The sequence below is a fragment of the Takifugu flavidus genome, chromosome 8, assembly GCF_003711565.1.
Source record: "Takifugu flavidus isolate HTHZ2018 chromosome 8, ASM371156v2, whole genome shotgun sequence".
Taxonomy (NCBI): Eukaryota; Metazoa; Chordata; class Actinopteri; order Tetraodontiformes; family Tetraodontidae; genus Takifugu; species Takifugu flavidus.
The window spans coordinates 14,701,026-14,822,921 of NC_079527.1; the positions used below are offsets into that span (position 1 = coordinate 14,701,026).

Genomic DNA, 121,896 nt, shown 5'->3' on the forward strand with positions numbered 1-121,896 from the left:
TCTCTGTTGGAACACAGTCAGTTTACTTAAAAATATAGTTATTCATTTATTAACGCAAAAAAAACAACAACCATGGAAATAAAAAAAATAAGGACGTTTCATTATCATACAAGCTTATGAAGCAGTAAACATGTAAATTCTAAGAGCAAATTCATTACATTTAACCGTCTCGCTGCGTTTTTGAAAGTATTTACATGGACACTGAATGCAACACAGAAATAAACTGTTCCCGATCACGATCCAGGAGTTCCGTTCCCAGGAATGTTTAAGCCACCTCCACAACTTCATTAAAGGAGTGAGACGTTTGGAGCAATACTGTCAGCTGTCATACTGTAGGAGTGTGTTTGTGTGTGTGAGGGTGTGTGTGAGGGAAAAACAATGCCCCACTTCTTCATGGACCTCACGGACCACCTGGGTCCATCAGAGGACCAAGCTCTCGTGCATTTCAACACCGCCGAGGGGAGGGGCCTGCTGAGACGAGCGTCGGCACGGCAACTCTGACCTATGCAGAGGGGAAACGCACAGATTATATCCTTGCTTTTGTTACTGCCGCCCACCACCAGGGGGTGCTGCTGTGGATCATTCATGTTGGGGTCGATCAGAAATAAAACGTTTAATTGGAATTTACCAAGAGAAACACGTCAAGTCCACAGGAAGTCCACGCAGCATCACATGATGGAACAAACGCCGGTCTGCAGAGGTTTGCCATTCCGCGTTTTACCGTACCTGAAGGGAAAAAAAGGGGTCGTTTAGCCTCCACCTCATAAACGGAAGTAAAGAAGCTCAGGCGAAGCTTGGACAAACCCGTTGAGGTTGGCGGGCTCTGAGTGGTAGACGTGCTTGCCCTGCTCGGCGATGGTGGGCGCGTGGTGGGCGACCAGGTGGCTCTGCGCGGCCTTCAGAGGGTGGTAGTTGCTCTTCAGGTCCACCTGGTTCGCGACCAAGGGCAGCAGATTCGTGCCGGCTATTTTCTCGCCATTTTCCACCACTTTTGGAGCGAGATTCCTGCCGTTTTTTTCCAAGGAGGAGGTGTCGGTCACCTTGATGTCGGGGATGCTGACCTTCTTCAGGACCAGGTCGGAATGAGCCAACTGCATCTTCTTCATGTGGTTGATGGCTACAGTAGCATTAAAGGCTTGCTGGCAACAGACACAGAAGACGGAAAATCAGGTTATGATGGTTTCTTAAGGTTCTCGTGACTTCTGGGATTCTAAATCAGAGGAAATGCTGATTCTCCCTCTCTATTCAGATGATGCTGTTCCTCCGCTGCGCTCACTAAAATCATTATTTAGGTCCGTTTGTCCACTCAGGGCTACTGTAGAACTGAGGAAGACGTCCGTTTGAGGTGACAGAAAATGGAAAGTGTTCTGAATCTGTTGTTCAGATTCATGTTTAAGAGTCATTTTTACTGCTGGACAATCAAGGGCGCCGAGTTCTGCCCTGCGTCAGCCGTGATTGTCTGTGATTACAGAACACTATCTTATTAAAACTGCTCTTAATCAGGACGGATTAAGGTGGAGTCTTGATTAATCTGCCAGAAACTTTAGATCCTTAACAAGATTACGGGACCGAGGCCAAGAACTCGGCGGTCACTGACCTTCCACTTAGTCTTGGCAAAGTTCTTCTGGATCTGAACGCTGACGGAGTAATAGATGTCCTGGCTGCGGGCCGTCTTTCCGATGATCCTGGAAATTGCACAACACAACAGAAAGCTTACATTTATTTCAGGGCGGCGGTAAATCCCAAAGCCTTTACGTGATTGGACTGCGGGCGCCTAAATGACCGAGTGTTGTGTCACGATCTGCTACTGTTCCCACTATCTGCTGCCCCCACTGCATGGAAACATCGACGGCCCTCACCAGGGGTGTCGGAGCGCCTGTTCGGGGCTGTAGCGCATGCTGGGGTTCTTCTGCATCATGTTGCGGATGAAATCTTTAGCTGCAGATGGAAAGCACACGCGTGAGCGCCCGAAGCGTCGTTCTCAGAGGAAATGCTGCCGCCCGGCTCGTTACCAGATTCAGAAATGTCGTCCCAAAAGGGCGAGTCGAACTCGTACTGCGCCTTCATGATCTTGGAGAAGAGTCTGGACTCGCTCTCTTCGTAAAAAGGCGGGTATCCGCAGAGGCTGCGACATTTGATGACATCCCGCGTTAGCAAACAGGTTCCAGAGGATCCCAAACAAGCCGAGCGGGCGCTCTGATACTCACAGGATGTAAGTGATGACCCCGATGGACCAGCAGTCCACCGCTTTGCTGTAGGGTTTCTGCGCCAGAACCTCGGGAGCTGAAGGTGAAGATGATGATCAGCAAAGGCAGAGACAGGGACACAGACGTGTGCGTCCAGGATAAAGACGTCACAACGGAACGCGGCGGCGTCTCTCCTTACCCACATATCCAGGGGTTCCACACGCCGTGGACATGATGTCATTGTCCACCATCTTGGACAAGCCAAAATCGCTGATCATGATTTTGGAGTTCTTGTCCTGGCTGTAGTACAGGATGTTCTCGGGCTGCACACACACACACACACACACAGGGATTCCATCACCACCACTTCGCCACTTCATGCTCAATCAACTAAAGTCACTGGATTATTCGGAGAAGAGGATCGGTGCATTTACCTTGAGGTCCCGGTGCACAATGCCGTTTTGGTGCAGGTAGCTAACGGCCTCCAGGACCTGCTGGATCACACAGCTGGCGTCCTTCTCAGAGTACACGCCTCGGTCCAGGATACGGTCAAAGAGCTCGCCGCCAGAAACACTGAAACCAGAAACTGGGGTTTGATTTTTATCCCCTGGATGATGTTAGAATGAGATGATGAAGATGAAACACTCACAGCTGCATGATCAGATAGTAATGGGTCCGACTCTCGTAGAACTCCTCCATCCCCACAACGTTCTCGTGCTTGATTCTGTAAAGAAAGGGCTGATTTTACTGCCCGTCTCACAGAAACATGTCCGTCAAAACAGAAAAAAAAACAAACCTTCTCAGCACAGCGATCTCGTTCTCCAGGTTGAGATCTCTCTTCTGTTTCTTCTTCACACACTTCATGGCAAACATCTTTCCCGTCTTCTTCTCCTTCACCATGTACACCTCTGAGAAGGCACCTCTGTTAAACAACAGACAACCAACACAAAGAGCTGTGATTTGAACCATTTCAAGGATAAAAATAAGATGGAGCAGTTCAATGCACCCAAACGCCCCGGGGGAAGGGGGGGGGGGTGTTTTGGCTAAACAGTCAGGCCTCGCATGTATGTCCCTGCATCTTCATCCCGGTCTGGGAATAGATGTTCTACCCAGAAGATTAGCCACATTATCCCTGACGTCATGGAATAGGTGGTGGCCTGAGGACTGGAGGCGCGCAGGTCAAACTGAGCATGTGCGGCTGGGAACAGTTACAGGTCAGGCGGGAGCCAGACATGGTCACCACGACCCTGACCCCCGTCTGGACACTGGAGCTGCAGGAGAATTGATTCATTCACAGCTCTTTAGAAACACTAACTCCTCACAGCTTAAACTCCTCACAGCTTAAACACTCATCAGTGAACATCAAAATTTTGTTGGTGTTTTTAGGCTTTGCAGCCAGGTGAGATCCAGGTTAGTAGATGCTGTTCTGTTTCAACATGTGTTGAAAACATCTGTAATCTTCATATACAGTACTTGATCAGGAAAAACCTTAACATCCCATTGCTCTTCAGACGTCTCCTTGGTGACCACAGCTCATTTAAATCCTTAAGATCTCCTTGAAGCTTATTGCAGTGCTCCAGAGAAGTCATCAATCACACAAGTGGAACCTTCTGCTGATGCACAAGCTCTCTGGAAACGCACGTAATTGTTGCTCTGAGTAATAAATGATGATGAGGATAATTCTGAGCTTTGAGTCCCACCTAACCCCTGAAGAGGCAGCTTCCGCTCACATGTTTACAGGACTGTGATGAGGCCCAGTGGGGGGGCTGCACTGCTGTGATCTCCTGTCCCTCATGGATTCTAGCCTTTGTAGTTGCAGAAACCAGGATGGAAAAAGTAAACCTGGGAGTCAACAAACAGCTCACCAGCAAGAAAGAAGGTCACACAGGGGCTCATTTTCTATTTCTCGGGGTGGGGGAGGGGGTAAAAGGTGCAGATGTTTCCATGTCCTTTACTCAGCCTGCTGACGTCTCACTGTTGGACTCTGCTCTGCATCCTGACACTTAGAGCGCTCAAATACCTGCTAATTACCATCGCTAGCGTCACAGAAATTAGGCCAGGACAAGAGGGCAATCAAGTGCTTGGGTGCGTGTGTGTGTGTGTGTGTGTGTGTGTGTTGTGTGTGTGTGTGTGTGTGTGCGCGCGCGTGAGAGAGAGATATCATGCACTATTTATTGTTCCTCTAGTAAGCATCAATAGTGTCGTTTACTTTAGTCATATAAGAAATAAACACAAACATAACGTTGATCTTCTCATGCTTGAGCTGCACTAAAAACCTGGGAGGAACTCATGAATGCATGAAATGAAAGAATCCACTTCTAAATGAGAAAGGAAACATTCTGAAAACTCATGAAAGTGTCACTGAATGACCCAGAATCCTGGAGTCAACGGACAGAACCAGGCCAGACGGAAGAAACTTCCCTCTCCAGAACCTCTCAATCAAACACATGAGAACATTGTGAATGATTCCAGCAAAAATAAATAAACCGTGTTCAGCCCTCCAAAAGCAACATTTCATTTTCCACTCATTGCAACATGACCTGTGATTTTTGTTTTGGAGATGACATCACTTCCTGTCTTTTCTCTCCTCATATGTCCTGTTAGCCACCATGAACCCATGTTGCCATGACATTACTGCACACAAGTATAAATGAATATTGCTGAAATATATGTGTGGTGCTGTGGTACTCTATATGTGGGGGAATTTCCTGCCGAGGCTCCGGCCACAACCCAGTAAACAATATGGGTGCAGTCATTTTCTATGAGGCTCATTTCTAAGCAATATCACTGTGAAATTTTGTCTGTGCAGTTTTGTTTATTGGTTTTAAGTTAAGAAGAACTTTAGAAGAAATCATGTTGCTTTTTGCTATGAATGAGCCGTTAAGCCGACTGCAACCATCCAGGACATCCTGCAACCACCAGAGCGTCGCGTTACCTAAGAGTCAGATTCCCCGTGTGAATCCAATCAAAGCTGTAATCTGTCCTGCAGGCTGAGCTGGTTGTGAGGTAAGACGCCAAGACCGAGGCACAAGCAAGCAAACGTCCAGCCAAGAACGACAGGAATTCTGTTCAATATTCATTTAACAACTGCGGTCGCGTCTCTCGGGGACGTTTGTCACTGGGACTCTTGGATGGTTTGATCTCAAATTCAGCTGAGCTGAAGAAGCAGAGAAAAGTGTACTCACGATCCCAGCTCCTCCAATATGTCAAAGACCTCCTGGATGTCCTCTGTGGTCTTCTTCCACACGTGATCGGCCTCCTGGCGACCCATGTCTGCAGACGTCTGAGCAGCAACTTCTCCTCACAGCTGCCGGGACAAAGACAAAGGGGAGCGATGTCAACAGCACCAGAGCTGACAATGGTCCTAATGCACTAATCCAGGCTCATCATCCAGACTCCTTCATCATCATAATCATCAAGACCTTCAGGATTACTGAGCAGCCATGAGAAAGCACGCGCTGGCTGTGCCGCTCAGACTGTCTGCAGCCGGACAAGCAGACGACTCAGACAATAATCCCAGAGATGTGAAGGTGCTGCAGCACCAGGACGGGTCAGGAGGAGCCGTCAGACTGAAAAATAATCTGAAGGGTAATCAATGGAAATCCAGAGCACTGTTGGATAAAGAGTCCCTTAAAGCCTTCACTGACACCCGCTAAACTCTTGCACCTTTAACTAGATTCTTCCTTGACTGACTTATCCAATAAAAGTGAAGAAGCAGAGAAGGATTAACCTTAAAGCAGCGGGTCACCCAGTTGGGATTCCTGGCCTCGTTTCCATTATATAAGATGAGCGGTAACACTTGAGCTGCACAGCTTAAATAACAACAGATCTTCCTTCATTTCTTATGAAACCTCCTCCATCCTGTTAAAAGCCCCCCAGGAAAGAACAGCGGTTTGTTTCATCCATACACATGAGAGAAATGATGCTTCACTTCCAGATGCAGATGCTTTAACATGCTCACTGTAACACAAAGCAGCTGAGTTCTGGAGGCACCACAGGCGCAAAAGAAACGGAAACACAGACAGAGTGCAGCTCCAGAGTCTGGACGAGCTCCCCCAGCTTCAAAAACACTCCGCAGCTCCACACATCAAAGAAAGGACGTTCTAGAAGCATTCATTCATTCACTGACAGTCGGAGACTCACCGAGAGATCGTTCCAGCTCAGCTTTGGCTCCGCAGCCTGCAGTTGTCACCGAGGTCTGCAGAGATTAACTTGACCGGGACTTTGTGGAGATCAGGCTCCTGGTGGGAGGAGCCAACAGTCCCCCGGGCGCTAATTCACACTTTCATCTTTCCATGTTTCACAAAGGTAAAACACCAAAACGAAAGCAGGCCGACATAAAGATATGTTCTAACATAACCCGAAAATAACAGAAATATGAAACCCAAACTATCGCATTAAGCTTTAAATCTTAGAATCCCTGGAATTCTACAGCATCGTCAGGTATCTCATGACTCCTGAACCTTTAACAGCCACACAAATGACTGCAAAAGACTAAAGTCTGGTGAAATGAGACCAGAATTCTTGCAAGAGGGAGCAAAACTGCCACTTTAATTTTGAAAAACAAGTGCAGGCGGGAGGGAGGAGGGATGTGAGAGATGCCTGCTTGTATAACCCAGCATTGAACTTTTAGGCCCCACAGTTGAATAAACACTCAGTGGGATTAAACACATTAGACACACGCACTGTTTAATGTCTTATATAAGCTCACGACAGCATTCCAGCCACTATTTTACCATCAAATTGCAGTAAAAAGCCACTTACCTTTTGATTTGCTTCTTTAAAAACCAATTACAGCAACACATAAATATTTTTGGAACGGACACAACTTTAAATCAAGATTTGATGTTTAAAACAAGCCTTGCATAAACCGCTTAGGTTTTATTTCAGTAAAATGTATTGATCTGGAGCTGAATCAACAGATTTAACACAATCAAGGTTATATAAAGTAATTAATCCCACTCCAAAAAAAGACACAATTAGAGTATTAAAGTATTAGACAACACACACACACACACAGCTAATGCTCAATGAATTCCTGAGCAATTAGCAGATCAAAATATCACAGTGACAAATTCCAGTACTGTATTTGTGTAATTTCAATGTTGGTATGTCAAACTAGGATCATCCAGGTTTTTCCACATCGTACCAACAGACAAGGAACCAGGAAGTGACACGTTACCACACACGAAGCAGGACGAGAAAAGGGTCAGCATCGAAGTGTGTGAACTTTATTTAATAGACTGATGTCAGCTGGCAGAAAGAATGCAACTGAATCATGAATACATAAGGCCCCCCCGCCCACACAAACGTGGAGACCTGTGTGAGCACATGAAGAACACCTGCACAGAGTGATGGCGTTTAAGTTACTTTTTGGATCCATCCACTCCCCAGAGTCCATATGACACACCAGCAGTTAGAAGAGCAGCGGGTAGTTTAAAGGCCGCCATCGAAGACTCACAGGTCAACCCCTGAGATGACCCATTCATCATGGCGTCAAGGGAAGAACACGGCAGGAAGTGCTACAAAATATATGAAATCCATCAAAGAAAATGGGAGTGAATGAAATCATGTGTAACATTTTTATTGGATCCATCATGTCTCTAATATTTATAGAATTCTTCATGATAGAAAGAGTAAATAGAATTATGAAATGTGAAGGTCACCGTGTGCAGCAGCACTAATATAATACCTTTAGAACATCACAATACTACGGGTCTGATCTGCAGAGCAGACAAAGTCCAAGAGCCGGTCCTGATCACCAGCTGCGTGGTGGTTCGGGTCACATGTTGACCCAGGACTCATCCGCTCAAGGCCACAGACGCAGCTCCTCCTTCTGAAGGACCGACTGGAACGTTGGCCTGAACTCTCTGACCCAGCTGGATGAGTGTGTGTGACGTCTCCGTCTATGAAATAGTGTCAGACACAGCGGGAACCCACCAAGCCCACGCCGGTTCCTTACTCCCAGAGAACCTGTGCTCCTGCCTTGGAGTGGCGCTTAGCCTCCCTCATGCAGAAGGCCTCCTGCTCCTCACTGATCTCCTTCAGCCTCTTCTCCTCCAGGAACAGCACCAGAGAGTGCCTCATGTCCACCACCTCGATCAGCCTTTGGAGGATCTGCTCTTCTTCTGCACGCTGCTCTGGGGTCTTCTCTGGCAGACAAACACAGTCATGACCCTGTTAGCGAGGCTCAGCGCTGAAACCTTTACCACATTCAGCAGCTCTTAAAAAGGCTCGAAATGCAATCAGGACATCAACACTACACACCACTTATCTCCATGAACTTCCTGAGTTCCAGCTCCATCGTGCTCTGCTTGTCTTCCAGTTCCAGCTGGCGAGACCTGAGGCAGAAGACAAACCTGAGCGGATTCTACGTCACAAACTGCAGCTAAAACAAGAAAAACCCGACTGGAGGAGACAGACCGGTCGCCACCGTGTCTTCACCCCTGAACAAACACACGAGTTACTGCAGAGGAGCCTCACTTACGCCACCATGAGGTCAGACTCCTCAGAAACCAGCGAGTTCTTCTTCAGGACCAGTTCGATCCAGTGCTCGATCATCTCGGGGGAGCCGCTGCTGGCTGAGAGGCAAAGAGTTTCCCTTTTAAACGCCATCGACCTCAACGTCAACACTTGATGTTTACTTTTCTGTCGTGGCTGGATAATGCCCTCACAGAGAGGCCTTTATTTTAGTTAAAGTTTGTGTTCCAGATTACAGCACAATACAACCTACAAGCACACCAGCGTCTCAGCGTCAAATGAAGGATTCTGAAGCAGAACTGTTGTTCTTTAATCAGAAACAGATCATTTGAGGTCTGGGTTTGCTTTCAAAAGCTGCATTTTAAAACCCTGCTGATGCTCACAGAGGGAAAAATGGATTTGACTTTATTTAAAGTTTACTGAACACTTATAAACAACACTGGGGAGTCTCACCATCCTCTCCTCTCAGGGTTCGCTCCAACACGACACCTTTCTCCTCCAAATCCTTAAAATCCACCTCGATCTCCTCCAACCTTCTCTGGATGGACTGAAAAGAGAGAACCATGAACCTATTAAAGTTCTAATCCTCATTTATCATAAATAAACTACAGAACACATGCTGCTACACTGGTGCAGTTGCTATGACAATGCAGCAGCTTCCGAAATACAAAGCTCGTCATTTACAGATTGAATCAGATTAATTGGTGTTGGATATAACAAGAAAACACTTTAGATTAAGTCTTAAACTGCCCCAAATCTTCTCTTTTGCAACAATTGTGAAATAAAAGCAAAGCAACTTCGAATTAACTCTTATGTAGGATGTAATTGTCACCATCAGCCACAAGGGGTCTCTACATCCACCCACATGAAATATTTAAGACAACGTGAGCATTTTACAATGAATTTATCTGCTAGTGTGTTGCCATTTTTATGAGCTTTAATAATGTAGATTCATGTCCAAGTGTGTGTTCAGCTGGAGAAGTTTGGCCTCAATACAACATGGACGCGCTCCCACTCTCTGACCTGTGCTTTGCGCAGACGCTGTAATTCATTCGTCTTTGCTCGTCGCTCCAGCGTCCTCATCTTCATCAGCTCCAGCTTCTCAGCCTCGGCAGGGCTTGAAGGTACCTTCTGAAACTGCAGACAAAGACTCAGCCTCATGTCTGTGCTACGTAAGGATAAAGAGAGGCTGTGCTCCTCTTACCTTCTCATTTAATAAGTCAATATCGTCCTCAAACGTCTCGTCGTCGTCATCGTCGTCGTCTCCGTCTACGCCCTCTTCAGAAGGACTGTGAACGCGTCTGAATGTTGTTTCTGGGGAAGAACGAATTTGAAAAACTTCTGGTCGATCCAGACCACCTCCCACAGAGCTAAAACATCCCACTTACCGACTCTGGCTGGAGGATCTGCGAGGACGCTGAGTCGCGTGTCTCTGCTGATTCTCGGAGACGACAAATTCCAGGGGGAAAACTTGGATCGAACTCTAGTCTGTCCGCTCGGAATCTCTTTCCTCCTGTAGCAGCGCCGGGTCTTCTTTTCCCGAATATGACCAGCGGTGCTCCCGCTCCAGTACCCCTCCTCTTCTTGACCATCCAGACCCTGTGGTTTGGGAGGGCTGGGACCCCCTGCTGTCGCGGAGGAGGAGGAGCAGGAGGAGGAGCCACCGGGCGTCTCAGAGTCAGAATCGGCGCTGAGGCTGTGGAGGTTGACCAGCTGGGTCTTCTCCTCGTTGGTCAGCTGAAGCTTCCGCAGTGACTGTTTGGGGCGGTAATCTGGATCTGCTCTCGAACCCTCAGCTGGTGGCTGTTTGTCTGGGGTGGAGGGGCTGAAGAGGAGAACCGTGCGAGGTTTAGCTGTGGGGGTTGAAGGCTTGGGACTGGGTGTGGTCTGCCACGACTGACGAGGCTTCGGGACTGGACACGGATCGTTGGCAGGAGGCTCCTCAGGCTCTTTGTCATCAGATTTTGGAGGATTTGTAGGAGTGTTTGAGCTCTGAGGGTCTCCAGCGTGTGTCTCAGCGCGAGCGGAGGGACCACTGTCCAGGGTGTGCTCGTACTCCTCATCAGATGGAGACAGCGTATAATCGTCACCGGACCGCTCATTCTCCTCATTTGTCTCACTGAGAGGTACTTTAATAACCTGAAACCAGACAAAACATCAATGAAAACCTAATTCAGAGAGTTCAAACTCTCGGTGACTCGAAGATTCTTCCAAAAACATTCAGGTTCACAACAGAAAAGACCATCTTTGGTCCTATTAAAAACATCATTATTGTGAAATTAAATTAAAAATCAAATTAAATTAAACTTCATACAAGCTTGTGAGCCTGAAGCGTACAGTATATTGAACAGCATCTGTAAAATTTAGTGTGTTTGGATCCACAGGCTTCTCAAACACAAACCATTCCATCAGTGGAGACTCGGTCTGACGCAACAGGATCATGAAGTCTGACAAGTGTGGAGTCTGAGCAGCCGGAGCGGTTCTGACGGTGACCTACCTCAGAAGAGGGTTCTGCTCCGTCTGCCAGCTCCAGCTCTTCAGAGTGCAGCTCGCAGTAAAACCTCCCTGAGGAAACATTACAGATCAGAAGAATAAAGAGAGTTGAAGTGTGCAGACATGCTCGCCACAGAAACCCTGCTGACTCCTTAAATCATTCATCTCCTCTCCATCTAAATGGAACCCCTTTTTAAAAGGGTGGACACAAATTTTTAATTACGCTGATAAATAATAAATACAAGCTGCTTCACATATCTCATACACTCCTAAAACCTGATTTAGGAGTGGCCTTTCATTGAGAAACATTAAAAATAACTGATGTGACATAAAAATCCCACCAGTCTACTTTGAATATTTTGGGGATTGGGCAAAGAAGTAAAAAAGAAACTTGCAAAAGTGAAAAGAGAAGCATGTAGGGATGAAAAAAATGTATAAATTAGGGAAAAAAAGTATGATGCTTAGACTCTTACGCCCCTATAAACTCAAAAACCTTTAAAATAAGAACTTGGATCCCCATAAGGCTTTTATCCTGACTCAACATTGGGACCAAAGTCCAGGGTTCCTGGTCCTCACCTGTGGTCGGATCGAAGGTGTAGCCGCCCAGTCTGAGCGTGGCGCCGCACTGGTGGCACGTGAAACAGCTCCGGTGGAAGAACTTGCCCTCGGCGCTGATGCGCTCCAGCACGTAGACCCTCTGGCCGCAGAAGTAACACTCCTCACTGTTGGCCATCAGAACTTCTGGCTGGGGTGCCGGTTCCGAAGCGGCCGCTGGCACTGGGGGGAGCTCGGGGGGCGGAAGAGGCTTCGACGCCTGTGAGGGAAAAGGTCAATCTGTAGATCAAAGCAGCACGATGTGACGCGAGCAAAAAATAAAGAAGCTCACGGTATCGTCATCTCCCATCCTCTTCTCTCTCGCTTGCTTCTCAGATGCAAACCTTTCCTACAGAGAAAACAAAGATCCTCACCAACCCATGAGTGGATCAGGTGGCCATCTAACACCCACACCTTCAGATAAAGCAGCATTTTGTTGCTCTATACCTGTACATGTGCAATAACAATAAAGTTGAATCTAATCTAATCTAATCTAATCTAAAAATGCCACTCCTCTTTAAGTCACGGCGACGCACGGACTCGGACTGAACTTAGGCCAGAGTCGGCCACTGAAAACAGCCTCACTAAACCCCTCTCAGGCCGTGTCAACACCCAGCCCGTGGGGATACCTTGCGTCTTTGCAGAGAGTTGTGCTTCAGCTTGGTCAGGAAAAAGAGAGCCGACTGTGTCTGGGAGAGAGTCAGAGGCTTGGATGGTGGCAGGAAGTCTGCAGGCTCTGTGGCAGTGGGAAATGAAAGAAGAATGTCAGGAAAAGAAATGAGCTTGGCTACAATTGCAGACACATCGGAATGTTCCTGCTGGACTGGTTGCAAACATGCTAAACATATTCCTACGGCACCTTTTACATGCCGTTAGGACACACATGTATACAGGTGATTTGTAATTCTGTCACGTCACACCAGCGGCAGCAGATGTGTCCAACTTTTTAATTCCCTGAAAAAACTCCCCAGCGCTCCCACTCCCACCCAGATAAGCTTACAACAGTGTGACAGCTCCCTCCTGCCTGCACATCAGTCAGCAGCTCCAGCGCCACAGCCACCAAGAGCACCTATCATACCCACGTCAGCTCGCTCAGACCCCAAAAACGGTGCCTCGACTCCGGTAAACGTCCTCCTCTACCACAACTGGAAGCAGCTTCCTAAATACGTGAGGTCCTCACCGTTAGCGTTTGCTCTGCCTGCCTCTGTGCCTGCTTAGTGCAGCACAACCAGTGGCGGCTGGCTCTGAGCACAGCACTAGCCACTTAAGCCAAATGGATTCTGGGTAGCAGGATCTTAAAGAGACAGCATCAATTTTGCTCACTGGTGAGCAGCAAACAGGCTTCAGTTGGACACCAAACACATTAAATGTGATGCTAAAACAGTGTGGTCTCCAGGCAACCAGGTTATGTAAGCTGCTGATACAAGAAGCTAGTTTTAGAAATTAATGCAAATCATTTTAAAAAAAAGACTAATTAAGGCAAACAGATGAAACAGGAAGTAGCAAATAAGACCTACCAGAAGCTTTAGCTTTTGCCGACACATTAAAGGCCTCCTGGATCTGCGTCAGGTAGAAGACCATAGACAGGTTGTCTATCTGGCTGTTGCTGGCCATGTCTCTGGCAGACATGACGGGTGGGATGCCCAGCTCCTTCTCCAAAATGCTGAAAGCCGTTTGGTTGTTGTAAACAGCGTTGGACTCGTCCAGAGAGGACATGTCGCTGCAGATAAATCCGACCGCTCATTAATCACAACAACGAAACCTCACACTGCAAGCTGGAAAACGCCAAAGTGTTTGATTAGCCGGCACGCTACAGTGTCTCGTTAGTGTCAAATAAATAAAGCAGATGTTAAGAGAGGAGCTCACATCAGGTGAGGCCTGAAGCGATGGACCAGCGCGCAGAGAGCCAGTCCTGACCTCCAGGATTGGCTGAAATCGTTGACGTTCACCTTGTTGTAACCTGCCGTGTTCTTCTGGCACCAGGCCAGCAACTCCTTAATGCCGCTGGCTGAATCTGAGGAGGCGAGCAAAGACGATCCGCATTTCAGTGGTTTTACGTTGAGAGAAAATTCAAAATGTCAACAATGCCACGTGGCTTCCTGACCCTGGCGCTGGAATGACGGACTGGATTTCTGTTTCTTGCTCAGGGAACTGGATTTATCTACTTCGTAAAGGTGCTCCACCTGGATCAAAAAGTCAGAAATGTTAATGGATCATATAAGCATCCATCATTTAAAGTTTAAAACATCAAGACAAACTTATATAATTATCTCATATAATCAGATGACCGCTAGATACCAATCTGCATCTATGAATAACACCGAGGATTAAGTTAGACCAGTGTTGCATAAATAAAGAGTTCTGACCTGGTTGGTGTGGATGGAGGAGAGGTTCACCGTCACGTAGCGCGTCCGAGGGTTGATGGTGTAACTGCCGTAGTTTTTGCTGGTGTTTTCTGGCGTGGTTTGGGACAGGATCTGATAAATACTCTCCCTGTCAATATGTGAAGAAAACCTTTATTCAAGTGCCACAAACATCCTTTTATTCTCATCACCTCATTTTCACATTTCTGCATTCAAAGAACAAGGACAAGAACCCATCGGCCTATTATCTCAGGGTGGAAGATGTTCTTGATGAGGCTTACGGAGGACTTTTGTCACAACGTGTTCCCATTTTATCTTGCGGTGTAATCCAGCCTCTTTAGTCTCATTTAAAATCCTCATTCGTCTCAGAAACAAGGTCACAGAAAAGGTGAGAAAAACAGCAGGAAGCAGGAAGTGAAGCAACAAGAAGCCTTTGCAACACCGTGGGTGTTGCATCATCTTGCTCAGGCTCGAATCAACTGACTGACGGTTTATCAGGCTCACCGTTCGGCGAGGACCTTCAGATGCGGGACCCCCAGACCCCAGCTCCTCACCATCCACGCTGTGTCGAAAGAAGCCAGAAAGCCCCGAGCAATCCCTGTCCCCAGAGGCCAGAAGGGCTGCAGAGAACAGAGCGCAAAGGATTCACTGTGGTCCAGTATCACAGTTATTTCTATCACATATGTGGGATTTACAGATAAAAAAGGTCATTTGGGCTGGATACATTAAATAAGCCCTCTACCTCCACCAGGCAGTCTCCAACGAGAGCCGTGAGCAGTTTCTTCCCCCTCCTCTCTCTGATGAGAGAAGCATTCTCAGCACGGTACATGCAGGTGAAGTCAAACATGGCTACGTCCGGCTGGCCGAGATGGTTCTGAGCAAACTGGAGGTGGGGCAGATTGCCTCCGGTGGAGAACTGAGCGGCATCATGGGCATAAAGGTGCAGAGCCTTGTAGTCCACGTTAGAAGGAGCCAGCAGCTGCTCCGCGTCGCTGTGGTCCTGCAGATACAGAGATGATATCTGATGAGTCATGGAGCCTCTTTCTGATGGACACATCTTCTAATGAACCAGCCGTGTGGTGCTCACCTCTTTAATGACCCCTTTCTCCAGCAAGCTCTTCTTTTTGGCCGTCATCACAAAGTAGTGGGTGTCATCTTTATAGTAGACAATATTTTCCAAATCGATACCTAAAAATAAAAAAAAAGGAAAGGGCTTAAGCCACACAGAAAAGAAACAACAGCTGTGGATGATCTTCATGTCCAAGAGGTGCTGATGATTCCATGATATACCCGAGTTTACCTGCAATGACTGATTGAGGGTCAATTACTGCAGGTTTTAACATTAAAACAGTCTCTCCATGTTTGACATTGCCCTTTGAGCAACGAGTGCTTCAGAAGCTTCTACAGCTCTACTTAGCACCATCAATCCATGTGTGAGGGCCACTTCTTCATCTGTGCTTCCTCTGTTAAGTTATCATGCTCCAGAATACAGTGTGATATGAAGCCAGCGGTCTCACCACGATGACTAAAGAGTCGTGCTGTTATTGTTTGGCAGCTGTAACTGCTGAGTGTTGGCTCAGATTCAAGGTTGTGCACAGCGGCTCGTATGAGAAGCTGCTGTCACAGGGAGTTAGCAAATGAAGAAGAGGATGAAGATCAGACACACTCACACTCAGCCCAAAGTTAATTCATGGCTCCAGGGTTTAATAAAGCAAAAAATGGACTTTTCAAAAGTTTAGAACGTTTCAGATTAAACTTTTATAAATAGACTCCACAGTGTCAGAAAGGTCCTAATTGAGGAGAACCTGGTACCCACCCGTCTCGCTGAGCAGCTGTTGGAAGAACTTCTGGTTGTAGATCCGTGCAACACCGCTGATCTCCGGCACCTGAGCCTCAGCAGCTGTTTTCCTGTTGATAAAGTTGGCCGTGATGCCGATGGCCAGCTTGCCTCTCAGCTCCTTGTGCTTGAAACCTGACGGCATAGAAGAAGACAGAGCTCAGGCACTGAAGGTGGTGGTCTTTGCTGTGACCTGCAATCAGCCCTGGCTAGAATTAGCATGTTTTCTCACCATCAGGAACAAACCTGCCTCCTCCTGCAGAGACGAGGACGTCGAACTGGAAGGTTGCAGCAGGATGAGTCTCAGGTTTGAGCTTGGCCATCCAGCCTGTCAGACAACAGCAAACACTTCACTTCAGTTTCCTCCCCCATAAATATCAGGAAAAGCTGATGCTAGTAGCGGGTAATCGACATAACGGTACCATTTTCTCCTGAGGGTTCATTCAGGCCCAGGAACTCCACCCCGGTGTGCACCTCCACCCCCAAGAGAAGCGCCACTTTTAACAGGATCAGCTGCAGCTGACGGATACCTGAATACACAGATGAGCTACGGTGAGTCACGACCAAATAATCCAGCCTATTTATCATTTAAGAAAGGACAAGGAAGCTTTGTGGAGGTGGATGAAAAAGAAAAAAGAAGCAGCAGAGTTCGAATGAATATTTTGAGCTAAACTGATTAAAAAGAAGGACAAATCTTGTTTTCCCACAATGCTGAGGCAGCTACTTTAAATCCATTTTAAAACCTTAGAGTGCACAGACGTGGGCAGGAACACTAATGTTGGCCACAAATGTTTAGGAGACATTGGACAGACAGCCACTCACTAATGTGATCCAGAGATCCGGTGCAGAATTTTCCGTAGAACGTCTTGGCTCCGAGCCCACGGAGGTCAGAAATGGAGAAGGGCCACAGGTGGAGAACGTTGTTTCTGGAGAAAGAGTCCCTCTTCTCCACCAGCACCACCTGAGCCCCCAGGAAGGACAGCTCGATGGCCGTCCGTAGCCCACATGGCCCTGCGCCCAACACCAGACACTGGGGGAGCGGAGGGGAGATGGAGACCAGGACAGATGAGACGAGGAAGCAGCAGAAAAACGCTGCAGCGGAGCTCCACGAGTATGATAAATGACAAGCCACAGAAACCAAAGCTGCCTTTGTGCTGCAAGATTTTCAGGTGTGTTTGCAAGAGGCGCAGTTCTTTCACTTCTGATTTTATTGCATTGCACGTCTATTTTTGTAAGCGCCACTTTATTAACTTTGTGTCATCTTTGCAACTTAATCTTTTACGTTCTTCAACAATATTAAACAACAAGCTTGACGATATTATAAGACGGTATTATCCCAGAGCGGGCTCACAGGGGCGTGTGGGAGCAAGTGTGTGGTCAGGAAAGTCAGAGTTCGCAGCCTAATGAACACGTCTCTGAACAGCAAGAGCGCTAAATCAGATCAACAGAGCAGCTGCGTTTAAATGACAAAGCCCACATCAGGAATTAAAAGCTAACGTGTAAATCAGATATCAGGGCAACTCTGTCATTAACTCCTGATAATTGCATTACCTCCTGAAAGCTAAGCCCTGAGACCAGTCAGGTAGAACCACAGAGGCTTCCAGTACCTTGTTTTTGATGCAGGCTTTCCTCTGCTGGTATTCTGAATGGGATGCCCGTTTGTCCAGCTTGGTCCACAGACTTTTGGCCTTCCAGTAGTTCAGTCTCTCCTTTAACTTGCTGTAAAAGTTCCTGAAGTCTTTGGGATTGAGGGTCAGCTGCCTGCAGAGCTCGGCGAAGTGCTGCTTCACGTCCACACATCTCTGGGCTTGCACGAACAGGTCGAACAGAGTGTGAGCGGGATTGACGGGATCCTGGTTCGCCATGGAGCCGATCTGTTACCGCCGTTCACTGTGAAACAGGAGGGGACGTCGTCATTTAAGAGCTTCCTACCTGGAAATCCCTGGGAGATGTTTACTGCTCAAAGCTTCCTGTTTTATAGAGGTAGTTCAGACCATAAAGTCTGTCCTGGGGAGACAGTCCTGTCCACACTTTATGTAATTATAGTCCAAAAGGCTGAACGCTTCTTTGTCACCTGGTTTGTTGACTCATTACCGACTTCCTTATTGGGTCTGTTTGTCTGTCTCCTTAAAGACAGCTGAACGCCGCCCCCGCCGCGGCCGTGTCACCGGTGCCTCGGGACGTGTTCCGAAGCTTCGGCGCGAACCTTACGACTTCATGGAAACATTCGGTCACAACAATGAGAATGTTCAACAGCTCCAGATAAGGAAGGAAGGTCGAGCCGAGAGGCTGAGCGACACTGCAGCAAATGTGGGGGAAACCCCAGCAATCACTCTGCTGTTAACACACATAAGAGTGACACATGCTGAGCAGGCTGGAGTGGCGTCTCCTCTGGGTCTCAACCGCTTCAGCTTCGTTGAGTTAAAGAGGAATAATTACAGCAGGAATAATTACAGCAGGCTCTGGCAACCAGGATGAAAAGTCTGCAGTGTTCGCTGTGGCTACACTCACGCTTTTAGACCATAGCTACTGAAAATCTTGGCATTTGCTTAAGGTGCACGCTTCTAAAAGCACACCGCGATGGCCATTTTAATCTTTTATGTAAATATCAGTCAAGAAGCGTTAAAGCTGCTCCTCCAGCACACAGAGAGGCTCTAACAGTGCAGCTGTTATTTCCCATAACCAACATGTTCACATCACTTCCTGACAGCAACCACAAGCCTACAAGAGCAGTTCTCAGCATCAGTGCCCCCCCCCACAGCAGCCCAGTCACAGCCAAAGCATGCAGCATGTTTGTGCACGACTTTCCGTGTGAAGTTAGTGCGTCCACATTTAAAACCTCTTCAAGTGCTTTCAAAGCATGAGTGCTCTCTCATGTTGGATCGCAATAGCTCTCGTATGTAGCTGCTAATCCGCGTGTTCTTTGAATGAAGACTCAAAGAAGAAAAATACCAATTTCAAAATGTATTTAACAATAGAACCAATTAGAGATACAAATATTACAGAGCTCCGGGCCAGTTCATAACCCTACAATCACAGAGTCCATTGCCAGGGCATGAAGTCTGACCACCTAACTATCCCTTGGCCCAGTCTTTTATAGAAACACACATGCAAATTCTCAATATTCATACAATCCAATCCAGTTCCTCTGCTGGGATGACCTCGTCCTCTTCTTTCAGTCCCATTTGGTGTTAATACAGTCCTTCTTTTCCATTATCTTCCCAGGTGGCCAGATCAAAGTTCCCATTCTTTATGCAAATAAGATCATCAACCCCACCATGATGTCCCGTTTCTAATGGGTGTTTAACACCCCCTGCCTGACTGGTTCCTGAGAGTACAATGGAACAACAAACAACAATCCTGTCTCTAGACAGGAACATATGGTAAAACACATACAAGATAAAGACAATTCTCATCATTCATCAGCCTTTAAATCAATCAGGAGACGCAGAACTTTGGCCTGAAAGGATGTTAAGATCGGATCCGTTTGCTGTCAAATGGAGCCGGATGGCAAGAGGCCGGTTAATCAAGGAGAAAGTGTAAAGACGAGACAACTCGTCTAAACTAAAAATAACTCCAAGAAACTGGAGATATTTTCATCTACGATGCTGCCGCGTTTATGATGTTGTGCTTTTTTCTGTTTCAGCTCACAAACAGCCGCACTGGAACAAAAAGAAAAGGATCATTTGGATGCTTCTAAATATAGTTGGAAAGTGCGGCGCTGCCTGAAGCGTCATCTGGGACAAATGTACAGACAGACACGCACTTACAGCCCAGCAAACATCATCTGACCCATGTTGAGCAATTTTGGCAGAGATGAGTTAAAAGGAGCTTCACGCACAACCAAAACAGGCTACTCTGAGGGGAAGTTGTCCAGATTTCTCCCACCAGAGAGATGCACCACCTTAGACGAAGATGAGCTCTGCTGGGGCGGGATGCTGCTGGATCCTACTGGTCCTCTCCTCTCCTCTCTGGATGGTTTGGAGAGCAACGCAAAAACTTTCCTGAGCTTTTCTGGCTCCAAAAAATGAGAGGGAGCCGATAAATGTAAGGGGGTGGCGGAGCAGGTTGCCTTCTCAAGAAGTGACGAGCACATTTAAACCCAGGCAGGTTCAGGGATGATGTCACAGTTTCAGCAAACCTCTACACGCACCTCGTGTATATAATAATCAGTACAAACACACCCAAACGCTCCTTCTAAATCTTTCCCGGGGTTACCTTACCGTCTTAGAGCCTTTGTCCGTGGAGCTGCATCCCTGGCGACGGGTCTTCCTTTGTTTACAGGTAAGTCGGAGAGCGCGCGCAGGCTCACCTGGATTCTCGTGTCTGTGGCAGCAGCGCTCGCACACCACGCGCGCCGCGCCTCTTCCGGGACTTTCTGGACGTGAACCAGCGCGAGCAGCGAGTGACATCACGGAGGGTTTATAGTGTAGGTGTGGCGGCAGGGCCGCCCCCAGAGCAGGCGCGGCCGCTGGGGGGCCCGGGGGTGGGTGTGGGGGCGGGGGGCGACGTTAGTGGGTTCTTTTACATCTCTTAAAACTCACCTGCGCACTAGAACGTGCACAAAGCAATTAAGGGGAAATGAGAGATCTTTAATTTAGCATGGCAGGAAGTGCAACAGTGGAGTGCGCTATTGTTGTCTCTGACCCAGGGAAGTGTAACTAACAGCCAGAAATGAGGTGTGGCAGAGCTGGAAGCACGAAAACTTTATTCAAACGTCCTTTCAAATTCAAACAGGTTTCAGCAGGTTTTAACAAAGAGCCGGTGTTAACCCACCCCCCACCCCCCTAAGCACAGTAGAACATAGTGTAGGAATATGACAGTGTTAAAATATTTGCATAGCCGGGAAAAGAGCCAAAGAAACCCAAAGCAAACACCCTCAACTTACAGCCAAACTGCATTTAAGTTTTACATCGTGCACTTTTCCCACTTTTTTTTTTTTGCTTCCAGCGACAGATGAGGAAGAAAAGTGGGGTGATCTCAGACCACCGATGCCTTCAGTGTGGCATGATCCATGTCCACGGGACACAGCGCTCTCCTTCCAAATGCGTGGCCTCGTCCCCTTTGTGGAGTTATTAATCACCCCGGTGAAGGGATGGAAACGCTGCCTCCGATACAGGAGGCATGGAAACGTGCAGCCTGAATTGCAGGACACGTCTGGCTGTGAAGCAGATTGAAAACTGATGTTTACAGAAATATGTGCACAAATATCATAAGAACACGTTTTTATAACATAAATCATTAATGTCAGATGTTATTTAGCCTCTAAAAGTTCCATGAATATTAAAATGAACAGTGACGCTTGAAGTAAAAACAAACAACTGGGTTATTTTCAAAGGAATAAATTAGGATGATATACATTTTTTAATATATATATATACAAAAAATATCATCTTTATGTTTATTTACAGAAGAGGCTGATTCATTTGCTGTACATGCTGCTCATAGGAAGGCGTGCTGAGCCAACATCATTATGCAATCTCCAGTTCCCACTGAAACCAGCTAAAAAGGAAACGTGGTTCAACCGATTCTGATTGCTCAAAGAGAGGTTTGCATCCATGCTGGTAATGTGGATTGTAATCTGAGAACAGCAGTCTCAACTTCAGTGTAAAAAAGATGAGTAGTAAAATACTTTACGCAGTAGTAGAAGAGTACAAAAGGGATTTTTTTTTCATTGGCACAAAGGTTGCTGCACCAGAAATTGAAATTCTTCTCATCTCCCTCCTGAGATGTCCAGTCAGTAGCTGGTTATAAAAAAAACCTTTAAAATTAGAAAGCAGAATCGGCCTCTTATAGCTAAATTTGCCCAACTCACAAATGCTGCATAGGGAAGCATAGTTACCAAGTGAAAATATGCCTAAAAATATTCCAGTTTAACCAGTTAATCACAAAAAATATCCTGAAAAACTCGCGTGCTCCTGAAACGGTAAAAACGGAAGACGAAACCTGGTAGAAAATACAGTAAAAATACAGATTTCAGATGGACAAAAGTTCATGGTCCAACAACTCTCCCAACTTTGACTACAGAATATATGCTGAAGACGCCACAGCGCCCCAGAAATGGGACCAATGTCTCTCTGGAGGTCGGGTGTGCTGAAGAAATAAGCTCCGCCCCCATTGTCAAGATTTGGGTCAGAGTTCTGATAATCATGATGTTCGAACCTTAATATTCCTGACTGAGTTGGTTTTGATGAGTTATTGATGCCGAAGGAGGAGGAACTCTGTGATTGACGTCTGCCGACCAGGAAGGAGGGTGGAGCCCCACATCAGTACTGCGGAGAATCTGGGCCCAAATGGCAAAACCGGTGCAAGATTTTGTTGGAAGGTTGCGGAGAATTGGGGCCCGTGTTTGGATTCGGATGAATATGCAGACGTCTTCATGTTGAACGCAGCGGGAGTTGATCTGACAGAAGCATGAACACCAGTTTCATCCTGAATGATGGCTGATTGGGTTCCCCCAGGTCAGCGTTCCTCATCAGAACCTGGATGTGAACATCTACAGGTTCTCTCCCGGCTGGTACTGAGGCTCCGTGGAGGTGAAGTAGTCCTCCAGGAAGCCCTGCAGGTACTCAAATGTGGGCCTCTCCTCGGGCTCTTTCTTCCAGCAGGTTAGCATCAGGTCGTGCATAGATTCTGGGCATTCAGCCGGACACGGCATCCTGTAGCCCCGCTCCACCTGGTCCAACACCTCCCGGTTCACCATCCCTGTGAGAGCGAGACAGGAACTTAGCTGTGAGCTGTGGAATGATTTTTTTTTTATTTGTTTTTTTGCTTAGAGCTGCAGCAGGAAGAGGAAGAGGAACCATTTCCACACATGATGTGCCAAAATAACAATATTGCTCATTTTAACTTTAGAACTTTGAAAAGGCAGCAGTGCTGGGCTGTCACACGCATGTGTGAGTGTAAAAACCACACGCAGGCGTGCTTAACAACGCCTCACAATCCAGAAATATAAAATTACTAAAACCCAAAATGCACAGTATCCCCTCTGGGCTCCTTGCCTGGATAGGGAACGCGGCCTTTGGTGGCCAGTTCGGTCAGCAGGATCCCAAATGACCAGACGTCAGACTTGATGGTGAAGCGTCCGTACAGGGCGGCCTCGGGGGCTGTCCACTTGATGGGGAACTTGGCTCCTGTGAGGAAACAGGTTCCCTTAGTTAAATTTAGATGAGAGCAAAAGCACATCAGCAGGATGAGTCACATGGTTTACTGTCACAACAGAGGTGACGCAGCAGCTTTAATAGGATCCAGGTCAGAAAACAATATTAAGCTGGATGGATGCAGGATAGTCGCGTAACTGTCGTGGGAACTGCAAATCCTGCAGCAACTGTGGTTCATTCAGATGTTCCCACCTTGTCTGGCTGTATATTCGTTATCCTCGATGAGACGAGCCAAACCGAAATCAGCCACTTTGCACACCAGGTTGTCTCCCACCAGGATGTTAGCGGCTCTCAGGTCCCGGTGCACGTAGTTCATCCTCTCCACGTACGCCATCCCCGAGGCAATCTGAGACACAGACCGAGCTCTGTGATTTCTGGCTTTTAAATGAATTATGCCCATCTGTTGATGTAGACATCGGGCTACCGAGGAAGCCGATTTTATTCAAATACAAGATCAAAACCGGACAGCGCGTCATATAGACCCACCTGAGCCGCCATGTCCACCAGCTGTGGGAGGCGGAGCATCTTCCCCATGTCACCTTTCAGGAAATCCAGTAAGCTGCCTGTTAGCAGGGACACGCAGCGCAGGTCAGTGCACGAGCGCCCATTCCCGATGAAATATTTACCAATAAACCGTTAAATTAAGGTGCTTTTCTTGCGAGCCTCCACAGATCTGTGCTGACCTTGACCCATGTACTCTGTGACAATATAGATGGGTTCTTCAGACACCACAGCGTAGAGCTGAACCAGCTTCTCGTGCCTCAGTTTCTTCATGACCTGAGCTTCCTGGAGGAAGGCCTCAGGAGACATGGTGCCAGGCTTCAGAGTCTTTATTGCAACTCTGGTTGTACCGTTCCAGGTTCCTGACAGAAGAATAAAACAGGGAGATCAAAAGTGGGGAAGGACTGGGACCAAATGTCACTGTAGATGCCTTTATTCTGCTTTCCCCGTGTCACATTTGGTTGAGTTTAGCAGAAAAAGATTATTATTGTCACTCTTGTGCAACCAATCAAGCTAACGTCAAATGTAATTTTGCACTAAGATGTAACATTTGAGGCACCGTGTGACCGTTAAATATGATGGGAAAGACAGATATCATCACAGTTAGAGAGAAAATCAAGACTGAACTCAGCACTACTGTGTGTGTATGTGTGTATCCTTATTTTATTAACCAAACTTCAATCCCCATAGCTTTCATTTAAGCATCTGTACAGCAGCAGATGAAATGTTAAAGGCATTAGAGATAAAAACCGGAACGAGTGCTTGGCAAAGCCATAAGAATTAGGAGAACTAGCACTCCTTTATGCACTTTGTTCTTCAGACAGATTGTTAATATTTCACTTGATCTTTTGAACTTCCTTTTCTATTGGGCATGTCTTCAGCAGCTCCTGTGTGTGTGTGTGTGTGTGTGTGTGTGTGTGTGTGTGTGTGTGTGTGTGTGCGCGTGTGTGTGTGCGCTCAGCAGCCTGATCAAAGCAGCACTTACCCATCCAGACCTCTCCAAAGCAGCCCTGTCCAAGCTTGAGATCAAGGCGGAGGGATTCTCTGGGGATCTCCCAGGCATCCTTGGATAATCCCTGAGTCTGAGGCTTCAGGACGGGACAAATGTCCGTCAGGCTGTGACACAGGCCATCGGCGTGCTCTGACCATGGAGAACGCAGTGGAAGAATCACAAGGCTGCATTCCAGCTGTGTTTGTGTGTTTACGTGGCGCCAAACTCACTGCGATAGTGATTGACGAGATGCTGCAAGCTGCTGAACTGCGTGCGCGACGTGATGTAGAAGCCGCCACTGTCCAGCTTCCTGATCTTGTAGTGCTTCACGTTCAGCCCTTTAGTGTTGTCATAGTCCAACACGGACAGGCAGTAGGCACCTGGAGAAAAGCGCAAATAATGTGGGGCTAGATCTCCGCCGCTAGAGGGCAGCACCTCTCCAGGAAACTCTCAGACTCCAGCCGAGACTCAGGCAGCAGCCTCCCCCTTCCCTGAATGGTTGAACTGGGTGATGCGGCCTGGTGGTTGCACTGTTCTTAGCCTCAGCTCCACGCTGACCTAATTCTGTCAGGCTCGCCCACCACACACCTCTCCACGGGTCTCCCTTCCCTCCTGCCCTCCCGATCCTTTCCCATTTCTGTCTATGAACATTTTACATCAGCACCCAACGACAAACCCAGAGATGACGGGACCTCTTGTAAAATAACGGCAGAGATGGAGCTTCGCATGGGAGATGTGTTTGCTGCAGCATTCACTGCCGGAAGCATCTGATCGGCCTCCAGACGGATTCCCGTAGGCAACACAACCAACCTTTCCCCATCTGCCGGCTTTGTCTCTGTTTTGTACCCACACCGACACACAATCAGCAGCTGGCTATCGCGTCTTACAGGACTTCCTATTGGTCCATTTTACAAAGATTGCCCTAGAATTCAAACTTTGCATCACACAGAGACTGGAATAATTTTGCAAAGTCATAAAATATTGAGAGAGGAGGGGCCTACAAAAACTCAACAACAAGGGAAGCTCACCAAAGATTAAGAAGGACCTGGCGAATGACATCTAAACCAAGACGAACTCTCACCTTTGGTGGTCTCACTCTCTCGCACCAGGAATGTTCCTCGCCGGTTCTCCAAGCTGAGCAGCAGCCTCTCGGAGTCCCTGCGGGTAATTTTGCCAAAGTACCACCTGATGGAGTTAGAGAAAGAGACAAATGTGGGACACAGAAGACAAAATTGGTGTTGGGGAAAAGAGCAGAAGTGGGGGGAAGCGACAGGACGCGGCGAGGGCGAGTCGTTGCTGAGGTTTTCCCATAGTCGTTCCAACAAAAGCATGCAGCAGCGGCTTACCTGGAATCTAGAGCCACGCTGGGATGACTGCAAGGTGGGGGGGCCGGGGGGTGCAAGAGCAAGAAAAGGAGGTGTTAGAAAGTTAGCTTGTGAAGCTTAAATGTAGAAGGAAGTGGGTTAGCATGACAGGAGTGTTCACGTCAAGCAGGAAAGAAGGAGCCACACTTAAATAAAGGAACAAGGAATGTTGGATCAATAGGTTTTAAGTCCTCTGACTGATAGATGTCATGATTGTTCAGATGAATCAACGTAAAGACACAATTTCATCCCACAGAGTCAAAAGGACCCTTAAGGAGGAAAAGATAAAACCTACTCTTCTGCCTGGATGGAGTCGGATGGAGCCACATAATTGCTGGGGATGTAGCCGCTGTCGCCGGTGGTCAGGGAGCGAGCCAGCCACCAGTCTCCTTCTCTGCACAGGTAAGAAGACAACAGGCAGCACTGAGCCCACCTCATCCCACATCACAACACAAAATAAACATCTTTGCAGACAGAACACAGGAGGTTTTACAGGAGGAAACGCAGTAATGAGGGTGGGGAAACAGATGACACGTGCTCTATGTCACACTTTACCGGGGAGTGAACAGCTGTAGCGTCGCAGCACCACATTCAGCCGGAGCAAATAGAAAAACAGTCAGTTTGCACCTCAATAGAATCTGGTGGTGCGAAGCTTGGCACCAGCTTGCTCTGGACTAGCAAACTGCTAAGGTTCATGGGGCAGGAGCAGGGTTATTTGCCCTTGCAGTCTAAGTGTTACAGCGCTCCACACAGCACGCCTCAGGTGATACACTAAAACACACACAGGCAGACAAACAGGACATTCAAATATTCCAGTGAAACTTCACAAACCTGCAGTTTAATTTCCTCCTATCAAAAAAAGCCACCATTTGCAGTTGAGAAGAGATGAAACAAAGAGAATTGAAGAAATAAAGGAGAGAATTGTTACGAGCAGTGGAAAAAGAGCAGAAGTCACAAAAGCAGACATGAAACATTCGGCATTGTTCCTTTTCTGATACACCTAAACTGCTTACAGAGGAAGGAGGCTCAATAATTCATGCAAATACAGCTGACAGGATCTGACCAGAACGATAACGTAAGACTGACGTTTCACCGATGCCCCTTCGCTGACCTCCAGGGCGGGCAGGTTCTGGGCACATTTGACCCACTGCAGATTCCAGGGCTGTGCTCTAAGGGGCCAGATGCAGTGAAAATCCACTATTGTCCTCAGCTCTAGCCTTCTAGGTCAGCAGTTTGATAGCAGGCAAGCAGCACTGGGGGTGCAGCGCGACAGTCTATGGTTCACTGCACCTCTATCGGTCTGGCTAAGAGGCCCCCCATTTCACAAACAAGCCCCTCCCCCTTACAGTTTTAAGTTTGCACAGAACAATTGGGTTTCATGGCGCCCGTCAGCAGCCAGCATGGATCACATCTGCGTCCATGGTCGGAGCTGTAACATGGAATCCAGAAACAAGTGTAGCAATGTGTCTGTAGGAGCCAGAAATCAGGCTCTGCTGCCTGTTCCCACGGTTACCAGTATGCAGATTGATCACTGGCACCTCTGACCAAGTGCAGCGTGATTTTCCTTACGTGTTGTTGACAATCTGGAGGCGTTCGCCCTTCCTGAAAGACAGATCGGACGCCGTTCTCGATTCATAATCATACAGCGCCACAAAGGTCGTCACACCTCCTGCAAGAAGAAAACATTTACAATGGCGCACGCAACAAGGTGCTCGTTTTAAACCCACTCTGAGCCGCCACGCCCACCTGCGAGGGTGATTCTGCTGGGAGCGGTGAGACTGTTATTGTCCACACCCCCAAACAGGGCCAGCTCCGCGTTATTAGGCATAGACTGGCCACCGCCAAGGCCTCCCTCCACTGTCGAGCTGCGGTTTGGTGTCAAAGACTGTGGATTGGAGTTGTGGTGGTGGCCACCAGCCCCTCCCCCAGAGCTGAGGGTTCCATCAAGGCTGCGACTTCGTTGGCCTACATCTTTGGGCTTACTCTTATGTCCCCCCATGACTGAGGTCGGTGATGCCTTCAATGACAGAGAAAAAGAGTGCATCTTAAACAAAGCAGTGTTTCAGAGACGGCCGTCCTTACGTTAAAGGACGGCCGTCCTTATGTTAAAGGACGTCCTCTGGAAAAATTCCTCTGACCGCTCAGAGGCCAGATGCAGAAACCAGAGATGTAACAGAAACCAGTGATCTAAACCCACAGAGATGCCGTGTCATGAAGACCACATGAAGCAAAACCTCCCCACTGATGCTGGTGCAGCTGCTCAACACTGATATCTGATTACTCCCCCCCCCCCACACACACACACACACACACCACACACACACACACCACACACACACACACACACACACACACACACACACAGGGGTACGGAGACAGCCATGAAACAACCACTCTCCGTTTGATTTGATTGAACTATATTCATATTTATGCTAATTTACTCGTTAAAGGCCTTCTTTGAGGAGGTGCTATGATTCATTTATGAGCAGCACATAAATCAGAATATTATTGTTCATTGCCAGCATGAATATCAGCGACAGAGGTCGTCAGATTTTACTGTGGAAAGGTTGAAGGTCCAGCAGTGATGTGCTGAGGGCAGGCCAGAGGTCAGCCTTTTCCTTCCTCTCCTGATCCACATCGTTCCTCTGTGATGCAGCTTAGCGGCAGGAGATCCTCACAGCAAGCCAAGGATAATTCACGGAAACGAGCCAGTGCATCACGGATACATAAATCCATGGGGGGTCGTGTAAGAAATGCCACTTTAAGCATGATAGCATTTGATTTGGGGGCAGGCTGGGGTTAGGGTGCATATGGGCGCTGTCTGACTACTCAGCCCTTTTAGCCAGCATCCTGACTGACTGTTGCTATTTAGAACAACACAGCATCAGTTGGATCCACCTCATTCAGCCGGCACACACACACACACACACACACACACAAGCTGCAACATGCAGGCTAGCGGGTACGCTTGGAGTCAGAGCTTTGTGGTGACATATGGTGGAAAATGTGTGACACAGAGGCCAGTTTTCCAACCACGCACAGTTTCATTCATTCATAAGTGGTCCGGGAACTGGGAACTGGTCCGGAGAAGAACAGGATTCCAAAACTGAAACTATGAACATCAAATGATGGCTGAAAGAGACTCGCCCTGCTGCTGCAGGATTTAAAACCTATTGTTTGACTTTTTTTTTTTTTTTTTTTACACACATCATTCATTAGACACACCCAGAATTTTAACACGCATAAAACAGCAGGTGTGTGTATTAGCGCGCGTGTGTGTGTGTGTGTATTCGTGTGTGTGTGTCTGACCCACAGCAGTGGCGGCGCGATGCAGAAGGCAGCCAGATGAATAAAAGAGGAGAAGAATTTAGTGCCATAAATGAACAGGATGGGGGAGGATGGAGAGGAAGTGAAGAGGAATCAATGCGTACGTACAGTCAATATCTGCCCCTGGGGGTACGACTACATGAGGGAGGGGGGGTCATGTCCCATAAAGGCCTGAGCATGGTAGGCAGGTTAACACGCTGACATGAGAGCACAGACACAAAGATGACGGGCGGCTCGTCGAGCTGCCCTTTGTGCGTTTTGGTGCCCCCCCCCCCCCCAAGCAGACTGGTGTCACGGTTAATAAGCTGCAGCGGCCCGAGAGGCGACACCACCACTGTCGGATGTGTGAAGCGTGTCACGCTGCTTAGCGGATGTTAACGTAGAATGTTGCCTAAAGAATTAATCAAATATATTATATATGAATAAATAAATATATTAAAAATGCCATTTTCACTATTTGTATACTGGGCTGGTTTATTGAATCTGGTGGAGCACCTAAAGGCCATATTCTCTATGTATTTTTCAATATGTTTTGAAAATTGCCACTATTTAATTGAATTTTACTCTAACCCAGGCTGGGCAGGAGCAGCTTCCTGAAAGTGTTACTGATTGTAAAGATGTTGTGGAGGAGAAGGCACGTGATGGCCAACCTGCCTGCATTTAAGCTCCATTACGGGACAGTTTTCCTCTTACATCCAACAGAATCTGGCTGTTTTGCTGCTACAGTACCATCTTCTATTCACGCTCCAACAAAGTCACGCTTTGTCCGTTCACAGCAGGAAGTAACAAACAAGACCCAGAAGTGCTCTTTCAGACAGATGGATTACAGTTCTCAGTGAGCCAGAAATATGGAAATGAAGGAAGCGGAGCAGTGGCGTGTTCTGCGTGTCGTCAGCAGCTGATGGCGAGCCCGGTTCTGCTCAGACAGCGTCGAGCTTCTGCAACAAGCAGCTACTGTCTGAGGCAGTGCAGCCTGGAAACCCTTCTAGTAAACCAGGGAAGGGGCGCGGCTGGATCGTTGGGGGATTTTCTTAATTATGCATAAGATCTGACAATGAATTCCAAATCCTTCGTGTCTCCCGGGCTTCCTGCAAACAGGAATAGGCTTTTGATGGCTGCCAGGGTTGTTTTGTGCTGACAGGAGGCAGCTTTCAGGTTTGCAAAAAGAAAGAAAGAAAACGCAATCTCAGAATCCTGCCACCGAAATAATCGGAGGGCGTGTGTCACTGATCCATTAACAGGCTTCCGAGGAGGAATGAGGCCAGGATCATGACACTGGACCATTCACACAGGCAGCCTGTGCTCTGAGAGGATGTTCTGTGCACTGGTTAAAAAAAAATCCTTTTATCTTTTATCAAATAGTCACAAACTCAGATGTGCTGCGTGCTGCCATAATGAGAGATTTTCCACGAGGAAGCCGAGGCAGAGCCAAAAAGCTCAAGTCAGGGCCTGTGCACAGTGATGACAGTTACAGTGGACCCTGTTTCCATCACAGCGCGCCGCCTGCTTTTGCTGGCTGTTCCTACTGGCTGTGCTCTCACACGTGGATCGGGCATGTCCTGACAATCCACATTCTCTGTGTAGATTTAGCCGCCGGCTAAATGCACAAGGCCACAAGCTTTTACTGTAACGTCGTGCGTGGAACAGACTGTCAGATTTGGGAAAACAAGAGGTCCCCCCAGGTTACTGAGCAGGAAGAGCGCTTGAACCCAGGGGGGTGACTTGGTTCTAGCAGCTCTTTCTGCAGGGGCACCGAGCAGAACTGGGGCACAGGTGAACAGGAGCCATCAGGCCGTATTCAGATATGGGACCCACCTCAACGGGTTCATCCATCAATCGACACCCCCCCTCTGATTTTTATTTAATCACCAAATAAAACTGACCCAACGAATACTGACTGTGACTATTGTGCAGGATATTTCCTTCCTGCCTATCAGACAGATGAGCAGAGATATCATCCTGGTCTTTATCATTTGCATGAGCACAGATGAACGTTGAAGGTGGGGGTGTCTGCCGGTGTGCTGCTCACGGCAGGAGCCCTGTGATACGTCTCTGCTGATGTAGCGCAGCAGACAGGAAGTGTGTGTGGCTAAAGGGAGGCAGGTCATCTCAATGCTCTTTATGTAATTACAACGGGGAGGGGGGGGGGGGGGGGGGGGGTGCCGGGAGGCTTTTGGTCCTGCGTCATAAATCGTAGCATAATCCAGCCCCACTCATTCTGTCCAGATTACCAACATCCAGCCCCTAATCTTCCTGGTTGAATGCTGCGATGATGAAATTCCATCTGGGGCTTGCAAACAAAATGGGTGTAGCAATGACAGGACGGGACAGAGCGGTCAAACCGCCGTTCCGAGCCTTATCGTGTCTCAACAAATCTGTCTGCCGAGAACAGAGGACACCTGGAATATTTTCACACAGTCTGACTAGGATGGAATGTACCTGGTGCATCTAGACAAGCGCGCCACCTAAAAATGGAGCGATTCTATTTTATGGAATCAAATTTGATCTTAACTGTAGTAATAATTAGTTATTAGTAGGATGAATTAAGGTCTTAACCAACAATTGCAGCAATTCTGACTAATTCTCTCACCTTTATCTCATTTTTAATCCTGATACTGTAGATTCACTCACAGTTTTGGGAACTTTCAGACCACATATCAAGTTCCCTTAACGCTCCTGATGCTCACTGACAGACGGACGACTTCCTGGTATTGAAGAGAATGTTATCTGGTTTCTAAGCAAACATGAATAGAGGAAATGTCTGCTTGGATGTGTTTGCAGTTCAGCTCCCACACAGCTTTAAGTGGTTGACTAGTGTTCATTTGTACTTCCCATTGATTGAGCCATTAGGTTGATTATTACAAACAGCTACGGTGAAGTGACACGGCCAGCGACACCCCCCCCCCCCCCGTTCCAAGGTCTGAAGGTAAACATACACCCTTGCTGAGTGCTGGATAAAGCATGTGTACTGCCCCCCTCTTCTCCAATCAGACAGACATTGGGATAGGGAGGTGCTGAAGTCAATATTTACTGCTACACACACATACAGAGCCCACACGTTGCCATGACGCCGATTCCAAGCATTCCACAAACCGACAAATGCAGGATAGTTACACACAGTCTTTCTGGGCCAAAGCAGTGAGGGAAGACATGATGTGACGGTGTGATATTAGCACAGCCTTTAATTTATGAGGCATGTCTTTCCCTTCCTGCAAGCATTTCAGAGGGAAACTCCAGGACGGGATACAACAAAATGGATTATGAGTGGCCTCCCCCAAAATTTTGCCATTGTGACGTTTTCAAGATGTTTTCCCATAAAAACATCATGTTTACCCAGTTTTCAGGCTTCTCAGGAGGCTGCAGCGCTTTGGCTTCTGTAATAGGATCAGAGGCTGGGAGCCCTGATCCCTTTCATTCTGTGTGTGTGTGTGTGTGTGTGTGTGTGTTGTGTGTGTGTGTGTTGTGTGTGTGTGTGTGTGTGTGTGTGTGTAGGTCTCACACTGGTATTTTTGATAAAAAAAAGTGACCTACAATGTGTTAGCTCACCTTTTGTTTGCCAAATACAAGAGCCAACGTGACTGTGAAACCCTATGACATCTGTGGGCCCGTGGAGCCGAGCAGCTGGCCGTTCCATCTTAACCCCGGCGCTTTGCAGAGGAATTTTTTTTCGACCACTTCCAAACAACAAACACTGCTGGCAACAACTGCAGGTCTGTGGATTTTCCATGATCCCTTGTTCCTAATCTGACTACGACATACATCAAATTATTTTGGGATTGCGTCTCTGTGGGAGGATATCTGGGCCATTTTGGACGGGCCGTCTTGGTTGAGAAGATCGCAGGACAGCAGCAAACAGAACAGAATGTTTGGATTTATATGCAAATGAAGGATCCAAAGTTCAAGACTGTTCAGTTTCTACAATGGAGTCTGTCACAATATCTCAGGATGCTCCTGTTTATCCCAGAATTCCACAACTACAAAAAATTGTAGTTGTAATTTCAATTGGAGAACATTTGCATAATACAATAACAAACAAAGCTCACTATGTAGTCAACAAATGGCGACTGCGTTATTTAATTACAGGTCTGTCCAGGCTGCTCATCAAAGATCTGCATTGCCTCTTAACAGTGGAGGTAAAGCTCCAGATGCAAATGATGGGCAAAGAAGTTGCAGAAATAAAAACAAACTCTAAGTAGTTTCCAAGGATTAAACCTGAGCCGGACTTTATTTGTAAGGACTGACCTAATTAAAAGAAAAAAACACCCGACTGAATAAAAGATTTAGATGTTGTGTTATTGTACTTTCATTTGCCAAGTCTTCAGAGAATGTAACCAATGACAGCAAAGACCTCTGGGAGTCTCACCAGTCACGATGGAAGTGAAGCAGCCTCTTGGAGAAGAGGTGAAACTAACAGAAGTCCACTTTCTTTTATTTGACCTGGATGACTGACAACATTCACGTCATGTTTCATTTGCAAAAGTTGCTCAGCTGATCCTGAAAAGTCTGTCTCCTGACGTATTGGACACGGCGACGTTCCTGAAGGAGGATAAAGCAGAAGAAAGATGCGCGCTAATGGGGCTTTATCAAAGGCTGGATGGCCCAGGGTCTCCCAGCTGTCCTATCTCACCAAATACAGAGCAGGAGAGAGACGTCTCCCCTGCTGAAGTCGCTGAGATCAGAGGCATGCCAGGCATGCACGGCCCCCCGATGGCCGTGAGACGACCCACACACACACCAGGGATCGTGTGAGAAGTCAGATCGCCCCTCTGCCCCTCATTTAATATTTAATTTACTAAACCCTCTGCATTTACTTTCTCTGACAAATATCAATTAGTGTAAAAAGTGTCTAAAAATAGATCATGTCGGTCTGGTTTATAGTTTAACTGTCAATAACGTACTTAAGCAACAGAGTGCAGGTCTCACGTACAGTATATGTTTAAAACACAGTAAATTATCAAGTGATTTTCATATAAAGTCAATATTTTACTTGTAAATAGAAGGTCAGGACCACTTGGGGAGAGATTACATTTGCAGAATACATGAAAAAATGTGTTTAAATTGAACCATTTTACATTTAAATCTGTTTTGAGTCCGAATAAATAAAAGTCTAATGGGCAATGAGAGGAATTCTGCAAAAGGATCCAAATGCATGTGTGTGTGTGTGTGTGTGTGGGGGGGGGGGGGGGGCGCAGTTTGCTGATATATTCTGGTGGAGTGTAAAGGGAAAGGGTGATCAGGTAATGTAAATAACGTGGAAATACCCCAGAACTATGGAGAAATGTTGTCAGTTACATTCCAGGAACGCTTCCGCATCCTTTTACTTCTGCACCCCATCTAAATATGGTCATTGTGTAAAGTGAGACTGATGAACCCGACTCATGTCTTCAAACAGGAGGAAGAACACGATGGAGGGAAGAAGAAGATTATCTGCCAGGGATTTCTTCTCCCCTCCCCACTTCCACCCCCAAATCTAACATCCTCACACTCTCCCTCTGCCTCCTTCCCCTGCACATCCCCCCATCATTCCTTCAATCCTTTCAGGAGATTTCCAGAAGGAACTGGTGCAAATAAAGGAACTCAGTTAGCCCGATGTATCACGTGAGGAAGAAAAACATCCTTTTTCTGCTCACCAAATATCAGCAAAGTGGTTGTCAGATTTAACAGTCCTAAATGCTCCGTGGCAAAGACCCCGGAGCTGCGGCACGGAGAGGCACCTTTTGCACGATGTTTCAATGCCTCAGCGATGTCGCTGGAATTCGGCGGAACCTTAGATTTCAAACCCCTAATCACTTTTCAAAGATGTGGGATTGTGATGTGCCCAGGTCTTCCCTGGATCTGAAGTGTCTCCGCTTCAGTGGGAGCGGATTTCTTCCGTTTAACCCTTGATTTGCACAACAAGGCAGTCAGAACCCCCCCAGGCTAACCCAGGGGGGCCGCGTTTAACCTATAGAAGAGCCTCGGTGAAGGCTGTAGCTTAAGATTTATCAATGCCAATAAATGTATAATTCCTTTTAAATGTATTCATTGTTATGTCATTGCAGTTATGGCAAATCTTCATTAAATACTAAAATAAAAAGGTCTAAATTTATTGTTTTTTCCTCACATTTTCCTCTAACTTAACCTGAACGATGTTAAACAGCTGCTGCTTCTCTGGTTCTGACTGGATAACCAGCAAGTTGACTGGAAACCACCTCACGACCAGCATGTTGTTACATAAACATCAACTGTTCTCCTGCAGGCGCCACGTTCACCTTTATGCACACTCAGCAAGAACTGGTGACGGTGCTACAGCACTCCCGATGGATGACAGACAACATTTAGGTGATTTAGGCTCCACTCAAATTTCAGGGTTTATGGAGAGCAGTGGGTTGGAATTTTCTGTGTTTTTACACTTTTTTTTTTAGATGTGGCTGTTTTCTCCAAAGGTGATTTGTGGGATTAGATTCTCCACTTTAACCATGGAAATGTGTTTAAATAGGAGAAGAGTGCATGTTTGCTACGACCGAGCCCAGTCATGGCTCAGGAATGCAGAGTGGAGGAACGGGCGAGTTTCAACCGCTCACTCCCACAGCCCAGGGCAGGAATGTGCAGGCGGCAGGTAGAGACACCTTCCCACCCTGGACGTGGTCGGGGTACCACCTGCCCTGTTCCGAAACAGTCCCTCCTCTTCCCGCCTGTCACCGAATGGAAAAACAAAATATGGCAGCGCTCTTTTAGGAGTGTGACAACACACACTTGCAGACCGGCTTATGTTTACAGTCAACACAACATCAAATGTCATTAAATGCCCCATGCTGGGGCTGCTCATCAGCCACAGGTCAGACCAGAACCAATGGCTGACATCAAGTGTCTTTTATTTTAAAAAATAGGGAGAAAAGATACAGTGGACCTCGATATTCAGGAATATTTGGTAAGTGAACAATGTCGTTAATCTGGAAAATACCCAATAATCGATGTACAGTACTCCTTTATTTAAATCACGTGAATTCAAATACCGGTTGTGCAGCTTTGTTTTCATGCACTGTGTCATTCCAGCCTTCCACTTCAGCTAAAGAGGAATGGAAAATGGAAAAAATGTATTCTGATTACATTAATTAGATTAAAAAAATGGCTTTGTTTTCATTTCATCTGGACTTTAGTCCAAATTACAGAAAACAACCTTAAATTGGGAATGACTGTTCAAACATTTAATTAAATCTAAAAACAAAAAGGCAAAAATGTGCCACTAAAGTTCTGGAGCAGCCTGATCTACCATAACACAATAATGAGAATATTTGTATAAATCCTAAAGCACATTTTCAGAGCCAGGTTGCAGCGGCGTGTCTATAAATAAATCAGAGATTTCTGCTGCAGCTTTGGCTCAATTAAACAATGCAAAGCTGGCAGAGTTGAGGTGCAGCTTCCTCTCAGATAGACAAATAAGAGCAGCAGCCTTCACCATTAAACTTTAAAATGCAGCCGTCACGCACACACATCGGCGCCAGGGCAGATCTGCTCGCAGCCTCCGCACTTCCTCACAGGCTGAGCGGCCAGATCTCCAACGGGGCCGTTTCCTCCAGCGCTTTCAAACCAGCCTTTTGTTCACAGGGACCTGATTTCAATAGTCAAATGAAACTCGGTGGAGCAGAGAAGCTGCGAATGTGGCACAGACGGGGAGGCACTCAATGGGCCCGTAAACTGCTCTGGATCTAATCTATACCACCCTGGGGGAGGGATGGGGGATCATTTAATACAAGGAACGCTATCATGTTTCTTAATAAAACATATGATTATTAACAGGCTTAATTAATAACACGAGTTTCCCAGTTTCACAAAAAAAAACACCAAAGTTCTGAAGAAAGTTCTAAAATAAAGACAGAAGAAAGTTTATTCCATCCACTTTAATCCCACTGCAACCACAGCAGGACTGCCCTTATATACCGCAGCCCACCACCAGGGGAGGAGGTTGACAGTAAATACAACAGATGATGCTCATGCCAGAAACCAGTCGGTCCCGAGAAAAAGAGATTTTCCTTCTGAAATGAACAAATCGGCTCTCTTTCTCTGGCCTGGGTCAGATTGAAAGAGGCTGATCCTCTCTGCGAGAACATGATCAGCATGTCAACTCCCATGTGAACATATAGAGCAGCGATTCTCACAGGATGGAGAGGCTGACGTCTGAAAGGGGCCTGGGGTGCTAATGCTTCTCCTTCCAGCATCTTCATTCTGGGCAGCCTGGCGCAGCTGCACCCACACAAAGACGCACACAGGCAACTTTCTAAATGCCAGAGATGACTTTTCCTGTCAGAAGTGCGCGGAGCGATGGGAAAGCTCCAGTGAGAGCGATCACGTCTCAACACAGGCAACAGTGGACGGATTGAGCGGAGATGTGTGTGGCCTGTGTCACCCTGGCCCGTTTCCAGTGGAGCGGAGGGACAGGAAGTGGTCCGGGATCCTGGGAGGATACAAGCCCTCTTCTGTGTGTCAAACCACAATAAGACACCAAATTCAAATAAGAGGCGACTCAGAACCAATGTGGGGGCCAGAATTTCTGCTTTCAGGTAGCCCAGACATCACTTTAGTGCAGCTCTGTTCCGGCAGATGAAAACCAACGCAACGCTCAACATATGTGGCCTCGACACATGAGATAAATCACTCCGTCGAAAGCCTGAAAACAGATCCAGATCCAGAGCCCGACAGGATACAGAAATGGACAGACGGAGCGAGAGAACAGGTGGCTCGGGACTTCCTGTGCTCGGCCCTGCACCCTTTAAAGTAGCTGGGCGCTAATTAGCACCAAAACTGGGACAGATCGACAGAAGTTTACTATCCGAACACATGAAATATTCAAAGCCTGTTGTCAGTGGGGAACCCACCCCAGATACGTCCCCCTAAAACGCTCCTTGTCTGCTCCCTGGCACATTGGAGAGGTATCGGCGCTGGCGTGTGACAAGTGTTTTGTTCTGGATGCCAGACAGAAGCGAGCAGCGAGCATGAGACCCATTATTTCCACTACTACTATGGTTTCATTCATTCAGTTTTGCTGCTCTGACGGTCCAGGCTTCAGCACAAAAGCTGTAATTATAGAAAGTGGGACAAAAATTCAAGAATTTGGCAAAAGGCAGTGGATGCAAGGTTCCCCCCACTCACTGTTAGAAATGAAGATGAATCACGTCCCCAACTTCCTGTTACTGTTAAAGAATAAACTAGTGACATCACTTGGTATTAAAAGACCCAAAAAGGATTAAAATATCATGGAGAGTCATCTTCCGTCCTCCAATGAGAACTGGCCTCCTTTCTCTTCTGTTCTGGTCTCCACAGCGTCACATTTACAACCCGCTGGGTGTCAGTGAATCCTCAACTGACCTAAAGGAAAATGGGCCACAGCCTGGATCCAACCACAGACTCAGCAGACCTTCAGCTACACTGTCGGATGCTCGACGTCTGACGTTCAATGAATCTGCTCAGTTTGTTCCTGTGCTGCTTCACAGACTAAAATAAACACATCCTCATATAGAGACCAGGCTCTCTAGAAACCCCTCCTAAACGACCTCCTTCCCAATTTTCTAAATAGGTGCAAAAAGAAAAGGAACCATTCCGAAAGTAGCAGAAACGTGCGTGAAACAAGCGTCTCATTGATGCCAGGCCCAGAGTATCACCCTGACAGACAGACCACTCCAGTATGAGGGGAAACAAAGGGGCCTGTCCACAGCCACTCTGCCAATTAGCAGGAATTTATCCCTCAAGAGCCACTTTCCACCAACCTCACTGGAGCTGACATAAACATCTACGGCTTTCACTTGAGGGCATTCATGGGATTCCAGGAAGCATTAAGTTCTCCTCTGTGGAACCTAGAAAAGTACAATGACCTTCGGATGCCACTCTGAGAGACGCTTCCCTCGTTTGGGTGGTAGGCCGCGCCGCCTCGCCACCGGCAGAGAAGGTTTTGCCCGGACTTTAGGCGAAAGCGTTTTGTCGTCCTCCATGGCCACTTTGTTCGCCTTCAGCCCAAAGTAAATATCTAAGGATGCTCGCAGGGTGCAACATTTGTTCGCCTGGTGCCAAACAGCCTAATTCCTTCAGGAAAACACAGGCGAAATCTGTGGGGGATTACCCCCCCGGCCAGTGGTCACCAAACACGATATGTTTTCATGCACATGTTTGTGCCTCTTTCAGATTAGGATTAGGAAGAAGACAGAGAAAGTTGGTTCCGGGATTAAACGCACAGATTATTTAGGTTGTGGGCGCATCTTTGCATCACACCAGCGGCTCAGCAGGTTCAAGCTTCACGCATCTGCGCTGTTTGATGGACCAAATCGGAAGAATCATCACCGCACGGAAGCAGCTTTCATCCCTGTTTTAATCATCCTCATCCATCCTGTCATCACACAGCATAATTAAATATCACCTCTGTTTGATTTGGGGCAGCTTTATTACAGCTCGCGTGCACGTTTCACCTGTCCGCTGAAGGTTATTAAGGTCTGACGGTTCCAGTGGCACCTGTAAATTCTGGTCAGATGTTAAATCTGCACTAGGAAAGGGAAAAACCTGCGATTATGTGATTTAGGGGTGCTTTTATTAGTCATCACAGCATTAGAGTCGAGATGTGGGCCTTCGGTTGAGTGGGAGGGGTTAATCCTGAACATGTGACAGACGTCTCTTTTCAAGTAAGTAGACAGAAGAATTTGTGGCATTTGGTGTGGGGGAAAAAAGAGCATGAAACGGGAGTTGAGCAGGTAGAACGGAATCTAACCAAGACCCAGCCAACTTTCATCTCTGGAGACTCACGCCACCTTTTCTTTTACACAATATGAACTATTATCAGTTTACTTAAAGTTTGAGAATTTGGGGTTGTATGAAAAGAGAAAAATAACTACATTAACGAGGCATTTGCGTCTGTGTCACAGTTCCCGAGAGGTAAAATGGAGATGATCTAGTTTTAATGAATGATCTGTCTGCGCCTCCTTCATTACTCTAAAGTAGTACAGGCGACTCACCCGTGACGCACAGGCTGCTGGAGATGAGGTGTCGTCCTTTCTTATGCCGATCACACAGGTGGATTTTTTTTCAATAAACCATCAAAGAAGTGATAAGAGGAAGCAAAAGCTCGCAGATCCTTAAACTGGGGCTTCGGAGCAGCAGAGACAACCAAAAAAGCCAGCGACAGAGGAAGCGAAGGGAGGCGATCCCATTCAAGTGGAGGGGCGGCCCGCAGAGATCATGACGGGGAGATGACTCAGAAACGGAGAAACCATGCCCCCACTTCAGACTGTTTGGATCAAACCCGGGGTCGATGAGACCAGCCGAGCTGCGTGCGTCCCCGGCAGGTTCACGCGCGGCAGCAGCGCGTCTGACAGCAGGAGCGCAGCGGCACGAAATCCCGATCAAAACACTGGGAGCTGATATTACAGGGGGGGTGGGGGTGGGGGTGCAGGGAGGGGCCTCCAACCTCCACTCCCGGCTCTGATTGGTCCAGACCCAAACCGGACTGAGTTGGAGCTCCTGTCTCACCTGATTGCGCGGACCAGTTTTGGTTGTTCAAAGATTTTACTTTCTATTTTGTCAAACTGTTCTTATTTGCATGTACACCGTCACACCCAGACACTGTAAATGTTAATGTTAAATGTTAACCTCCTTCCGGAAGCAGCCCTCTGGTGAACAAACCAAAATCCAGCCTGGCCCACAGTGGAGCCTGGCCACACTCTGGATTCTTCATGAATGTCACGTCACGTTCTCGGTCTCGGTGTGATTTGAAACCGCGGTGGTCTGCACGCCGTATGGGGCCAAAATATTTTAGGATTTCCCGCATCATTGTGGGATGTTGTGATCTTTAGTCGAGCGCCACTTTGTTTTACTGACGCACGGCTGCCACCTGCCGCTTAAACGCGGTACTGCGTCGTAAGGCTTCACCGCCGCTTTGCCTCCATCCCTTTGGTGAAACTATCATCATCATTTTCATGGAAGTCTTCACCTCATGAGGGCAGAATTTCACCTTTCGTGCAGAGTTTTAAAAGTTGTGTAAATATCTTCACTTAAAAAATAAAATAAAATTAAGAACAGGAAAATGAATGAACAATTAAATCACAAGCATAATAACGAGAGCAGCAAGCCCACCAAAACTGACAAATTATAAATAAAATCCAAATTTTAATATCCTCATTTCCTTTATTTCTTTAGTAAGTTTAATACAGTTAGTTACATAATAGGTCCATAAATGATTGTTATACTGTGTGAGGTGTGCTGTTGTTATCCATCAAGTTCTGTTAATATGTGACACTGTGATGCTTCTCATCCAATCCTGCACTTTCCAGTTGTACAACGGGAGGAAGTAGCATCACCTTTTACACACCCACCTTGTCTAAGAACTTCAGATTCAAAGCCATTCAAAGCATGAATTAATAGAGATCTTAAAGGATTCCAAACTTGCTGTGATGATGGTTTTGATCAAATTCACGATGTCGAGCCTCTTCCGGTCATTTCCCTTCACTCACATTCATGAAGAAAAGAAAAATACTGCTACACAGCGAGGCTGCATATCTGGGCAGGAGAAGAGATCTCCCCGTTTTTAGGAACTTTTATGTCACTGTTTCACCTGATTTTCACTGTCATCACACCCTCGGTCCTCTCAGTCGTCCACGTCTCCTCTGTCCGAGCCCATGTTGAAGAGCATGTCGCTCTCCAAGGACATGTTGCTGCTGAGTCCGGCCATGCGGCTCCTCAACAGGAAGTGTGTCCTCCTCTGCAGCAGCCTCTGCTGCTCCTGCTTCAGCTCCACGTAAGAGCGCGAGAACGTGTGGAAGATGGAGGTGACGGGAAAGGCCATGAGGAGGATCCCGCTCAGGATGCTGCTGAGAGCCACCACCTGGCCCGGGATGGTCCTCGGCACCATGTCTCCGTAGCCCACTGTTGTCATGGTGATGACGGCCCACCAGTAAGTGGCAGGGATGCTGGTGAATTCCTGAGTCGTGGCCATTTCGTTCTCGATCAAGTACAGCAGCGGGGAGTACAGCGCGATGGCCACGCACAGGAAGAGCACCAGCAACCCAAACTCCCGAGTGCAGCGGCGAGCCGTCAGGCCCAGCGTCTGCAGACCCAGAGAGTGGCGCGCCAGCCGCATCACGTAGAGGATGCGCAGGGCTCTGAGGACACGCAGGACCAGACCCACTTTGTCCAGGTAGCTGCTGCCGGAGCCCAGTTTCCTCTCCCCTGTGGAGGTGCTGTCCACCAGCAGGGTGATGTAATAGGGCAGAATGGCCACCACGTCGATCAGGTTGAGGGGCTGCCGGAGGAAGGTGATCTTCCTGCGGTCCTGGATGAAGCGCAGGGTGAACTCCAGCGAGAACCAGGCCACGCACACCGTCTCAACGATGAAGATGTTGTAGCACATCTGGGAACACGTGCCCTGGTGACAGCAGACATGTGTGAGCGTGGTCACCTAGCATACCTCTGAGCAACTGTGGTCACTAGAGGGAAGCATTTCATTCATGTACAGACTCCAACTACATTTATCCCCAAATGAATGTGCTCATATACTCCGGGGCAGATTTAGACATATTGATTATGAATTATTGTGGTGTTTGTCTCAAACGTTAATGCACTGCCACGCGATTCTCTTTCACAACAGCTCAAAAGACACAAGATTAGCATTCAAGTGCACTCTATATTAGCTAAAACTGGGAGGAAAACCCCATCGCAGAGGGTGGAGAGCTTTACAAACATCTAAAACAAACCTTATTTTCAATACAGGAGGATGTTTAATGCAACAGTGTACCAGGCTGACGACAGTGATGGATGGATGACACAGACTCAGAGGAGATGTGTCAGCAGGAACATGAAACTGTGACCTCATCAAGTCTTTTATGTCATTGTCAATACCACAATTCTGCAGATCAGCAATTACCTTCTTTTTTTTACTAATCCCACATTTAATGCTATAAAATGAAGGAGCTGGAGGAAGCAAACGGAGCTGAATCTGCAGGCTGCAGCAGAAATAAATGGTTTGAGTGGGTCCAGATGAAATAAAGGCGTCGGCTTCCCCTTCACACGCCAACACAGACACTATCTTCCCACTCGGAAGCGAAGCAGGACAGTTTTCTAATTGTGATCATTAAACATGGTCTCGCTAATGAAGCTGTTTGACAGAAACAGATTTCAGCGACTGAAAATTCTCATCTTTCATCAGCCGGCAAAACGAGATGGCAGAGTTTGGTTCTGTTAACTCAGCTCAAAATAAACTTGCTGAGTTTAATTGGAATGGATGTCTAATGAATTATTAGAGTCACTGTTGTGCAGAGATCATGTTCCAGACATTTTATCCTCATTTTTCTGCAGCTGCTGCTTATCTACGCTAGTATCTATTCAGGTATCTTGTCTGGTTCTCCCGACCTTCAAAACCACAGAACAGGTTTCTGTCCTGATTAAAAGCAGCATGAGAACGTGCTGCCACCTTGTTCCGATGTCATGTGTGTCCATCATCACAGCCTGAGCAGCAGTAATGAAGTTCTCAGCTGTCAATCAGGACCACCTCACCTTGTGATGAAGTCAGCAGAAATGTGTGCAGGAAGCTCTGAATACTCACCGCCTCTTCTTCTTCCCTCATGGCGGGCATGGTGCTGATCGACAGGTTGACGGCCGTGATGGTGACAAACAACACGGACAAACAGGCAAAGATCTTCCCTGGGAGGCCCGAGTGAGGCCTCTCCACCATATCTCTTAACCGGGCCATGCAGTGGTTGATCCTGGATTCTGTTGCACGCTCCCCCTGGCCGCTGTCCAAGTCCAGCTGGTCATCCAGGAGCTCCTCCTCCTCCGCTCTCTCCATTGCTTCAAACTCCTCCATGCGCTGCAGGAGCCGGCGGCGGCAGCACCACTCCAGTCTCTCCTCAGGGACGCCCCAGTAGACCAGCTCTTCCCTGAAGGAGAGGGCGCACATCTCCCGGAGGGAGCGCAGCTTCCCCGCCCGCAGGTAGGTGAGGATGGTGCGGAAGGCACCGGGGCTGCGGTCGAAGAAAAACTCGTTGTGAGCGACGTCATAGTCGTCGCAGATGCCCATGATCTCGTCGAAGGTGCTGCAGAGGTGCAGCTGGCCCAGACGAGACAGCGGGAAGTCCTCCAAGGTGGTCCAGGGCAGCTGGTACCTCAGACCACCCACGTTGATGATGGCGTGGAGTTTACGGGAACTGGACAGCAGGGCGTCGTCACAGGCGGCGCCCAGCTCTGGGAGACACTGCGCTCTCTTGTAGAACGCTCCCTTTTGAGCCTCCTCCTCTTGTAGCGGAGGAGCATTGAGGGAGGTGTCGGAGGAGCAACTCAGGGCACTGTAGTCGTAGTCGGAGCCATCGCCCGCCAGCAGAGTCATCTTTACTGGTCTGGTCACATCCCTGGGCTCAATCTGCCGCCATCACATCACCTTCACAGGAACAACCAGCTGCTGAGTTTCACCCAGAATGAAAAGGAAGAACAGGATTTAAACCAAACTAACTAAATATATTATTAATTTACTAGTGCTTGTCTGCTTTACATACACTTTGATTATTCATTTAATCCTTTGGGTTCTGGTGGTGAATTATTTAAAGAGTATCCATTAACTCTTAACGAGAGCGCTTAAACTTGGGAGTTGAGTGCGTCGGCGCCAAGACTTTACATTGCCGATAAAGACATAAAGCAGCTCCTCTCCTACCTAAATAACCCCACTGCTGCTGCTGCAGGAGCCGTGCACAGCTCATGCATCTTAACTGCCATGAAAACTTAAGATCTTAGCTCCATACACAAGTTTGAGTCTCTCATTCCTTCTCTGGTTTTACCTGTGGTGCAAAAATAGGTCTATTCATTAACAAAACGATCTTTTCCCTTCAGTAAATACCACCTGGTGGACAGCTGTGATGTTTTGACACGCCGAAGATCATATCAGCGCTTTAGAAATGTGATGGGAAAGGTTTGTGCCTCTTCAGCGGGGGAGGTAAGCAGCCATCTACGCCGTGCGTCTGGCCTGCTGCCTGCAGAGCCGCCTGGTTTTCAGGGCGTGAGTGGCTGCTCTCTGCTGCTGATTGAGATTTGTGTTTTTGTGGGTATTAATTCACTCGAACCCCAGAGAGTCTATATCTGCAGTTGTTTAAGTGGAGCCGTGCTCAAGCGTTCAATAAAAACAGTTTTAACAGTCGGCAGCAAGGATGCACTTGGCCTCATGCTTCCGGTCAGGCTGTGCACCGTTAAAGTGGTGTGTTTACTGTACATCTGGTGTTTGCTGGGTGCGACTGGGTCTGGTCGTCCTGAGGAAAACATCCTGTTTGTCCTGACTGGGACAACAGAGCTCTTATCTGTCTGAAACATCCCTGACATGCAGGCAGCAGCGGAGCGACGCTTCAACCTTTAGCCGTCAGTTGCAAGCCGGGAAGAAAGCAGCCACGTCCCAGTGGTACCAGGAACACGAGCACGCTGGCTGCTGCACATAAAACATCTGTTGAGCACAGCAGGACCGATGTCAGACCATTTGCTGATCTAACCGCCTGCTGCAGCTACTCAAGATGTTAAATAAAGAAAGAAAAATCTGGGTTTTCACCAAACAAACGCAGAAAACAGACTTTTTCACTGGTTTCTGGCTGTAAAGAATCAGAACGTTTGGATTGAAAGCTAAAGACAATGCCAGCGGATCACCGGGAGAGTGGAGATGTTGATGAAATGAACTTGGACTCATGCAGCAATGGCAGGAATCTGGCACTGATTTGTCTGTCAGACATGAAAATGTCACTGCCTGCATTTCCAGTTCTGGGTCATAATCCTCTGCAGCTAAAAAAAGGGTGTGAATGTGTCACTGAATTGTTATCAGGCACCTGTGCTGTCAGTCTTGGGAGACGGTGATTACTGCTGGCACCAAACGCAGCCGTGAAACAGGCACAGAGCCCCTCTGAGTGCCTCTATTCCCAAAGCTTCCTGAGGAATGGTTCCTGCTCACCGCGCCAAATGTTAGCTGCTCTGAGCAGAGTTATCGTCTGTCAAATCCACAATGGCGTCGTCTGGCAAAAAACTAAAACCCAAGAATGAAGCGAGTGTAAAAAAAAATCCCTCCCCTGAGCTGCTTCATGACTGGAAGTTCTCACGTTCTCCCTCCATGTGGAGAGGTTTTCAGTCCGCCTACAGAGTCACCAGCGTGGATGCGCACAAGCCTGCAGCACTCTCCACAAACACTAAAGCAGACTTAACCCCTGCGAGCTGCTCGATTCCAACCGTTCGCTTTGGCTCCCCTCACCCACCCGAGCCCCCTTTTTAAGGCTTTTTCCTCTGGGGTTTATCTTTCAGCGAGAGCTGAAGCGAAGTTCTTCTTCCCCCACCAGATCGGCTGAGGTCTGGCCTCTCTCCGTGCCAGCGTTATCGCAGCTAAGCCACAGGGCATGTTCTCCAGATTGCACGGTGACTCACTGGGTGGTGAGTCTCTGGTGCCTGATGCATTGTGCATGGCTTCACCACGGTTCCCAGAGCGTCTCCACAGATATCGATCCGGAGGACTCTAACGAGTGTGATTATAACACTGAGGAAATTAGCTAAGAATTGAGAAGCATTTTAGAAGCATTTCAGAATAACAATTAACGCTAGCGTACCATTAAGAACCAGTTCAAGGCCCAGTGTGAGAGACTTGGCACCAGCGTCCAGCTGCTTCCTTTTTTTAGAAAGTCATAGTGTCAAATACTTTCCAAAATAAAAGTTTTCACTGAAGTGTGTTTGCTTTTAAAAGCTGACAGTTATTAATGACCTTTGCATCCATCACATCAGCAAACTGCATTAAATATTAATCAGGAATAATAACCTTTAGCCTTAATTGAACCAGTTAAAGTCTTTTGTTAATTATTTAGATGTTACAAGCAGTGTTTTTTTAATATTCACATGCATGAAATTATATTTGTAATGATGTTTATACCCTTTCTATTTGTTAGTTAATTACAGGATAGCAGCTGTCACTGAAGGTGCCTTCAGAGCAACGTGCCAACAGGTTTGTAAAAGTGTTTAAAATGAGCAGATAATAACTATTTGTGGTCGTGCGCTGACGGAAAAGACGGAGAATTGGACAGATTCGTCACAATCTGTCTGAATGAAGGATTTGCAATTCAAAGTCGACCCAGCGTGTGAAAGCAAACACATGGAAATGAGGCGAGGGATCAGCGTTTTTCATCTGATCGTCAGATTGTTGGAATCTGCGATGCTTCCCGTCACATATGCTCAGGTATTTCTCTGCTGTGTTGGTCGGTCTGCTCACGCATCACACGGGAATGTCAAATCCACAAATACCTGCAAGACCAGCCTGCACCATCGTAGCGACGTCCACTCAGCCTCTCCAACAACCAAAGTTCTCCAATTCCCTTAACAGCTTTCTAATGGACCAGCAGAGTGATGGAGGGGGGGGTTGTGTCCAGGAATGGACGTGAACACCCAAAAGAGCTGCCAAGACACAACGTCCAGGCTCGTCCTCGCTCTAAAAGCTGGTTAAAACGGTGAACCAGCCGGGCGTGCCAGCAGCACTCCTACCCCCGCAGGAGCTTCTCTCACAGTGATTCCAGCAGGAATCCTTGTAAACAAAAGGTCTCCTTTTTGTTTTGAGCCGGCACTGTTATTGTACACCCAAAATGCCCTGAAAAAAATCAGATAAGGGCAGCTGGGTGCACCACGGCTGCGCTGTTACCTCCAGAAGATGATGCTTTTGTGTTGTCTTGTGTGATCACAGCTTAAAAATCCAGCAGTTCTCAGCTTTTAAAGAGCAGATAATCCAAATATGCGACAGGCTTCGCGTACAACAGCAAATAGATCTGATGGACGTTGAGCATCTGTCTGTAGATTCTACTTGACGAGAAGGTTCTGAAGGTTCTGACCCAAATGTCAGCAGAGAAGACAGCAACGCAGCACGAGCAGCACCAGGGCGCTCACGAGAATGTGATGATCGGGTCAGGCTGGACCCACAGAGAGTGAGACGGGTCAGGGACAACCTGAGGACGCTGAGAATCTGATCTGATGTTCACTTTATTTTCTGGAGATAAAAGCTCGTTCTTCTTCATTAGTTACAGTTCTGCCACTGAGTCAGTGAACAGGTAGTAATGTCTGTCTGTCTGTCTGTCTGTCTGTCTGTCTGTCTGTCTGTCTGTCTGTCTGTCTCTGTCTGTCTGTCTGTCTGTCTGTCTGTCTGTGTCTGTCTGTCTGTCTGTCTGTCTGTCTGTCTGTCTGCCTGCCTGCCTGCCTGCCTGCCTAACTACCTGTCTGCCTGCCTGCCTGTCTGTCTGTCTGTCTGTCTTCCTGCCTGTCTGCCTAACTACCTGTCTGCCTGCCTAACTACCTGCCTGTCTGCCTGCCTAACTGCCTGTCTGCCTGTCTGTCTGCCTGTCTGTCTGCCTGTCTGTCTGCCTGCCTGCCTGCCTGTCTGCCTGTCTGTCTGTCCTCTCCACATCCCAACATTTCAGAGGACATTATAGCTCTGCGCGACATGAGATGGACTCATCAGACCAAAGTGCTCATCTTCCCCTCAACATTCCACCTCACCGTGGCTCCACACGAGTGTTTTCTTGTTTTCCATCCCCGGCATTTTCCTTCCCTGAGTGTGCTCACGGCTGCACGAATAACTCGATTATGTAAAGGCCACATAACATTATCCCGTCTGTGTTGCATTAACTGCTTCCCCTTTTTTCATCTTTTGATGTCGTCTTCCTGTAACCATCCATCCACGTAAACAGTCTAAACAGACCCAGTGTGTTCAGGACGGATGTGATGTCTGTCTGTCTGTCTGTCTGTATGTATGCGTGTCTGTCTGCCTGCCTGCCTGTATGTATGCGTGTCTGTCTGTCTGTCTGTCTGTATGTATGCGTGTCTGTCTGTCTGCCTGCCTGTATGTATGCGTGTCTGTCTGTCTGCCTGCCTGTCTGTATGCATGCCTGTCTGTCTGTCTGTCTGCCTGCCTGTATGTATGCGTGTCTGTCTGTCTGTCTGCCTGGCTGTATGTATGCGTGTCTGTCTGCCTGCCTGCCTGCGTGTCTGTCTGTCTGTCTGTCTGTCTGTCTGTCCTGCCTGTCTGTCTGTCTGTCTGTCTGTCTGTCTGTCTGTCTGTCTGCCTGCCTGCCTGCCTGCCTGTATGTATGCGTGTCTGTCTGTCTGCCTGTCTGTCTGTCTGCCTGTCTGTCTGTCTGTCTGTCTGCCTGCCTGTCTGTCTGCCTAACTGCCTGCCTGTCTGTCTGCCTGTCTGTCTGCCTGTCTGTCTGCCTAACTGCCTGCCTGTCTGCCTAACTGTCTGTCTGCCTAACTGCCTGTCTGTCTGTCTGTCTGTCTGCCTGCCTGCCTGTATGTATGCGTGTCTGTCTGTCTGCCTGTCTGTCTGTCTGCCTGTCTGTCAGATCTTTCCTGCTGCAGCCTGAGAACGTCCCTGCAGGAAGCAGGTGACAGCAGGTGAGAGTGAGCGGAGATTAAAGAAGCTGGAAGGACAGAAGCAGAGCAGCTCGATACCGGAGACGATTAAACTGGGAGGGAAGAGTGCTTTAGATGATGGGATGGACGAGACGAAGCAGACAAACAGCCACATGAGGTTTCCTTCGCTTGGACGAATATGAAGAAATTAATAAATGAATCATTTCCTGGGTAAAATTTATAACAAAACATTTTGAAGTTAATGTGTAGCTACATGACTACACGGGGACACGAGTCGTGCAACGTCTTGTGTATTAATGTGTGAAAAAAATAATTTAAAAGAAAAATGCAGTCATGTGTGTGTGTGTTGTACAGGTAGCAGGTATTGGACTGTAAAGCCGTGTGGTAATGCACACGATGTGCACAGTAATGAATGCTGGACAAGTGCAACAAACACCGTCACTGTCAGGAAATGAGGCAGAAAAGCTAAAGGAAGCTTCTGGATTTACAACTGTGAGAGGATGAACTTCATTCCCATCACTGAAGCTGCATCTGGAGTTTTCAGGGTGAATATAAGATAGCTGACAGAGCCTGGGAACTGTGGCTTCTAATTACCTTTCAGAGCCTTTTTTGAAAGGGGGAGTCAGCCATTGTTGGCTATTAGAACAAGAGAAAGTCATTAGTATATCTCATTACATTCCCAATTACCTGGAGAGAAGAGAGGATGATTTATAGGATGGCAGAGGTTTCTGAAGTCTATTAGGGGTATTTATTACGGAGCGTTTAATGTTAGCGTTCAGTGGGACTGTGCTGCAAACATGACATCAGCTCTGATTCACTGTCAGAGGACTCTAAGTGGCTCTGAGTCAAACCTTTGGGTTTATTTAGATCTGATGCACGTCCAAAGAGGCGTGTGATGCTTCCCAGCCTGCAGCGAGACGCCGTCCTGAGGCTCCTCAGCAAACGTTGACAGGTCGCAACACGCTGCAGCCTCGCAGTCGCAGTGGACGTGTGAGATGTCCACGGTGAACGCCACAGTTGCCTGTGTGCTCCCGTGGGGACGTCCAACACGAGGGGAGACGGACTCACACAACAAATTCATGTGCTTGAAATCTCCTAAATGATTCCTCCAGATTGGAGGAAACCTACACACATATCGTCACTTTTGGCACCTCAGATGTGAGTTCAGAGCGAAATTATGGACATTTTAATTGTGAAATCTCTGTGAAGGAAGTTCCTATTTTTGTGTAAAGATTTAAATAAAAACACTCACTGTGTTCCTGAGTCAGTTCCTCTGCGGCGGCCCGCTCACTGGAGGCGATGGGAAAGATGCACATGAAGGAAAAATGGGAAAAAACGGTGCGCGCTCAGCTTCTGCCGCCGCCTCGTTCAACTCTGCTCCACCCATCCACAGCACCGGCTCCGAGCTGGAGTACGGGGGGGTATTGTGATCAGGAGCAACAGGCTGGCTTTCCTCACCCCTCCCATCCTCCCCCCCCCCTCTCTCTCTGTCCTCCTCACTCTCTTCTAGCGCTGACATCAGAAGTGGGTGTGCCATTATGCCGAAAGCTTTGGAGCAAAATCCATGGCAACCATGGCGGACACTCTAGAAAACAAAGGTGAAACCACATCAGAGCGTTTCTTAACTTGTTCTTGGGGGGGGCAAATATCGATAAAAACAGGATTTGATCATGTGATCGAGGCACCGCATCAAATTAAAAAGAAACAAATCAAATTTGGGACTCGCAGCGAAAAACGATCATTCCAAAGCAGCTGGGCTGTCGTGAAAGAACCCTCAAATCCTATTCTCCCAAGACATTTCTTATATTTATTGCTACTTTAGACACATTTCTGCATAACATCATCTGGAGTCCTCATTTTTTAGAGTGTGGAGAGCCAGAGGATCATCGCCACAGTTCTAACTGTGAGTAATCACCATCATTCTGAGACACACAAAGGTTTAAATTTGCTCAGTAGATTGCCAGTATGTGGAGGAGGCGGGGAAGAGGGAAGGGGCGGGGGTCATAGAAGACTCAGCAGGGTGTCCAAATTTAAACATGTAATGGAAAGTGCTGCCAGGGTGCCCGATGATAAGACGAAGATATGGATCAGCAGAGCTGCTGTTGTTTTTATTTCTGCTTCCAATTGTAATAACTGTTGAATCAAACACCAGTTTGACCCTCAAAAGGAAAAAAAAAAACAACCCAAAAGCTTCATTTAACCTGAAAAGATAAAGGAAAAAGTCTGGTCGTCGCTGTAGCTGCCAGGAACATGGAAAGCATAAAGCAAACAGTGATGGTGCAGATAGACTGAAAGTAAACACAGAGTCAATCTCAGCGTCTGCTCTTCAGTGCCGTTATTGTCTGCAGGGAGGGAGTGAAAGAACCCGTGTGTGTTGAGGGCTTGGAAAATGATTCTCTTACAGATGAACCGGACATACTGGAGGGAAATGAAGTGTGTCCCTCCTTCTGCTGTCCTGCTGTCCTGCTGAGCTGCAGACAAAGACAGAGCGAGCTGGAAACAGCTCGAAGATGGTGGCTCTGATGGAAAATGTTGCCGTTTGAGAAATTCTGTAAATAATAGGCATAAACATGTTTGTCCTTTCTTAAATCTTATTATATGATTAAATAACATCAAACTACCGGTAAATAACCCCATAATTCCAGGGCCTAGTTGTTACTATAGCCTATTATTAGGGAGTAACAGACATCTTTTGAGGAAGTGAAGCCCATCTTTACAGTCTTTATTTAGTTATTAGCTCAGTTCAGCATGTTAGCATCCAGTAGAATGGAAAAATAATCTTCCTTTTACAGCATCTGTGCAAACTTCTCTGGAAAAACGGGCAGAATTTGAGTGGCAGCACAACTGTTTCCACAACAAATGAAAATATATCGGATTTTCTTTTTCCTCTGCGGAATCTCAAAGGTCCAGAGCGACAGAATTTTCATGGCTCCATCATGCTAATTGATGCCAAGTTTGTGTGTGTCAGCGGCGCCGCAGTCAGTCTGCACGGCCCAAAAAAGGAGTCAAATCTATTCAAAAAGCTCAGCGTTGGCAGATCCACATTTGCTAATTTGGAATTCACAATCGATCATGACTCAGGTTATAAAAAGCCGAGCTGATTTCTGAGAGCAGCAAATGGGAGTTTAGTGAAAGTCAGCAGCAATCACAACATCAGCCGCTGATGCTGATTACTAATGACGGAGTCTGAGGAAAGGTGCGACAGTCCCCGTCGAGCTGCCGATTTGCTCCTCTGAGTATTTTCACGTCAGTTTAAGAGATGATGTGTCATAATTGTGCAGGTTTCAGTGGACGAGGGACTTTTATTTATTTCAGTACTGTTACATTTAGCCAAAAATGAACATTTCATGGCATTTCTGGAATTTATAACTATGTTTATGCTGCTTTTGTGGCTTATCGCTGCTCAATTAAAGGCACAGAAACACGCTTTTGTCTTTCAGGATTGGAGTGTAACATTCTAATGAGCTGTGCTGTTTTTCCTTTTGACACCGAGCAGGAACGAAAGCGTCCAGCCTTTGTTTGATTCTGCCGCTCCATTCTCCGAGAACAAATGGTGACACTGTGCTGTGGAAGGCATTCGTTGAATATAAATTGACATCTTTATTCCCCTGCAATAAGCACTCACTCACTGTGTGGCTGAATGGGCCCAGCAGCTGCTGCTAACAGCCATTGTGTTCAGATTAACACAAACGGCCAACGTTGGTGCTGCGAGCAGAGCTGAAGCTGGTCGTTCACGTCCCTTTAAAAAGTTAGAGGCTTTTGCAAGGAAATATCTCTCGTTATCTCCCAGGGAGGGACATTTCTTGGACTGACGCTCAGCGAGACCCATCAGTTAAGGAAATGTGACTGGAAAAGGGGAATAAAGAGGCTGAGTGTCTCATTATCTCGTTTTCAGCAGAAAAAAAAAATCTGTGCGACAGCAGCTTCTCCACGCAGCAAATCATGTGTTTCCATAGATGAAGACCTGCTGGGATGAGTATTTAAAGAGCCACGGGGCAGGAACGGTCACAGTGTTGTTTGGGAATGATCAATTAAAGCACCAACTCAGGATTCAGCAATTCCTTTAACCTCTAAATACTTTCATATTTCACTCTGATTTGGTGCTGGAAGCAAATCGGCCAACGTGCACAGAAGAGTTCGGCGGTAACGTTCCGAAGCGTGGAGCCGCGTGGGAGGCGTGTGTGTGACCTCAGCTTATTTCAGACAGCTGTCAGGACACACACGCATCATGATATTCACATGTGAAAAACACTGTATGTCTAATCTCTGCGATTTGGGGGTCGTAGCCATGAAATGTGGCCCTGGTGGTTAAGCTCTTCTACCTGCACATGTTCCACTCGTCCCCAACAACATCAGCGTCTTTCTGGGATTTTTTAAAGCTGTTCTATAACCATCACATGCTGATCCGTCCACCTGCATGTTCTGAACAGCACATCTTCCAGAAGCGATCGGTTCCATTTTTGGCAGGTGTAGTGGTCCATCTGCCGCCTCAACCATCTTTATTTGCTATAAATATTAGCCCATTTTGAACATTTCCCTCTTGGAATAATGGCTTCTTTAGTAACAACACAGGTGCTGAAAATGCTTTAACAAGCCACCATTTTCCTGGCTGAGGAGGTGGACTAGCACACATTTAACACTAAAACTATCTCTACTCACACAGGAAGATGATGAAAAGTGAAACATCTGCTTTGCAATTTTAAAGGTCCTTCCTCTAGGACTAAAACTGGTGATGGCCCATCAAAGACGCCATTGAGCTGGACCGTCCTGGTCTCAGTACACAAGCACAGTGACCATTTAATTACATCCAAATCACATGCAGACCATAAACAGTTAACATCTTTAAACGTTACTAAAGCACTGAAAGAGTGGTGCATCTGTTCACACACTATCTGAGGGAGAGTTTATCAGAGCTCTGTAAGGGCACATCCTCAGGAGAACCACCAAGGAGAGGGATGTTTTCCTCTCACCAGCATGGTGAAGCGACTGTTGAGAGAGCAGAGCTCGCTGTTAAAACAGCTATTTCACATTTTATTGTGAAATCCAGCCAAAATCGGTGAAGTGCAACGTGAATCAGAAACGCGGGGAGATAAGGCTGACTAAGGCTGCTTTCTGCTCCTGCGTGAGGAGGAATCACTGTCCTAAAGGTCACTGTACTCTTTAATTAGAGCTACTGCAGACGTGCGTGGATGCATCTTTATTAGCAAAGCTTCTGGAAGGTGACGCTAACAGTGGTTAAAACCTCCAGTTTGTGCTCCTGGTCCAACTGTTGTTATTCCTGTAAAGGCCTGAGCCAGATGTGATACCATGATGTGATACCATGAGAATGTAAATACACCACGCTGCCTCCCATCACACAACGGCAACGCACAGTTGGCATGGTAATATTCTCACAGCTGCCGCTGCATCACAGCTTCACGTGTCGAGAGTTCACACGGTCCAGTCCAGAAATAGCTAAAGTAGCAGGTTTATAGCTCGTAGCGCACAGAGCGCATCCACGGCAGAATAAAGGATCATGTGTTCACGCTGCTGCTGCTGCTGCTGCTGCTCCTGCTCTGCTGCTGCTCTGCTGCTGCTGCTCTGCTGCTGCTGCTGCTGCTGTTGCTGCTGCTCTGCTGCTGCTGCTACTTCTGCTCTGCTGCTGCTGCTGCTGCTGCTGCTGCTGCTGCTCTGCTGCTCTGCTGCTGCTGCTCTGCTGCTGCTGCTGCTGCTGCTGCTCTGCTGCTGCTCTGCTGCTGCTGCTCTGCTGCTGCTGCTCTGCTGCTGCTGCTGCTGCTGCTGCTCTGCTGCTGCTCTGCTGCTGCTGCTGCTTCTGCTGCTGCTGCTCTGCTGCTCTGCTGCTCTGCTGCTGCTGCTGCTGCTGGCTGCTGCTGCTCTGCTGCTGCTGCTGCTGCTGCTTGCTGCTCTGCTGCTGCTGCTCTGCTGCTGCTGCTGCTCTGCTGCTACTGCTGCTGCTGCTCTGCTGCTGCTGCTCTGCTGCTGTTGCTTCTGCTGCTCTGCTGCTGCTGTTGCTGCGGACAAACGCTTCTCTGGTTGTTGTTTTGTAACACAGTCAAGGCTCCGACTGACCTCTCTGACCTCTCTGACCTCACCTGTCATTCACAGCGACACCTTCGGCAGACCGACGCCGGAGGAGACAAACGCGTCTCCTGTCTTACAAACCGAACCAGTTTCTGCACTGAGGTCGGTGAGACATGATCAGAGCTAAAAGCCTTGAATTCCAGGCAGTAAATTTAGATTCTGCTCCTCTCACTGAAAGCACAGTCGGGGCCACTTTTCATTGAAACTCATGAATATTCTGAGTTTTGATTGATCAAAACAGGAAGTACACAAATGCTCTAATATCTCTTCAGTCCACTGTAACTCAAACCTGTGACCCAGGAACCGGCTCCTTCTGATGCTGGTAACTTGCAAATCTGTGAATTTGGGCTCATGAAATAATTTACATTAATCAAAGACTGAAACAAAGACAAATTGTTTCTGACAGGTCGCCAAAGGTCGCTCCCTGGCGGTCGGCCGTAGTGAGAGTCGGCCCAAACCAACATTTTCTCAGGTTTATGATGTATCCAGGTTTTCCAAGGGCCACTTCTTTTCACTGTATCTCTTATGAATCATTTCCTATCGTTTAAAGAGAAAGAGCATCTTCGAAGGCTGACCAGCTCAAGGATTTCCAGGTAGAAAACTGGCTAAACTTGGAAGAAGCAACTCACCACAGACGGTTTGAGTTCTCCAGTCATCTCTACCAATGTGTGTTCCAACCGTGCAGTTTTCCGTGGGCTGATCCTCCTGAAGGGGAGCAGCTGATGACCTTTGATCAGCAGGACTCATCTCCCTGTAGGTGCCACCAGCTGAAGGCTGCTGGAGCTGTGAAAGCAAGGAGCTCGCACTGCCAGTTCTTCTCAGAAGGACGCGTGGGGTCACACCGGTGACCTGAGAACCTGAGCAGGTGTTTCAGAGCGTTCATTAGGATCCACAGGACAACCTGTTCTTGGTTGTGACGGCACCAGCTGAGTCAGGTCAGAAGAAGGCTGATTCTCTGAGGGAGGTTCATGCAACAACAGGCGTTTCCCAGCCCTTAACCCTAACCCTTGACCCCGGACCGGCCCACACGTCCTCACTTAAAACACACAAATAAGCACCGAGGAAACCTGCTGCACGAGGCGCCAAAACTCACTTCTAATTTAGAAATCCGGCTTATTTCATTAACGTGCAAAAGGATCCCGCGCTATTTCAGGAGTTCTGATCAGCAAACATACCATGTAAAGTTTAATTCAGTTTCTATGGATACTGCGTTGTTGCTACGTGACAGAGTTGAACGATGGGTTGGAGAATGTTTGTTGTTTATGACATGGTTCTACTGCCTTTTCCCCTCCAACAACAGGAACAAGGACCTCTACTCTCATGTGTGTTCGTCCTCCTGCTGGCTCCATCACGCTTCATTATTTTAATACGGCTTCAAAAAAAAAAATGTTTTTCAAGAGTCGCGCGGGGGAGAAACAAATGTGCCAAAGCCTTTTCTTTTGTGGCTCCTTCCCCTCCTTTCCTTCTGTTCCATTGGAAAGTTCGAGCGTGTGAAGTCTACGTCTGCTGTCAGCGGCGGAGATGTCGGCAGGGCTGCCCGTCGCTGATTATAGCTGTGCTAAATAACAGCTCCCCTCTCCGAGCATCTGCCCCGGCCTTCATCCGGCGGCTCTGCACCGTTTAACGGGGGCCCTTTGTTTCTCCTCGGTGGTAATAATTATCATTAACAAAATATCACTGCCGTCAGCGCTCTTCCTGCATGTCGCCTGCTTAATAATTACATCCAAACATTAATCCAGGAACACGAAGGGCTTTGCTCCAACTGTGCTGAATCCTGATTTTCCCCGTCAACGACCGCGTGTTCAACCGTCCTGTGTCGTGTCCTCGGCCGAAATCTGTCCGGGAAAGTCAGCATAAACTTTTCCAGGGTGTCCTTAAAAGAGGTTTATTCAGGCACGAGGTTAGTTGAAGCATCTGGACCCTCATTTATGTCTGACAGCTTCGGCTGGATGTTAATTAGCCTTTGGGGCTCAGTGGTTCAGGCCTGAACGGCAGAATCTCCATGTCTTTCCTCACCCTGTTTTCAGTTTAGCTTAAGACAATGTGGACTTTGAGACACGGACCGTAAACTAAATATGATGTCACATCAATGATTTAACACCATTTGACCCTCAAACAGAGGGCAAAAAAATGGCTGCAAATGACTCTTTTTATGCTGTTTTCCTGAGGTTGATGCTGCTGCTTGTACCCGTCGTGCGTCTCTACGCGAGTGCTGCATCTGCAGTCCCTCAGAAGCAGAGAGGAAGATTAGGAGCGGCGTTGGTCTGCGGACACCAGGAAAGTAGTTTCTAAATGGGTTAATCTCTGAGAAGAAACCACTGAGACCACTTTGGTTCTCCAGAGAGGCTCAGAGAGGCAGAGACGAGGCCGAGTACCCAGGAAATGTGACGGCTCCCTGTTGTTGGGCCGACGGTCGCCCGAAAGGACAACGTTTCATCAGCGAGTGTTGGACTCTGCTGGACTCTATTATCCCCACTGCAGCAGCAACCCCGCAAACGTGCACGGATCTGTTCAAGTGTCCAACGTGCTGTTCTCTGCTGTTGAATGTCAGGTGAACAGAAGCGCTCTGACATCGCTCCCACACAGTCTCCAGCTCTCAAACGATGTCAAGAGAAATATGGCAGCTCTCAAATCAAAAACCTCTTCAAACAGTCACACGGCCCAGAATCACGCTGCCAAATAATGATGCAGTAACTGAGTGTTAATTCTGTCTAACACTCATCATCACTCGCCTAACCCTAACCCCCCCCCCACACACACACACACACATTCACGTGTGCATAAAGGCAACCAACAGAAAGTTCCAGTGAGGTTGAATTAAAGGAGGTGGAAATTAAGAGAATCTTTTTATAGTCAAATTAGCTTTAGCCTGCATGCTATTGTTGTTTTAATCAAACACCACCCTTAACAACTAGTGCAGCAACTTCCCCAGCGGAAAGGAGAAATGAGATCCTCTACAGCGGCGGGAGCAGAAATGGGAATTATGTAAAGAGGAAGACCAGAAAACAAATCTGTGGGGCAGAGCGCTGCTGTTAGCGCTGCTGCTGGTGGGTGGCAGCTGTATTTACCACTGTAGCCTGTTGTTGTTTCCTCTGACTTAATGAGCATCGGGGCCGGTTCTGAGCCGGGGTCACCATTCAACGCCCTGAGAGGAGTGGGTTTTCAGCAGCTGCAGATATCACCCATAACAACGAGCAAGCACAACACTTTCTTTTACAGTTTCTTTTTCCGATGGGTGCTCACGACCCATGGAGATGGTTCTGGTTTCCGTTCCTGACCCGGAGATAAATCCTGCTGCTGGGATTCACTTAAAACACTACAATCCATCTGATTAACCAAACAGGTTATCTGATTAACATCAATGAAGTCACCTGCATGAGCTGTTGCCATGACAACGCAGAAGCCTTAACAAGCTGCAAGTTGATGTAAAGTTGAATTAAGATTTATGTGGGAATTTTCTGGTTTCACTTTTTATTTATAAAGAAAAAACATTTGATCACTTAACTTTTTTTTTTTCAGGGAGCAAAATAATGAGTTGAGGGGGAAAAAAAGACTACATTTGCCACGTATTTTCTTTGTCTTTTAGGCACTTTAAGCAGAGACGAGTTCAATTTAAAGACAAAAGCATCAAAGCAGAGACTGGGGGGACTGAAAGACGGCGACACAATGACACGTGTGCAGAGTCAAAAAACATCAAAACAGCGTGTTTAATGTATCAGAGAACTAAAATTATACTCACTCCTGAGCAAACAGGCCATCAAACTTCCACGGGGATCGTGAGAGCAACAAACGGCCTCACAAAGGAAGCGCCACAGGTGAGAGGCGTCAGGCTGATCGGGGGGAGAGAACCGGTCTATTTCCTGTCAGACTCTTTCACCTGCCTCATTTATAGATTTATAAATACGGGCTATTTTGTGGCTCTGTGTTTAAGCTCTGGGCTGCAGGAGAAGCTCCGGTTGTGATGGGGAAGTTCCTGTCTCCCTCTGCAGGCCGTCCTCTGGCCTCTGCAGCCAGCCTGCAGTTCCCTCCTGCGCCGCTAGATGTCACTGTATCCCAGCAGATGAGCCACCACGAGCCAACGCTGACTTCTATCATCTGTGTCGCATTAGTGCAAATAATCAACTGTTTGCAGTTTATTTTCGATCGCGATGACTGTGTTTTAATTAACACCGTTGCCAGGTTATAGGAATATAATAACATGCTGAATCCACCGCACATTTTTGGAAGATTGTCAAACACTCAAAAGCGCGTTTGATGTTTTTCCGACAACATGAATTGGTTCCGTTTTAGATACACTGTCAAAACAATGTCTAGATTCTGTTTTTTAGGGAGGTTACAACTTTATCGGGCTTAAATAAAGCCTTTGCATATCATTGTTCTTATAATTGAAGTGTTCTGGTCAGACTGCACTGATTTCCACCTTTAACTGCGGGTCAATAATCTTGGGGCCATGAAACGGAGCGCTGTGATCAGGAGGCATTTTAGTGCCTTTATGAGTTTGACTTTTGGGTGAATACTTGTACTTTTGAAGCATGAGCTCAGGGGTGAAAGGCGACGGCTGCTGGGTTGACAATGGTAAACGCTGACGTCACCGAGCGTCTCCATCGCGATGAGCTCAGCCCTTTTCGTCATCTTTCATCCTCTAATTGAAATGCCAGCCTCATCCTGCAGCTCTTTCTTGTTCTGATTTCACCGCCTTCTGTCCGGACTCATTACATCATCGGGTGTGAAAGGTCACGTGAGTCACCGCGGCATATCTGCGGCCCACGTGCTGCCGTTCCGTTTTTTCCTCACTCAGCGATGATGTCATAAGCAGGGACTTCCTGAACACAGGGTTCATTCACAGAGGCCCGTTTCCAACACGGGGCTGAGCTCCAAACAAGCCGTCTCCATGGCAACTGCAGCCTCCGGGCATGTGAGTGCCTTTCATGATGTTGTTGTGCTGGAGGAATGTGAGGATGCGCGTGTGTGCACTTCACGGACACGTGTTCCCGTGTAAACAGAACATCATTTTCAAGAGTGCAACGTTCAGGTTTTTGGCTTTTATTTGGGTCTTTCTGACTCTGAGCGCGAGTGCTTGCTGGAACAAACAAGTATTTGTGGTGTTTTAAGACTGTAAAACAGATAAATATTGAGCTCACTTTTGTTTATTTGACGTTTGAAATGCTGCACATCACTTTTCTAATCTTTTGGTTGTATGATCCAGCTATGCGGTGTGACTTTTATTTAACTTTTATTAGCAGTACAGTGTAGCATAAAACCTTTAAGCAATAACAAAACATCTCAAACTTGAAATTGAAGCTCATATTTTGAGTTGTCCACTAACTGAAAAATGCAAAGACAAGAACTTTTGCGATTTATGTGGTTATTATTTATTGGAACATTACAGATACAAAAATAGCAAAAAAAAAAAAAAGAAAAAAGAAAAAAAAGAAGGCCCATTTGACACAAAGCCAACTACAGCTATCAACAGCAAAATCAAAATCTACCAACATGTTGACAAGCTGTTCGTTAAAGATTCAAATCATAACAAAAATAGAACCTATCAAAGGGAGACTTTGGTAAAGCATCATCTGGACAATAAAACAACAAACTATGACCATCGCTGAAGCGTTGACTATAATATTAACAAGACAGGCAAAAGATAAACGACCCTGGATTAGTCTACTCAAAATTGTTTAACAGACATGAACGAACAGTTTTATTTACAGCAAAGGGGAGAAAAACTAACCTAGTGATTACATTCAAGAAATTTCAAATGCACTTGTGCTGTCCTGGCTCAGTGTGTCATAAACCACCATCAGCTATACTAAAATGAACAAAAAACATCTTCATTCTGCTCAAATATGTCCTTATTGAATATTAAACAATGAGATTCAGCCTTTAAAATGATCCAAATTCTTTGGTTTTCCAATTACAAAAATATTTTTACACTTTTTACTGAAAGCTGCATAGAGTGGATATTAAATATACTGAAAGCAAAATCTTTGGCCTTTATGACTGTTTTAATGTAGCTTTGGAGTATTTTTCCAAAGCAGTAAAAACAAACTCATTCAGGTCCAGGCTGCTTTAAGGGCTGACCTCCCTCATGTTTCCTGATGTCAAAATAATAAAATATTAACAATTTAAAGCAGCCTGGAACGGACTTTTTAATAAAATGAATTTATTTTCACAGCAGGGAAGCCTCCAAAATAATATTAAAAAGAAAAACTACAGCTTAAAATGATAAAAGTAGAAAATTTGAGGATAGAAAATATCTCACCAGGCATAAGGTTGATTTTATCAGTTTTTAAAGGTTCTGGCACTGCAGAATATAATACAATATATGCACTTTAGGAGTATAAAATGATACAATATTCACACAACACCAACAATATATAAAAAAAAAAGTTAATAAAACTGACCCCGGTATTAAAACAGTGCATAATAGGAGCTGTCACAATAGTTCTTATAGGATTAAGGCAGATGTGCCTTTCACTGATTAAAGCTGCACTAAAAATGAGATGATCAGCGAACGCGCTAAAGCCTCAGACAATCGTTCCAGGAAATCTGCACATGAAGATGCATATTTAAAAAACAAAACAAAAAAAAACTTCCTGCTGCTCTTCTCCAGAGCTTCCCTATAGGCGATTCTTCTGAACGCTTAGATCATGTATGTGAAAACTAAGATAAAATTTAAAAATGAAGGTCTTTTTTAAAGGGATGTTCAGCTTTGACTGCCATGGGTTCCACCAAGTGGCGCTGTTCCGTTCAGAACGCTGCGCAACTGGGTGCTATTTTTGGCAGAACTCGTCACTGGTCCAAAAACTGACCTGCAGCACGAAAAAAAAAGCCTTTTTTAAATTGAACCAATTAAAAAAATACAACAATTTCGACACATAAAAACTGCAAGAAGTATAACATTCTGTATTCTGTGCTTTACTGGTATGAGGCAGACTGGTGGGAGATGACGGACTGATATTGTGGCAATTATTACCTAAAATAAGGCACATTCTCCTGTTTTATATCACAGCTTTGAGAGAAATGCTGCAGTCTGTCAATGTTAACATGAATTCAGTCGGTCTGATTGTCAAATAACTGTGAAATGTAGGGAAAAAAATCAAACATGGCAGCAGAGTGACCAAGCTTTCACTTCCTGTTGTCACTTCCTATTTCAGGTCCGTCCTTTAAGTCTGTCCCCTGGCCTGAACGCCTGTCAGATCTTTCCTGATGATCTCATTCACTGTAAACAAACAGAGAAAATAAAGCATCACATTAGTTCCTTCCTACAACAGCAACATTAATTATTGCTAGTATTACACTCTATTGTATTTACTTTAGTAATTTGTATTTTTATAACTGATTCACCTTTAAAAATAATTATTATGAAAGCAGCAGCATAAGAAATCAAAGGTGATAAAAATGTCAACTAATAAATTAATAATTTACTATTGCTTTTTTGTAGTTAAATCATAGATGTTAGATGTTTAAATACTTCATAAATATAGTCTATTTACTAATTTTGATACATTTTACACCACTGTTCATTAATGGATGTTCCTGAAGTTCTGCTGAGTGACCACTAGAGGCAGACAAGAGACTTTAAGTGTCAGCTTCCTGTTTCTGGGCCATGACAGGCACACGTGTGTGTGTGTGTGTGTCTGTGTGTGTGTACACGTCAACAGTAGAGGAAGAGGGCTGAAATGGAAAGTTTCGATGTCATGCTTCTAAAAATAGAATGAGCGCCTGTGTTATGCAATGATTAAAAATACAAATAATACGATGAAAGAAAGGAAAGTACAACTTTTCCGTATAAAAACATTTGAGATGAACTAAATCTCCCGAGTGTTTTAAACTTTGTGGTGTTTAATTCAGCTACTAGTAGGTGTGTGCATGTGTGTGTGTTTGATTCTTCAGACAGTTCCATTGTCAAACACATAAACCCCATGGAAGACAGGAATGATGAGAATGTGGAACGCGTCGCCGTGTGTGTGCAGCCCTGCATCGGCTGGTCGGGCTGGTCTGTGTCTGCCTGGTTCCTGGCATGACGGGCTGGTGACAGCGCTTCCAGCAAGCCTCGGGGAACTCATTAGAGTCGATGAGTAATTCCAGTATTTCAAAGTGGGCCAAAACCACGCTGTTACACAGCATATATTGTGTCTGTGATCCCGTAACCATGGTTACAGGATCCACTTTGGGACCTAGTTACTAAAGTTAAAAATATCTTGGCTCATTTAGAAGCAATTAGAAAAAAAAAACTGTGTTTGTTTTATGTAACGTTTTTAGTTAGGTCAGTTAAAACTAAATAATTTCCTTTATTTGTATTCCACAGTTTAAGGTACTAGAGATTAAATGTAAAACAAATGTCTCCCCGTGTGTCTTTTTTAAATTTCCTTTCTATATTTTATTTATAATTATTTCAAGTTTAAAGTGCACCAAAGATCTCAGATCTCAAGGTTCCTGCGGTCTGTCTGAATAACAACAAACATTTCTCTCATTAGTTGCTATGAACAAACACTTGTGTGGTAGCCATGGCAACACCACTGCTGTGGATGGGATTTCCCTTTATGATCTGACAAATCTATAAATACTGTCAGCTGACACTGGGTAGCTTGACTTTAAAGCTTCTGGTTACGGGACAGTCTGAACACACACGTTCACCTCACACCTCCACAACATCAGGGTGGGACTGAACACGGTTCTGACAGGAGGAGTTAGCGAGCGCAACGCGGAGCGTTAACGTCCGAGCGACACGAGGGAGCTGCAGCCGCCGCCTAGGCTGCTTTGAAGTCACGTTAAACAACCGAGGCCGCCATCAGCTCCCTTCCGACAGGCTGATCCTAGTCTCACAGCTCCTCTCGCTCCCTTTTTTTTAAAATTTCTAATCATTTGCAGATGTGGAGAAAAAAGAGAAGAAACGAGTGGTGAGCGCAGCTCAACACAGAGCACAGTTTATAGGCAGAGCAGCATCTGACTGAGATTTGCCAAAGGGCCGGAGCGGCCAAACGCTGCTGTCATCGCAGCATCAGCCTCTGTTTATTTCAGCCCAGTTCCCTCTGACGCCTCCAGTAACGCCTTTAAGAAACTTTCATCTCCCCCAGCAGCGCTGCGGGGGCTTTTACTGAGTATGAAACCCGCTCAGAGGGGCAGCAGGGGGGCAGCAGCGGGGCGACACACAGTGGGGCTTTGCTCCGTCTAATGAAAGGTTGGCACGGAGAGAGCCTGCCTGAGGCTGGCACAGGGAACACTCGGGCTAGTCTGCTTAGCCGGCGAGTGTGAGGCTGCTGGGAGCTGAACCAGCACAGAGGCGGAGCCAGCGGACGCACGCCACCTGCCGCGAGCTGCACCTTCCGTGTGCGCCTGCAGACTTTTGCATTTTAGTGCAGAGCGTGTGCTGGAGCGCGTGTGGTGGGTCAAACAGGAGTGTATCAGCTGCTGATGACAGACCACCGCTGTGAGAGACAAAGCCCGAGTCCGAGGGTGACAGCTCACAGCTGGGCTAACCACAGGTCTGCTGCTCCACTTTTGCTTTCACTGCGTCTCCCAGTAGCGACTCCCACAACCTCCCACAGCCACGGTGACAAGTCGCTGAGGACTGTTTAGTCAACAAGCGTAGCTGCTTTAGCTCCGGCAGTCTGGTTGCAGCGCTGTTTGATCAGGCTGTTTAAATGGGATGGAGGTCAGCTGAGACTAATGCGTGCACCCTCCGCTGTTGCTGTGTGCTTTATCTCTCCCTCCCTCACCTCCACCTGCTGGAACAATTTCACCTGCTCCGCTGCCTCCGGGCGTTATTCCCCACCCACTAAATCTGCCCCCTCAGCCTATCCGATCAGTCCCATTGGCCCCTGTTGAGGAGCTCCGCCAGACCTTCTCCTCTTCCCGGGCGAGGCGGGCTCCAAGAAGGTCAGGTGATTTCAGATAAGGACGTGGCGTCGGATCTGAACACCAACAGCACGCAGGGAGCTTCAAAACAGCAGAACAGTGAGGAAGCGGCGATGAGTGAAAATACCTGAGAGTCATTCTGACACTTGAATCACTCATCACAGTTCACGCACCTTCGGAGAGGTGACAGTTATTGACCACAACACCAGGATGTGGCTTCACTCTTGTTTGATGACAGGCTGAAACAAGCCTCCATTAGTAATATCGACAACCTCACGGTGATGTGCATCATATTTTTATACCTTTGCATCTAAATGCTGGGGGATTTTTTTTATTTGCTTTACACTTTTTTAAATGACGGGAAGTACCAGGGTTTTTTCTGTGAATCTGTCAGGGTTATTGTAATATAGTGGATGGATTCGGATGAAATGACATCGACAGGTGGTTGACGACGTGACCTTTTGTTCAGCTCTCTGAAAGTGTCTGAACAACGGGGGAACGTCAAGAATAGTTTTACAAAATGCTAAAAAAAAAAACCAGCAGTTACTGGTTATAAAATAAGGCAATTAAAAGAAAGTAACTGCTAATTACCTAATTAGCATTTATGAGCTTTTCAGGGGAAAATAAGAATCTATTTGCACTCTGAAAGACACTTTACGAAGCCGAGGATCAAACAGGACGCCCAGTATGAGTTCTCCTCCAGCTGCCTGTTAATTCACCAGCACACAGGCCTGTTGCTGTTTACTGCGGAGGGAAACCCTGCAAGTTCCATCCAAAAAAACACAAATTCCACCACCGCCAGTTTAATTTTTTCCATTTAAACAGGCACACTTCCACACGCAGACAACCCCTTCCTTTTTCCTGCATGCAGCCCTCCGCCCTGCAGCTATCTCACAGATTGTGCTGCACGTTGGAGGGAGCAGCTGCGAAGGAGGATTCCTGGTGCCAGATTGGCACAACCCCATCTTTGGAAAAAAAAAAAAAAAAAGAGAAAAGTTGATCCTTTGGTGGATTCTTCTCACAGAACCAGAGGGGGTGTAAGGGCGACTAGACGGCCCGGCCAAGTAAAACAAACAGAAAGGCTTCCCCCGGGTCTCCTGTGTCTGACAATGGTTGCCATGGAGGCTATTTTTCAATTCATAATAGTGTTAACATGTCCAGGTTGGGTGATAAGTGACACGTTTCTCTGTCAGCTCCATCTTTAATGTTTGATAGGTGTGAGGGAGCCCCGCAAACCCTGGCTGGTGATGCATGTGTAAGTTAAACTCTCATTTGAATAGACTCTGGAGAACAGAAATGTCCAAAGCAATAAAGGGGAAAACCTCCTGCTCGCTGGATGTAGGCTGTGATTAATTCTGTCAGGGGCTAATGGGCCTGACAAGGATAAGTATAAACACATGACTCAGAATCCCTGTTATTTCCACTTTGAGTGGAACATAACTACACCTCCTTGTTTTAACAGGGTGACCGTGTTCTGAGGCTTTGTTCGGAGAGGTTCTATAGCACATAGATCAAACAGCACCATGTACAAAGGAGATGGCGCAGGTTCTGTAAATATCCTTCAATTGTTCTTCGGAAAATCATATTTCCACTGATTATCAATCTCTTTCAAGGAAGGGAATTGCACATATTCATCACTTGTCTGCGGGATTTCTTTCATCTCGACCTCGACAAATAGTCTGGGTAGCGCAGCAGCCTTCAGAAGTGTGCTGTGTGTCCGGGACAGCTTTCCAGCTTGATTACAGACATTCCTTAAGCTATTCTACTAATAATCACACAGACTTCCCAACACAACGACTCACGCATGCGGAGGGTAAAAGCGTGAACTTACACTCACCATCATCTAGGTAGGCCTGGTCCAGGTTCTCCTCTTTGACGGTCACCCTCCTCTGGCCGTCTCCTGGAGCCTCCATCTGCCCCATGCCGGGGGGACTGTGCGCCTTCTCCTGCACCTTCTGCAGGTACGGCTGCTGCTGGATCACGGTGGGGTAGTTCTGGACCTGGGCCGCTGCTGCGTGGGCCTGAGGAGGGGTGGGTGAGGGGGTAAGAGTTGCCTGTGGGGAGTAGCCATCGCTGTAAATGATCTGAGGGCTCTCTTGCTGCGGAGCTTGTGGGTCTCCGGCCCGAACCAGCTGGTGGTTTGTGGGGGAGAACTGGATGATGGACGGGTGCTGGCCTGCACCAACTGGCTGGGCTGGGCAGCCAGTGTGGACCAGCACTGAGCAGTGGGGGTCCGGTATCATCCCCCCAGCGGGCTGGTAAAGACCAGGGCTCCCACCAACACTTTTGCCCGCGCGGGAATAGACGATGGCCGGGCTCTGCTGCTGAAAACGTGCATCGGGGTTCGGGAGGCTGGAGCTGAGGCGCTGGCAAGACGCCATGTTGTTCTCTGGATATAAGACACCACGTTGGTTGTGGTAGTAGGAATGAGAGGACAAGCCCAGGATCTGGGGAATGACGAAGCCCATGTGGTCTGCTTCAAACTCATCGAGAGGCTCCGACTTAATGGATGGCACTGCAAGGAAAATAGAGACACGGCTGCAGGGCCTGACAGAAGGGAATGTGCATGTTTCCTAGCATTCATCACTCATGTGCTCCCCATGTTGTGTTCCCCATGTTCCCAGTGCCTACGTCCATCCATTAGGGATGGCTGAGCCATGCAGCACCTTTGAATTTATGTTGCTAACAACAATCAAAGTCAGGTCAGATGAGGCTTCATCAAAGGTGTTGATGAATAAATCCGGAAGAGGACTCTGAGGATTCCTACCTGCCAGTGGGGTGAAGGTGAAATGTTGAGGCTGGCTGCGCTTCCTCTTGCCGTTGATGACGCAGAAGTTGACTTTGACAGACTGGCAGACGGACGTGTCTCTGTAGGCCGGCACCTCCACAAACAGCATATTCTAGAAAACAGTCAGCTGTCAGGAACCTACGCAAACTGGACACACGTCCCCGGCAGAGACCAAATACGCACCGGCTGGCTCTTATCTTTGTCCACTGATGCTTCCATTTCCCAGATTTGCTGCCCATCTGAAAGTAAAGACAAAAAAACAACTCTATTAATAGCGCTGCTATAAAAAAGAACACCCAGGTAACAAATGCTGATGCACCAGACGGTGTTTTTTTTCCTCGGAAAATCTCAGCTGCACCGCAAAGAGTCATCCAAAGTCAAACCCAAACGGCCACGTGGATCGTAAGAGTCCTGCAGCATTTTGTTGGATTCCCTGTTACATCACATGAGACTATTTCCAGAGCTGCCATTCAAGCTGGAAAAAGTAGAAAAGCAAACAGGCTTGTTGATGTAAACTCCACATGGCCCAAACACATGATCCGACATGTGCTGCTACGAGACGTGTTTGACTGCGAGGTGGGAAATCCTCTGTCAAATCACAAACACACGGCTGAAATGAGTCAGCAGGAGGAAGGGGGATTCCACACAACGTGCCAGCTCCTCAGCTAAACTCCAGTTCTCCATCAACTCTCTCCACGTTATTCTCTCAACGTGACTCTTTGAGCTTTCTTTGGCTTTTCTGTTTGTTTTGTTTCGCTTCAGTTCTGATCCAAGGGACACCCCGACTCGCCTTTCTCCTCCTGGAGGTAATTGGGAGCGGAGTTGGAAATGCGAGGGAGGATGGAGAGAACATACTGGTATTGGCCTGGGAAACGTTCCGCTTTACAAGCCTCCATGTTGGGCACACACACTCCTGCCAGAGGCAGCTGTCTCCCATTCACAACTGCACTGATCCAGAACTCTGTGTCATACAGGATCTCTCCAAAACTACAGCCGGCCCTCTTGTTATGCTCTCTTTTTTCCATCCCTGTCGTACTATCCATTACTGTACTGTGTCGTAACACAGGGAAGCCCGGAGCAGAACGAGCACCTGACCCCTTCAGCAGTCACAGAAGTCTACAGCGAACACAACTGTGCCTGAAAGAAATGCTCATAACTAATATAAAAAATCCAAAAACTCTTAATCCGATTCATTCCTACATAACTGGAAAACCCTCAGCACAACTCACTCAAGCCCATATCCAATCACGTGGGAACGTTTGAGTAACGAGCAGCTTCACGTTCCGTCCTGAGACCACAGACAACCTGCAGGAAGAGCAGAAGCCTCTTCTTCTCGCTCCATTATTCTTAACAAAACTGATAATGCAAATATTTGATTTCCTCTCTGATGCAGGTGCTTCTTGGTGTGACGTTGTGGAGGCAGCGCAGCTCAAAGTTCTGCTCAATCTTGCTCAGTATGAACTGGAAACTCTTACCAAAGATAAAAGAACCACAACTGGTTTGACCCGAATCTTGTTTTTTTTTTTTTCCATACATATTCATAAATGTAAAAAAGTTTCCATTGTCAAATACACGTACAACAACCCGTGCTGTGAGGCTGAGCGATTCAATATGAGGGACATCATGGAGGTCAGAGCAGAAGTGAAGGCCAAAGGGAAGCGAAGCTGCAGCATTTTCATTTGCATCATGCAAAATAACAGAGCAAAAGCCAAACTTTGCAGATATGACATTTATCCCTTCAGCTCCAGGACACTCACCCTGGGTCTTCTCCATAAAAACGACTTTAGAGTCAGAGCTGAAGTTCTGTCCGGTCAGGATCATCTGCTGGCCTCCCAGAACAGAGCAGTGGTCCATGTCCTGCTTCTCCACCATGGGAAGCTCGTGCGCAGACCGCTGAGCTGCCGTGGAGACAAAGACGGAGAGTCAAAGGTCACCAGTGAGGTCGTCGCTCCGACAGTCAAACAAATGAGGAGCATTTATCACACAACCCTCTCCCCTGCTGTTCGATCAGAACATCGGGTATCTAGAAGAGCGAACGCTCTCGCAGTGGAAAACATGTAAGACATGGGTTTGAAATCTCTGCACTGGTTTCATACAAACACTTGGCTGCCTAGTTACCACGAAGTGACGTTAAAGGGGTGATGGTGACTCATTCAAATCCTCTCTCACAGGTTTTTGGACGTCAAATCAACTGTAGGAAGCAAACGCGCGGCCTGGTTCCCCCTGATAAACCTGCCCGGTAGTAAACACTCAACCTGTGGATCAATCGCGTTGGGTCGCCGGTCCTGAATCAGCTTTGTTGAAGTTACCGGACATCAATATTTGTACAAGATAGTTGCTAAATGACACACTGCCGGTTCATGACAACACTAAATCCTCCCACAGCCGTCACCGCTGATGCTTCCTCGTCCGCCGACCCATTAGTTCAGCAGGAACGCTGCAGCCGCTGACGCAAGCGGAGGCGTCGGCAAACAAATGCGTGACTTTAAAACAGGTTTGTCGAGGATTAAAAAAAAGCCGGGACGCCAGCGAGGCCCCGGCCTCCTCAAACATACCGCCAGCACGCTGTCAGCTTATCAGCAGGCCTGACGGGCGAGTCGTCAGCACCACCGCAGGCGCTTTCACGCCCGACCGCTTCGCACTGACGGAGCAGTCGTGCTGCCCTCCCTCTGCTTGTGAGCATAAAGCAGATGTGAAACAGCAGCTGCAGAACGAGAACCAGCTTTACAGCTGTTGTTTCACCTCTGCGTCACAATGGTGCGTTTTCAACGGCGTCTGGGCCAAAGCGATACGACGAAAGCTGCGTCTTGGCGATCTTGGCGCGCCGATCCTGGTTACTGGATCCTGTTTGAATTTGGATGGCAGCTGATGTTTTAATAACACTGTGTACACATTTTACTACTGCACAAATACAAACGGTGCGCCGATGCTGAGCAGGCCACTCAATAAAGACATCTTTGTGAGAGGGAGTCGCTCCAAGTTCAAGTTTAGCATAAATGTAAAGGTTTGAGTCCCAATAAAGGGCCAACTGATGCGTGGCAAAGTTTTGAGTATTATTCTCAGCATTAGTTCAGCAAACGCTTCCAAATATACATTAAAGTTAACAGTTACATTAATAATGTCACTTTTGATTTATTTTGTAGATTTGAAAGATAAAGTCAAACCATTGGAGTCTAGTTCCTCATTTTGCCCTCTGACTGGCGGAAATTTGGCTCTAAAACCTTTTCATTTTAAATCAAATTTGAGACTGGTGAAGTCCTATTTATGCAGCACATAAGTAAGGAACTCCATACTTTCAACAGACATTTCAAAAAGTGAATCTTTTAAAAAATACAGATCTTTAGATCCTCTTTCCCTGGTGCATTCCAGGATAAGGTCAACACGTGTGTGGAAGTGTTTCAGCAGATGCTTACAGCACTCAATAGGATGGGAGGCCACTTGGAGGGAGACGTGTTGTTCTCCGGGCTGAGGAACGTGCACACGGAACACCAGACGGACACGCGTGTTCTTCCGACCGACATCTGTTTCACCCTTCCTCAGCTCGATGTCGGCGTTCCTGAGCTTCAGGATCCCGACACAGTCGATTCTGTAAGAGGGGGAACGCCAGTGTGTGTGAACACGTGAGGTGGCGTCCGCGATCACAAGCAGGTCTGAATGGATTCTCACATTGCTTTCATGTGGTTCTTTGGCTCCAGAGGGATCTCCAGGACCTTGGTGCCGTGGATGATCTTCTCAAAGCTGGTGGTCGTCACTGTTTTGCCAGTGATGCGGTGAACCTGGTAGAAGGCGTGAGGCTTGAGGATGCGCTCATCCGCCGTGCCGATGAAGATCTGAAGGCCGAGCGGCTCCTTGCCTCTGTAGCCGTGCAACTGAAACGTGAAAACACAGAAGAGCAGACGTTTCTTTGGGAAATTCGCAGATGTTGACTCTTAACAGTTGTGTTTTGTAGATGTTGCATCGCACCACTGAGGGGTAAACTGTAAAACACTCATTACGAGTCCGACTGCTACAGTCGTAGCGTCGCTCTCTTCAGTCGTGCAGCAGAAATGGCGTTTATCAGAAGAGCGAGGTGTTAAACTGGAGGCTGGGGTGCTACTTTTAACCTGAAAATGTCTCCTGAGGAAACCTGCAGAAACCACAAAACCCACTTGCATCTAAATGCAACGTTAGATTGCAAAAGCTTTGTCACAGAACGTGCACAGAAGAGCTGCAGAGGGAAGGAAAAAAAACTCTGGATAACTTTAACCTGACTTCCTTTTTTTTTATTTTTAGTAAACGTCACTGCAGTATTTTTTTTAAGTCAAATTCTCTACGGCTGAAACTTTGTACTCCAGGTACCAAACAGCCACATGCACAAAAAGAGAGGAAGCTGACTGCTAAAAGGGCCACGTGAGGTAGCTCGCCAGTTGTCATGGTAGCGGCAGGAGCAGTGAGTCATGACACGGAGCCCAGTAGGAAAAGTGTAGGCTTTGAGAGAGGAAGAAGGAAAAACAGAGTGAAAGGAGGAGGAAGGGAAAGGCGAGGTACGTGTCCAGCCAGGCCTGACCATCTGATTTCGCCTTCACTGAAGGAGGACGCAGCTTGGACATGTAACCACGGCAACACGACGGCGGCGAAGCTGCGAGGAGGCAGCTCATTATACCGTATTGTCATTGACTCCGTATTTTAAGGCCAGAGTGTCAACACTTGAGGTCAGCTTCCTAATACAGGACACAGTCAACAACGTCACATGAAAGAGGAAGTCAGGGAGAGGCCAAACAGAGATGAGCCCGTGTGGTTAAAACCGCGGCGGAAAGGCTGCTCAACAGTTCACTATATTAAATCTGCTGCTCATCCACCAAACTGCACGTCAGCACAGTTCCTATCAAGAACCAACCACCAGCACATGAAAACTCATTTTAACCTGGAGACTTCCTGATCGACACATCGGAGGCTGAAAATCCCAGAATATTGACGGTTTCTCATACCTGCACGACAGGATGCCCCCCTGTGGGGGCTTTCACGGCCCCCCGGCTTCCCTCCGTCTCATAGTGAGCTCTGTGGTGAGGCTTGGGCTGCACCTCGATGCGCAGCTCATACTGGTCGGTGCGCCGGGGGATCGGCCACTCCAGCGGGGGAAGGGAGGCCACGGGGATGCTAAAAGACACAAATTCACAAAGGAGAGATAAAACACCTGCTAGACAGTCATCCTGAGCAGCTTGTGAGTGGGAGGGGGCAGCGTTACCTGCAGATGCTGGAAACCAGCGGTTTGGGCCAGATTTGGGGGATGACAAAGAACGGCTCTGCAGCCTTGGTTTTTATGTCCTGGTCAGAGGACACCAAGTAGTTCCCTTCTGCGTGGTTCTCTGGGTACAGAGTGTAAAGATGGTTTGCGGTCTTGACTATTTTGGTGGGCACCAGACCTGGCTGACCAGAACCAAAACCATTGGTGGCATCGGCGAGGCCACCGTGTGTGTACTGGGCGCCTGGATGTTCGCGCCCTCCGTGAGGGGAGGGGCTGCGGGAGCGGTGCCCCGGGATTAAGGCCGGATTTCTGTACATGTCGTAAGTGCGTTTGCCTTGGGGGGAGGTGGAGCGGGAGCCAGGCCTTGAGGACGGAGAGCGGGGTCCCAGGCAGCCGTCTTCAGCTACGCCGGTGCCAGGGGAGGTCCCCGGGGAGGTGCGGGGTGAGCCTGTGTGGATGTTCTGTAATCGCGGGCAGAGGTCTCCAGGGTTCTGGCCACTACTGGGGGACACGCAGGGAGACGCCCAGGGGGAGTAATTCTCTGACTGCCAGCTGGTGGAGGAGTTGCTACTGGCGGGACTCAGGCATTGCGGTTCGCGATAGGCCAGGTTTTCATACCCGGGCACAGTGAGGGTGGGTCTGGGGCTGATGTTCAGCTGGTGGTTCTGCAGGGACTCTCGGCCATGGCTGTAGTGTTCGCGTGAAGGTGTGATTTCTATACGGGGACTCAGGGCCAGTCCTATGGGCCGCGTGCTCTCCAGGTAGCTCCTGGCCTCCTGGTTCTCGTATTCGGCCAGAACCTCGGGGTGCTGGTCGGCAAAGGAAGGCCTGCAGGCCTTGTGGCTGTAGGAGGAGGCGTCCTCCAGAGGGAACACTGGCTCGGACGCCTTATGTGAGCCGAGGCTGGGATCATCTGCAGGAAGAAAGGATGAGACCTCATCAGAAGCTAGCATCCACGGAGGTGGTTTCAGAAAATAAATGTGTCATATGAATGTTCTAAATCACATCAGAACCTGTGCAGCTTGTACAGTGATCACACACTTATGCCATGTGGAAAATCACTTCCTGTTTTAATCCACTTATTAAATGACGTTTTTGGGACACGTGATAACTCCGGTGATACACGAGTCAGGACGGAAGGAGAGAAAGTCACCGCAAAGTGACAGAAAAGCATCGGACAAACCTTGACCGCCGCCCGCAACGTCGCTGCAAGGTGGTTCATATTCAAACAAGTACTCAAAGTCCAAATCCTCATCAGGGCAGCCGACGCGACTCAGATCTTCCTCCAAATCTTTTTGGTCGTAAAACGTGGTCATCGGTCTTCCTTTGGGCCACAACAGTCTCGGAGTTTGGAAAAGGCGAAGGATACGCGTGTTTTGGAGGGAACCTGCTCCACCAGTCAGACGGTGCAGGGCTGCGAGAGGGCAGACGCACCAAGTTTCCTGTTTCTTCTGCGCGTCGCTGTTATTTTCAGATCGAGGCGGGTCTGAGGTTTTTTTTTCCTCCTCTTTTTTTACGCTACGCGCAGAAATTCGATTTCCCCCGCGCGTCTCGTCGCGCCTCCTCTTTTTGATGATGCGTCGAAGATAAATTTTGGTAAAAGAAAAAGTGTTCGAAGACTAGAGCAGATCACCGGGGCTGTTTGGTGGAACTCTTCTGCCTTGTGCTGCCCTCGGGTGTTTGACACGACGCAGTGACAAGAGCAGATCCAACCGCGCTTCTGCTTCAACGACAGGCGACAATGAAACGACAGTTCCAGAACCTAAAAGTTGTTGGGAGCGAGACGCGCACCAGAGACGGCGCGACATGTGGAGAAAAGCGTGTAAAGGTCCGTGTAGAAACGCCAGAGGGAATCCCCACATTTACGCATGACGCCGCGCAGACGCGCAGCCAGAGATACTTCTGTGGAGTCAGCAGACTAAACGCCTGATTCAACAAATTTGGTGTTTTCTTACGCTGATTTTAAGAATAAAGTTTGTTGCAACGAACCGAGAACGGCGGCAAATTCGTATCATTGTATTATTGTCACTGAACCAAGGATGCAACAATATTTTTTCCATTTATAAAAAGACATATACGCGTTAGTGATGCCTTTAAATGAACATATTAATACAGCTTTTCCCACACGTTTCGACGTCTCCCACTAGTGTAAACATTAACATCTATAACATCAATGACTAAAATTTGAATAATTTCAGTATCAGCCAATCACACGTGTCCAAAACGCGCGATGTTCGTCGGATCAGTTAAAGTGCAGCAGCGCGTGTCCCCTTAAACATCCCAACTATAACTCTTTCTAAGAAATGACAGAACACATCACCAAACCATTAGTATACTATTAGAAAGCAAATGGGTTGATTACCAGATAATCACAACACTTCTGCAGTACCTTGATCCATCGTCCTCATGGTGTGGTACTGAGCCAGTCTCCAAGTCTCCCTAAACATTTGGAGAAAATAAATAAACAAACAAAAAAAGAAAAAATAAATAATTTCCGTCAGTAAGTATAAAAGGATTTCCTCTTGCGAAAAATACTGAAATAAGGCTGAATAAAAAAGTAAATATACGCGGTGAAAACTTGAGGCTGTCGCGGCAGCTGTGCGTAAACTCTCCGCTTCTGTAAGAGCTCGCAGCCTGATCCGCTACTGCGCTGGTTCTGATCTCAAGTCCGCTTTCCTCGAGCTCTAGAAGGATTTCTTGCGTATCAAGAGCGGCTTCCTTCCCCGCTCTGGGTGTTTATAATGGCCCAATGCTGTAAAATAACGGGATTCCCTCAGTGTTTCCTCCTGTTTGTGCGCCTTTGCCATGGAAACCTGGAGCGGGTCCATGTCGGAGACTCAGGGCTTTCCTGCAAAGCCCCACACTCAGGAATCCATGACGTCTCCGGCTCCTGCGCCAAGGCATTTCTGCGGCTTCTCTCAGACAGTAGCACACAAGAACCTCATTGTAGCAATGAAGAAATCACTGTAGCGCGCTGTGGCAGAGAGGGAGACTGCTCCGGAGCTTTGATTACAGGACGCACGACATGAAGTTTATTTAACACACTTTACAAGTCGGTTCTGTAGTCCAGCTTCAGTCTGATCCTCTGAATGTAGACTTCACCCACGCTGGACATATTAAACACATTAATCACGTCTACTGGAAAGCTACAGGATCTGCGGGTCCCTTGCTACCAAAAAGGCTGAATAAGTGCAGCATGTGGATGGGGCCCGTCGGTCCTCAGGACACAGCAACGGGGTTAACTAAGGTGGCAGGAAAGACTAATATTTTTGGTTTAAAGTCTGACACCGCCGTGTTTTCATTTCCACACAAAAATTATTAATAGACAGTTGTGGGAGGAGGCGCGTCCACACGTGAGCTCGCTGACACTTTCTTTAAATAAATGAAAACATGAACCTCTCTGCTTGCAAACTGTCATTTTAGGGACGGACAGACGCCCAGTCAATCAACCAGGGGGCCATGTTTAAATGGCTGAGACCTTCTGACACTGTAGGTCCAGCATGGAGATCCACTCCTGATCTGGGGAACTAACAAACTCAAGTACTGAAGGAGATCTTCCCTACCTCTCTTGTATCTCATATATAAGCTGTAGATTTGTGTATGTGGAAGATTTGTGGAAAAAAAAACTCTCGTTTTCACTTCGGCTTAAAAACTGGCCTGAATATTTTCGCAGATGCAAAATCAAATCAGTCACTTTTCCGCCTCCTTTTGTCTGGATCAAGACACAGGAAGTCTCCCTGGTGCTATCACTGCACCATACCTGACTTCCTGTTGGCCTCCATAAGTTACACGGGACATAAACAAACACCCAGACGAACCAGCGGGACCATTGACTTGGTCTCAGACTGGCGTGCAGCGACTGCGACCCGACGACTCATCCTCTGCTGACATCAGCCATTTGTTGGAAAAAGTGTGTCCTGCAGGGGAAAGAGGGGCGGTAATCAGAGGATCTGCTGGGACCGAGACGTGGATTAGTCTTGGCTGGGGGGGGGGTGCACCGGGCGACTGGGATGACTCTGTTAACCACAGTGTCCCACAGCGTCTTCGTTTCGGGGGGGGTGGCAAACATTCGGCGGCCTTGTCTGGCGGATGTAAATTCCTCCACTGTTACAGAGCTCTTATGCAACCGAAAATATGAATGAGCAAATGATTATGGCACATGGCTGGAAGAGGAAAACCACCAGTGTCCAGACGGCCGAGTTTGAGCTTCTGTCGTTTTCCGAGCTCATACAGGATTTTCCATAACTGCAAACAGCTCATTGAGGTGAAGTTGTCTGGGTTAGCGCACCGCGCCGCTCGACTTTTCCAAGTATAACATACGTGACTGAGCTTTTAAATCCGAGTGGCGGATTTTTGATATGGAAACAGTGCATTATGTTGTGTCTTATGGAAATCTTTTCGGAGGGCATTGGCGGGGCAGGAGGAGAACCGGACCGAGTGATGTTGGAGGACTTTCTCCTCCTGAGCCACCATCATTTCAGCATGAGCCCGTTTCAACCATCTGGGTGATCAGCTAGATCATTTTTGGTTTATCTGGTCTAAATTCCAGCTCCCATCATCAGTCAAACACATGAAACTAATTTCTGATCCAACTAATTCAATGAATTTTATTTTTAGCCACTAATGAAATGACTGAGGACCAATGGATGGAAGAAGTTAAAGCAGCAGAGTGATGATTTTGTTCCACAGGGTTGATTTCTGACAGGTCCTGGCCGTCTGAGCTCGAGTTCTTCCTCCACTGTAGATCAAGGATCAAGTCAGAAATCATCAGCTTCAAAACGTACAAAAATGGAGGCCTGAAGAGCAGCACTCCCAGGAGAAGCAGGCTCATAACGAGAGTGTTCCTGCCTCTGCACGGAGGCCAGAACTCACCTGGATTAGACCCGTCTGCAGAGCTGTTTGGCCTCATCTCACGTTAAGGGAATTCTGGCTGAACCATCCCTTTAAGAATCACCATGGAGCTGAAACAGACAGTTTTCACTTTCTGCGGGAACGTCCTGACGCTTGATTCCAAAAGTGATGCGCATGCAGGCCAGATCAGGATCTTTACTACATGAGTCTCCACCAGCAGAACGCTGAGCAGAAGGTTTTGGTTTTTTACCAGGTCAAAGGTGTGCACATCACCTTTAAATGGTGGAGCAGGATAATGGCAGTAAAGATTATATCAGCAATGAGACGAGGATTACGCTCCCAGTTGTTGGCACGTTGTTGTGCAATGTGGAATTTTATTTCCTTCCTGCCACAACTTGAGATCTTTGGAAAGTATTTTCCCCTCTTTTTTTTTTCCGAAATGCAGGAGTGAACTAATACGTTCCATTGACATGGAAACGACATACATCCAGGCTGGAGCGAAGCACCTGGTTATGTAACGAGATTCTGATCAATACTGGGATGTTTGCAGAAAGAATTCACGTGTCGGAACGTCCAGTGGAAAAGCAGCTAACGGATTTTTCCCTTTTGGAGCGCAACAAAATGAAATCCCATGAAGCAACATGACAGCGGCGCTCGCCCCCTCAAGCCCCCCCCCCCCCTCCCCTTCCCGCCTGGTCCAGGACCCCATCATGACTTTACCACGTCTGTGCATCCATAAGGAACAGAGCAAACGTCGGTGTTTGGTAGTCAAAGCAAATTTTAGGAGAATTCAGCCTGAACGATCACAATCAATCACTCGCTGCACAAGAACAAATTAGATTCTAATCAATCCCAAAGTGATTTATGTGTTTTTGTGTCTCCTCGGGGGGAGAGAGCTCTTCTGTAACAGTCATCGGTAATAAATCTGGCATTCCATGCCCGCACAGCTATAAATAGCATCAAAGTAAGGTGTGTTCAAGATCGGCACTGTTACTATGAGAGCTTGTTGTTGCAGAATTCCAGTGTTTACACATCAAACACTGTGGGAGTCTAATATGACTTCACATCCCAGGAATGAAATGCACTCGCATTCACAGGTGGCTGCATCAGAGCTTTGCAGGTACGTTCAAGGCTCACGCCTGAGCTCAAAGTAAAAGGGACGGTTCTTCAGCCACGAAGCAGATGGAAGAGTCAAACAGCATCATCCAAGATAATCCAACTGGATAATCCTGATCCTTAAAAACACTGTTTTAGCTGTTTGAGGACTCACTAATTCAATTTGTTATATCAATTAACGCCAATATCTGGTGGAATTATGTCCAGAACTGTGGCGTATGTGCATTTATTGTAACTTGTCCAAGTAATTTTAAACAGTGCTTTTGGTCTCAGTCATCGTTGACCTGCTGTAAACAGGCTGTAAACAAGTACCTCAATTTCTAATAATTTTCTTTGGTTCAACATCTGAAGAGTTCCACGCTCCCAAGAACCCCTGGTGCATTGTGGGAAGCTGCTTTGTACCGTCAAGCATGGACGAGTGCAGCAGGGCACGATGGGATGTAGAACACGGGGAAGGTGACCGAGGACGAGAGTCAAACGGTCCTGCAACCAATCAGAGGGCGGCGCAGACGCACGGCTGACCTCGTTTGGGGCTCCCTCCAGGAAACTGGCAGAGGCCAGCCGACATGGCAAATGTGGTCAGCGCGGCCCGCAGCCAGGATCTAATTTACAGGGTTCCATGCTATCATTGGCGTGAGCCGCCTCAGACGGGCCTCGGTGACAGTCTGTGGTACGTTCTGCTGTACATCCGTGCAGACTCTCTCCCAGACTGTTCCACTAGGAGCAGCACAAGACGGTTTCCAAACTGGAAACTAATTCCTGGCCAGTGGTGCCAGAGATAAAATGCACGTGAATAATCGCCGTTACCTGATGGTGGATCTCAGGAGGAAAACCTCCCGCGTTCAGGCCCGAGATGCAGATTCCTCGTCTCATAATTGGCTCCTGGGAGAGAAAATAAACGGCTGGTTTTTGAAAGATACCGGTAATTGCTGATGCAATCTTTGCTTTTTTACAATACAACCTTAAAGGATCGGAAGTTAAAGCAGGGGAGTGTGAGGTGAACTAGCTGGATGGTCGGCATCTTCTGGTCACAGCGACTCCCTCCGCTGGTGAGACGATGCCAAACCAGCCACCTAAACTGGGCTGAGACCCTCATCCAGTAAAAGTAAAATCCTGTTGAACATCACGATTCATTGAATCAACGCAAGTGGAGAATATTTGCAACCAGAAACCCAAAAAGTCATCAGAAGAAAGGAGAGGCACAAATAAAGAAAACATCCTTTATTCATTAGCAACACAACATTAACATCAACACTAGTCTCCCTTTTTGTTCTGCTCATTAAAGTGCAATCAAAACAATTAAATAGAACATGTTAATAAATAAATAAAACAGGTTATTTACAAGCAAACAAAATTTACTGGTTTATCAATTATATATATATATATATATATAAAAAACCTGTGCAAACAGCTTATAAATCAATTACAAATTTAGTTCAAATGAATTGTTAACTTATGGCACATGACTGACACAAATCAAGCAGGTTGGCATGGCAACACGTTTGGCCAACTGGAAACTTTTTTTTTTAGAATTATTTTTAAATCTGAGTTTATTGATGTATTGATGGGTGCCTATTTACAGTATCTCCATGATCACAGCACAGATGAGATGAGACGTGCAGTCGTGATTCTTGTTCATATTCTACGAGACCGAGGTGATCCGGCGTGTTGGGTCCGTCAGGGGTGAGCAGAGGTGGTCCTGGGCTACAGGACGCACCGGCTGTGTGTACATTATGGCTTTAGGTCACGCTGCAGCGCTGCAGCGCTGAAGCACGGCCGGCCGCCTCAGAGGCCGCCACATTTTTACGCAGACGCAGATGGAGATGGAGAGGTCGGGGCCGAGAGTTCAGCTGGAAATAGCCAGAAACTCCTCCGTGGGCGTGTTGACCTGGATATGCACAGAACTCACACACACGACGCGGGGTTAGCACAATGAGCCAAAGTTAGATTTAACACCAGACGCCGCTGGTCATGCTAAAACTAAACACCGCACCACCTCCGCCGTGTCAGTCTGCTGCATCGTAGTGACGCATAAACACATACACAACCTCGCAGACGGGTGTTTTATGCAAAGTCTACCCAGTAAACACTTTGTTTTAACCATGTAATTCACAAACTCCATTTAGAAATCAGTGTTTAACGGAGAGCGTGAATCAAGTCCTGAGCGAAGATGCTACGTCAATTTCAGTGTCTGACGACAAAAACAAATCTGAACGAACCGGAAACCGGTTTCCAACAAACTCTCCGGAATGCTTCACCTTCCTTACGGTGGACTTAAACAGTATAAAACAAACTGGATCTGCTGACTTTGTGCTTTGACTTGTCACGGAGCTGAAAAAGCTGCCTGTTAGTACACATTTACATCAGTTGTGGGGCTGCGAGTTGTTCTCCATGTGGAGAACTCAGTTAGTCTTCAAACACAGGACAGAAAATAACACTGCTTCCAGATCCCGGACATCAAAGTCCATCTCACAGACTCCCGTACGACCGTTCAAAGCAGAATAAGAGGGAAGAGTCCACCTTTGACCCCGGTGTCATCAGGCATGGCGGTGTTGCTGAGGGCTCCTCTCTGACTTTACGAGGTGAGCTTGGAGTAGCTGGGCGGTGAGAAGCGTCTACGCAGGTACTTGAGGATGTAAAGCGGCAGGCAGCTCACCAGCGTGATGACGGTCACCTTCCACAGGAACGACACCGTGGCGATAAAGTACACGTCTGGGAAGAAGAGGAGTCAAAAGTCAGAGAAGAACTCAATTATATGTCAAAGATTCGATACAAAAGCATGGAAAAGTTATGGACGGCAAAGGTTTATTCCCAAAAATCCAAGCTGTGCACACGACTACTTTTATCCTAAAGCAAAACAAAGAGCTCTCAAACTAACCACAAACGCCACCTGGTGGCCAATCTGGATGTGTGAAAAGCCTGACAAGATCCTTGAAGGGAGTTCTGTTGATGAGCTACCCCAGACTCACTCCTCCAGGTCAGAACCGCCAGTCAAACACTGACAAATATACTAAATGACTTCCTTAACCCCTGAGTTTCACAGCATTGTGACTGGTTCATGAGGCCTTTGCTGCCGCTCTCATACTTTATGACTGATTCAGGGGGATTATGACGCAGCGCCTGGTGTCCGTGTCCAGGTGTCCTGGTGTCCGTGTCCAGGTGTCCTGGTGTCCGTGTCCAGGTGTCCGTGTCCTGGTGTCCACGTCTGTCCAGATCGATATCGTGATCATTTTGCTGGGGTTGAGGTTTTGCGTGCTGGAGTGAGAAAACCTCTGAGAGTCTGCAAACACCCTCAACAACTTGGACCGGCGACTTTAAAATCTATTCCAGTCCGGCTCGAAGACGGAGGGAACATCTGACCACACACCAGCCGTGAACTGCTGCCCAGGCTGAAAACAGAAACCCTGCATTCCACATAAAGCTGAGAATAAAAGCTCGAAATCTTTTTAAAGGCTGCACTTTTGTCTGTGTCACAGTTCTTCATAAAGCACAGACTAAAATTAGCTCTTTTTTTTTTGCAAGCTCAATTAGCAGCCAGCCAACATGGAGGTTGTGGACCAGCTCCTGACCAGGAATACACCCTTCTTTTCTGCTGTGAGAGCTCTTTAAGTTTCTGTTTATACCTAACGGAAACTACCAGGTTCATCAGCACTGTCTTTGGGGCTGGTGTGGTGACAAATGCACAAAAACATGGTGGTCCACAGGAAACTGACCTGAATGTTGGCATTTCCTCTTTTATATGATCAACAACTCGTCAGTTCTCTCACCTTGACCTTCCCAATGTCCAGCTCTGTAAACAAGTGCTGCTGAAGGCTAACGCACCGTTTTACGCTCATCAAGAGTCTGAAAGCATCAGCCAGGCGGCTAAACACGGCTTTGCAGCCACGCGTTTCACGTTGCTCACCTATGAACTCGTGCAGGAAGACGAGCGAGGCGACATAACAGGCCAAGCTGAGGAGCTCGCCCACGATCATGAGCCAGTGCCACGTCTGGATGGTCAGAGCCACCATCAGCAGCTCCGTCAGGATCAGCGAGGTGAAGGAGATGGCCACGATGTGGACGAACTCGGACTCGAAGAGCAGCAGCGCTCCGTACATGATGATGCTTCCTGTGGAGCGCAGCAAGAGCCCAGAGAGACGGGTCAGCTCAGGAGACACAGAACCGGTTCCACCTCTCAACCAAACCTCCACCACCTTCACCACATACTTGGATTCCCTCTAATATGACTGAGAGAATAACAAAAGAAGTGAATAAATGACTCCCCAGCCTCCTCAGAGGGGTTCTGTTACGCTTACATAAGAATTGGCTGATTTTTGGGGTATTTACATATGAATGACGGTGTGTTTCACATGAAATCACAATAAAGTCGAAGGCAACGTCGAACATTCTAGCAGGCACCTGCATGAAACAGCATATTTCTCATTCTTTCAGGGCTGAGAACATCTCCTGGAGCTAAATTTATGCCTTTTGAACTCCGAGGTAGAGCTGCTGTCCATGTGTGTGTGATGATGCTGCAGTGAGCAGATTACACCTGGGCTCTCTGGGACTCAGCAATAGTCTCCAACTCACAAGATACACCAATCAAATTTTCACTGTTTTTACAATTCCAGCTGTTTATGACATCCTTAGATTCGTATTTTAAAGATATTAACGATATCCAGGAATCCTGACTGCAGTCTGCTTCCAGTTGGGTTGCTTTTAATTAATTAAGAAGAGATATTTGGTCTTTGACTCTGAAAATTCTCTTCCTCACCTTGATAGATACTTATTAGCACCCATATGAGAAAAGTCTTGAAAGACAGCGGGCGGCCCTGTGGAGAGAACAGAGTAGATCATAAGCTGACAATCATCCTGCTAGTTGTGCGTTTGTGTTTTGGACATTTCTTAAACACCTTCAGGAGATCTTTGTACAGTTCTGGGTACAACATGGCAACTTCTGACTTCACATCTTTGTCCAACACCAGGGAGAAGACGGGAAACATGGTGTAGATGGTGGAGTATCTGAAACACAGACCTCCTGTCACGGAAAACGACTTCTGATACAAGATCTTTCACACCGTTTATTGTTGGACTCAGCAGTGATTACAGGAGTCACAACTTTCCCATTTTCCCCTTCTTGGATTTCAACAGTGCTTTAACACGGAGGAAATGCCAGAGAAGAGAAGCAGCCAAACGCTCTTGGCAAGCCGTCGTTAATCCGAGTTTTGTATCTCACCCAATAGTCAGGAATCCTTGGTAGAGCGGGACAGAGGCAAAATAGAAAACAGAGGAGAAGACGGCCTGTGGACACAGAGAGGGGACACATGTCAGGGAGACATCCCTGGTTCTGTAAAAGCAAAACCACTGGCACCACTCTGCAAACCAAACCTCCAAATCAGACATAAAAGGATGCGAAATCCTTTTTATTTGCTCCAAATCACTCTGACTTAGTAATCGGTGCACATAAAGAGGAAAACTCAGAATAAACCGTTTTCCATCACAGCGAAGCTGCCAAAGAAACACTAAAGTTGGGCAAACGTGGAGTTGTAGCCCTCCACCAGCCCGGGCGCAGCTGCAGCTGTGGTTCCTGTTTATGGGAGTCGTGCGTAGGAGGGCCTCCCTACGACCTGAAATCCACCAGGAATTGACTCACGGGCTGTCCCTCCACACCGGGGGCTGAGGTCGGACTGGGACAGCGTCTGGGATGTGTGGGCTGACCCAGAGAGAGACGGGTCAGACTGCTGAGTCATCGTACACCCCACCCATCCACAACCAGCCGAGGAAGCGCCTCACATTTCGCTCTAAGGTGTTGTGGGTAAACATACCCACAAGTCTAGCCCAGACCCTCAGACACAAGGGAAACTCTTTTGATTTGGCCCAAATTTTGTTGGTGAAACTGCAAAATGCTGACAGATGATTCCCACTTTTGTAATGTCATTACTGAAAATAAATAGCTTTGCTTGCAAAAAGAGCCACAAACATTATCTTGGTGTGTATTCAGCCCAATTTTACATTTCTGAGCAGGAGCAGCAGCACCGAGTCTCTTCTGAGACAAATTATAACATTTGTAAAAGAGAGAAAACTAAATATTTTAGTTAGAGAAACCTCCAATCCCTCTTTTTTTTTTTTTTAAAGTCCTATTTTATTTGGGCTTCCATATTTCCATAACATGGTTTCAAGAGCGCTGCTCTAGTTTTACAGAAAAACCTCGTCGTTTTCATTATTTTGAGTAATTGTAAAGAAGCAGTTGCTTTTAGTTTTACAGTCTCATATTGTGTACACATAATTTCAAGGCATCTTTCAGGGCAAAACAGCATTTTGTGGTGGCATTTTTTCAAATTGTTACCTTTGTTCTGCAAACAGAATTGGAAAAAGGTGTAATTTAAAGGTGGAATTGCAGCGTGACCGATAAACACGGAGCTAATGGCAGCGGTTGGTTTACCTGCATGGCGCTGATGCACAAGCTTCTGTGGATGACAAACTGGCTGAGGGCTGCGGAGCGTTTGTAGCTGTTTCGACCATGGACCATCAGCAAACGTCCCAAATGTTTGAACTGAGTCACCGAGAAGTCGGCTGCCAGCGCGGCCTGCTTTCCTTCCTGCCAAACACAAAAACACAGAAGGCAGTGAGGACACGACACAAGCTGAGCAACAACTCAAAGTTACCATCTCACACTCGTCCACATTTAAATAAAGCAACGGAAGATACAACGGGACTAAATAAAATACCTCGTAACCCATAAACCCGTCTATTAGATTAAAACCAATCATTTCATTTTGACCATTTGAAATATAAAAGCTGAACTGGAAAGAAAGGATTTTTCCAGGTAACATCTCAGCTCACAGCTTTCAAAGGCTAGTGTGCGATCCCATCATCAGAGACTTCACACAGATGTGAGCTGTTGAGAGACTCTCTTTACTCGAGCCCAAACGCATCCTGTCATCTTTGCTTCCTCTACATAAAACAATAGCTGCCCATGAAGAGGAATCATCTGTGTTCATGTCTCTGTACGTGAGAGGGATCTTAACAGGAAACGTTAAGAGAAAAACTGTGAGAGCGGCACGTCAGTGTGGCGATCGGATGGACAGAGTCTTACTCTTCCCTCCACTCCCACGCCACAGTCGGCTTCCTGGATCATGCTGACATCGTTTCCTCCGTCCCCTAAGAGAAAACAAAAGCCACGGAGATGTCAGGATTCGCATCAGGACAAACTGGTATTTCACCAGACGCGCCCTGAATGTGGCCTAATAACGCATCAGTATTTCAGCCAAAAAGGAAAAAGGTTAGTTTGGAATCTGCCAGACAAAGACAGGCAAAAGGAGTGGTGGACCTACCGAACATAGTCAAAACTAGAATAGGACCATAACAGAATCAGACCTCAGCAAAGTGATCTCCTCCCTGGGTAATCTGGTTGTTTGTCAAAGTTGACTTTAAATGATCATGTTTTATATCACCGTTCGAATGCTAATCAACCGAGATGTTCGTTGCAAATAAACAAACATTACAAGTACAAATACCACCCAAAAGATGAGGTGAAAAAAAGCACCCACCGACAGCACAGGTGAGTCTGCCTGTGCGCTCTTGCAACAGTCTGACAATCTGTGCTTTCTGAGTGGGGGTGCAGCGGCAACAGACCACAGCGGGACACTGACAGGCAAGCTCCATGAACTCGTACTCGTAATATTTGAGGCAAACCTGCAAGAAACCCGCCAGAATGGAAAGGTGATCAAGTGGAACGCGGCCCCATTAAACCAATCTTAACTGTAGATCTCAGTCAGAGCTGAAGTCACGGTTGAAGTTGGCCTGTGGGCTCAAGAGTAAACCCAACCACAGACACCACTTCCATTCAACACATATTCGATACGTATAGCACAGAGTGAGATGAGGTCACACACACACACACACACACACTTTTACAGTTTACCTCGAGCGAATCCCCTGATATCACCAGCGCACAGTCGTGTTTCCTCCTGAAAGCGTTGAGCTCCAGGTGAGCCTCCCCTCGGGTCGTCACCTGCAGAGAAGAAAACCACATTTTTGAAACGCACACGTCCCACGTGAAACACACACACATCTCGTGATGGCAGTCAGTCTGTATGGACATCCTGACTCTTATCTTCATCATGCAGCAGAGTTTGATGCTCAGATTCCACATTTAACCTCGTCTGACATCAACCTGTCAGGTCACCAGAGGATAAAATGAAATCCTTTCACTCAAATTATACTATCTTATCAAACGGAAGTTGCGCTCACTGATATTGTTTAGAATTTGATATAGTCTGGAGAACAAATGACCAAAAACATACAAAAACATTCAAAATAACAGGTGCGAAAAGCTCATATTGACAGGAATGCTAATAAAAGAGAAAAATACATCTGATGTTTTAAAAAAATAATCAGGAATTTCTTGTCCAATTCAAACATAAACCAGTTCTTTCGTACATTTTTAAGGTTTCATTTTCTTCACGAGCAGTTAAAATAACTTCTTTCTTTCAGCAAAAAAAGTTGATTCATTGTTACTTACCGGGAGTTTACGCGCGTTTAATCCAAGTTGATTTATCATAACTTAATGACAGTAAAACATAATAAAAAAATTAAGTTTTGCTTGACTGGATTAAAAAGAAAAGATAGCATGCATATTTTCCACTGCCAGCCTTTTTTCAGCATTCAGACCAGAACAAGAAGAACTGCGAGCTTGTGACTACAACAGATCTTTCTGTGTGTTCGGCCTCTCAAGTGACATTTTTAGCTCCATGATGTGAAACAGAAAAGTCATGGATGATGTCATGAGAATAACGTCCCCATATTACAAATGCTGGTAAAAACCAGACATCAAATGAACTAAATGAGCGAAATAGTGGAACTCTGACATGCTGTGTCATCCACCAACAATGTCAAGCCTGAGCTGGAACAAGCAGAAACCTTATGAATTAAAGTCGTGAAATCATTAACGATTCATTTCTCCCCCAAATGCAAAGAAATATTTTTTAACATTTTGCGACAGTTCAGATTATTTAGCATCAAATGCTAAATTCCATCCATTTTGTCACTTCTTCCTCCTCTCGGGGACACCTAATAATGCAGGTTGATTTATAAACTGATAATAAATATCGATATTTTACGGGACGCAGATCGAGCTTATGAATTCTTTAGGGATGCCAGAAAAATGTAGTGACGTTACCGACAATAGCGTCAGGTTCAAATATAGACTGAAAAATTCTTTAACGAGGCACCACTGGCGGGTCACGGCGTTAATCTGTCCACGGGAGCTACGCTCTGGACGGAGCATCTTTCAGCTGCTGACGATTCATACGTCAATCCAGATCAGACCATTGGTGACCACCAGGAAACTAATCCAGATGTATGTGCTGCAGGCCCAGTCAGCGCTCCCCGGCCCGCCGGGGCCCAGGTTTTCAAGCCGTGCCAGCCATTGTTATTCTCTTCCAGTAACCACATTGTACGCAAGTTTTAACCTTCCTATATGGCAGGCGCTCGCTCTGCTCTGGCACCGGTCCAGAGGGGAAGGCAGCAGTGAGCTATCAAAGTGAGGAGAGGGTCTGAAACCTGCAAAACAAATTAGGAAGTGAGCCCTGAGGACGTTCCCTCTGGGAGTGGTCCGGCGAGTTTGAGCAAAGGCCTGTTTGTTCTCTTTGACAGCAGCTTGGATTCTTTCACTGGTGGGAGGTGATTTATTCAGCTGGACCCTGCCTCACGCTGCGCCTCTACTCTGGGGCCTGCAGGACCACTTGCTTTTGGGCACTGCTCACCCAAAGGATGGATAAATGCCCCCACAGGCCGACAGACTCAGGAAACAGTGAACGGAAAGGAACCCTGTAGTCCTAAAATCTACTATTAGCCACTTTGTCATCTTGTAAGAGGAAGAGAGGTCGCTGCCCTGCACTTACCGGTCTGAAGATGTGGATGTCATGGTTACGGGTGATCAGATGAGCGTTCTTAGCTGTGCACGTGGCCGTTTCCAACTTGTCTCCTGTCAACATCCAAACCTACAGAGACAGCAAACCCTCACGTGATGTGAAAACTGGAATTCCCTTAATTCAGTGATGAAATTCTCCTCAAACATCAAGATGCATGAAAACATATGTATAATTTTCTAAGGTGGAGACATAAAATATCAAGTAATAATGCAGTAACACACATCCCCAGACATCAAAATTCTATCAAATGAATGCTGTGAAATAAAATATTTTATTTTATTAAAGTCCTCATGATCCCATAAGGAAAGACTGGTAGAAATTGGAACTAAGGATTTTACTAATGTATTCTATATTGAACTGGGCTTTCTCTGAGTAGCACAATAAACCTAAAAAATAATATAATTACAATACTTCATTTCTATTAAAATGGAAACTACCAACAATTTTAAATGTGCAGATCAACACCTACAAGCAGAGCTTCCTCAGCAGTGTTAGTAACAAGCTGAATTTGCTTTATGACTGTACTTATGGGACCGTCTGCTGCCCACACCTTAATGCCTGCATTACGGAGGATCTCCAGAGTCGGCCTGACATCAGTCTGGAGCTGGTCTTCCACCCCGGTGAGACACAGAAGCTCCATCTCCATCTCCAGACTCTCAATCACTGAGGCCACCTTTAGAGAGCGATCATGGACACTCAACTTGGCCTGGATGTAACGGGCCTGGAAAACATAAGAGATTAAGATGAACAAAGATAAACCCTGATCGTAATGTCTCATCATTTGCTGGAACTGGAACGTTCACCCAGAGAGTAGCCAACATGCAGCAACTACACCTTCACAAAATAAAAAGCATTTAAGCTCTCTTAAGTGAGTTTAAACATCAATTGTCAGATATTTGCTTTGAAGAACCCCTTCAGCAATGACATTTGAGAAAGATGGAACGACTCGCAGCTCTGGGGCAATCTGCAAGCGAGATAAAGCAAAAACAATCTGGCGTGACTCACACAGGAACACAAACTCTTGTTCTGACTCACTTAGTGACTCAAAGCTGCCCACCAGCTCTGCTCACACAATTCTACACTTCAGCAATGACCCCCGGGATTAACACTGCAGGGGAGACGCCCCGCCCAGCTCAAACAAAGAGTCAGGACACTGTGTGTGTGTGGATGTGTGTGTGTACAGTATGTGCACGTGGGTGTAGAAGAGCAGTGCAGCTCCTAATTACTTCACTCTGACATTTAGGAATAGTGACCATATAGAAGTTTCTGCATTTGGGTCAGTGGGAGTTTCTGCAGCTGCCAAAAGTACATTTTTAACCCAACCTCCATGAAATTATTTGAGCTTTTTCTACTTTTTCTGGCCAGACAGATTGTTTAAACTAGGATCTCAAGAGATAGTTACCTCAAAATCCTGATACTGCTCTTCTGTCAGGGATTTCTTGGACACTACAAGGACCCTCAGACCCTCTCTTGCCATGTTTCCACACTAGAAAAAAGAAGTAAGCTCAACAGCGTTAAGTTGTTTAGTAGGACGCTGCTAAATTAAATCATAAAATATTAGTCTTCAAAACATGGCTTGGCTTTTAAACGAGGAGGAAACCCACCTCCTCTTCCAACCAGTCGTTATATTGGACGATACCTGCCATCACCACATCGGCACCTTTCATGTAGAAAGTGATTTCTCCTGTGGATTCATCCTAGAAAAGAAAGATCAATTTTACTCTGCTTGAAAGATAAATCAGGTCTGAAAATAACTGATTCAACTTGTGTTGTCTGTGTATGACTCACGAGCAAGGCAGCCTAACGTTGCTGCCATATGAGCTGCATGTTGTGCACGTGACCTTTATGTGATTTATTTATTTTTAGTTGCCTAGAAATGCTTAAATAATTTGGTATGCACGAGGGGCTCCAGAAAAGCGTTTGAAAATATTATCAAAAGGAAGTCAAGTTAAAAAATCCCAGGCTTCCTGAGACCCAGAGCAGCCAACATAAATAGTTAGTCATCAGAGTTAGTCAGAGGTTATAATAAGGGGGTGTTTTTCTCAGATAAAATGCTTTAATATCAATGTTTTTTCAGTTTTCTTTGTTGACTCCAGTGTCAAATCCCAATCGCTTGCCTAGCAACAGCCCTGCCGATGGAAACTCATTTTCCAAACCAGGAACTTATTTCTATTACATTTTTTGCAAACCCACCCTTAAAAAAAACTTTAAATTGAACACAGAACCGGTAAGAATCCCACTTGTGGCCCTCACCCGCACTATGATGCCCATCCTCTTGCTCTCATAGGTGAAGGGGAATATCTGCAGGATGGTGAAGTTCAGTATCTGGCCAGTAGGGGTCCGTAGTTGCATGGAGGACTGGTCTCTGCCCACCAGCGTCAGCCCGACACTCTCGGTCCACTGCACCAGCGACACCTACCGGCAGCACACGGAAATACTTTAATGGGTGCTGAGGAAGTCAGTCAATCTATAAGACGTTAAGGGAAATATAATTGCTATCATTTTTTTATATATAAAAAAAGAAATGGTTTATTATTCTCATGGTAAAGCCATTAAAGTGCCACTAATGGTCCACTTAAGTTTCGGTACAATGTCAAAGAGAACAGTACCCTTCTGATAGCATCTTCAGTGCTATTGATTGATAAACTGTGGCAATGTCCATTTCTGAACTGAAAATACTTCTGCTAAATAGTTTCTGAAGGACACAACAAATGACATCCATTAATCACTGTTAACGTATGTGTATGTGAAGGAGAGGAAGAAGGGAGACGACGCAGCACAATAACTTCCAGACCAGAAGCCACATCACAATCCCAGTTCATCATCCATCCTATGGCAGGCTTAATAGCAGAGCAGCCAAATGGACACAGATGAGCCCAATCCTCTCCAAATCTTTCACTTTGGCAGTGCCGGTGTTGTGGTTCCCAAATTCTTGACCGTGTGATCGAACAATGGCTGGTGGACGAGAACTTTGACGTTACAAAAAGAGTGACGAGCCTCGTGTTTGGGATCGAGGTTGGGAAATGTTCAAACTGTGGGCAGTCACAGCCTGGAAACAGTTGCCTGTGTTGGCCCCAACAGCAACATTGTGCAACAGCAGAGTCTGAACTGGGTGCAGAAAGTGAATGACCACAGAATGGATTTGGTTGGCCTGACTCAAAAAGCAATCACAGATCTTAACAGCAGGTTTTGCTGAAATGCAAACTGAACCACATCAGCTCGCCTGCTTTCAGCTGTTTATTCTTAGCACTATATATCATTTTATCCAGAATAAGTCTCGGGCAGTAAAGCGATGACTGGAGCAGCGCCAGTCTCATCAGGCACTTTTAGAAATGAAAGTGTCAAAAGTGAATCATTTTTATTCAAGAAAAAAGGTGCATTTGAGCGCGATAATAAATGTAAATGTCTTCTGGTAAAACCACGCAGTCATCCCTCAGTGCTGTGTCCACAGTGCAAGAGCCAAAACCAGAGCTATTTTAAGACTTCCTGAAAGTTGCAGAAAAGCCAACTGTGTTTTCTTCCAGATTGTATCAAACTCAGACGCGAACGAAGCACCTTTCGGAATTCAGTGAAGCTCAAGCATTTTCTGTTTCCTCCCAACAGTATAAAACACAGATAGCATCATGACAGATGTTCTGGCCTTCATCAAAACGCGATATTATAGAGGAAACTCTGGAGAGGCCAAGCCCAATGGGCCGAGGAGCACATTGAGGAAATCCGCACAGGAAATGGACACAGTCGAAATGCAGGCCTCTTCCTGAAGTTCAGAGAATTAATGATGATCAAGGACATAAATGCGCACTTCCATTTGGTTTATGACGGTTCTAAGATAACACTGCAGAGATGCTTATTATGGTCTGGCCAGATAAAAAAGAAATCACCGGCCTGTTCTGCTGTCAGGCATTCAACACTGGTCCTTGAAAAATCAGGGGCAGGTCTCCAAGCCCAGCTAAGGATGCATAATGTCAACAGACGTAATGATATAGTCATTTACGTAACCTGGAAATCTGCAGCTTTTTGAGTGCATCCTGACAAGATAACCAAAAGAATAGTGCAAGAAATGTTTCACTGTGCTAATATCACAGCTTTTGCTATGAACTCTTTTTTTTAACACTGAGATAAGAACTGTTGTTTGAATATTTGCGGTCCCTTTGAGCCGAGTACCTCATCTGGGCTGGATGCCTGGTAGACTCTGCACGTGTCTTCATAATGCTGCTCGGCTTCTGCCTGGTCCGTCACGCCGTTTGACTCGTACACTGGCGTCACGTTGTGCACCAGGGCGATGGCCTTCACGGCCTCATGAACTCTGCTGCTGATGGTCTTGCGGACCTTGGTGGCTGCTGGAGTTCTGGAGGCGGGAAGGTCGTGGCTGGGCTGAAAACAAGTAGGCAACACATCACCAAAAGCCTGAGAAATAAACAAAGATTACCAAGCGGACGTAAAAATAATAATAATAATCTGGCTGCTTTAACTGCCCTGGTTTTAATCATTGATGCGATAGTGGCCTGTAAACATAACCAGATGTGGAAGTAAATATGATCACTTTGCTTTTTCATTGTGGCCCTGCTATTTTTAGACGCTTGTGCATTCCAGGGGTTAATGGCAGCGTCATTAAAGAAGTCCGTCAGGGCTTCGCTTGTGGGCTAATCCTGTTTCCTGCTTCACTGGCCTCCGATGCCAGGGGGGACAAAGAATGTCATCTGAGGTCAGGAAGCATTTGACCAAACAATCATCACAAACTGATGTGTTTCTGTCAACAACGACGGTTTTTACCCAAAGTTTTCCCTTTCCGTAATTCACTGAAGGACTGCTGTATTTTTAGACACTTCCTGACGCGGCTCTGGGTGTGTTACCTGTGTGTAAGCACTGAAAACATGGCTCTGCACTTCATCCATTGAGTCCATCCCGTATGCCACGGTGCCGAGATGGAGCCGCCTGAACACCATTTCATTTTGAGTCAGAGTCCCTGAAGACGGAGGGGGGGAAAAAGCACAAAACTGCTAAAATCTTTATAAATAGTTGCCAATAACGAACTCTTTACAGAGTGTTTTACACACCCTCTCCATAGTTAGATGTACTCAAGCATTTTCACACCCCAAGGCCCCGCAGACCTCAGTGGGAGGTCTGAAGACTATAAATCTTTGTACGACTCCTCAGTCCTGAGTGCACTACTGAGGTGGTGTGTTCTAAAGGTGTGTGAGGCTATAAAGGGCCTTTAGTTGGCCATTTCCTTACCTGTTTTGTCCGTCAACAGGTAAGAGATGCGCCCAAGCTGTTCAGGGATGGTGCTCGTTCTCACTAGCGTTCCAGGAATCTTGGAGTCTTTCTTAATCATCCAACTGAAAACTATCTTTCCCATGTCCAGGTTGACACGCAAGCTACATAAAATAAAGAGAATAAGAGTCATTTTAAAACCTTACCTTCAAACAAAGTGTTCAAAATAGGCAAATGAATGAATTAGGAACATTTGAAATCATACCTAATGGGCACAATTTGAGAGAAGAGCAGCAGGAAGCGGAAAATCTGCAGGTACCAACGGCCAGCAAAGTGCTGCAGGCCCACCATGACCAGAGACACCACCACCAGGGCCCCGAACAGGATCTTAGTCAAACAGTTGACTTCCAAGTCAAACAAACCCACCTAACATGAGCAACAAGAACAGACATGATTAGACTATCATTTCTGTAAACAGAAATGGTTACATTACTGAGGTTAAACAAACTATTTGGGCTGTAACATGTTGTTTCTCATTCCAAGCTTCTATTGAGGCGTGAAGAACACTTTAAATACACAGAAAGTTTGCAGATCCTTTCTCTTTCTGTTAAGCTGCTTCCCTGTTCTAAAATAAACAAGCATCCAATATTCTCTGATCAACCTACAATTAATACTCCAGAATGACAAAAAGAAAACCACATTTTAAAAATAGGTGCAAATGTTGAGAAAAGATGAGAAGATTGATGGTGACCTTTTTGACCTTTGGAGGAAGTCAGGCACTCAAGTATGGTGGTGGGACCTGATAGAGGGACTGAGGTTTTGACTGGAGGCCCTAAATGTCTCCAAAGGAGCCTCAACCAAGTGCTGACAAAAGGCTCTGAATAGGCACAATAATGCCATCATTTACAAAAATGTTGTTCTCTGTAGGGTGTTGAGTGTAGACCGATGAGAGAATGTTTTTGGGTTATTTTTAGCAAGTTATTTATCATATACATGAAAGAACTTGGCACAAAAGCAACTGCAAAACTGCCATAAACCCAAACGGTTGACTGTGTTTTTGAACGTGTTGAAAATTGATATTCTGACAGATTTTAAAGTTTGAAAGTCAGGATTTCCATTATCACTGACATTGAACAGCAACCGCTCAAACTGTTGTTTGTTGTTGAGTAAATGAAGGTGCAGAAGCAGGATGAAGAGTACTGGTGAGGCGGCTCGGAGCAACAATGGCAGCGGTTCAGCAGTAAAGGTACGGAACAGGTTACGGTTTGTCTGTAAATAAAAGCAGCAGTTCCTCAAGAAAAAAATAAGGCGCCCGCATCCTATTTTCCAACTGCTGAGGAGATCGAGAAAGTTTGGCCTGAGGTAAGAATTGAACTCCCCCCCGAAGCAAACAAACATCTCATTCACATCTTGATTGTGATCTACAGGTGAATCAGGAAACTTTTCCAGCTCTGAAAGTATCATTAGAGAGTTTAAGTTAGGTTCTGCTGGGCGCAGCACACATGTTCTCGCCAGAGCTATCGTTCATGTCCAACAGTGTTTTATTAACAGTGTTGGAGGGCCAACAGAAGGACTGGAACAACACTGCAATAACATAATACTGGGACATCCATTCATTCAGTTCATTCATTCATTCAGTTCATTTATTTACATTTTTATAGTTTTATATTTATATTTATATTCTATTTTTAATTTATTCTATTTTATTTCTTATTTTATTCTATTTTTATTATCTTTAATTGGTTTTTATGGTGTGTAATGGTGGTGGGTAATTTTGTACAGTGCTGTACGTTTCTTTGGGGAGATGCTAATTTCCCTAATGGACACCCCCTAAAGGGATCAATAAAGTACTCTGATTCTGATGCTGATTAGTGTGGTCTGATCCAGAACAGCTACAGCAGAAACTGGTGCAGCCCTTCAAAAGACACAATCAATAAAGCCTCGAAATAAATGATCAAATGTTTGTTTGGGTTTTTTCTTGAGGGGGTGGCGGGCTCCGTCTCACATTACTGTACCTTGTGCTTTGGGTTGGAGGTGTTCATGACGCTGCGCAGCTCCCTGCCTGTGTAAATCACAACCCCCACCACCGTGCCTGAAGAGACAGAGCAGGAAAAAACGCCTCAGGCTCGTATAAAAGAGCACAACATGAAAACATGGTGTTTCAAGAAGCTTCGTATTCTAAAGCTCTTTATAGGACTAGATTTAAACGACAAATGTGGGTACTGTAATTTCCGAGCTATAAGCCTTTTTTCCTACACTTTAAACACTGCGGCTTATTCTACGGTGCGGCTTATTTATGTTTTTTTCGTGGCGCACTATCACAACTATTGTGAATCAGTCCTTTTTAATGACCCTCATCAACATGGAAAATACTAGAAGAAAAGAAAAAAATGATGCTGCTTTTAAGTTAAAAGCGGTCACTCTGGCGAAGGAAATCGAGCTGGCGCACGTAATCTTGGCATTACGGTAATCAATGGCGAGAAGGTGGAGACGCCAGCATGAAGAACTGATCCAAAGCAAAAAGACGACAAAAGCTTTTAGACGTAAACATCGCAGGTGGCCCGAGCTTGAAAACGTTCTGGAAGACTGGGTCAACGAGCTTGAGAAGGTTCTGGAAGACTGGGTGAACACACAGAGAGCAGGCGGCCGCGGTGTTTCCGCTGTACAAATCAGACTGACGGCAAAAGCAATCGCCACCACGATGAAAACAGAAGATTTTAGAGGTGGGCCATCGGGGGGTTTTAGATTGTTCATTGTTGGAGTAAAAAAGCATAAACAACGTAATTTGTGTGGAGCTAATAGAAACGTATATTTCAAGGTAGCTGCATTACAGACACTGTTAGAAAAAAAAAAGAATTATACAATATATTTGTTTATGTTGCTAAGCGGATTAAATTAAGTGAAAAGTTAAAAAATCCTGATATGATAAAAATTGGATTTAAGGTCTCTGTTTAAACATACAAGTGCAAAGAGTGGCTGTTGTTTCTTACCTGTCTGTTTGTCACTCGTCAGTGACTCGTCTCTTACGGTAATAAAATCATATAACGGTACTGAATGTTTTCATTCTAATTTTTCATATTGCTACGTGGGATACCTGCGGCTTAAAATCCGGTGTGGCTGGTATAAGTACAAAATTGATTTTCTTTCTAAAATTAGATTATGCGGCTTTTAATCAGGTGCGCTCTGTAGTCCAGAAATTACGGTAAACCACACTTATTTCAAAGTGCTTAGAGGTGAATGCATGACACTGAAGTTCATGTATGGTTGGTGTGGAGGCACATCATTTCCCATTAATGTTAACTGCCCCTGGGCTAAATGTCTAACAGTGCATGGGGCTGGTTAAACAGGCGATGGGATCTCTTAACAGTCTTGATGAAACGCAACGCCCGACTGCAGCTCTGTGCCCTAAGAGCAAAGGCCGGTCCTTGTAAATTCCTACATGTTAGCTCTCCACAAGTGTGCCAACATTGACATATTTACCAGAGGCAACAACGGTGCTGGCCCACAGAGTGTTCTCGATGCTCAGGCTTTCATTAACTGGAGGGTCCCCATCTTCCTGAAAACAGGTGATACCACAAACGCACACAATAATCAGAGAAGAACAAAACCAGGTTAATTTTGGGGAAATGAAGGTTTTGTCAATAGAGTACTGTTCCAATAATCCCAAAATCCTTGAACAAACAAGGAAAACCCACCGTTTAACCGCCTGATATTTTTAACTATGAACACTGCTGCTCCAAATAATGAACATGTACGTGCATTTTCATTCATTGGTACGACTTCTGAGGGCAGATTCGACATTATATCAGCAACAACTTAAAGAGCTTTTTATACTGACAACGGCTGAGCAAGATAAAATGGTCCCATCAATTAGCACAGCACCAAGTTGGAGAGTGAGCTCAATTTTGTAAGGACAGCATCATAATAAAGGAGCTAACTTTAGCAGTTAGCCAAAGCTGGCTCCAGCCTCATCATGCCGGAGATGAGGATGAGGAGAAAAGCTCAGATATCTGGGGAAGAGCAGAGGAGTGCTGGGACAGGAGCAGAAGTGGCCCTGGAGCAGAGCAGCACATGCGGAAGATTCTGTCCTGACCAACAAATAATTGCTATTCTCAACAGAATATGAGGGTGTGTTAAAGACACGCGTCTTGGTTCTATATGGGCTGTGGGACTTCCATGGCTCTGTGGGGCATGAACGAGGTCAGGTGCACATAACTGTGACACTCACCCTTGTGAAAGTTCCAATAAAGTTATGAATGTCAATGTTTGGCTCCTCTGCATACACGTAGGATCTGATTTGTAGAAGGTCCTGCGAAACATGAAAAACATACTTTTTCATGACAGTGACTGCGTGTTGATGAATGTTAAAAAGTAAACAAGAACAAACAAACATGCTCAATTAGCATCAAGTAGCTATCACAGATAAGGCATCATTATTTGGACACCACATTAGCTTGTGTTGTCATTTACAGTTTTCCTGGCAGCACTGTTTGCTCATAGTTTTGCATTTTCCACTGAGCAGTTACTCCAGGCTACAGGCATTTCCAAACTGCTATGGCATATTCTAAAATAAATATTTTCAGAGTTGTTCGCCAAATATGGCAGTTGTGCTACTGCGATTGCTTCTGAGTCCTGAGGGTTTGCTTTTATCTCTTCATCTCCGATTACAACCTCAAAGTTGCGCAACAGCGGGCCTTGACTAAATCAGATGCCAATATTAACATTGCACTGCAAAACAAAATAGTCTTACTTATCACTAAACCCTAATTTGGGGAAAAAAACAGCTAAAAACAAATGCTTCCTTGTCAGTGGCGATTTGTCGTTACTCCAGTCTGATGCAGTAATGATGCTTCTCTCAGCCCAAACACTGCACGTGATGTTCCACAGAGACTCATATAAAAATATTGTTGAATATGGGACTCACAGCAGCAGTTGGGAGTCTCTGCGTGCAGGCCACTGGGAGGCGTAATTTCCAGTCTGTCTCTCCATCCAACTGGTCAGTGCGGACGAAACAGGAGCCTGGGAAAGAGAGGAAATGAGCTGCCGCTGAAGGAAACACAGACACCCCTAGATGGCAACAGCAGTTTAGCCTCGTAGAAAAGGGGGATACGACAATAATCTCAATGATAAATCCTGGTAATGGCTGCAAGTTCATTTATTTTAGGAAGTTCCTGAAACCACTGATGGCTGATCTGCCTGAATAAATCACCCAGCAAATGGTCACAATTTTGAAGCAGCAAGGGGGGGGGGGGGACTCTGCAGAGTTGGAATATTCACAACCCCCTCCCTGTTATGGCTGCATGCATCATCCTGTTCCTGTCTTGGTTTAGGTTCTTTATAATTGACCTAATGGCCTCCACATGGAGGAGAGATAACCAACCACCATGTTCAGCCAAGAAAAGTGGCTGTTTTTCAGTTTCTCCTGACAGGAAGACACAATGACCACATGCAACAGGCTTCTCTCAGTCAACTTTGGCTTTCTCCAGGGGTGAAAATGAAACATGTGTTGATTGTGTCTGTCTGCTTTGAATAAGTGCAAATAAACAATGATGCAGATTGCTCAGGTTGTGTTATCACTGCCAAATCTCTCCCTTTTACATATTTGATTATTCAGATGTGGTATCAAGTCTCATGGCTCCTGTTCCCTTTGCATTTCCAAGTCCTTCAATCCTCCTTCTTCACTAATTTCCTCAAACACAAAGTTAAAGGCCACATCAGCCTTTAGAGTGTGTGAGACATTTAGTACTGGAGCTTATTACAAATCAGACATTGTAGGACTTCCTGTAGTGGCTCAGGGCTAATCCCTCCACCTCAGAGCCTTTTTAAACAAGCCATTTCCCTGGTTAGCCAACCAGCATGTTGTGGAGATCTGGATGAATGACCAGCAGATGTTTACCATTTCTTTCAGAGGTCCTTAAAAAGATCATGTCAGCAGGAACACGTTGGTTCTACAAAGAAAAGCAGAAAGAAAAACATGCATTACTTCCTGCTCCTGCACTCCTCCTCCTCTGCTCTTTAACTGCTGAAAAGTAAGTTAGCTTTTCATGTGTCATATTACTAACAGTTAGTCAGTCAAAAGCCCTCCAGCAACTCATCCTGTCCTGGCTTAAACAGGACCCTGACCAGCTTTTACCCTCCATCCTCTCCAACTCAAAATTTAAAACAACATTTTTCTGCATTTCTTTCTGCCTCTGTCACATCAGTGGAGACCATGTGTGACCTTTCCTTCATCTGCCCTGAAATGAGCTGGAAACCGAAGACAGGACTCACTTCTCAGATTGCATGTAAGAGCTCAGAGGATCCAGTGAGTCCACAACAAGATTAACAGAGAAACGCGCTTGGGAAGGACAAGGCTGAAGGCAAAGATAACCGAATTTGCATTAAGGATTTCATTAAAGACTTTTTAGGTTTCGTGCACATCAGGTATGACAGGCTGAGTCTCAGCATTGATCCCAAGATTACAAAATCTTTACTAACGTCTTTCTCCCCAGCAGAGTAAAAGAGGCTGACAGCTTCCCGCTTTATTCTCGGGCACATAAGTGGCACATTTAAAGTGCTTGAAAGCCAACTGGCTCACACGTGTGGATAGGACAATCTTTAACAAACCTTTTCCACAATGATGAGATCTCCCACTTGAATACTGCTGCTTTTAACCTTCGCTGTGCCTGGAAAGCAGAAACACACCATTGGAAGAAATTTAAAGGCATCAAACCTAGAAATCCCCCCCAAACTCTTCCATGGCAGTGAGCTGTTGTCCTGCCTGCTTAGATAGTCAAAGCACTGGGTTTTGGTTTTGGGGCGGGGGGGGGACAGATTGGAAAGAATGCTGCTGGGGGAGCTGAGCCTTTTCACTCATTTCATTTGGAATGAACGGGCAAAATTGTTTGGAAGAGATCACTGACCTCTGACCTCTGCCGTGACCTCTAGGCTTTGCATATGTAAGACATTAAAGCACATTAATATTGCTGCGCGTTAGGATTCAAGGGATTCCACATCATCGCTGTGGACCAATGACACAAGGACATTTTATAGACAGTTTTAATGGAGGAAGATTATTCAGAAGAGAATGTCGCTGTAATGTTGAACTTAATCTAAAAGACGCACGTAAAGAATTTTCTGCCAATATCCGACATACATTTGTTTCAAAACACCAATAATCCATACGCTGACTGACAGAAAAATGAATTTGATTTAATAATTCATTGATCTCTCAAAGTTCCACCTTTCCAGATGCTGGTTAAAGATAAACGTGCTTTTTCTCCATCTCCCACAGAGACAACAAACAAAACTATGTGTCCCACTGGATCTGCCGTCATAAAGCTCCTATAACGCCAAAGATGAACGTGGGTGCGGCCATGGCGGGGGCGACCCGTCGTTGTGTTTATGGTTGGGATAAGCTGCCACATCAAAGGGCCAAAGTGATGGAAACCACAAGAGGTCTCCTGCTCTTTATTACTGCCAGCACTTTATTCCAAAGCCCTCTTATGTACTGGTTTACATTTCTGCTTTGAATTACCCACCATTTCCCCCAACACTAATAAGTTTTAATAGGAGCCACCTCCTACAGTTAATAGATGCTGCTTCTGGGAAGTAAGCAGCTGGGATCCCATATCAGCAAGGAACATTTGAATTTTAAATTTTAGATGTTTGTTCTTATTCTCAGGTTATTTGTTAAAAACCATTTGGGATTTTCTAAAGACAAATGCTTCCCCAGGAGTGTAAAAATCTTCTTTTTGGCTTTTGGTGACTCAGTTCAGATTTAAAACACGACCCTGATCTGATCTGATCTGATCTGATCTGATCTGATCTGATCTGATCTGATCTGATCTGATCTGATCTGATCTGGTTCAAGACACTTAAGGTTTTAAATGTTTACCTCTTGTTGAAAGTTTGCTGTAAATCTGAGAGTTCACTTCTTTGTCTCGGACGTAGCATCTTATTTCCTCAACTGCTTCTCTTATGATGGTAATGATCAGAACAAAGCCCTACGGAGGGAAAATGAAACTCTGCATCAAGAAACAGGGACGCCCCCCAACAGCAACGATTAGCCGTGACAGCGACCCACGGAGGGACGGCAAAAGCACGGTGGACGGACACATACCAAAGGCACCCAGTAGGTGTAGAGGGCTCCTAAACGCAGCTCCTTGATGAACTGAGAACAGGCCAGAAGCAAGAAGTACAAATTGTAGAAGTACTTGAACTGGTTAAACAGCACCTGAGAACACAGAACAAAGAGCAGCTTCATGAAGGCCATCATGGGTAATATTAGATTGATTTATTCATATTTATGTGTATTTCTTTACTTTTTATTTAAATGGGGGGGGTTTACACGCAGCTACAAGACACCCGACAGGGCAACAAAGAGCTCAGTTTATTAACCCTTTTGTTGTCCTCGGGTCAAAATAACCCGCCACTGCATTAAAAACCCCCAAAAAATCCCCTAAACGATATTTTTTTAAAGACCGTCCGGCTGCATCAGCTGTGATCGGCACGGTTCACCTGAACACGTCATCCGGAGGACTTCCACCCTTCACATTCTGCCCCCCTCCTTTGCCACATGGAGAGCAAACAACGCCAAAGCTCGTGACTGCAGTATGTTTTACAGCGTCTTGATATGACGGCAAGTCAATTTAAAAAAAATAAAAATCTCCATTTGCATTGCAAAGGGCCTTTGCTCTTTTCTTCTGCTCCTCAAACAAATGTGAGCTACTTTCAATGTCAGACTTCATATACAAAAAAAGATCTTAAGAAAACTAAATGTCTGGAAAACAAATGTATATGTAAATATCAGAAAAACACAACCTGGATTCTGTCTATGTAGGCCTAAATGTCTTCTGCTATAAGGCCAAACATGGCTGAAACTTTGGCAGAGAAGATTCTGTGGTCAGACCAAAGGAAAAGGAGGCCACGGTAACCGGGCTGGTTCGAGGCGCTCACGGACACTGTTCAACATGTGGAACAAAAATGGAGGCGCGTCACATCATTTTGGCTGAACCGAAATGTTGGGTTGGCTGTTGCACGCTGCTGGGTGAACGACAAGTAATGAGAGAATCGAAATGATTGTCAGGAAGCCACCAAAGTTCATGATGACAGTTCTGGACTGACATCTAAGACTGAGACGGAGGGTTGATCCAGACCCAAGGCCGTCTATCACCCACGCCACCTGCCAAGCTTCATCTATACACCTTGTTTATGTTCTAGTTCTCATATTGTCTTTAGATTTCCTCTTTTAGAGTCAAATACTAGTGAAATTTAGTCTGACATTTTGGTAAAAGACCCTTAAAAAATAGTGTGTATGTTTTCAGAGCTTTCATGTCACTACTTGTGCCTCAGGTGTCCTCTGAAAGGTGCCCTGTGCTGCTGGGCTCTTATATATTACATAAAAACCATCCAAACAGTGGTGAGTGTAATACTGTGAACTTGATGTCAGTGGGTCAACCTGCATGAGTAATGGGTGGCTGGTTCTGAGGAGCCGGAGGAAGGGGAAAAGGTGGTCGGGTGACCTTTGGCTAATACTGACCGCAGGCAGGAAGGTGAAGAAGTTATACTTCTGATTGTTGATGACATTCCTGGGGTACTTCTGCTCCCTTTTTTCTGGGTGGCCAAGCCACACAGTTCTGGGACGGAAGTCACCCATTCCACAGCATCCTGACCACGGGCAGCACCTGAGAGAGGGAACCAGACATTTCAAGTCAACTGTTTAAGGAGGAACTGCCACTGCGACAATGGCGACGCAGAAATTCAAGGGGTGTCGGGAATTCTGGTAAATAAATGTCTTCCTTGTCTCACAAAGGTGTTAAAATTCATCTCACACCTACAAGTTAATGTGTGGCTCACTGCAGCTACAACACGGCCAAGCATGACTGTGGACACCGGACGGGTTGTATCCTACAGAAAATGGACCGAGTCAGCTCTGGCTAACAACAATATTCCATGTGGTAATAAAGGAAGTGGTAATTGTCCCCCAAGACAATTATGGGATTTGTCAGGCAGAATATAGTATTTACTGTTACTATTGAACAGCTGGAGCTGATGCTGTGTTTAGGAGCATCGCATCAAACATGCATTTCTGTTATTCAGCCTTCTGGCAACGGCAAACACCTTGGAAACAATGACAGTAGTCGGGGAAGTGGCCACAATATTCACAGTGGACTTGATCGTATGATAATCACCTTTAAAGTGAGCTTGATCTGACATATTTATAAGGCTAACGTGCAGGAGAAGCTAAAGAGGCTAGCGCCACAATGAGGCAGACCGTCCGCTCTTTGTACGCCCTGGTCATTGGTAAGGGGGCCCTTTTCAAAACAAATAACCGATTATATGATTTACACCTAAATGCGTGTGTTATTTATATTACTCTGCGCCAGTCATCGGCGCAAATATTGACATGAGCGTCAATTGCACTTGCTGCACCAGCAGCCCGGAACCAGGATCCTGCTGCTAGCTGGAGCTAACGGTAGCTCCCACAACATCCACGCCGACTGACCACGTACATTTAAATGAACGCGTTTCTATGACTGAGCTGTAGTTTTTCCACACCCAACTGCTGTTTGTTTTGTTTTTCTGGGGAAAAACCCCCCAGACGCGCCGCTCGGTTAGTTTCTGCAACAATGTCGACGCCCATTTAACGGCTAGGCTGTCATCACCAAGCCCAGAGCGAAATACGTTAAGAAATGCTTCCACAATTCTGCTGGTGGACGTGCTGTTTAACGACCTTACCCATTTCTGTGTTTACTGTCGTGTCTTTTGGGGCGTCTCACGGGTTGCAGCGGGATATTATCGGTCATTCCTGCAGCTCCTGGTGGCGGCTGAGAGGCTGTAGGCTGTCCGCTGGGCTGAAGCGGATTTGGGGCGGAGGCTGGCTGGCTGTGCAACAGTCACCGGCACTGCTGTGTCCGTGAACGCAACACCGAGCAGCGCTCTGCCTCACACATCTAATTAACGTCAAAGAATTTAATGAATAAAACATCCCATTTCAAACAGGAGCCTTTGTCATTTATGGACAAAGTCATTTTGACAAATTTAATGGAAATGGTATATTTTAATAACTCAATATTTTCTGTTTATTTTAAATAGTGTCCCAAAATAATTTGATTTTTATTCAAATTGTTATTAAAGCCCCTCGGTAGCTCAAAAATAAGATTATTAACATAGTAATAATAAGCAAATGTCAAACAATCTTAATTGTCTAGCGTACATATAGCAGTTAAGTCAACTTAGTGAAAAAACCAAGCCTAAATACAACTTACTGACATTAATTTATCAAAATACTGAGGCTCAAAGTGAATTAATGTATAATTTATTAGATAATGCAGAGCCTCTGGTTCAGAATGTACCTAAAGACAATTGTTAAAGGTATGTTAACATGTAACAGAGCATTGTTGAACAAGACACACTAAAAACTTGTTTTTAGTCATTTCAGCTTTTAGGCTGCAGAAGAAACAAACCAAACTTGTTTTTTGTTTTTTTTTAATCTGTATTTAACTAAACTTATGTATAAACAAAAAAAAACCCTCAATATCTCATTATCTGTGGCACTGCATATACCAATTCCTGTTGGGAATGCAAATAGATTTCATGGATGCTGCAAATAGTGACCAGTAGCTCATTGACAATACACTTGAAGGTTAATGGATGGAAATTAACTTATCTGCATAGTTGTTGCTGAAAAGTTACCTGAAAGAGTAAATACCCGCTTCCTCCAAGGGGTAAAAAAATTAAAAAATTAAAATAAAAAAAAAGACAGGAATAACCTTGAAAAGTCACTGATTTTATTTTTCTCCAAAATCAGAAAACATGTAGGTGAAGCAACATACAAAAACACACATTTACATTGTAAACAGGCCAAAACTGGCTCCACATGACTTGAATTGCAAAGACGACTTGAAAGCAGTTTTGACATGAAACGCTAAAGAAAGGCACAACTTGGCAAATGCATAATTGATAAGGAATGTACAGCAGGGACCTAAAGACCATTCTGAGTGATGTAAAGTGTCCAGTGATACAATCATTACCGTTCAACTCAGCAGGTTGTAAAGAGAATCTAGCGCACACTTGAAGAGTTTATCAGAATATACAGAGCACTGTTGAGAGTAGAGGGATGGTAGAGAACAAAAACAAGCATCTTAACGAGGTAGATTTTACCCCCTAAACTCACGCAGTCAGGAAGTTTAAATAAATAACAAAGCTACAGGTTGATGAGAGCCTAGGGGGTAGAAAGGCTAGCCAACAAACAGTTGTTTCAACCAAAAAGCTGGGGGGGGGGGGGGTTGTCTTTCCCTGCAATCACAATAAAAGCTCTGAAATGCACTGATAAAATGTAAATGTAACTACCACCTGAAATAAAGTGCAGGCAGGAGAACGTCAAGCAGAAACACTTTCAGACCTCAGCAAACCAACTCAGACTCTCCGGACGAAGCTTGCGAGGGCTTTTTATTTTTTTTATATATATATAAACTCTGATGCAGAGGTGAAATTTGACAACACGCCAATTTCAGCCCACAAACGGCAAACTTGGGACGCAGTGAAAACACCAGGCACTTTGAAAAATATTCCAGTTACACCATTTTATCTTGGCACCAATTCAACGCAGGAGGAAACAAACTATTCACAGCCATTTTCTCAACTGTTGTCGCTTGATATTTAATAAAGACTGGAATAATCTGTAAAATCTGGTCAAAAGCCCCTTCAAAAAGACAAACAACTGGCATTTATCACTACAAAAAATAAATGTACAATGTCATAAAAACTATGGCACACAACAGGAGGGAACCATTGGATAACAATGCCGATATTTCTGAAAACAGAAGACGTCGTGTCCTTAAAAGGTTGTGCCCTGAAACTCTTCCTTTTAACATCAAAAATTCTTCAAACCTATCACAGAGAAAGTCTGAAATAAAGCAGTTTCAAGTAAGTAAGTTATACATTCAAACTTCTGGATAGACAGTAAAAAAAAATGCACAAGGAAAAAAAAATATACCCGCATATTTATTTATATAAAATAGAACTACAGTAGTTATATCGGTTTAAACTAAAAATTATTCAGAATCATTCCGATCGGGAGGGAAAACAGCTGCAATGATGTTAGATGGGGGATCCTACAAAACCTACAAAGTCGTCTTTGAATATTGATTGTACCTCATTCAAAAAGGAGACGTTGAAACAGACTATTGACTAAAACAAGAAAGAAAAACAACTAGTTAACTAGTTAACAGCGATTTTACCCTCCTCCATGAAATGTGGGAACTGGGATTTTGGCACACTGTCTGAACTGTTCTTCTCTATTTCAGCCACAGTGGCAGGTAACCCAGAGTGGGACCCATCCATCTTCATCAGGCCCCCGGTGGAGCCGATCAGAGGCCCACCGGCAGGGCTCCCGGGCAGCGGGATGCCCCCGCCCTGGATGACAGAGATCTCATTGGTCTTCATGGTCAGACCCCCGCTGAAGGCAGCGGCATACTGGTTCCAAAGAGAAGGGTCAAAGTTCATTTGCGGAGCTCCCAGTTCTTTGGGGGGCTGCATAAGTTCTGGTAGCTTCTTGGCCTCCGAGCCCATGGCCATCAGGGCCATGGGGCCCTCGAGAGACAGTCGCTGGCCGCGCCTCGAGGAGTTGTTCCACATGTGAGTGCCGATGTGCACCTGAAGACAAGCAGTGAGGAGTGAATCAGGTATCCACCGAAAAGGACTCGCCGGTGTTTTCGGACAGGTGACTTACCTTCAGATTTCCCTTGGTGGTGAACGCCCTGCCGCAGATGTTGCAGGCAAAGGGCTTCTCCCCCGTGTGGGTGCGCTCGTGGATCTGCAAGGCGCTGGCAGACGAGAAGTTCTTGCTGCAGGTGTGGCATGTGTGCTGTTTGGTGGATCGCCGTGATGCCGTTGAGGAGGGGGGCAAGGCGGCTCCCTGAGGGATGTGCTGCGAGCCGAACAAACTGTGAGGACCCAGGGGATTCTCTGGGGGAATCTTCATCTCCAGACTGGCCAGACTTGATTGTAGCCTCATAAACTGCATGTTGCTGGATGGAACTGCAGGCAGATGTGGATAAAACTTAACCATCCAATTCAGTCAGGTTTATTTATTCATTTTAACAGGGACTCACCATAGTCTCCATTTGTGAATGGAAAGATAGGTTCTTCTTTAATCACCTTGGGAGTGGTGCTGCTGGATGATGTGAGGTCAAGAGCTCCTCCAGACTCTAGGCCGCCCTGAGGTCCAGCGTCAGATTCCGGTTTTGAGCCACTCTGAGCGTAATCGTCGACCGCAGACTCGGGAGACTTGGACCTGCTGGCGTTGTTCACGGGGGAGGAGGCGGAGTGAAAGGACGTGGAGTCAGAAACAGCTGGACTGCGGCCGTTCTGATATTCCTGCTCTCTCGGAGCCGGAGATTCTTTGGATGTCCCCTCACTTTCGGAAGTGGTGCTACTCTGTTGTTTCAGTGCAAGAGCTGAAGTAAGGTTCTTCAAAACATCTAGACTGGAAAACATGGTGGGGCCAGCGTTGGGCTGCTCCTCCGACACAGACGGGACTGAATCTGAGGGGCCGTTTGGCTTCTGCGAGTTCGGCTCTGGTTTGTGGTCCTCCATGCTTGCTTCAAAACTACTGGTGTCCATAGAGGTCTCCTCGGGGAGAGAGGAAGCCAACGACTCCGCCACGTCAAACTGATTTTCTGGCACGGGGGTGTTGGGGATCTGGCCGCCCATGTGCATACGAATATGCTGCTGAAGCACCACAGCGTTGGTGAACTTCTTCTGGCAGATCGGACACGAGTGCTGCATCTTAAGGGGAGTGTTGGCCCTGTGGACGCCGTAATGGGCCTTCAGATTCCCCTTTGTGGAGAAAGCGCGGCCACAGATTTTACACTTGTAGGGCCTCTCGCCCGTGTGTGTGCGGTAATGCATCTTGAGCGAGCTCTGGCAGCTGAGGACTCTGTGGCAGATCACACACTCGTTCGGGTCGCCCGTTCTTTTATCCAGCCCATCCACCATCTGCTGAAGCTTTGCAGTTCCAGAGCTTGGTTCTCCCGACACCCCGTTACCAGTCATGTGATGCAGCCCTCCGAGAAGCTCTTTAGCATCCTTTGGGTTCAGATCCAGACCGGCCTCTTGGCCGAACACCGACGGAGAGCCGTCGCTTGTTGAAGGCGAGGGCCTCTGGGTAAACTGGTTCTCTGCAAAGCCGTCAAACGTCTTCAGTCCCATCATGGATGAGGGGGGAAATCCAGCTGCAGGATGACCGAGTACGGGCTTCATTTCAGTCAAGTTGGAGTCGTCGATGGGGATCGACATGCCATAGGGAATGCCGCTGCTGGTGGGAATATTGTCCAGGTGCTCTGGCACGGGATGCGGGTTCATGCTGATGTTGGGGAACTTGTCTTTATGCCTCTGGAAATGCACCTTCAGGTTCCCTTTAGTTGTGAAGCGGTTCCCACAAATGTTACACTTGAACGGCCTTTCGCCCGTGTGAGAGCGCAGGTGAATCTGCAGGGCGCTGTCGTTGCCGAAGGTCTTCCCGCAGTACTTGCACCTGTGCTTGTATAACGAATCGCCGCTTTTTGTATCCGACGGGAGAGACACCATCTTTGACTTGACCTTTTTGGACGACTCCATTCCCGTTTGGATGCCACTGAAGGTGCTGGGGAAGCCCAGTACACCCGGCGACTGCGGAAGCAGTGCAGGTAGACGACTGGCCAGATCAGGAATGCCCTTTAAAAGATCGGCTTTAGCAGCGACTGAGCCCAGACCTCCTGGCAGGGATGTTGGGATGCCAGTGGGAAGAGGCTGTCGCCCTTGTTTCATAGTCTCCAGAGAAAGACTCTCACTGCCAGTTCTTTTACCGATCAGAGCCGCTGCGGCAGAAAGCTGCTGGGAGAGATGTGCGCCGAAAGCTTTGAGTGGGTCCATCACTGCCCCCACGGACGGGTGCAGACCCTGTGGAGTCATCATGGCCACTTGAATTCGAATCTGTTCCGTGAGTTGGATTTGCTGAAGCTGCTGTTGCTGCAGACACACCAACTGTTCCAGGATCATGGGGATGACCTGCAGGGCGTCCTGCGACGACGCCTCGGCCTTGTTCGAATGTTGGGACACGGCAACTTTGGTGTCTGCCATGGTCTCGAGAGTGACATTTGTGTCTTGGAATTTGGATGGGTGGTGGTAATTTGTCTCCGGACTCTCACCCATCTCCGTCTGATCCCGCTGGCCTGGCTCCTCTGCGTTAATGCTGGATTCTTCCTCCGTCCTCTCCGGGTGGTCTGTATTGGCGATTGATAAGGAATGACTGCTGGACTGGCTGTCGTCGTGGTCACTCATCAGGCCGTCGGGGGAGCCTTGGGAATATTCCTCGGGTACCTCACTGCCATCTCCATCCCTCATGATCACCACATGCTGGCTTTTAGTGCAATTCTTCTCGTGTTCCAGAAATTCAGACTCATCAAAAAATTCTGCACAGCACTTGGTGCACACCCTGGTCTCCTCCATTTTAAACCTCTTCACATCATTTCCAGCCTCATCAGCATCTTGCAGAACACCTGAAAGAACAAGGCAGATTTCTTTGAAATGGACAAACATCATTTACATGATTACAGTCAAAATAGGCTCAAGACAGAACATCGGTTCTGATGGTTCTCATTTGTAACTCTGGACTTCTGAAATAATATTCTCGATTGCTGGCCAGTAGGTCCCCGTGACCACCCCTCACAACCAAGGTAAGCGTAGCCATTGTCTGAAGGGCCAGCAGAGGGCAGCCTTCTCCTCTTGACATCACCAGACTAATGTCCACAAGGACAAAGAGCCGTGGACATTCAATCATGCTGCTGCTGAAATCTGCTACCAAGTGCTTGGTAATAATCAGATCTGTTTCCACTGGAGCCACGTGTGGGGCAAGACTAAAAGCCCTGCTTCCAAATCATGACATCCTGTTTATTTCATCACGCAAACCTCAAGAAATGGTGAAACCAGGGAGATGTTGATTATAGTCTAGCATGTTCACACTCATGAATGCCTGATGAGAGCTCTTGGGACCATTTTCATTTGTCTGCTAACCAAAGAGGCCATTTCAAAAGCTGCTGTATTGTTGAATGCTAATGCCTCAGAATGGGGGGCGGTGGGGGCAGACCACCTGTTTGCATATGCCTGAGGAAACGGTGGGGCTCGCCGAGTGCTCACCAGGAGGCATCGAAGGTGTAAAAAAAAAAAAGGCACGAAAATATCCAACAATGCGCAACAAGGCTCTGGCAGGCTGGTTCCCGTCAGGGCGAAGGTGAGATGGGATGGGGGTCAGTTCTGAGCAAGAGCTCGCATTAAAAGGAAAATTACCCTACATAAAAAAGTAGAACCCAGACCCAACGCTACAGCCTGACCACGTGACTCTACGTGACCCGTATGTGGTCACCTTTAGTGGGGTTTATGACACGAGGTCCGATTAACCATTCAAACTTTGTCTTCTGAGGGAAACAATGCGCGATATCCCATAAAACGACATGGCCGTGAGGGGGGGCGACTCCTGAGACAAGAATGTGTCGCGGCTCTACAAAGTTTCCTAATTATAAGGTGAGTCGGAGCCTGTGCACGGGGCAGCAGCGGCGTGCACCCCCACCCAGGCTGCACTGAAAGGCCACTGCTCCATCCCCCACCGCTCCACATATGTACCAAAGGAAACAGTCATGCATTAAACTGGGGGATTTATTGCCTTTGGGTCAGCTTAGTGCAGAGTCACATTTCATACAGTTTGGGGGAGCCTTTGTATGAAAAATCCAAATTTTGCACAACGAAATCCATGAAATTAACCAAATATTACGGTTACACGCAGAGCAAGAGCTCCTAATATTATCAACGAAACAGAAGAAATGCCGAAGTTCTCTGAAAGAACTCACCGATAGGAAATAAGGAGTCAAATGAGGCGAACGTGTACTTAAAAATGTGAAAATATCTCCTGACAAGTCAATGAAACAGTTCACTTCTCAACAAATTCTCACGCTCAACAGTCTTGGCGAATCGTGGAATGAATAAATGGAGTTCGTTTTCATCTTCAAACCACTTCGGTCCGTCAGCCTGTTTCAGCCACAGAGTCAAATTAAGGATGGAAATTCATCCAAACCGTCCCGCGAGCTGAAGCGGGCCAAAAAGTGCCACTTTAAAAGCGACCCTTTATCCCAAACACCTGCATTGTGTTGAAAATCATTCCCAGGTCTGCGGCCGAGTTCCAGCCTGATCGATTCCAGCAGACATCAACAGGTCAAAGTGCGACAGAAGCCCCAAAGTTTGCGTTTAAACGTCGCCGCTGCGCACGACGGCGTGGCACGCCGCCTCACTCACCGACTTTAGCCTCTTTTTTTCCTTTTTTTTTTTGGAGAACCTAACTTTGCGCCGTGCGTAAAACTCACCGTTTCCTCCAGAAGCAGGCTCTTCGGAGTCGATGTGCTGCGGTTTGGCTTGCTTACGCCTCGACATGGTGCAACCATCAGGAGCAGAGACCTGCAAACAAATTTCCTCTCCTTCTTTAACTAACTCTTAGCCTTGGAAAAGAAATGCCCCTGAAGTAGAAATGCGCATGTCACCGTAATTATTATTATCAATAATGCATTGCGATTTATCACGGTGCCCTGACAGCTGATTGGCTCTGGTCCAAGTACTCACATATTATTTAAATGCGCCCCCCATTGATGAGCTGGTCGAGCTGGCAGGAGGGGGCGGGAGGAGGCATGCTAGTGGATGGACGGCAGGATGGAGGCAGGGTTAATAACACCCATCATCGCTCTTTTTCCTTCCTCATGGAGAAAAAGGAAAGAAATATTGTCACAAGCAGCGAAAGATCAGCCAAACTGCGCGCTTTGCAGCTCAGGGCGGGCGGACCGAGACAGCGGCCACCAGAAGATGGTTCTAATGGAAACCTGGTGTTATTTCATCAAACTGCATCAATTTCTGCCCCAAAATGATCGATTAAATCCGCTCAAACGGCACAAAGATCACCGCGTCACTGAGCTCGGCTGAGATGTTTCGGTTATTCAAACTGCTGAGAACTTTTCATTGACTTCCTTCCTTGGTTTTGGGTCTTTATCATTTTATTAAGCTAATGTTGGACTCATTCATGCTTATGTCACGTTTACTTTCTGATCGCTGCAGCTCCTGATGACGTCAGCAGGAATCTTCTAATGGTGTAACTGGAACATTATGGTCTGGTTGCTAGGATCTTGTCCACAGGAGCTCCTGTACACTAATATTCACGTGTATATTTGTTACATTTGAGGCTCCTGGCTGGTGATTCTATGGAAATTCTGTTTGCTTTAAGGCACTTCTAGATGTGTCCTGTTAAATATTAGTTAAATATTACACAAGAAATAATATTGGTGGTTTATTAGTCATGAGGGTGTCAATGTTTATCTATTCTTAAAAGAGTCAACAAGTTTGAGCTGTCTGTTTCTCAAATAAGCAATAATAAAGGGTGGACACAGACATGTTAGCTGTTTGAGCATCTTTAAGGTGGATTTAGTTTTGTTATTGGAGATCTTTCAAGTCAGCCGTGCACTGTGAGCGTTACACTGGAACATATTTCTGTCCATGACCTCCTGCAGAGGAAACATCAACAGTAAAGACATATGGAACCGGACACACAGTCAGATTAAACATAATGTAGCTCTCTCTCTCTCTCTTATCAAGCTATCAAGACACAAAAGTGTTTGAAGAACACAACTTTAGGCTCGTGCAGATGCTGCTGGAGGAGAAAATGTGCTGTTTTACAAACAGGAGGTGAGTTATGAGGCTAATGATATCAATGAAAGGGAGGAATGACTCCTCCTGGCTTTAGGAAGAAACACGACATGTGTTCACAGCCAGAGCCAAGATGATTGACAGGTCACCTAAACCAACGAACCGGTTGATAATCAATGGCTGAAAGATAAAGACATAAAGTGAATCATGAGACTTCACTGGAGGCAAATTCAGATGTAAAAACATGTAAATGAAACCCAAATAAAAGGCATGAAAACAACAAAGGCTTACACTCTCAAACACGCTGACTATTTGATTTTTTGTTTTTTTTTAATCACTCAGTTCCACTTTATAAACACGGCCCAGAACTGCTGCATCCGCTCAAAATGGAGCTCAGATTCGTGTCCTCTGGTGTCCACAGACGCAGGAAGGTTCTTCATTAGTCCATCCAGAGGCTGCAGACGTGCCCAGAAGAGTCAGATCCTCCTCATTACCTCTTTCATTCAAATAAAACCTTCCTGTGGACTTTTATGTGTATTGGAAGGCTTCCGTTGCGCATCTTAGCATGATTTTAGCACAAAATCTCCCAGCATGCATGGAATCATGGCACAGCTGATAAGTGTGAGACAAAGAAAAGCCAATATATCCAGATAAACAAATGCTCTTTAAGTGGCTGGCTGAAGGTGAAAAGAGGGGAGTGCTGTCTAGACGGTTTATTACCCCCCATAAGAAACTATGCTTGAATACACTGTTTCTTCTATGCTGAATCTGAGCAGCTCAAACTGTGTGCAGTCATAAAACTGCAGGAGAACCCCAGAGATATTAGCCGCATGGTCAGAGCCCTTCTGAGGTTTATTAAAGAAGAACAGGGGAATGGTTGTCAAATACATGTTAATCATGAAAATCACTTTCAACCGGGATCCATGCAAACACACAATGGAGGATGATTAAAGGGAACGCGACATGAATCAGAGCTGTTCTCGAGTGGATCTGCTGTAAAAAGGCGTTCAAGTTGCGCACAGATCCTTGGCTTTTATTCCTGCACAGAAAACCCAACACTGCCAACGCGTCCTTAACAGGGGAAGCAACCTGACAATGGAGAACCTCCAGTGGTTACAGACGAGATCTTTCATAAATGACCCAGTTCGGCGGGGCGAGCAGGAATATTACTCAACACTAACATTCCCCTTTCTTTGCTACAGTCTAACCTTTAGGATTCTCTTTGGAGTTGACACAAGTGGCGCGTTTCTCCAGTGTGTCATTTGCTTTACGACGACCTTGAAGTGGACAAACAGTCACATCCCCAGCCCTCGCTGAGGAATTGTGGGAATCGAACACGTGTCTCTAAAGGCCTCAGTAAAAGATGAAAGCCTGGGAAGGATGAACTATTTCACATTAGTGTGACAATCACCAGGTTTGTCCACATGCGTCCCCATAATCCTATTTGCGTGAGAACACTTCATTTGCATTCCTTCACTCCACTTCCATTCATAAATATACTCAGCTGCTGAAATCTTTATTTTTGAAGCTCAACCTTGCTGGAAACCTGGTGGAAACACTGCTAATTCATTTCCTGCGGCCTTCAACAGTTCATCGACAGCTTTCTGCCGAAACTCAGCACAATAAACGCGCTGCACCTCGCACAGCAGAATGGCTGGGGAGGAATGGTTCCCCGTAGGCCCCATTTCTGCTATTCATGCTGCCACCAGGCACAATTTTCTCAATTTACAGAACAATGGAAGCATGTCAGGCTCTGGTGGGGGCAAAACACAGGAAAGATCATTGTTCTTCTCTGTCGCTATCTAAAGGTAAAAGTGGAACAAATGGAGTAGCTGAGTGGAGAAATGAGGGAGGGAATGACGGGATGAACCAGGGCCACACAGACTTGTGAATCTTCAAAATCAACTTTTTCTTTTCTAAATTCAAACTGACCACTGATTTTTGATGCTTGCTTCTGGTAAATCTTTTAGTTTTGCATCAGATGTTAGCTTGGTTGCTAGCTGCTGCTGTTTCTGGCTCCCAACGCTACTTTAATAAAATGTAGTCATGTTGCTATATATGTTGGATACCTTCATTTATCCAGTCATTGGCAACATACATACATACATACATAAATGTACACGCAGGAGATATTTACGCCTTTCATTTCTAGGCTTATGTCTCATGTTTCTCATGAAACCTAGACAAACAACACCTCTGAACCACATTATGAGCTGTTTTCATGTTTAGGTCAAGTCGAAACAGCAGCACAAATTCTCATTGAGTCCCTGCAACTTATTTTTAGAAGGCAGAAACTTTCAGGGAGAATCTGACTAAGAGGCATGTAGGAGTCTGTCCTGACCAGCACCAGAAAATAGCCTTTCAATGATTGACCGCCTTGGTTGACGTGAGGACTTCATCTGAGTGCACTTCCTGTATCCTGTTTTATTACCTTGTCCTCTGCTGGTTTTCTTCGGGCACCCATTAAAACATTTCCTTTCTTGTAGTCACAAATAGCATCATTAAACTCTTAAACAAACAACAAAGGAAAGAATTAGTTTCTCTCCGTGCAGACCAGAGTCTCATGGAATGCTGGGTGGGGGGAAATGGTTGCGGAGGCTTTTGGGGCTGATTCCATCTCGGGCTGCTTTAGTCATATCACAAATGAAGCTCTGCTATAGGCGATCGATGCCTCCGTCTCTCCGCAACAGCATCGTGAAGACTATAGAGACATTTTTCCTGCTGTTCTTTGTCCACAGAGTGCACGCAATCATCTGAACATGGCATTATCTAGCAAATACAAGGAGAAAGGCTCCCGCAAATTACTATAGTGTCAGACTGTTTTCATTATTGATCAGCAAACACCCATTCAAATCCTCCTCCTTTTCATGGACGCATGCATTTGCTCCTTTTGTGTGGAAACATCGGCCTGGAATAGAGACTGAGGGCATCGAGGTGAAAGGTATTGGATGTTTGTCTGTCGCTCCAATATTGTTTTTCTCCCTTTCTATTGAATGTTACTCTTTTGAAAAGCTTATGCAGTGCGCACAAACTCGCCACACGGATGGAGATGGAGATTCACAATTATGGATTTTCTGCCACTGCCTGGAAAAAAAAAAGAAGAATTACTGATAAAAGACTGCAGTAGTAATTAGAGAGAGTCACCACTGTTACGCAATAGAGAAAAGTAGTGAATTGATCACCAGAACCTGGAATTATCTTCAATATAATGCATAAATGTGCACCCCACATGCCAGCTAAAGAGAGAAATTCATTTTTCCAAAGTCAGTTTGAGTTGTTGGACTGTGTTTACCGGGAACAGGAAGTGTAAACAACTCCGATCTGAGTCCGAGCAGATAACAAGAAGGCTGCTTGTTGGTTTTCACACCAGAGGAAAAGCCCAGAAATCAACATCCGCTGTTCACAGATGTGGATGGGAAATCTTTGGCTTCACGACCGAAATGCTGGAAATGAAAATCCAATATAGAAATTAAATACAGATTTTAAAAAAAGAGCCAATGGATCTGTAATTAGAGATCTTCTCTTTTTACATAATTAATTAAGTGAGATGAGGCGCTAAATTCCTAAAAAAAATCCCTCTAATTTCAAAGGTCTGTTGAGCAGCAAGATGGTGAGTTTTGGGTCTAATTTTAAGGCCCAGGTTGGTCTTTTGGTGGTTCTTTAGTTTTGAGGATTCTACCAAAAACGGACTGGTGACATAGAGATTAAAGATTACAGATTATTTGCAAAAAGCCTCAAATCAGGAGGTAGCGCTGTAATATCCTGCTCAGCATGACTGTGTGATGTGTGTGTGTGTGTGTGTGTATGATGTGTTGGGGCAGGGGCCGGCGGGTGCGGGGGGAGATCAGTGGCCCACACATGGCTGTAATTTAATGGAGAATTGCCCAGTGGTTCCTGTGCAGAGGTAAACACACCAATAGTCAGGCTTTTGTTATGGCACTACTATGACAACTGCCTCCATCAATAAACAGCAGAGTGTTGGTGACTGGGGGCGGGCGAGTGGGGGCGGGGGCACAAGGACTCACTGTATAAAAAGAAGTGTATGTGCGTCTCACACCGACCTCTAATCCGACAAAAGTGTGTTATCAGGCTGTTTGATAACACGGCTGAAGGCCGACATGAGCATTTAAGTGTTGCTCATTTTGGAGGAAAGCATTTGATTCTCACTCCCCACATTTGTCCGTTGAGTTTAGCATTTGATAACCCAGGTCACGTAGTTTCTGCTATTCACATAGAAAAGGTTTGCATTTAAAATGCATCTGTGGTGCAGATATATTAGAATTACCTGAGATTCCCGAATTCCTCACAGACGTGCCTATTCCTGTTAGCATGATGGTTTTAATCCTGCTGTGGTTAATATCTGCTCTGAAACCTTCTACACTTTAATATCTACGGAGTAATAATATCTATATTTACAGAACACATCTGTAAATATATTTTAATTTGCTATTTAAGTCATGAGTGACCCATTCCATTCAGCTTTCAACATGTTAGGCTTAGCAGTACCTTGAACAATGCTGTCAATACATTTGCTGAGAAGAATGACGTCATTTAGATGAGCAGAGATGAAAACTTTGAGACACAATAAACAAAAGAGATAGGGAGAGTTTGGCATTCGCCATCAAGCTGTGAGGCAGCAGGGGGCCAATCCTGCCAATCTCAGATGCAATCTGGGCCTGGGCCATAAACATTTACAGGGTGGGAAGTGCCAAACAGAGGAGCTGCAGGATGTCAGTCCTTCCTCACTTTAATTAACTTATGAGAATGCACTAATTATTGCAACGCTGCCACCAAAGCCGGTGGTGTCTGCACATTCATCAATTAGCCACAACAAAGGGCATTTCTGTTGTTTTCTTTAGGCAAAAACAGGATAGTAAAAATATCAAATGGTGGACTTTATTCCAGTCAACAGCTGAGCAGTCAAATAAATGAGCAAACTGAGCTCGTTTGACCAAATGAGACACGCCTGGTTTATGGCGCAGGGCCGTTTGGAGCCTGAGTCAGAAGTTGCTGGTTCTTAACACACCAGAGTCACATCAGAGGAAGATTTTTGATTATAGCCAGTGAAAAGTGGGGTTTTCCTCCCAAAAGTGGTAACACACATTATGTAAAGGCATTGGTGGTTTAACAGGGGAAGTTGTATATATGGATGATCTTAACAGCCTCAGTTAGCATACGCAAAGAGCTGCCCACATGTGGAGCCCAGGGATGCTGGGTAAAATCTCACCACAGCACAAAGACACGTACTGCATGAGGCACTTGGCAGTGAATTTGTTTTTTGTGGGGCTGTAAGACACCTGGTGGGTTCTAGAGCTCCTGAATGCTGGTTTACAGCAGCCGCTGACAAAGCCTGACCGACTTGACTGACCTGCTCCGAGAAATGAATCATCCCACGTTCACTCGCTCATCTTTTCCATAAATGTCACGTAAAAATAATTGTTATTGATTATCAAACGATGACTTTTTTTTTTTCAAAGAAACTTCAAAGGATCAGAACTCACTCTGCCATGAGCACAAGGACATGGATAAGACTGTATTATGGTTGGCATAGCGACCGCAGAAATGGCTTCTATTCTTAACAATAGTCAGATAGGTCGGGGGGGGGGGAGGCACTGACTCGCCCCCACCACACTGCTCACATCTGCTGGCCCCACATTCAGACTTATGGGATGTTCTGCCGATTATTTTCTGTCCTGCTTCCTCCTTTCAGATCCGACAGGCTGAGAGAATGAAAAAGAAATTAGGAATTCTGCCTACATCTGTGCCGGAACTGCGGCCCAGTGAGCTCTGGCTGCTGCCATTGGAAGTTATCCGACTCACAAAGGTGTGTGACAAAAGGCCTTATGTGCTGCGCATGATTTATTAGGGCTGCGAAAAGGGCTGTAAACAATAACTGTGCATAGCAACCGGCGAGGTATGCGGAGCCGAAGTGTAGGTTTTTAGGCCTCAACGTGGATGCTTCTGTGACGGAACATTTTCGGCCGTGGCAGGACGTTGCAAACTCAGATTTGGGTTCTCTAAACACAGGGAGACCTTCCTGACTGCTGCTTTACTTTATAGGCAGGACACACTGTAAATCACAAGCTGGACCACGAAGGGGAGAAGACGGACGCTGCTTTGTTCTTTGGTCTGAGGGACGGTGGAAGCCACCTGCCCGCATGCACGAAGGAAGCCAAAGGCTTCATTGAACGATGAGGGTGGTGGAACGCAAGAAGTGGGAGGCTCTCAACTCCACAGCGACCCTCCCAAGCTTTGTCTCCGAGCTCAAGACTGAACTACAAAGCAGTAGGAAAAGTTATGGGACCTTAAAGATAATCACAATATTCTTTTAGTAGCTCCAAATCATAATATTGCTCTTCAAAACAAAAGGTTCTTCCAGAAAGTTCCAGGCTTTGGGGGTTGAAAAAGGGCCAGAAAATTCCGGTGGTAGTGGCTGCTGTGCTGCTTTAGACTTCAGAGCAAATTGCAACAGGAATGTTCAGGAAGAAGTTATGCATAAGTTATGTATTAACGTATATGTAAAGAACTTAGAGACAATAATTAAACGGATTTATTTGCTGTCATTTTGCTTTTGCTTCACTGTTTCTTGGACCTGCTGGAAACAAAAGGGCCGCAGGAACCTTTGAGTTGCTCTGAAACCTGCCGGGTCTCAGCTCAGCACAACTGGAGTCTGTCATAACATTTGGGTTCGACGCTGCTAAAGAGAACCGGAACCTCCTGCCGAGCAGACCGGGGACCACGTCTGAACGACACGAGCTCTTCCTCCAGCAATATTCAAATGATGTTGGAAAAGTCATTTTTGAGACTCGTCTTACTTGTTTAAAAGCCTTTGTTGACAAATGCTCCCCTGCCCAGAACTGGATTTGCTCGCTGGCCCTTTTGCACTCTCACACAGATCGGAGCAAAACCATTTATTCTGACTTTCCTCCCAGATGACCCCTGATGCATTTACAGGCAGGACAAAAAAGGGCGAGAAAGAAAGACTTTGTCCGGGGAGGGTTTCCAAACCCCCGCATCCATATTGATTAAACAAATTTGCCACAAATCATTTTACAAATGCTCAGCGGGGGGTTATAGTAGTTGGTGGAAATACCCCATTCATGCTGGGTCCTCCCCCGCCGGGCTGAAGTCTCGACTCTTGGCTCGTTTAAGCGTGCTGACAGCCTCTGATCCTCTGGCCATCTGCAGGGTGGGCTGCTCAGTGCTGAAGGGTCTTTGTGTTTAAACCTTGAAGAGATTTAGCAGCAAATCAGACAAAAAAACATCAGAAAGTGAAGGACCCCCACCTGTTGCTCCCGGTTTAGCCCGTTTACGAAGCGCAGCAATCAGACTGTCAGCAGCACACATGGCCTGATAATAAGCTTTACATTAAAAAACAAAGCAGATCTCTCAATGATCGAGTGTGTATTTTCACAATAAAAGCATCACTTGCGGTGCATGTGCAGCGTGCTCTTTAGCTCCGCCTCCCTCACCACAA

The 121,896-nt window shown here is 46.4% G+C and overlaps 7 protein-coding genes and 2 long non-coding RNA genes across 17 annotated transcripts in view; 1 reads left to right on the top strand and 8 right to left on the bottom strand.

Annotated features, from left to right (window-relative positions):
• camk1gb (calcium/calmodulin-dependent protein kinase IGb) overlaps window positions 1–6,475 on the bottom strand; it is a 6,627-nt gene extending 152 nt beyond the window's left edge. The window contains exons 1-13 of the mRNA XM_057041769.1: window positions 6,330–6,475; window positions 5,372–5,493; window positions 2,983–3,108; window positions 2,836–2,910; window positions 2,621–2,759; window positions 2,386–2,509; window positions 2,208–2,283; window positions 2,013–2,125; window positions 1,860–1,938; window positions 1,598–1,685; window positions 805–1,139; window positions 629–726; window positions 1–502 (exon numbers count right to left, since the gene is read on the bottom strand). The exon at window positions 1–502 is cut by the window's left edge and continues 152 nt beyond it. Coding sequence (XP_056897749.1) covers window positions 669–726; window positions 805–1,139; window positions 1,598–1,685; window positions 1,860–1,938; window positions 2,013–2,125; window positions 2,208–2,283; window positions 2,386–2,509; window positions 2,621–2,759; window positions 2,836–2,910; window positions 2,983–3,108; window positions 5,372–5,457 — 1,299 coding nt within the window. The 5' untranslated portion in view covers window positions 5,458–5,493; window positions 6,330–6,475 and the 3' untranslated portion in view covers window positions 1–502; window positions 629–668. The remainder of the gene's footprint in view (window positions 503–628; window positions 727–804; window positions 1,140–1,597; window positions 1,686–1,859; window positions 1,939–2,012; window positions 2,126–2,207; window positions 2,284–2,385; window positions 2,510–2,620; window positions 2,760–2,835; window positions 2,911–2,982; window positions 3,109–5,371; window positions 5,494–6,329) is intronic.
• Window positions 6,476–7,395: 920 nt separating this feature from the next.
• On the bottom strand, window positions 7,396–20,342 carry mical1 (microtubule associated monooxygenase, calponin and LIM domain containing 1). Of its 2 annotated transcripts, none has more exons than XM_057041757.1 (24): window positions 20,177–20,342; window positions 17,561–17,843; window positions 16,776–16,983; window positions 16,376–16,483; window positions 16,186–16,281; window positions 15,933–16,088; window positions 15,204–15,304; window positions 14,859–15,116; window positions 14,621–14,736; window positions 14,120–14,246; window positions 13,858–13,936; window positions 13,620–13,767; window positions 13,271–13,473; window positions 12,383–12,489; window positions 12,046–12,102; window positions 11,736–11,973; window positions 11,164–11,231; window positions 10,055–10,805; window positions 9,871–9,980; window positions 9,690–9,803; window positions 9,120–9,213; window positions 8,674–8,767; window positions 8,454–8,527; window positions 7,396–8,338 (listed from the first exon to the last, which is right to left on the bottom strand). In XM_057041757.1, exons 2-24 carry the CDS (start codon window positions 17,816–17,818, stop codon window positions 8,145–8,147), a joined length of 3,759 nt encoding a protein of 1,252 aa, XP_056897737.1. In that variant the 5' UTR covers window positions 17,819–17,843; window positions 20,177–20,342; the 3' UTR covers window positions 7,396–8,144. The 2 variants fall into 2 exon arrangements, with proteins under 2 accessions (XP_056897737.1, XP_056897738.1); XM_057041758.1 differs by lacking the exon at window positions 20,177–20,342 and adding an exon at window positions 18,028–18,574.
• A 302-nt stretch (window positions 20,343–20,644) lies between these two features.
• On the bottom strand, window positions 20,645–40,663 carry src (v-src avian sarcoma (Schmidt-Ruppin A-2) viral oncogene homolog). Of its 3 annotated transcripts, XM_057041764.1 has the most exons (14): window positions 40,273–40,663; window positions 27,716–27,986; window positions 27,539–27,638; window positions 26,801–26,818; window positions 26,265–26,363; window positions 25,952–25,978; window positions 25,687–25,790; window positions 24,836–24,985; window positions 24,600–24,755; window positions 23,797–23,976; window positions 23,600–23,676; window positions 23,306–23,459; window positions 22,955–23,086; window positions 20,645–22,658 (listed from the first exon to the last, which is right to left on the bottom strand). In XM_057041764.1, the coding sequence occupies exons 2-14, from the start codon at window positions 27,966–27,968 to the stop codon at window positions 22,450–22,452; spliced, it is 1,659 nt and encodes a 552-aa protein (XP_056897744.1). In that variant the 5' UTR covers window positions 27,969–27,986; window positions 40,273–40,663; the 3' UTR covers window positions 20,645–22,449. The 3 variants fall into 3 exon arrangements, with proteins under 3 accessions (XP_056897744.1, XP_056897745.1, XP_056897746.1); XM_057041765.1 differs by lacking the exon at window positions 25,952–25,978 and having other exon boundaries at window positions 40,273–40,662; XM_057041766.1 differs by lacking the exons at window positions 25,952–25,978; window positions 26,801–26,818 and having other exon boundaries at window positions 40,273–40,662.
• Window positions 40,664–41,420: 757 nt separating this feature from the next.
• On the bottom strand, window positions 41,421–51,147 carry kcng1 (potassium voltage-gated channel, subfamily G, member 1). 2 transcript variants are annotated; one of them, XM_057041768.1, is made up of 3 exons: window positions 50,922–51,147; window positions 43,854–44,684; window positions 41,421–42,677 (listed from the first exon to the last, which is right to left on the bottom strand). In XM_057041768.1, the coding sequence occupies exons 2-3, from the start codon at window positions 44,631–44,633 to the stop codon at window positions 41,901–41,903; spliced, it is 1,557 nt and encodes a 518-aa protein (XP_056897748.1). In that variant the 5' UTR covers window positions 44,634–44,684; window positions 50,922–51,147; the 3' UTR covers window positions 41,421–41,900. The 2 variants fall into 2 exon arrangements, with proteins under 2 accessions (XP_056897748.1, XP_056897747.1); XM_057041767.1 differs by having other exon boundaries at window positions 43,854–44,702; window positions 50,922–51,145.
• A 9,951-nt stretch (window positions 51,148–61,098) lies between these two features.
• On the bottom strand, window positions 61,099–76,360 carry nfatc2a (nuclear factor of activated T cells 2a). Of its 3 annotated transcripts, none has more exons than XM_057041763.1 (10): window positions 76,013–76,360; window positions 73,624–74,536; window positions 73,367–73,535; window positions 72,066–72,268; window positions 71,813–71,985; window positions 70,157–70,297; window positions 68,583–68,638; window positions 68,379–68,511; window positions 67,443–68,126; window positions 61,099–62,972 (listed from the first exon to the last, which is right to left on the bottom strand). In XM_057041763.1, the coding sequence occupies exons 1-10, from the start codon at window positions 76,068–76,070 to the stop codon at window positions 62,917–62,919; spliced, it is 2,586 nt and encodes an 861-aa protein (XP_056897743.1). In that variant the 5' UTR covers window positions 76,071–76,360; the 3' UTR covers window positions 61,099–62,916. The 3 variants fall into 3 exon arrangements, with proteins under 3 accessions (XP_056897743.1, XP_056897741.1, XP_056897742.1); XM_057041761.1 differs by lacking the exon at window positions 76,013–76,360 and adding an exon at window positions 74,807–75,385; XM_057041762.1 differs by lacking the exon at window positions 76,013–76,360 and adding an exon at window positions 74,807–75,384 and having other exon boundaries at window positions 67,449–68,126.
• Window positions 76,361–80,796: 4,436 nt separating this feature from the next.
• On the bottom strand, window positions 80,797–105,596 carry LOC130530519 (probable phospholipid-transporting ATPase IIA). The gene is made up of 28 exons (XM_057041760.1): window positions 105,438–105,596; window positions 104,239–104,383; window positions 102,820–102,933; window positions 102,595–102,703; window positions 101,325–101,383; window positions 100,615–100,666; window positions 99,643–99,737; window positions 98,947–99,027; window positions 98,199–98,274; window positions 96,734–96,810; window positions 94,984–95,144; window positions 94,740–94,882; window positions 94,358–94,470; window positions 93,669–93,878; window positions 91,758–91,919; window positions 91,109–91,201; window positions 90,907–90,990; window positions 90,055–90,225; window positions 89,475–89,573; window positions 87,494–87,583; window positions 87,120–87,264; window positions 86,666–86,730; window positions 86,012–86,167; window positions 84,806–84,870; window positions 84,483–84,591; window positions 84,344–84,401; window positions 83,495–83,698; window positions 80,797–82,302 (listed from the first exon to the last, which is right to left on the bottom strand). The coding sequence occupies exons 1-28, from the start codon at window positions 105,503–105,505 to the stop codon at window positions 82,166–82,168; spliced, it is 3,141 nt and encodes a 1,046-aa protein (XP_056897740.1). The 5' UTR covers window positions 105,506–105,596; the 3' UTR covers window positions 80,797–82,165.
• Window positions 105,597–106,472: 876 nt separating this feature from the next.
• On the bottom strand, window positions 106,473–113,868 carry sall4 (spalt-like transcription factor 4). 3 transcript variants are annotated; one of them, XM_057041415.1, is made up of 5 exons: window positions 113,349–113,868; window positions 113,096–113,186; window positions 108,815–111,241; window positions 108,433–108,740; window positions 106,473–108,356 (listed from the first exon to the last, which is right to left on the bottom strand). In XM_057041415.1, exons 2-5 carry the CDS (start codon window positions 113,160–113,162, stop codon window positions 107,922–107,924), a joined length of 3,237 nt encoding a protein of 1,078 aa, XP_056897395.1. In that variant the 5' UTR covers window positions 113,163–113,186; window positions 113,349–113,868; the 3' UTR covers window positions 106,473–107,921. The 3 variants fall into 3 exon arrangements, with proteins under 3 accessions (XP_056897395.1, XP_056897393.1, XP_056897396.1); XM_057041413.1 differs by lacking the exon at window positions 113,349–113,868 and having other exon boundaries at window positions 113,096–113,321; XM_057041416.1 differs by lacking the exons at window positions 113,096–113,186; window positions 113,349–113,868 and adding an exon at window positions 112,873–113,014.
• On the top strand, window positions 111,995–114,950 carry LOC130530346 (uncharacterized). The gene is made up of 3 exons (XR_008951814.1): window positions 111,995–112,262; window positions 114,369–114,458; window positions 114,762–114,950. It is a non-coding gene; the product is annotated as an uncharacterized LOC130530346 (long non-coding RNA).
• Window positions 114,951–115,252: 302 nt separating this feature from the next.
• On the bottom strand, window positions 115,253–119,185 carry LOC130530345 (uncharacterized). Its single transcript, XR_008951813.1, has 2 exons — window positions 117,712–119,185; window positions 115,253–117,503 (listed from the first exon to the last, which is right to left on the bottom strand). It is a non-coding gene; the product is annotated as an uncharacterized LOC130530345 (long non-coding RNA).
• Between the last annotated feature and the right edge of the window lie 2,711 nt (window positions 119,186–121,896).

Coding starts and splice junctions, on each gene's coding strand:
- mical1 (XM_057041757.1), bottom strand. CDS start 17,818: ATGGCGAACCAGGATCCCGTCAATCCCGCTCACACTCTGTTCGACCTG. Junction 12,103..12,382: donor ACTCTCTGCAAAGACGCAAG/GTATCCCCACGG, acceptor TTTTCTCTGTAG/GAAAGGTTTGCATCTGAGAA. Junction 9,981..10,054: donor AGATCCTCCAGCCAGAGTCG/GTAAGTGGGATG, acceptor GTTCTTCCCCAG/AAACAACATTCAGACGCGTT.
- src (XM_057041764.1), bottom strand. CDS start 27,968: ATGGGGGGACATAAGAGTAAGCCCAAAGATGTAGGCCAACGAAGTCGC. Junction 24,986..25,686: donor AGAGAGTGAGACCACCAAAG/GTGAGAGTTCGT, acceptor GCTTTTCTCCAG/GTGCCTACTGCCTGTCCGTG. Junction 23,087..23,305: donor CGAATATACAGCCAGACAAG/GTGGGAACATCT, acceptor GTTTCCTCACAG/GAGCCAAGTTCCCCATCAAG.
- sall4 (XM_057041415.1), bottom strand. CDS start 113,162: ATGTCGAGGCGTAAGCAAGCCAAACCGCAGCACATCGACTCCGAAGAG. Junction 108,741..108,814: donor ATTCACAAATGGAGACTATG/GTGAGTCCCTGT, acceptor ATCTGCCTGCAG/TTCCATCCAGCAACATGCAG. Junction 108,357..108,432: donor CCACCAAGGGAAATCTGAAG/GTAAGTCACCTG, acceptor GCTTGTCTTCAG/GTGCACATCGGCACTCACAT.
- nfatc2a (XM_057041761.1), bottom strand. CDS start 74,939: ATGACCACGTTTTACGACCAAAAAGATTTGGAGGAAGATCTGAGTCGC. Junction 68,639..70,156: donor TTTTATGGAGAAGACCCAGG/GTGAGTGTCCTG, acceptor CTTTACTTTCAG/ATGGGCAGCAAATCTGGGAA. Junction 62,973..67,442: donor CTACCTAGATGATGGTGAGT/GTAAGTTCACGC, acceptor GTTTGTTTACAG/TGAATGAGATCATCAGGAAA.
- LOC130530519 (XM_057041760.1), bottom strand. CDS start 105,505: ATGACCGATAATATCCCGCTGCAACCCGTGAGACGCCCCAAAAGACAC. Junction 102,934..104,238: donor TCTTCACCTTCCTGCCTGCG/GTCAGTATTAGC, acceptor CTGTGTTCTCAG/GTGCTGTTTAACCAGTTCAA. Junction 99,738..100,614: donor AAGGACCTCTGAAAGAAATG/GTAAACATCTGC, acceptor TCTCTTTCCCAG/GCTCCTGTTTCGTCCGCACT.
- kcng1 (XM_057041768.1), bottom strand. CDS start 44,633: ATGACTCTGCTGGCGGGCGATGGCTCCGACTACGACTACAGTGCCCTG. Junction 42,678..43,853: donor TGAGGGAAGAAGAAGAGGCG/GTGAGTATTCAG, acceptor TGCTGTCACCAG/GGCACGTGTTCCCAGATGTG.